We start from the raw sequence: 135,563 nt of genomic DNA, 5'->3' as shown, positions 1-135,563 counted from the left end.
AAACAAAAAAAATTTTTAAAGGGCCCCGTCCCGACGAGCTCGTGCGCAGAAGCGAACGCATACGCGATGAAAACAGTGTTCAAATCGCACAAGTGAGGTATCGCCGCGATCGTTAGAGCAATAATTCTAGCCCTAGACCTACTCTGTAACTCAAAAAATGCAACCTGTAGAATTTTTTAAACGTCGCCTATCGAGATTTTTAAGGGTAAAAGTTTGACGCCATGCCACGAGCGGGCGCAATTTTTAAGCGTGACATGTTGGGTATCATTTTACTCGGCGTAACATTATCTTTCACAATATCTAAAAAAATTGGGCCAAATTTATTGCTGTCTTATTTTTTTAATTAAAAAAAGTGAATTTTTTCCAAAAAAAGTGCGCTTGTAAGACCGCTGCGCAAATACGGTGTGACAAAAAGTATTACAATGACCACTATTTTATTCTCTAGGGTGTTAGAAAAAAATATATATATAATGTTTGGGGGTTTTAAGTAATTTTCTAGCAGAAAAAACTGTTTTAGTCTTGCAAACACCAAATCTGAAAAACACCTAAGGTCTGGAAGTGGTGAATACTGACTGGACGATGTAAGGTCAAGCTTTTGTAAAAAGATGTAGCAATATTGTTGGTTTATATAGCGAAATGTGTTTTATTCTTTATAATGGGGTATTCCAACTACATTTGTTAAAAGCCATGGACAGGTTGGTCGTCGTCCCCCCAAACTTCAAGGTAGCAGCAAATTGGTTTTGGTCAGTGTAAAATAACCTACACCCGCCCCAATTCCTGCTGTACTTACCTCTGGGTGATTAGCTGTTAGTGCCCACACTGCTGGTGCAGCGGTCCAGGGATTTTGAGTCCCCCTTCTTTGTGCAGTGCTTCCGGGACAGATCAGAATGTTTCTACAAGTTGTTTTATGGCTAATACAACTGGCTCACCTTTTAGACCTGGTTCACATATGTGTGACTGCAGTTCTCAGCATGGGGTCCGGTGTGTCCCTGTTCACTGATTCAGGCCTGAGATTTTGCCTGAATTTGCACCTGAACCGGACTCGGACGCACTTTTGGAATGTGGACCATGGCACCCTGCACATGTGTGAACCTGCTCCATTGAGAACTGGGCACACTCACGTGTCATGCAAATTGGATGTGGAGAAATTCTGCATCCAATTCGCATGACACGTGAGTGTGCCCAGTTCTCAATGGAGCAGGTTCACACATGTGCAGGGTGCCATGGTCCACATTCCAAAAGTGCGTCCGAGTCCGGTTCAGGTGCAAATTCAGGCAAAATCTCAGGCCTGAATCAGTGAACAGGGACACACCGGACCCCATGCTGAGAACTGCAGTCACACATATGTGAACCAGGTCTAAAAACCAATTCGCACTTAATGTGGACGTGGCTCACAGCAGGGGGTCCATTGCGTCTCTGTTTCAGGGATGAATCGGACCCGATTTTTTGCTTGAATTCGGACCTGAAACGGAGCCAAAGATGCACAGGACTCCTGTGCAATCTGCTCTAACACCCCCTCGGAGATGTGTGAACAGGCTCCATTGAAAGCCGGTCACACTCTCCTGTCATGGAAATTGGATGAAGGGTCATGTGCCCCAATTAAATTAATTGGTTCGGAATTTTTAACTTTGATTATAATAATGAATAATTTAACCAATTTAGTACCGCACTGTAGCCAAAAGATGGTGCGATTATTATAGTTCTTGGAGGGCGTCCATAGATGTCCTCCCCGAACCCTGCCTTCTGTGGCACGAATTGGCCACACTCTGTTTTTTTTTTTTTTTGGACACCGCTGATCACAGATCAGGGTAAAGGGCCAATCACAGATGCCCTTTACCATGTAGTCAATTGTGTCCAATCACAGCTGATCACATGTAAACAGACTTGTCAGTTATCGGCAGTCCTTGCCTCATGCGCAGTGTCTGTCGAAGGAAAGGCGTGCTGATGACCGGCAAGGCTGTCGGCACACTGTTTACACTGATCATCAGTGCCACCTCATCAGCACAAATCGGTGAAGAAGGAAAATTATTTTTGCTACATTTTATAACAGAAATTAAGAAAAACACTTTTTCTACATTTTTGTTTAGAAAAAAAAAAACTGTGGTGATTTAAATACTACCAAAAGAAAGCTCTATTTCTCTAAAAAAAATATTTATAAAAAAAAGTCATATGGGTACAGTGTTGTGTGACTGCGCAATTGTCATTCGAACACTGACCACGCTTAAAATTGGCCTGGGCAGAAAGGGAGTAAAAGTGGTGGGCACTGATTGGTAGCATTTATGGGCATTGCTGATGGGGCTGCACTGATAATCATTACACTGATCATCAGTGCAGATCCCCCTGTGAGGCTTTTCTCCTGTCATGCACTGGCAGTGAACAGAGGAAAGCCGATAACTGGTACTTTCCATTTACACTCTGATTGGACACAGCTGATGGTAAAGAGCCCACATCACAGGCTCTTTACTGAGATCAGAGATGTGGTGCGTTTGAGTGACGTCATACGACGGCCACTCTAAGGCTTGGTTCACACTGGTGCGATCACAGACATCACTGCTGTGCACATCACATGCAGTGGAAATTTAGCCATATAAACTAAATTGCTGAAATTGCATTCGAGCCAAATTGGTGTAGGACCCCTTTTTTTTTTTTGGTCCTCACCCATGGAATCCGATTCCTGTACCATTTCATAGTTTGTGCTGCAATTCAATTTGGGGGTGTCATTAGCTTTACATTGACAGCCCCAGTGGTTTGCAGATGTCAGTGTGCGATGCAAGAACCTGCACAGGAACTGCAGTGTTTCCTGCATTGCACCAGGACAGAATGGGAAAGCCCCCACCGGCTGTCATACTTATATAGGCTCTTCGAGAAGTGGTTAAAGCAGCCATGTCTAAAGGCCAGTTGTGGCCCGCATTCCAGTTTAATGCGGCACCACTGGAAATTTGGATATATATCTCTTTTGCAGCCCCCCAACGAATCCGCGAGCATTCAGAGGCTCCATTCATGGCAATGGTGAGGCTGTATTCAGATTCTGCATTCATGGCAATGGTGAGGCTGTATTCAGATTCTGCATTCATGGCAATGGTGAGGCTGCAGATGGGCACTGACCCTTATTTTGCTTCACAATTCTTTATTTAAAATTTAATTTTTTTCCCTGAAACTTCCCTCATACAGTTATATGCCGATAAATATAGTATATCCAAATAACATGCACAAGCTCATCCTTAAACTCTTGACCACACACAGCCACAAAGGCATGAGAATTCTTGTTGGGTAGTGTATTAGTTCATTTGTTTTTAATGGTCGGCCCTCACGCATTTTCACTTCATCAAATCTGGCCCTCTTTGAAAAAAGTTTGGACACCCCTGGGTTAAAGGATAAGATTACCTTTAAAAAAATAATAATAATAAATCAATATGTACATTATTTTATTTTGTTCAATTGGAGCCTGGAAAGCATTGCACCTGCATTCAGCAGATTGCAGGTGCCACGCAGACTTCTTAGTGTATTTGTCGGCTCGTATGGGCAGACAGATACACTGCCAGGAAGAATGAATAAACTTCCAGCGCACTCAAAAACTACAAGCCGCCATTCACAGAAGACAATGAATGACATGATGTGGCAGGCAGGGTGGAGCCCCCGCATGGGCATGTTATTTTCAAACAGTGACAGCGGGCGCCCAGAGAAGATGCCAGCTGTCACGGGGGAGAGGCTGTGGCTGTTTGTCATACACAAGCCACTATTGTGGCCATGTAACATGTTCCGTTGCCAGGATTATGGAGGACCAGCAGTCATTTATTTTTATTATACAGGATTTATATAGAGCCTACAGTTTACACATCGCTTTACAACATAAGGGGAGACAGAAGAATTACATTAAAATTCAATACAGGAGGAATCAGAGCGGCATGCACCCAAAGAAGGCTGTGTGGGTTGCCATAAGTTTGAGGTTGTGGGCCACATCAGACCGCTGGGGGGCCATGGATTGAGCATTCCTGCTTTAAAGTAAACTTGTCATAAGAGAATAAAGACTCCCTTTACTGTCCTAAAAGATCAGTTGCCTGGCTAGTGATGTGAACTCTGTGGCTTCAATACTTTACACCGATCAGCCATAGTATTATGACCACTGACAGATAAATAACTTTTATTATCTTGTAACAATGACACCTGACAGTGGGTGGGATATATTGGGCAGCAAGTGAAAATGTTGGCCCAGAAGTTGATGAAAGCAGAAAAAAATGGACAAGTGTAAGGAGATGAGCAACTTTACCAAGGGGTAGCTTGTAAGAGCTAGACCAGTGTTTTTCAACTCCAGTCGCCAAGGTGCCCCAAAAGGTCATGTTTTCAGGGTTTCCATTATTTTGCACAGGCGATTTGATCCGTTTCACTGCCTTGGCAATTACCACAGCTGTTTCATCTGAGGGAAATCCTGAAAACATGACCTGTTGGGGCGCCTTGAGGACTGGAGTTGAGAAACAGGGCTGGACCCATGTCCAATGCCAAAAGTGCTCCCAATGGGCGCATGAGCCTCAAATCTGATCCGCAATGAAAGAAAGTGGCAAGAGATGACACCAGTGTGCAGTATGGGAAAAAGGCCAGCTGGTGGAGGCAGGTGTAATGCTTTTAGTAATGTTCTGTTGGGAAACCTTGTGTCCTGCCATTCATGTGGATGGGATTTCACATGTACCACATGCCTAAACAGTGTTTGTGACCAAGTACACCCCTTCATGGAAACTGTACTCCCTGATGGTGGTGACCTCTTTCAGCAAGATAATGCGCCTTGCTACACTAGAAGAATGGTTTGAGACACACAAAGAGTTTGAGGTGTTGACTTGGCCTCCTTTCCAGATCTCAATCCATCAAGCATCTGTGGGATGTGCTGAAAAAACAAGTCCAATCCATAGAGGCCCCACCTCACAACTTACAGGATCTGCTACTGAGGGCTTGGCAGATTCCACAGTGCACCTTTAGAGGTCTAGTGGTGTCCATGCCTCAAAAGGTCAGGGCTGTTTTGGTGGCAAAATGGCGACCTACTCAGTGTTAGGTGGGTGGTCATAATGCTATGGCTGATTGGTGTAAGGTGACTATACAGTTTTCTTTAGATCTACCCTCGGCTATGTAGTGCAAGATAAATAATGTAGTACTCACCGATATTATCGGGGGGGTGCAATCCAATATACAGTATAACAAGGGTAAAAAAGAGAAACAGACTGCTGCACACCCTAAAGAGTGAACTACAAATTTATTAGAGTAATATCAAAAGAACACACATATACAAGGCATAAAAACAGGTCCCCTAAAGATAGGTGGACCTACCCAAATAATACATGTCTTGTATATGTGTGTTCTTTTGATATTACTCTAATAAATTTGTAGTTCACTCTTTAGGGTGTGCAGCAGTCTGTTTCTCTTTTTTTACCCTTGTTATTATGTAGTGCAAGGGCCTGCCTTATTTGAAAACCAATAAAGTGGATGGTTTAGGGGCCCTGAGTTTTCGATTACTTTATGTTCTGGCGACTACCTGAACTAGGGAGGGTTAATCTCTTCAGCAGAGACATAGTAGCAAAAGACTGACAAGGGTTATAATACTTTAGCACTAAATTCAAAATGAAAAAACATGTTTTGTTAGAGATGTACAGTACTTATTCCCCAATCCTTTTTACTGCCAAGCCTTTTTTTTTTCCCTTAATTTTTTTGTGTGCACAATTTAGACCAGGAGATTTGCATAAAAGCCCCAAAAACAGTATATATTATTTTTTTGAAGGCAAAGAAAAATTGTTGATGTTGCACAATGGTTTATCAGATCTATATTTTAACCACTTGCTTACTGGTCACATAAACCCCCTTCGTGCCCTGGCGAAATTTCAGCTTCCGGCACTGCGTCGCTTTAACTGACATTTGCGCGGTCGTGCGACGTGGCTCCCAAACAAAATTGACGTCCTTTTTTCCCCACAAATAGAGCTTATTTTTGGTGGTATTTGATCACCTCTGCGGTTTTTATTTTTTGCGCTATAAACAAAAAAAGCGTCAATTTTAAAAATATATATATTTTTTACTTGTTGCTATAATAAATATCCCAATTTTTCTGTTTTAAAAAAAACTATTTTTTTTCTCAGTTAAGGCCGATACGTATTTTTCGACGTATTTTTGTAAAAAAAAATCGCAATAAGCAACTGGTTTGCGCAAAAGTTATAGCGCCTACAAAATAGGGGACAGAATTATGTTTTTTTTTTAATAATTTTTTTTTTTTTTTTTTTTTTATTAGTAATGGCGGCGATCTTCGATTTTTATTGGGACTGCGATATTGCGACGGACGTATCGGACACTTTTGACACAAATTTGGGACCATTCACATTTATACAGCGATCAGTGCTATAAAAATGCACTAATTACTGTATAAATGTGACTGGCAGGGAAGGGGTTAACACTGGGGGGTGAGGAAGGGGTTAAATGTGTATTCCCTGGGTGTGTTCTAACTGTGTGTGGAGGGGGGTGACTGGGGGAGGTGACCAATGCTGTGTCCCTATGTACAAGAGACACAGATCTGTCTCCTCTCCTCTGACAGCACGTGGAGCTCTGTGTTTACACACAGAGCTCCACGTCCCTGCTGTGTTCCCGATGATCGCGTGTACCCGGCGGACATCGCGGCCGCCAGGTACACGCATCAGGTTTCCAGCGATGCGCCGGGACAGTGTTTACCCGCTGCATGCCCCCCAGAGGTGCGCGCGGGTAATGCACTTTAAATGACGTCCAAAGACGTCTAGTTGGCACCTGAGAGCCGCGCTGTTGACGCCTTTTGTCAATAGCGCGGGTCTCAAGTGGTTAAGTAGAAAAAAACACTTAATCTTATGCCGCGGAATTTCCGATGGAAAAAGTCAGACGGAATTTTTTCATCGGATATTCCATCCGTTTGTGTGCCCCATCTGACTTTTTCCGTTGGAAATTCCGATGGACTTAGAATTTTTTTTCCGTTGTTCTCTTTCTATCGGAAATTCCACTTGTCTGTATGGAATTCCGATGGAGAAAAAAAACATGCATGCTCTGAAACAATTTGTCGGAAGCATGGATCTTCATTATTCTAGGCTCATCGTAGTGTTGCACGTCACCACATATTCGACAGTCGGAATTTGGTGTGTCTGTGTGTATGCAAGACAGCTTGAGCGGAATTCTGTCGGAAAAACCCATCTGAGTTTATTCCGACTGGAAATCCGATCGTGTGTACGGGGGATAAGTGTGCATAAACATGGTATAATTCCTGATTTTTCAGAAAATATAAAAAATAAGGTTGTGTTAAGTAAATAGATACTAAATATATCAAACCTTACAAACAAAGCGCCAATGTACCACCCACTGTACTGTAGGTATAATGGTTAAAAAAAAAAAATCTGGTGTCCCAATGTCCATGGGAGTAAAAAAAAAAAAAAATGCCCCTGCATTGGTAAGTGGGAGTAACAATGCCCTGATAATAGAGTAAAAAATTCCCTTTTGTCAGAGGCATGGCGCCCCACTCTTTGTGCTGGTGGTGAGAAGGGTCTCCCCCACCATTGTTGATGGTAATGGACAGTGGCGTGACTACACGGGTCATAATTGCGACCCGGCTCCATGCCCTAGAGGGTCTAAGCGGGTCCCAGTGCACCTGGATAGGTGGGATGGCATATACAGGAACCGATTCCCTCCATTTTTCCTTGTGCAACTGCTGAAACCTGCTTCGCCAATCCCTCCCGTGGGCATTCAACGGCTGCAGAAGGAAAAACGGAGGGCATTGGTTCCTTCATATACCATCCCTCTTATCCAGGTCCTTTTCCCCTGCAGCTCCTCCGGCTTTCCCCCTCCCCTGCCGGCTTCCCTGCTCTGTATCCTGATACCCACGCAGCAGCTGGCAGAAGAGGGGAGGAGGGAAGTCATTTACCGATGCCTTCCTTTTCTAAATGGACAGTCAGTGATTGGTACTGACCGCTGACTCTTGTCTGTATATAACTGAACCATAGTAAACTGTTTGTTAATGATCGGGAAGCTCTGTATAGAGCTATTCCTGTCCATTCACCTCGGCTGCAGAAATGGAGACTGAGGGCTGTGTCCTCAATCTCCTCTCTGTCTGTCTCAAAGGTGAAACACACATCAGAGTTCTGTTTCGACCCCAATATCTCACCAAAGCCCTCAACGGGGCACCTAAAAAAATTATTGTAGGAAAAGAATACAATAACATAGAAATAAAAACCAACTGCCACCAGTGGCAGAACTACTGGGGGGGTCGCACTTGCAACTGCGCTCTGGTGTTCTGCAACATGTGGGGGAGCCTACAAGACGGCAGGAAAGGGGCCGGGATCAGCAGGAAGGGCCCTGGCAGTGGGTCAGGGAGGCCCGTCATGGTTTCTCACACCGGGGCCCCTGAAGATTTTAGTTACACCCCTGGTAGTGAGGTTAGGAATGCCCCCAACTATGAATAAATCCCATGTCCTATGTTGCTCCATTACAAGCTGAATGACATTATGGCTAGAATTTTCAGGCAGTGACATACAGAAAACCACTCTACCCCCAACACAAAGACACATTACCCCCCCCCCCCCTACTGGTTCATGGTTCTCCTTGCTGGAGACTCCAACATGGAGAAGCAACGACCTGCCTCTACCACAATGGCTTCCTCCATACAGAGACAGGGCAGAACGAGGCATGGTAAGTCCCTAATGGGGGGGGGGGGAGAACACAGTCCATTCTGGTACCTAGTCCTTTCTCCTGCCTATTTGGGCACAGCTAGAGTTCAGTTCCTTTTTAAAACATTTTTTTTTGTTTTCAACTAACATTGCATGAATTATTGGGTTCTGATCCTCTTGTGCCAGTCAGGGACTCGTACCATGGAAGTGAGAGGTTCAGCAGAGCAGGCAGCCCAGTGACTGAATACTGACTGTACCTCCTCAGCGGGTGCTCAGTCCCTATCCTGAAATTGCCTGGATGGAACTCAACAGAAAAATCACCCAAATGTTCTGCTTTTGTGTTTTTTTTAAATTTAAACCTGTAATGAAACTGTCAGTTTATATTTAAATTAGATTAATGAAATTTGTGGGAGTCCGATCATGTGCGTTTCTATCATGTTAAAGCTGTTGTTACCCCAACGCTTCACATTCCTGATATGTGGCTGCTGTACCTCCGTACTTGTATGAGAAAGTTTCCCGTTCTCTTTGTATTGCTTCCTATATGTGAAAACCCTGGTGTTCCTGTTGGTCCCCTTGCTCACCTATTAAAAACTAACCACGCTAAGCAGGAGAGCACACCATGGTCAGCTTTCTAGCTAGGCTGGGAACTCAGTGTACTCTCTTTCAATGATCAGACTTGTCGTGGCAGTTGTGTGGAGCAAAATGCCTTGTTGATGTCAGAGGAGAACAGGCAGACTGATTCAAGATGATAGAAAGGCAACAGTAAGGCCCCGTACTCACGACCAAACATGTCTGCTGAAACTGGTCCGCAGGCCAGTTTCAGCAGACATGTTTGGTCGTGTGTGGGCGCGAGCGGGCCGAATTCCAGCAAACATTTGCCCGCCGGGCCTTTTCCCAGCGGACAAATATTCCTGGACTTGTTTTAAAACAGTCCGCTGGAATCCTGCCCGCTCGGACATGTACGGTCGTCAGTACAGACCTACCGTACATGTCCAGGCGCCCGCCGTCCCTCGCATGCGTCGAATGACTTCGACGCATGCGTGGAAGCATTTTAAAGGCGGGCCGCCCACGTCGCTGCGTCATTGTCGCGGCGACACCGCGTCATCGCGGACATGCCCCGCGTATTGTTTACGCGCGGACTTCTGTACGATGGTGTGTACAACCATCGTACAGAAGCCCTCTGGCAGACATGTATGGTGAAAACGGTCCGACGGACCGCTTTCACCATACATGTTTGGTCGTGAGTACCCGGCCTTACTCCAATAACCACTTGTTACAACCAAGGTATGCAGAATACCATTCTCTGAATGCACAACAAATGGAACCTTGAAGCAGATGGGTTACAGCAGCAGAAGACCACACCGGGTGCCACTCCTGTCTGCTAAGAACTGGAAACTGAGGCTACAATTCGCACAGGATCACCAAAATTGGATAATAGAAGATTGGAAAAACGTTGCCTGGTCCGATGAGTCTCAAATTCAACTGCGACATTCAGATGGTAGGGTCAGAAGTTGGAGTAAACATGAAAGCATGGATCCATCCTGTCTTGTATCAATATTTCAGGCTGGTGGTGGTGTAATGGTGTGGGGGATATTTTATTGGCACACTTTGGGCCCCTTAGCACTAATTGACCATCATGTAATCACCACGGCCTACCTGAGTATTGTTGCTGACCATGTCCATCCCTTTATGATTACAGTGTCCCCATCTTCTGATGGCTTCTTCCAGCAGGATAATGCACCATGTCACAAATCTCCAATCATCTTACCACTGGACAATGAGGTCCCTGCACTCCAATGACCTCCACACTCACCACATCTCATCCAATAGAGAACCTTTGGGATGTGGTGGAATGGGAGATTTGTATCATGGATCTGCAGCAACTGCGTGATGCTATCACGTCACTATGGAGCAAAATCTCTGAGGAATGTTCCCAACACCTTGTTGATTCAATGCCATGAAGAATTAAACTGACACGTTCTCTTAAACAAGATACATTATACACTGTTATGAAATACGCAGAGAGGGATTTATGGTACGGCAGTCTGTAGAACCCTCATTGGCAGGAGCGCAGGAATATAATCTGGAGTGACTTCCCTGACAAGGAGCACCTGGGGCATGTCCCTAAAAAGAAGGAACACCTGGGGCATGTCCCTAAAAAGAAGGAACACCTGGGGCATGTCCCTAAAAAGAAGGAACACCTGGGGCATGTCCCTAAAAAGAAGGAACACCTGGGGGCTTTCCCTGGCATCAATGAGCACCTGGAGTATGTTCCTAGAACAGAGAAGCACCTTAACGATAGGCCTGGCACTGAGGAGCACCTGGAGGATGTCCATAGAAAGGAGAAGCACCTGGGGCATGTCTCTGGAAACGAGGAGCACCTGGGGGCATGTCTCTGGAAACGAGGAGCACCTGGGGCATGTCTCTGGAAACGAGGAGCCCCTGGGGGCATGTCTGGAAACGAGGAGCACCTGGGGGCATGTCTCTGGAAACGAGGAGCACCTGGGGGCATGTCTGGAAACGAGGAGCACCTGGGGGCATGCCTCTGGAAACGAGGAGCACCTGGGGGCATGCCTCTGGAAACGAGGAGCACCAGGGGGCATGTCTCTGGAAACGAGGAGCACCTGGGGGCATGTCTCTGGAAACGAGGAGCACCTGGGGGCAAGGCTCTGGAAACGAGGAGCACCTGGGGGCATGTCTGGAAACGAGGAGCACCTGGGGGCATGCCTCTGGAAACGAGGAGCACCTGGAGGATGTCCATAGAAAGGAGAAGCACCTGGGGCATGTCTCTGGAAACGAGGAGCCCCTGGGGGCATGTCTCTGGAAACGAGGAGCACCTGGGGCATGTCTCTGGAAACGAGGAGCACCAGGGGGCATGTCTCTGGAAATGAGGAGCCCCTGGGGGCATGTCTCTGGAAACGAGGAGCACCAGGGGGCATGTCTCTGGAAACGAGGAGCACCTGGGGGCATGTCTCTGGAAACGAGGAGCGCCTGGGGGCATGTCTCTGGAAACGAGGAGCGCCTGGGGGCATGTCTCTGGAAACGAGGAGCCCCTGGGGGCATGTCTCTGGAAACGAGGAGCACCAGTGGGCATGTCTCTGGAAACGAGGAGCACCTGGGGGCATGTCTCTGGAAACGAGGAGCCCCTGGGGGCATGTCTCTGGAAACGAGGAGCACCTGGGGGCATGTCTCTGGAAACGAGGAGCACCTGGGGGCATGTCTCTGGAAACGAGGAGCACCAGGGGGCATGTCTCTGGAAACGAGGAGCACCTGGGGGCATGTCTCTGGAAACGAGGAGCCCCTGGGGGCATGTCTCTGGAAACGAGGAGCACCTCGGGGCATGTCTCTGGAAACGAGGAGCCCCTGGGGGGCATGTCTCTGGAAACGAGGAGCACCAGGGGGCATGTCTCTGGAAACGAGGAGCACCAGGGGGCATGTCTCTGGAAACGAGGAGCCTCTGGGGGCATGTCTCTGGAAACGAGGAGCACCTGGGGGCATGTCTCTGGAAACGAGGAGCGCCTGGGGGCATGTCTCTGGAAACGAGGAGCGCCTGGGGGCATGTCTCTGGAAACGAGGAGCCCCTGGGGGCATGTCTCTGGAAACGAGGAGCGCCTGGGGGCATGTCTCTGGAAACGAGGAGCGCCTGGGGGCATGTCTCTGGAAACGAGGAGCCCCTGGGGGCATGTCTCTGGAAACGAGGAGCACCAGTGGGCATGTCTCTGGAAACGAGGAGCACCTGGGGGCATGTCTCTGGAAACGAGGAGCCCCTGGGGGCATGTCTCTGGAAACGAGGAGCACCTGGGGGCATGTCTCTGGAAACGAGGAGCACCTGGGGGCATGTCTCTGGAAACGAGGAGCACCTGGGGGCATGTCTCTGGAAACGAGGAGCACCAGGGGGCATGTCTCTGGAAACGAGGAGCACCTGGGGGCATGTCTCTGGAAACGAGGAGCACCTGGGGGCATGGTTTTGGAAACGAGGAGCACCTGGGAGCATGCCTCTGGAAACGAGGAGCACCTGGGGGCATGCCTCTGGAAACGATGAGCACCTGGGGGTGTCCATACAATGAGGAGGACCTGGGGGATGTCAGGGAATAGGAGCACCTAGGGGTGTCCCTAACAATGATGAGGACCTGCGGGATGTCATTAGAGAATAGGAGCACCTGGGGTGTCCCTAACAACGAGAAGCACTTGCAGGATGTCCCTGGCAACGAGGAACACCTGGTGGGTGTCTCTAGAATGGAGGAGCACCTGGGGGATGTCCATAGAGAGGAGAAGCAATTGGGGGATGTCTCTGGCAACGATGAACCACCTGGGAAATGTCTCTGGACTGGAGAAGCACCTGGGGAATGTCTCAGACCAAGAGGAACACCTGGGGGTGGAGGGGGTCTCTGGAAAGGAGGAGCACCTGGGGGATGTCATTAGAGAATAGGAGCACCTGGGGGGGGGGTGTCATTAGAGAATAGGAGCACCTGGGGGATGTCATTAGAGAATAGGAGCACCTGGGGGATGTCATTAGAGAATAGGAGCACCTGGGGGATGTCATTAGAGAATAGGAGCACCTGGGGGATGTCATTAGAGAATAGGAGCACCTGGGGGATGTCATTAGAGAATAGGAGCACCTGGGGGATGTCATTAGAGAATAGGAGCACCTGGGGGATGTCATTAGAGAATAGGAGCACCTGGGGGATGTCAGAGAATAGGAGCACCTGGGGGATGTCATTAGAGAATAGGAGCACCTGGGGGATGTCATTAGAGAATAGGAGCACCTGGGGGATGTCATTAGAGAATAGGAGCACCTGGGGGATGTCATTAGAGAATAGGAGCACCTGGGGTGTCCCTAACAACGAGAAGCACTTGCAGGATGTCCCTGGCAACAAGGAGCACCGGTGGGATGTCTATAGAAAGGGGGATGGCCTTAGCAATGAGGAGGACTTGGGAGATGTCTCTAGAAAGGAGACGCACCTGGGGATGTCTCAGGAAATATGGAGAACCTGAGGATGTCCCTGGCAATGAGAAGCACTTGGGGATGTCCCTAGAAAATAGAAGCACCCATAGGGTGTCCCTCGCTACAGAGAACAAATGGGGGAATCACCTAAAAAGGAGTATCTTAGGGATGTCCCTAGAAAGGAGAAGCACCTTGAGGGTGTCCCTAGCAACGAGGAGCACCCGGGGGGGGGGGGGGTGAGAGGGAGTGCCCCGCCCCCTTTCAGGTGATATGCAGAGTAGATCTGGGTGGGGCCGGCCCGCCTTGTACTGTGACAAGTCTGCTCTACATCGCCTCTAGTGGCCCCCTATGTGAATTGCCGCTCCCTGCCTGGAATGGTCTTCTAGAAAATGGCCGCCGGAAGTCTCCTGTCGCTCGGCGCTTTTGTATGACGGAAACTTCAGGGGGAGTGCGTATTTCCGGTGCGCGGGGACGTCATCTCTGGGTGCCCGGAAACATCAAGGGAAGGAGCTCGGAGGCTGCCCGGGGGACCCCCCACATCTGGGAGGATGGAAGGAGATTATTTCATGGGCGGAGGGGGCATTGTGGGAGACTGGGAGGAGAGAGGAGCGGTAAGTCCCGTCCCCCGAGGGGGAACCACAAGTCCCAGCACTGAATGTCTGAGTCTCCTCCACACACAGCTTTGTATTGCAGGTTATACCCTGACTATAAAGTGCACCTGTCACAAGCAGAACGTGGGCTTCCATTGCTGGCTCCCTGGGAATGCCATCTGCCTGGCTTCTCTGAGTCACAGACCTGGAGCAAGCATGCAGCAAGTGAAAGTCCTATTCTCTTACCTGAGTATTGATATCCAGGGAGGGGGAGATCTGCAATGGCAACCTCCTGGGGGTCACATCCTGCAGGTTCTCATGCTATCACTCACATGAACCGATCTCTTATCCTGACAAGCGCTCCAGCCAGAGCTGTGTCTTGGCCGACAAGGCCCAGGTCTATGACGGGCCTGAGCTCCCCACACATGACAACACCTCTCACCCCACTGACAGAAGGATACCGATCACAGAGGAACCCGCAGCACAGCTCATCCAATGTACACAGACAGGAGGGGGAGGGGGGGGCTGCACTGATGATCTGAGGTCTGTGGAGGGGTAGGGGGGCTGGTAACAAAGATACACACATGGGGGGGGGGTGCTTTAGGAGACTAGAGGACATGTGCTAGTCTTCTCTACTCTCAAAGCGCCCCACAGTACATATCCCCCCCCCCTTCCTGGTTTTACACAGACACACACCTCCAGCTCTGGAGCCCTGAAGCTCTCATTGGTCCCCTTATGACTAACACCACCCCCCCCCCCTTCCTGGCAAACTCTCATGAGAGAGAGAGCTGTACATGATGTCATAATCCTAAGCTAACGACCAGAAAAGAAAGAGGAAGTGGACTGTATAAGGGATTTACTGGCAGAAGAAAAATCTTTTACTATCCAAAGATAAAACAACAACAAGGGCAGAAGATTTAATAGATGGAAAAATGACCAAAGGTCCGCTTTAAATACAGCAGGTCGGATTCAGAAAGAAGATACGACGGCGTATCTCTGAGTCCGGCCGTCGTATCTATGCGCCTGATTCAGAGAATCAGTTACGCATAGATCTCCCTAAGATCCGACAGGTGTAAGTGTCTTACACCGTCGGATCTTAGGCTGCAATTTCAGGCCGGCCGCTAGGTGGCGCCTCCGTATGTTTTACGCGAGGAATATGCAAATTAGGATATACGCCGATTCAGAAACGAACGACCGGCAGGCGCTTTTTTTTTATGTCGTTTGCGTTCGGCTTTTTCTGGCGTATAGTTACCCCTGCTATATGAGGGGTATGTGCGGCGTATCCTATGTTAAGTATGGCCATCGTTCCCGCGCCGAGTTTTGAATTTTTACGTCGTTTGCGTAAGTCGTTCGCGAATACGGCTGGACGTAATTTACGTTCACGTCGAAAGCAATGACGTCCTTGCGACGTCATTTAGAGCAATGCACACTGGGATATTTTACAGACGGCGCATGCGCCATTCAAATAAAATGTAAATAACGCGGGGTCAACACACATTTAAATAAAACGCGCCCCCTACATTCCCATTTGAATTACGAGGCCTTACGCCGCAACACATACGTTACGCCGCCGTAACTAAGGGCGCAAGTTCTTTCTGAATAAAGAACTCGCACCCAAAGTTAGAGCGGCGTAACGTATCGGAGATACGTTATGCGGGCCGGACAGATACGCTTAGGTATCTGAATCCGGCCCAGCGTGTTTAACACTTAAACCACCTGTCTACCGCGGTACATTTATATACTGCGGCTGTGAGTTCAGTACTGCCAATAACAGATGGGTTCCAATTAAAGTGATAGAGCTGCCCAATTAGTGCCCTTGTAGCTGGTGGTTAGGAGTGTGGAATGCTGGGAAATGGTGTCATGTGACTATTTGATATCCTAGCAATGCTGGAAAGAGTTGCACTTTAATGATCCCTGTGCTGGCAGGATGAAGAGTATACAGAAGGGGAGGATGATGCCGAGGTGCAGCAGGAATGTCTGGAGAAATTGGGAAGTCGTGACTACATCATGGAACCCGCCATCTTTAACTCCCTGAAGAGGTCAGTGCAGCTGAGGTCACATGAACCTGCACAGATGTACACTATAGAAAGTCACCCATTGGGCCCTGTACCTTTTTAGTAGCCTTCAGAGCCTCCTTCTCTCCACATTGGATCATCAGAGCCCCCTTCCCCCCTACCTGGATTTTCAGAGCCCCCTTCTCCCCACATTGGATCATCAGAGCCCCCTTCTCTCCACAATGGATCAGCAGAGCCCCCTTCCCCCCCCATCCCTGGATCATCAGAGCCCCCTTCTCTCCACAATGGATCAGCAGAGCCCCCTTCCCCCCCCCATCCCTGGATCATCAGAGCCCCCTTCCCCCCACATTGGATCATCAGAGCCCCCTTCCCCCCACATTGGATCATCAGTGCCCCCTTCTCCTCACATTGGATCTTCAGAGCCTCCTTCTCTCCACAATGGATCATCGGAGCCCCCTCCCCCCCCCCTCCCTGGATCTTCAGAGCCCCCTTCTCCCCACATTGGATCTTCAGAGCCCCCCCTCTCCCCACATTGGATCTTCAGAGCCCCCTTCCCCCCCCCCCTGGATCATCAGAGCCCCCTTCCCCCCTCTCCCCACAATGGATCCTCAGACCCCCCCCCCCCTCTCCCCACAATGGATCCTCAGACATCTCCCCACAATGGATCCTCAGACCCCCCCCCTCTCCCCACAATGGATCCTCAGACCCCCCCCCCTCTCCCCACAATGGATCCTCAGACCCCCTCTCCCCACAATGGATACTCAGACCCCCCCCCTCTCCCCACAATGGATTCTCAGACCCCCCCCCCCCCCCCCGGATATTCAGAGACTTTTCCCTCTCCCTGGATCCTCAGAACCCCACGTGTTCTGTTATGGCAACTTTAACAAGGATGTCAACACTTTGGAGTGCTACCACCTAGACCTAAATATTGGTGGTGAGCCTGTGTTTTTCCATTCGTATGGCCCTAGCATCCAATGTGTGTACTTATGCCGGGTGCAGGCTAAGTAATATACAAACGTAACACTTCCAGGTATTTATTACCTCTCACAGAGATGACAGCACTCTGCCGACACCAATGCCATCATCTGCTTTTCTCCCCAGAAGGGTGAAGCCTTCTTTTTTCAGACATCATTCAGGGTCACCATCTACTTCCTGGACTCAGATGACACAATCATGTAAATCTTGGTGCATTTCTTGGTCGTGCTCCTAAAACATCTGACACAGATCAGCCCCTGTTGTAGCCTCTCACTTTGTTAGTAACTGGCTACAAAGTTAAGCTGGCCATAGATGGATCGAATCTCAGCCAGCTCAGAAGGGACCAGCCTAGATTCCATCCATGTATATGTGGGCTAGTTGTACTGAAGTTAATCCATTGATCCAATTCAGTACATTCAGCCTTTATGGCCATAGCCGTATTCCATAGCCATAGTAATTGTGTTGTGCTTACAGGGAAGGCTCCCCGTACCCCCCCTCACCAGCAGAACACAATAGCACTGCAAAAGGAACCCCCCCCCCCCCATTAACACTGACTGATTTTTATAAGGGCTGCACCAATACTGTGTTTTTTTTTTTTTTTTAATCGGCGAGTACCTATACTTTCCGTCAAGTACTCACTGATACTGAGTAGCGATACTTTGTGGTGTGATTTGCATCAATACAAAATAAATGGGCGCAAATCGCATTGTATATAATCGCATGCAATTTCCCCCACCGGTTGTGTGTATAAATGAAAAGGGAAGCGCCATCTAGTGGGCAGTTTAAAAAAAATATATAAGTTGCATTAAAGGATAGCGAAACTTTTTTTTAAAAATAACAAACATGTTCTACTTGCTGCCTCTGTGCAGTTGGATTTGCACAGAGTGGCGCTGATCCTCCTCTTCTGGGGTCCCTCAACGGCGCTCCGCCTCTTCTTGAGTGCCCCGTTGGAGAAGTGCTCTCCCTCGGGGCACTAGTGTGGGCACGCTCCTGTGTCCTGCTGCTCGATCTATTGACACAGACAGCAAGATTCGGGGCTCTCCCTCCAGCACCCGCATCATTGGAAATTTTATTGACAGCAGCGGGAGCCAATGGCTGCGCTGCTATCAATCTATCCAATCGGGACCCGAGGCAATGGCTGGAGCGCTCGTTCTCTGTGCTGGACAGACCGGCTCAGGTGAGTAAAAAGGGGGGTGCTTTAAAATCCCTTTAAGTACATATCTGGTCAAATGCAAAATCTGCTTAGTTTCTCATATCCGCTGATGACAGAAAATCATGGCCGCCGGAGGAGAAGTTCCGGGGACCACTGTGGGTATAGGGCGGAAGTGATGTCAGCTTGCCGTGGTTTGCTATCATCGGCAGAAACGGGACACCAGATATATACTTAACGTGCAATGTATGTGAAAATTCAGCGCAGGTCTATAGATATAATAAATAATGACGTGATGTCAAAATCTATTAGTGTATAGCTGCTGCAGCAAAAAATGTTAGATGAACAAATGATACAAATTAAAAGAATGATTGCTGCGCTGCTAATATGGTAGACGTGTGTACATCATTACTGACATGATATAGTGAACAATAATACACATCACAAGAAAAGTGCTTATGTGCTAATAAATACAAAAGTGAAATAGTGCACAGAAAAATATAAAGTCCATATAGCTATGGTTTGCTAGATGTTGATTAAACGTGACAAATCTTCATATAAGCACCGAGTTGTGTTCAAAAGAAAATCCACACTGAGTGAAAAGCAGCTGATTGAAGCACCTCCACCTTAGGTAAAATTTCCTGCTTACCGAACACCAATTAATAAATCGCATGTAGTACTGATAGGTAACCTCCGTTCCCCAGCTAGGGTCTTCCACACCAGATGAAAACAATTGGTAGTCCTTAGCCAGAACGCACTCATGCGTTACACCCAGAGGTAAAAACAAGAAGGGCAAACATAGAGTAGTACTGCTAACACAGCGATTTATTGAAAAAATAAAATTTATGCACTCACATATCCAAAATAGTAAGTTGGCGTGTGTTTAAAATGTAAAGCCGGCCGGCTTGTATAATCCGCTCGTTCCTTCCGGATAGTCGCGGGCAAACAATGATGACGTCAGCACGCCGTTCCTCCCTACGCCGTTTCGTCAGTAGAATGACATCTTCCAGGGGCACGAGCGGCGTGCTGACTCGCCACTATTTATGTGCATTCAATGTCGATCGGACCGCCCAGACTTGACTTCCGGGGATCGTGGACACAAATCCGCCATTTTTGATGAGGGATCCTATACCTAATAGAATATATCCCAACTACAATTGGGTGATGATACTGGCAATAATTCCCAAAGCTGAATTAGATCAAACTATGTGGCAGCTAATCACTTATGGCTAAAATATACAAAGAAGTAAAATGTCTTACGGTCATTCACATTAATCAGATTAATCAGACATAAATTATGTGCCGCAGACATTTCAACATTAAAAAATACCTAAATTAAAGGTATAACTTAATATGAGGGCACATTCAACTTGAACTTGATACAGGTGCACGCACTTATTAAGGTGCAGATCCCATATCTATTGTTGGTTGACAGTGTGACATCATGAATATAAAATATAAAATCAAATCATGAATCGAATCATGACTATCTATATATAAAATAAAAGTCGAATCTAAGGAGGACCCATATTAATGAATCCACCTATGGTCCGATTGTATACCCTTCAAAATTGTCCGATCATATATGGCAGGAAAACGATCGGAACTATGAAGGAAATTTTCCAAAATTTTAAAAAATTATTAAAAAATTCGCAAATTAGCAATATATCAAAATAGAGCCATACTGGCACACATATGGTGTACTGCTAGGAACAGAAAAATGGTAAATTAGAAAAAGAAAAAAAGGTAAAAAGAAAATACTACAAAAGGAAATGTATCCATAGGGAAGTCCTGATACCCCGGATGTCAAGTCAGGTTCACAGCATATATTTCAAAAGATGATATTATGCATTCCTATTCCGAAATGGCCTAACTATTGTCAATAAAAGCGTTGACATCAACGTCTATATTTAATCCATATGGGGTATATGTGCGGACACGGTGTATCCAGGCCATTTCTAGCCTAGAAAGTTCTCTTACAAGAGAACCACCTCTCCAATGGGCATCATATTTATCTATGCCCAGGAATAACGTTCCCTCAGGATTCCTATTGTGACACAAATCGTAATGATGCGATACTGAGTGATTTGGGAACCCTGATCGTATATTGGTTACATGTTCTCCCAATCTAACCTGCATGGACCTCTTGGTTCGGCCTATATACTGCAGCCCACAAGGGCACTGCAGCAAATAGACCACACCCGTTGAGCTGCAGGTGATGAATGGTTCGATGGTGTGCTCTCTCAACGTGCTAGTTGACACAAACTTCAGAGTTTTTTTAGATGCAACTTTATTTAATGTGCAGATTTGACATCTGCGACATTGATGGTATCCCGAGATACCCCTCTGAAAAAAAGAGACCTTTTTCGTGGGTGGATCAACAACATTAGGTGATATTTTGTCCCTTAGTGAGGGGACACCTCTGAATACAATCTGGGGGTTAGCAGGGAGAAAAGTGCTAATTAACCTGTCACTACCCAGCAAATGCCAATGCTTTTTAATAATCTTCTTGATAAGGTAATGTTGGGTAGAATAACTGGTAACAAATGGTATAATGGGGCCCTCCCTGCGTGACCTAATAGAGGAATCTAAAAGTTTAGAGCGGTCAATATCAGCAACCTCTTTCCTTACAGTATCTAAGTCACTAGGTTCATAACCCTTCTCAACTAGTCTAATTTTAAGGACTTCAGATTGAGTTTGGTAATCTTCAAGAGACGTGCAGTTCCTCCTCATTCTGATGAATTGGCTCTTGGGTACAGAATTGAGCCAGTTTTTATGGTGGCAACTCCCCACCGGAATGAAGGAGTTCCTGTCAGTCTTCTTGAAGTATGTTTTTGTTTGAAAACTACCTTCCTTCTTATTGATGGTAAGGTCAAGAAAGTTGATTGTTTCTTTATCCATCTCATGAACGAGATGGATCCCCCTATTGTTGTTATTTAGGGAACCTATAAACTCATCAAGTTGGGGCCCAGTGCCATTCCATAGGAGGAGGATGTCGTCGATATACCTCGCCCACAACAGAATGTGTGGGTTCCGGTCCTTATAGACGACATCCTCCTCCCATTTAGCCATGAATAAGTTGGCAAGACTCGGCGCATATTTTGCGCCCATGGCGACACCTCTAATTTGCTGGTAGTAATTTTGATTGAACCAGAAATAATTGTGTCCGGCAGCGTATTCCAAAAGTTCAATCAAATAATCTCTCTGTACTTGAGGTACATCAGAGAGAGCATCTAGATAGTATTTGACAGCTGATATACCCAACTTATGTGGAATAATGGTATATAATGAACTTACATCAGCCGTCACCAGCCAGGTATCATCACTAGGCTGAATCTGAGACAGCATATTGATAACCTGCTTGGTGTCTTTCAAATATGATGGCATCTGTTGGACCAAGGGTTGTAGGAAATGGTCAATATACTTGCCCACCCTGGACGTAACCGAGTCTATGCCACTGACTATCGGGCGTCCAGGGGGGCAAGTAAGACTTTTATGGATCTTTGGCAAACAGTAGAGAATTGGGGTTCTAGGTGCCCTAGGAATAAGAAATTCCCGTTCTTTCTCACTTAGTATACCTAGATCAAAGCCTTTCTTAATTAACACCTCCAATTCATTTTGGTATAGATTCACTGGGTTACCCCTAAGGAGTGAATAGGTATTTCGGTCATCAACCAATTTCATGGTACCTTCGATATAGTTCGAACGGTCCATGACAACAATGCCTCCTCCCTTGTCCGCTGGGCGGATGACCAATTGGCTATTATTACATAGGGAGTCAAGACCCTTAATTAATTGTTGGTCCATTTTATGATTGGTTACCTTGATGGTTTCCAAATCCCTGAGTACCACATCCCTAAAGACCCTAAGGGATGGTGCCAGCGTCCCTGGAGGGTTCCATGTGGATGCGTTAGCCAACCCTGAATGGATAGAGGAATGTTGAGTTATAACTCTATCTTGATTAGGGAGGCCAGCGAAATATCGCTTGATGTTAATTTTCCGTATATAACGATGAACGTCCATATACGTGGAAAATTTATTCATTTTTTTGGGGGGGGCAAATTTGAGTCCTCTATCCAACAATGACAGTTCCGGTTGTGTCAAAGTGTGGGAACTCAAATTATAAATGCCCAAATCCCCTACATCCTTTGTTTCTTTGGGTCTTGTTCGCCTCCCCCCTCTGCACCCTCTTTGTTTTCTACTGGTCTTTTCACACCGTGATTGACCCTGGGAAAACCCCATTGATCGTTGGTACGAGTGCCTAGTTGGTCTAAAGGGAAATCTCTTGAGGGGCCTAGCCTATAAAGTTCCTGAATCTGGTTAGCCCTTTCATAGTCTAATTGATTGGTATTGCGTGGTCCATCTCTATCTCTTAATGGATAAAATTGGTTTCTCACATCTGTGTCACTGTCATCATCATAGTCGTCTCCACCTCTACCTGTATGGTGACGAATACCATGGTGACTTGTAGGTCCCTGATTGGGGCCATAATAATGGCCTTCAGCACCATTTCTTGCATTGCCTCTTTCTCTCCTTGGGGAGTCACTATAATGGTGATGTTGGCCCTGGTAATAAGTACTTCCATTACGTTCTGTGTTACCCACATATTTACCATGAGATGGTTTGACCCAACCCGAGTTGTGTTCTTGATGGTAATTATTGGGAAAAGTACCAGCTGTTTTATTTGGAAGTGTATATGGAGTCTTATTTACCTTTTTGGCAATCTTTTTCTTTTTAGGAGTCTTGCCTAGATCTTTATTAACCCTCGGGGTTTGTGGGAGAGTGACCCTTGTGATTGGGGTCTCCTCACCCTGCATAATAGCTTCCATTCGGGAGTTTGATTCAGATTGTTCCTCAGCAGCCAGTTTCTTCTGCCATTCAAAAACTAGACTCGATTGGTAGTCACTGAAATCTCTATTATACTTTTTCTTTTTCTTTATTTTCTGTTCCTTTTCTTCTCTATCTAAAATTTTTAAAAGGTTAGAGGATCTATCCTTATATTCATCGCTCTCCTTATGAGATGACATAGTTTCCTTTAACGTTTTAATTTCATTATCTAATTTAGTGAGCTTGGTATTTTTCCTCGTAACCAGAAATTCCAAAAAATTTACCCCTGCTTCATTAAAATATCTGAACCATTCCTGGAGGTCTAGGTCACCCTTTTGGGGGCTCACCTGCCATCTCAGGCTTCTTGGGACCATACTTAACTTGATATAAGTTTCCAAGAAGGCTACATCCCATTGGGTATGTATCTCAGCAATGGTCAGATTTTTCAGTCTGACAAACAGACCACTCAAATCTCCTTCTTGATACATCTGGAATACTCCATCAGTATTAACTCTTTTGGCAGCTCGGTATTCAAAAACATCCATAGTTAAATGTGATAAAAATGAGTGCCAACCCTAATAATCGAAATCTATGTAAAGAAAAAATATGCAAATGTAATTCCAAACTATTAATTATATATAATATATAAACTCTACCTTAAGTAGTGTAAGACCGCTGCTGTAAGTGGTATCTAAATAATGTGCAATGTATGTGAAAATTCAGCGCAGGTCTATAGATATAATAAATAATGACGTGATGTCAAAATCTATTAGTGTATAGCTGCTGCAGCAAAAAATGTTAGATGAACAAATGATACAAATTAAAAGAATGATTGCTGCGCTGCTAATATGGTAGACGTGTGTACATCATTACTGACATGATATAGTGAACAATAATACACATCACAAGAAAAGTGCTTATGTGCTAATAAATACAAAAGTGAAATAGTGCACAGAAAAATATAAAGTCCATATAGCTATGGTTTGCTAGATGTTGATTAAACGTGACAAATCTTCATATAAGCACCGAGTTGTGTTCAAAAGAAAATCCACACTGAGTGAAAAGCAGCTGATTGAAGCACCTCCACCTTAGGTAAAATTTCCTGCTTACCGAACACCAATTAATAAATCGCATGTAGTACTGATAGGTAACCTCCGTTCCCCAGCTCCGTTCCCCAGCTATGATCGGACAATTTTGAAGGGTATACAATCGGACCATAGGTGGATTCATTAATATGGGTCCTCCTTAGATTCGACTTTTATTTTATATATAGATAGTCATGATTCGATTCATGATTTGATTTTATATTTTATATTCATGATGTCACACTGTCAACCAACAATAGATATGGGATCTGCACCTTAATAAGTGCGTGCACCTGTATCAAGTTCAAGTTGAATGTGCCCTCATATTAAGTTATACCTTTAATTTAGGTATTTTTTAATGTTGAAATGTCTGCGGCACATAATTTATGTCTGATTAATCTGATTAATGTGAATGACCGTAAGACATTTTACTTCTTTGTATATTTTAGCCATAAGTGATTAGCTGCCACATAGTTTGATCTAATTCAGCTTTGGGAATTATTGCCAGTATCATCACCCAATTGTAGTTGGGATATATTCTATTAGGTATAGGATCCCTCATCAAAAATGGCGGATTTGTGTCCACGATCCCCGGAAGTCAAGTCTGGGCGGTCCGATCGACATTGAATGCACATAAATAGTGGCGAGTCAGCACGCCGCTCGTGCCCCTGGAAGATGTCATTCTACTGACGAAACGGCGTAGGGAGGAACGGCGTGCTGACGTCATCATTGTTTGCCCGCGACTATCCGGAAGGAACGAGCGGATTATACAAGCCGGCCGGCTTTACATTTTAAACACACGCCAACTTACTATTTTGGATATGTGAGTGCATAAATTTTATTTTTTCAATAAATCGCTGTGTTAGCAGTACTACTCTATGTTTGCCCTTCTTGTTTTTACCTCTGGGTGTAACGCATGAGTGCGTTCTGGCTAAGGACTACCAATTGTTTTCATCTGGTGTGGAAGACCCTAGCTGGGGAACGGAGGTTACCTATCAGTACTACATGCGATTTATTAATTGGTGTTCGGTAAGCAGGAAATTTTACCTAAGGTGGAGGTGCTTCAATCAGCTGCTTTTCACTCAGTGTGGATTTTCTTTTGAACACAACTCGGTGCTTATATGAAGATTTGTCACGTTTAATCAACATCTAGCAAACCATAGCTATATGGACTTTATATTTTTCTGTGCACTATTTCACTTTTGTATTTATTAGCACATAAGCACTTTTCTTGTGATGTGTATTATTGTTCACTATATCATGTCAGTAATGATGTACACACGTCTACCATATTAGCAGCGCAGCAATCATTCTTTTAATATACTTAACGTGAGTTGAAAACATTTTTATTAAACGGCCCACTGGATTCATATTCTCTCCCTCAGCACCGCATTCCTGTTCATATTGCGTGCAATTCTTTGCAGTGCAATTTGCGCCCATTCATTGTGTATTGACACAAATCGCAGTGCAAACTCTTTCGGTATCGGGAGTATTTTCACGAGTACTGATTCTTATGAAAATGCTTGGTATTGCCATCAGAGCATCCCTAATTTTTATTGATAAAGTTGCAGTATCAAAATGATATTGTTGGCGAAGAAATTTGATGCAGAAAATGTTGCTGAAAGGTCCACTTCTGCTGGCCTGTAGTAAGATATACGAAGCAGAAGCTGATGGGACAAATCATAGGCTTCCTAGCTGAAGTCATTATTTATAGAGCACCCCAAGTTCTGGGGCTCCCATAAAGGCTGATAATGATATCTATAGCACCTCTGACTCTTTACAAAGCCATAATCGAATGTTAGTGCAATGTACAGATTTGTTTCCAATTCTAAACCTAGTTGTAAACTGTCCATTCTCCATGTTTTGTGCCTCCAGGTATTTCCAGGCCGGCGGCAACCCAGAGCACGTCATACAGCTGCTGTCAGAGAATTACACCGCTGTGGCGCAGACAGTGAATTTGTTAGCCGAATGGCTGATCCAGTCAGGTCTGTTAATGCAGAATGTGGCTTGTGACATCAGAAATCATACAGCATATAATGGGGCAGATTTTGTTATATGGAGTTATGAGGCTTTATATACAGGAGTTAAAGCTGGAAGTTAGAATGCTGGTACATGTAGTTTTATCAACCGCTTACAGGTTTTGTTTTACAGGCGTGGAGCCGGTGCAGGTGCAGGAAACGGTGGAGAACCATCTGAAAAGTCTGCTCATTAAACACTTTGATCCACGTAAAGCAGATTCCATCTTCACAGAGGAAGGAGAGGTAACAGTCACAGAGATTTTACTTTACTGTATGTCCGAGCTTTTCTGAAAACCCATCATAGTCCCACAACATTGCATGCGTTAAACACCCTTATATACATGCACATTCCCACACCTGCAGCAAACTCTCCGACAAATATCAAAGTATTTTACTTTTGGAATGCATGGAGAGGGATCACAACCCATATTAGGTGTTTACTTCAACTGGAGCTCTTTTAGATGGATCTCTCCACACTTCCTGTTATGGTGACACTGGTTTTGCCAAACAGGAAGTCTTTCTCTGTATCAGAGAAAATATGTCTGCCACCTCCTCCCCCAAAACGGCCATATCACAGGGCAAGACCACCATATATGACTGTTCTGACTCCGATTGTTGTGATAGCGATATATCCCTTGCTGAGACCTCTATGCCTGGCCTGAATAAGCAGATATACTCACTGCGGACAATCCTTGTCAGACAGCTGAACTCGTCAATACCAATTCATTCAAAAGAGGTGTTTATTCTTTAACTTCAGGGGTTACAGCAGATAACAGGAACAGCAGATGAATGGTGATAGTATTGTGCGGTCAAAAGATGATGCCTTTCCTACGTACTGTGCAGATTACATGAGTGTCCTTGTTACATGTGGTTTGCTAGCTGAGGCGATGACACAGGAAGTACTCCACACAGGAAGCAGGGAGGGGCATACATACACTGAAAATATGTCGTAACTCAAAGAATCACAGAAAAAACATGTGCATTGCAACAAAGGGCCACTAGATGGCAGCATAGGATAACACATAGTTTTAGCTATGAGAAAATAGTTAGGCAAACCACACTATATAAACTCTATCTATATAACAATACTAATATTAACTGAGGCTATGCATCTCATTTTCTATGCCCCTATTGGGGCAGCACAATGACCATGCATTGCTCGGCCTCCACTCTCTCCAACACAGGGGCGAATTTGACTTCTACATGGCAAGAAGTTGGACTGGGGCATTATGCCATAATTAACCTCTTCTATTCTGGAAGAAGTAGCAGACCTATAAGAAAGTTGTATAACTTTTATCCTTTTGCTTATTCGTGAGTCTAATTTGCAAATCTGACTCCCAACGACCTATGTAATCTGGGTAGGCTGAACTTTGTAAGGTCATTAAAGCCCTATAGGGGTTCTACTTTCCTTGAGGGGGAAAAAAAAGCAAAAAATGTTTTGGTTGTTGCTGCTGTGAATTTTCCCTCAGTCTTAGTATGGTTGTTGCCATGAGTACATGAAGTGAGGGGAAAATCTCTCTAATACAGGGGTCTTCAAACTACGGCCCTCCAGATGTTCAGGAACTACAATTCCCATCATGCCTAGTTATGTCTGTGAATGTCAGAGTTTTACAATGCCTCATGGGATGTGTAGTTCCGTAACAGCTGGAGGATCGTAGTTTGAGGATCCCTGCTCTAATAAAGCCCTGGTTAGCAGTAAAACCCAGCCAATGTTATATACCTACCCCGCACTGGACAAAATAAAAGTGTATTCATTATTGCACGTCTAAGAAGTGGGATCGTTGTGAATGTAAGTCCTCCTTGGCTCCATAAGAATAGCCAACCCCGGGGGCTTTGCTTGATTTCTGCTTTGAAGCAAACCGAATGATGAAAGATAATTCCTTATTGACTATAATGGGCATCCTTTTTAATATAGTTCTTTATCCCAGTGGCAGCCATTTAGATTATCTTTTTGTTTTTCCTTTCTTCACTGGTGACCTAAAAGGGATATTTTGGTGATAAGTAAAGCAATTAGCGGTCTCTCGTATGGAGGCCAAAGTAGCTCTAAGCTCTCACTTGGATGATATCCTTCACATTCCCTGATTGTTGCTGTTCAGCAATGCTGGCCCTTTATGGCAGGGGTCTTCAAACTACGGCCCTCCAGTTGTTCAGCAACTACAATTCCCATCATGCCTAGTCATGTCTGTGAATGTCAGTGTGTTACAATGCCTCATGGGATATGTAGTTCTACAACAGCTGGAGGGCCGTAGTTTGAGGATCCCTGCTTTATGGGGTCATAGAAGTCACACTTATTTTGATTTGTAGACTCCGGCTTGGTTGGAGCAGATGATCGCACACACAACATGGCGAGACCTTTTCTACAAGCTGGCGGAGGCTCACCCGGACTGTCTGATGCTGAACTTCACTGTAAAGGTGAGAGTCCCATGAGTCCCATCTATCCATTAACAATGCTTTACCCCAATATTGTGTTGTGTAGTTTACATTTTGTCAGCAGAAAAATAACTTATTAGGGGGGAGATGATTACGGCTGATTAGGGTTCACCAATGTTGGTGATGGTAAACTCAGAGGGGCAGATCCACAAAGAAAGTACGCCGGCGTATCTAGTGATACGCCGGTGTACTTTCAAAATTCCTGCGTCGTATCTTTGGTTTGAATCCTCAAAACAAGATACGACGGCATCTGGGTTAGATCCGACAGGCGTACGTCTTCGTATGCCTTTGGATCTTAGATGCAATTCTTCGGCGTCCGCTGGGTGGAGTTCCCGTCGTATTCCGCGTCGAGTATGCAAATTAGCTATTTCCGACGATCCACGAGCGGCCGTCGCATTCTTTTTATGTCGTTTCCGTTCGGCTTTTTTCGGCGTATGGTTAAAGCTCCTATCTGGTGGCGTACGCAATGTTAAGTATGGCCGTCGTTCCCGCGTCGAATTTTAAAAATTGTATTTAGTTTGCGTAAGTCGTCCGTGAATGGGGCTGGACGCCATTTACGTTCACGTCAAAACCAATGACGTCCTTGCGACGTCATTTAGCGCAATGCACGGAACATTTTAGGGACGGCGCATACGCAGTTCGTTCGGCGCGGGGACGCGCTTCATTTAAATGAAACGCGCCCCTACTTGCCGCATTTGAATTCCGCGCCCTTACGCCGCGAGAGATACACTACGCCGCCGTAACTTACGGCGCAAATTCTTTCAGGATTCAAAGCCAGGTAAGTTACGGCGGCGTAGCGTATCTCAGATACGCTGCGTCGGTGCAGATCTATGTGGATCTGCCCCAGAACTTGTAAAATCCACTGACAGGCAGGCTTTTTATTAGGGGGCACTGAATGAAAATTTTGGTACCGAAAATATAATTATTATTTTAATATCCTCAATTTAAATTAATATGAATTTTATTGTTGGCCATTATTGGCACCTTTTTAGTGCAAGAAAAGCCCAAGAAAAAGTCAGTCTGCAGTCTCTAACCATCTCCTGTATCATGTCTGCAATCTCCTCTTACTTAAACATATTGCTAATAGTGTTGGCAACATTTTTCATTTGATGCACCTCTAGCTGACATGATACAGGAGATGGTCTGAGACTGCAGACATACAGTGAGGGGGAAAAAAAGTATTTGATCCCCTGCAGATTTGGTATGTTTTGCCCACTGACAAATGATTAGTCTATATTTTTTATGGTAGATTTATTTTAACAGTGATTTGACAGAAAAAATATCCAGAAAAATGCATTTAAAAAAAAAAGTTATAAATTGATTTGCATTTTAATGAGTGAAATAAGTATTTATTCCCCCTATCAATCAGCAATATTTCTGCCTTCCAGGTGTCTTCTATACAGGTAACCAGCTGAGATTAGGAGCATTCTTAAGCCCAGGTTCACACTGGGTACGATTTCCTTCGATTTGAGATGCGATTTCACATGTGAAATCGCATCTCAAATGCCGCCAATTGTCGGCAATGACACTGTCCTAATCGGTGCGACGCCGCATCTGCGGCGCTGCACCGATTTCAAAAAGTAGTTCCTGTACTACTTTTTGCGATTTCGGGCCGCGATTTACATAGACATCTGTGCAGAAACCTGCACAGATGTCTCTTAAATCGCGGCCGAAATCGGGACTGCCATTGGGATTGAAATCGTGCGAGTTCAGCTGAACTCGCACGGCTTCACTCCCGCAGCCCAGTGTGAACCAGGGCTCAAGGGAGTGCGCCTAATCTCAGCTTGTTGCCTTTTATAAAATACACCTGTCCACAGAAGAAATCAATCAGATTCCAATCTCTCCACCATGGACAGGACCAAAGAGCTGTCCAAGGATGTCAGGGAGAAGATTGTAGACCTACACAAGGCTGGAATGGGCTACAAGACCTTCGCCAAGCAGCTTGGGGAGAGGGTGACAACAGTTGGCACGATTATTTGCAAAAAGAGGAAACACAACATTTGTGTCGATCTCCCTCGGTCTGGGGCTCCATGCAGGATCTCACCTTGTGGAGTTTCAATGATCATGAGAACGGTGAGGAATCGGCCCAGAACTACACGGGAGAATCTCGTAAATTATCTCAAGGCAGCTGGGACCATAGTCACCAAGAAAACAATTGGTAACACACTACGCCGGGGCCATGTACCATCAAATCTTGGGTGATCTCCTTCCCTCATCCAGGGCTCTGAAAATGGGTTGTGGATGGGTATTCCAACATGACAATGACCCAAAACACACGGCCAAGGAAAAAAAGGAGTGGCTCAAGAAGAAGCACAATAGGGCCCTAGTGTGGCCTAGCCAGTCTCCAGACCTTAATCCCATAGAAAATATGTGGAGGGAGATGAAGTTTTGAGTTTCCAAATGTCAACCTCAAAACCTTAATGACTTGGAGAGGATTTGCAAAGAGGAGTGGGACAAAACCCCTCCTGAGATGTGTGCAAACCTGGTGGGCAACTACAAGAAACGTCTGACCTCTGTGATTACCAACAAGGGTTTTGCCACCAAGTCATGTTTTGCGAAGGGGTCAAATACTTCACTCCATTAAAATTCAAATCAACGTATAACTTTTTTTTTTCATCTTGTGTGGCCAGTTTTGTTTCACTACAGAGTTCTACAGCTAATTGCTGAATTGTCTCTCTCTTCCAGCTCATCTCAGATGCCGGATATCAGGCAGAAATCACCAGCGTCTCCACAGCTTGCCAACAGCTTGAGGTGTTCTCCAGGGTGCTTCGAACCTCGCTGGCCACCATCTTGGATGGAGGGGAGGAGAACCTTGAGAAGAACTTGCCAGAGTTTGCTGTATGTCTACCATTATTTTCTCCATGCTGAGCCATCTCTTCCCAATCATGTTGTTCTAATGTCTTTTTATGTGTGTGCAGCAAGTTCATTATTGTAAAGAGTAATAGAGCATTCTCATCTGTTGTCTGTTTTATGTCTCTTATCAGCCTTGTTCTACTAGTTGGTATAGGAAGGAGGCTGAAAAGGGATTCAATTCCTTTCCTCTGTTCTGCACTTTGGGTATCTTGTGTATCATTATCACTTATTTCCGTGACGGCTGTCAGATTTCATTGAGTCGTCTCCTCTCAGAGTTCTAAATCTCTCTGGACTTCCATTGCATTCATGGGCTCCAGTTTAGTGCCTACCTGTCAGAGCTTTCTGGCAAGCTACATTTCACTTCTTTTTATTTTCAGAAAATGGTTTGCCATGGAGAGCACACCTATTTGTTTGCCCAAGCAATCATGTCCATATTGGCCCAGGAGGAACAGGGGGGATCCGCCATGCGCAGAATCGCTCAGGAGGTGCAAAGATTTGCTCACGAAAAGTAAGACTTTGAATATCTTGGACTGTATGATAAAACTGCACCCGAACATAGGGATAGATATTCTCGTTGGATCTTTTTCTCTCTAATATTCTTTAGGTAAAATGGCTTTCTGCCCTGGGGGGCAATTGTATCCAGAGAGAAAATGTTGTGATCTGTTTGAAAGTACAGAACCTAGGTACTTGGTATCATTCTGCTAGCGTGTAGTAGCCAATAAGTTCAAGATATCTGAAGATTAAAAAAGTAATATAACTATTTCATCTGTGCATCTTAAATGAGCACTTGGATACAAAACACAGATAAGATACAGAGGATGGGCATGTAATCATTCATGGAGCTAAACCTCGACCCGGAGGTGTCCGAATTCGTGGGACTATTGCTTTGTAAAGTGTGGGCCAAATTCTCAAAGGAGATACGACGGCGTATCTCCAGATACGCTGTCGTATCTCTGAGTCTGAGCCGTCGTATCTCTGAGTCTGAGCCGTCGTATCTTCTTAGAATCAGTTACGCATAGATTTCTATTAGATGCGACCGGCGTAAGTCAGTTACGCCGTCGGTTCTTAACTGCATATTTACGCTGGCCGCTAGGGGCGTGTATGCTGATTTACGCCTAGAAATATGTAAATCAGCTAGATACGCGAATTCCCGAACGTACGCCCGGCCGACGCAGTACAGATACGCCGTTCCCGGCGTAAAGTTACCCCTGCTATATGAGGCGTACATGCGGCGTACCAATGTTAAGTATGGACGTCGTTCCCACGGCTAATTTTGAAAATTTTACGACGTTTGCGTAAGTCGTCCGTGAATGGATGTCATTTATGTTCACGTCGGAACCAATATGTCCTTGTGGCGTACTTTGGAGCAATGCACACTGGGATATGTCCACGGACGGCGCATGCGCCGTTCGTAAAAAGCGTCATTTACGTGGGGGTCACATAACATTTACATAACACACACCCACATCTTCCAAATTTGAATTAGGCGGGCTTACGCTGGCCTATTTACGCTACGCCGCCGCAACTTACGGAGCAAGTGCTTTGAGAATACTGCACTTGCCTGTCCTAAGTTGCGGAGGCATAAGGTAAATGGGATACGTTACGCCCGCACAAAGATACGCCGATCTACGAGAATCTGGGCCTGTGTGTTTAGTCTGTGTGAGTAAGGGGGGTGAGTAGACAATGTCATCCTGAGTAAAGAAGACTGGTAAAGCAAAGACAAGACAAGGTAGGGAGTAAGTATGGAGGGGGGAAGAGGGGGTGAAATTGGGATGGATGGAACAGACTAGCTGCTAAGAGGGGAGTGTCCCCCATTTTCGATCTAAACATTCAATGGCAGTGTTATAGAAGGTTTCTAAATCGGTCAGAGCGAATGAATTTAGTAATCCAGATATTCCAAGTAGAGCTCTATTGTTCTAATGTATTATATAGTAAAGTCGTCGGTTTCTCCATTCGATGTAAATTTATCGGCGTATACCGCGCACTTTTTTGCCCTGAAAATCAGGGCAAAATCGTGGGTGCGCGGTATATGCCGATACCCGCTTTCCCGCGCCGAGTTTTGAATACTGCGCCGACATATACCTAGCGCAGTACACTCGGGTATAGTCGGGCAGTCTCGGCTCCTTCCGCGCTCACATCCTGGACGTACAGGAAGTCAGCGCGAGAGTTGCCGAGCATTGCCGGCAATACACGAGTGTACTGCGCTCTGTATATGTCGGCGCAGTATTCAAACTCGGCGCGGGGAGGACGCCGCAGAAGGACGCCGGACCCGACGAAGAGGACACCCGAAGCCGCAGAAGGACGCCGGACCCGACGAAGAGGACACCCGAAGCCGCAGAAGGACGCCGGACCCGACGAGGCCGCCGATGGACGTCGTGCAAGACACCAAAACTAAGTACAAAAAAACTTTTTTCTCACAGGATTCGGGACAACTTTAGGGGTGCGCGGTATATGCGGGAGCGCGTTATACCGCGATAAATACGGTAGTTATTTTCGGAGACCCATTCTTTAAGAGGAGGGACAAAGTCGGTTCTTCAGTGTCAAGGCATCACAATTCTGTACATCAACAGATAGAAGCTTGTTCACACCTAATGTTGATGTGGCTCCCAGCAGGGGTCCTGTGCATCCTGGTTCACCTTCTCAGGTCTGACTTCAGCCCGAATTTTCGATTCGAGCCTTGGTGTATTTAAATATGGTTATATTAAATTTATTGTTGATGTTTTACATGTAGTTTTTGCCCTTCAGAGGTCATGATGCCAGCCAGATCACCCTTGCTCTGGGTACAGCAGCTGCCTATCCTCGAGCATGCCAAGCACTCGGAGCTATGTTATCCAAAGGAGCATTGAACCCTGCAGACATCACTGTGCTGTATAAGATGTTCACAAGCATGGATGCCCCCCCTGTGGAGCTGGTGAGAAATTGGGGGGGGGGGGGGGGGGACACGTGTAGTGTACAGCAATAAATATTTTGTTAATGAGATGCATAGAAAAAGTGCTTTTTAAAACAAAAAAAGTGGCTGATGACATCAAAAGTCAACATATATAAGGACATAGGAACATAAAAGCTCAAAAGGTGGTTCCAGACCTACCCTGATGACATTTGATCTGCCTTGGTGATTTAATCACGGTAGTTCTGGGACCAAGTTATGTTCCTATGTCCGTATACATGTTGACTTTTGATGTTATCAGCCACTTTGATTTTTTTTTTTTTCTTTTTTTTTTTTTTAAATACATTTTGTATATTTTTATACTTCTTATTTTTCTACCACTATATTGCTGATTGGGCCATTAAAGTCCCGTCAGGGGGAGTCTCTCCATTTTCCAATATTACTTCAAGGGGTTTTACCAGGGTGATGCCTGCAGTTCTTTAGCGCGGACGGTCGGCTTTATTGTAATAACAACCGATGCGGCTCAGTTGTTGTTGCCTACAGCGGGAGGGGATATCCCCCGCCGCTCGTCCGGTCTCTTCTGTCCACTGGGAGGCCTGAGCAACCAGCTGGCATGTCCGCCGGCTGGCCGAAGACCCGAACAAAGCTGATGCTTCGTTCAGGTCTTGGATCTAGTAATCCGGAATTTATGTCATTGATGTCAGGATTACTGGCACCAGTTTTAAAAGAAAGTATTTAAAAAACGCTGATCTTGACTATTTGATTACTTTGAAGTGCAAAGGAGGGGTTTGGGGTCTTATAGACCCCCCGATCTTTCCATAAAGAGTACCTGTCGCTGCCTATTACTGTCACTGTTTACATTCCTTGTGACAGCAATAACGGTGATTAAAAAACATATTTTTTTTTTTTAAATGACAGTGTAATAATTTTTTTTGTTTTTAAAATGTACAAAATATCGGCAAAAAAATATCAGCTATCGGCAAGTGAAGGTGGCCGGAATATCGGTATCGAAAGAACGATATTGGTCGATCCCTAATTTTAAACCTAAATAAGATTGAGAATTGCGTTGCCTACTTTTGATTTTTTCCTTTGCAGATCCGTGTTCCGGCTTTCCTGGACCTTTTCATGCAGTCGCTCTTTAAACCAGGTGCCAAGATAAACCAGGACCACAAACACAAGTACATCCACATACTGGCATATGCAGCCGGTGTGGTGGAGACCTGGAAGAAGGTGCGTTGTGTCACCAGTTCTAAATGTGTTTTTATTTTTGTTCATTTATTTTGAGTGTATTGACAATTATTTTGGGCTTTAGAGAGACAGAATCCTTCCCTTCATAGAAGGGTTTTGTTTAATGGTCCTGCCACAGACCTCAGTTTGGATGTAAGTTGATAAATGTGCACACATATATATTAGGACTGTGGTTGGGTAATTCATTAACACTGCAAGTATTTGTTGGCTCTGGATATTCCCTAATGGGAGTTGAGCTCACTACCCCAGCACTGCAAAGCCACATTCCTGGACTTTATACATTATGGATAAAGGAGCTCTGTGTTGCATATGTCTGCTCTTGTGTATGTTGGGATCGGGAGAAAGGCAAATATGAGCTATAAGTCATCCTTTGCCATACAGATAATTCTGTCTCTTGTTTGTTGTCCTAAAGAACAAAAGGGTGAATATAAACAAGGATGAGCTGAAGTCCACCTCCAAAGCAATAGAGACCGTCCACAATCTGTGCTGCAATGAGAACAAGGCGGCCTCGGAACTGGTGGCAGAGCTCAGCACACTGTATCAGTGTATCAGGTATGTAGTGGGATAAGAAGGTGATGAAATCATTGTTGTGGAATGCAGGCTAGCTGAGGTTTCTTTGCCTAGATGGCAGAAAGTGATGATGTCATTATTGTGGGACACGGTTTCACCATTTACTTTCCTGTTCTACCACGCTAGGTTCCCTGTTGTGGCGATGGGCGTTTTAAAGTGGGTGGACTGGACCGTGTCGGAACCTCGCTACTTCCAGCTACAGACAGATCACACCCCTGTGCACCTGGCCTTACTGGACGAGGTATGTTCTGAACCTCGTGTAGTTGTGACGGGTGCACTAGAAATACATCCCTTTTTATAGGATAATACATGTCCGGATTCGGTGCTATTCTGATGGGAGGAACCCATATCTATAAACTCTTGCTATAATACGGATTTAATATTTCTAAGTTGCTTGTTGTCTTTCAGATCAGCACATGCCACCAGCTGTTGCATGCGCAGGTCCTGCAGCTTCTTATAAAACTCTTTGAGACTGAGCACTCACAGCTGGATGTCATGGAGCAGGTAGGTGCCCGGGAACATACATTTGTCCAGTCACTGAACCATTGAATGTTAAAGTGGAGCTCGACTATGATAAAAATCTGATACAACCCCCCCCTAAGCCACCCTCCTACATAACACTGACTGCGGATACGATGCTGGAGGGGGAAGTATTACCTTCCAAGCTTGCACAACAGCCTTCCAAGCATATCTCCCACCTCCCGGTCCTGTGTGTGCATCAGCTCTGGCAATGAGGTATAAATGCCTCCATGTACAGCTACGCCAAGCAGCATTGTAATGCCAACCTGTCCCCTATTGAGGTCCTTCTTTTTTCTAGGCATTACAACTTTTCGGCAAATGGCTGATGTAAAGTGGTTTTATTGTAGATGAATTTAGAGAAGGCCTTCTGGGTAGTACTTCCACATTACACTAAAATCATCATGTGTGTACATAGTATGGACCTTAAAAATAAATGATTCTGCTGAGCACCTCTGTACATTGCAGGGAAAATCTGATCTGTAAACATTTCATTTAAGAGCATTGTTTGCGTTTGAAAAAGCAGACTGTTAGGTCTTCTGGAGGTCAATTTGGAAAATCAATCTCGCCTTCTTGTCCCGTTTCATCCTTAGATGGAGCTGAAGAAGACTTTGCTGGACAGGATGGTCCACCTGCTGAGTCGAGGTTATGTACTTCCAGTGGTCACTTACATGCGCAGGTGTCTGGAGAAGATGGACACGGACATCTCACTTATAAGATATTTTGTCACAGAGGTAAGTCCAAGAAGTCTCTTATAAACGAACGTTCAACTTGTGTTCACATGTTCATTCATGTAAAGATGGGGAAGGCGGTGGAGTATGGTATGGCGATCTTTCAGGTTTTTTTTCAGTTCAACCCAGCAGACGGAGTGGAAAAAAAACCTGACAGATCACCGTACCAATGCAATACTATTGTATTCTGACAGGGGGACTCCCCAGCTCCCCAACCACCAGAACACACTGATCCGCGCTCACAGCCATTGTCTACAGGTGCTGATCGATGTTGGACATATGAACAAGCTCCTAGAACGGAACTTGTTTGTATGTAGGGGACTTGCTGCACTGGGTATGGATGGAGCAGCATGTGACAGTAGTGGTCCAGTTTGTGCTTTCATATAGGGGATTCCATAAATCACTGTGTGAGCTATAACTGACACCTAAAGTCACCTGTAAAGTTGTGTGTGTGTTTTTTTTTTTTTTTTTAAATATCTATCTATCTATATTTCAAAGTAACAAACATGTTAGAGCAGGGAAGTATATGTAGTGGATTTGCACAGAGCAGCCCAGATCCTCCTCTCTTCGGTGGTCCTGGCCCCTCCCTCAAGTTGAGTGCCCCCACAGCAGGGGCACCTGAGCCGAGCCACAGCTCTGTGTGTCCATTCAGACATGGACCTGCCCACCTTTCTCTCCTGATTGGCTGACAGCAGCCGACTGAATGGCGCTGTGCTGCTGTCTCAGCCAATGAGGGGAGTACCTGGCAGTCAAGACACTCCTACAACATCGCTGGATCTAGATGGGGCTCAGGTAAGTATTAAGGGGGGCTGCTGCACACAGAAGGCTTTTTATCTTGATGCATAGAATGCTTTAAGATGAAAAACCTTCTGTCTTTACAACCCCTTTTAAAGTCAACTGATTTCTTAACCCTGTCTGAGCAATCTATAGGCTCATACAAACAAAAGACAGTTTTATTCTTTTGTTTTAGTTGCATTAAGCCTCTCCTGGAGATGGCTTGATCTAAGGCCTCTCTGACCTTGGCCATATTGTTGTTGATCTTGGAGAGCCCCAGATCTGTAGAAAACCACAGCCCAGCAGTGATAGAGTATGCAAGGTAGTGCTGCACTTTTATTCTCTATGCAAGGTGGAAGGCATAACATTTGTGAGTGATAATTGGCCATCCCAGTGTAGTAGTGTTTTGTGAGTTCTCATCCTCACTTGGTTTCATTGTAGCAAATGATGCTCAGATTTATTATTGGAATACGTGTGGCTTCCTTTAGAGACAGGCTTCCCAGTACAATCTGCCAATGTGACAGCTGGGAGCGACAGAAGAAAGCTGCTGCACCCTACATGGCTTCTGGAACCCACAAAAGATCTGTGTCATCATGTCCTCCTCTCTCTCTCTGCAGGTCCTAGATGTCATCGCTCCCCCTTACACCTCTGACTTTGTGCAGCTTTTCCTCCCAATCCTAGAAAATGAAAGCATCGCCGGCACTATCAAGGCAGAGGGAGAACACGATCCTGTAACAGAATTCATAGGTAGGAAACTGCATTCTGTCCTTTTTTTGTTTTTCCCCCAAAAAAAAAGTTTGTCGGCTGAAAGGATAGGTGTACTTTTACATTAAGTTTTCACCCGTGGCATCCTTCCCCACAGCAAAGATCTGTGTGGAGTGTGGCCAGATAAATAGTGAATTGGTGGGGCAGGGAGATCAACTTCTAAAGGATAACATTCAAATTTCTTATAAAATGTAGATATATTTGCATATACATACTGTATTTTCAAATGCAACCCTATGCGGAATTGGGCCTTAGGTGCAGGGAAAAGGTGATCTTGGAGGCATAAAATCGTTTTTACTTCCAAAATAACGTCTCCTGTATTTAGAAAAAAAGCTAAACCGAGGGAATGCTAATGTGAAAAGACCTCAGACTTGCCATTTACAGTTTTCTTGTATAGCAATAGAAGATGCCCGCTTACTGTCACTGGGGAAGGGTGAGAGAGGCTGCTGGAACATGTATCACTCTAAATACAGGTGGAACGTGTGCTGGATGGTGTCCTAAAAAAAGGACACTTCAGGTCCACCATAGCCATAGTCTTCATTCCTGGAAGCTGATGGCTATTTGGCAATAAGCACATGATAGTTATAGCTCCCGCCACCACCAGAGCAAATGCAGAGTTAACTATGAACAGGAAGTGTCTGCTGCTTTGGTGGCCATTTTGGAGGACGGGTGTTTGGGTTTGTTGGAAGGTAAAAATGTACATCTAAAACCTGGGAGGAAGGGAAATTAATAGTTTAGAGACTGCACTATGGACTGTGAAAATGGAATCTTACTGGTAAGCACTAGGAAATAGGTGATCATTTTAATTACAAAAGCATGTTGTCATTATGTCTGAATCCTCTATTTCTTTAAATTTTTCTGTTTTTAGTTCACTGCAAATCCAAATTTATCATGATGAACTGATCGGGCTGTGCTGGGCAGACTGAGCCCCGGACTCCAGGGAGAACAATCTTTCTCTACTATGAGAAATGTGTGTATATATAGAATTTTGTTTTGGTTGTATTTGAGTTGTGTTATTTTTTTTTCAACAAATATACATGCTTATTTTAAAACCAAGTCTGGTGTTCATTTTTTACCACAAAAGTAGAGCAGCTGGAGCTGTGATTTTTCCCTCTTTGTACCACAATTTTAGTGTCACCGGTGTACGAGTGATGGGAAGACACGCCGTCGCTTGTTGCTGTGCACAGAAATGTGAACATCGCTTGTAGCATGTGGCTTGTGTAGCATCTTGTTTTTAACATACCAACACACACACGTTCCTGCTGTCGGGAGCAATCGCGCTGCCGGGCACAGGCTGCTCAGTGAATTGGCGGGGGCGCGTGTCTCTGGGGTGGCGTACGCCCCTTGAATCGGCGTACAGCTACGGCGATTCGCACAGGGGAGACATTCTGACGTCGTCAATTGACGCCAGGCGGTCTGGAAGTGGTTAAATACAGCGATGGAGGATTAGAATCTGTCAGTTTTTACTGCTATCTGGATGCCATTATGCAGAATTTCCCCTCACTTCCTGCCCTGGTGACCAGTTATGTGGAATGGCAGTAAAAATCTTCAGATGTTAACCCTTCATCACTCAGGCAGCCATTGCAAAGCTTTTCCCGCCTTGAGTCCAATATTTTAAATACCTGGAGGAGATATATTTAGACATTTCTGTGTCACTTTTTTGATCAACAGCACCCAAAAATACGTTCTTCTAATCAAATCTTTATTGTAAAAAAAAATTCATCAAGGACAGCATTTCTCTTTAAGACTTAGTCATCAGTTTTAACTCACCATGTTGTACAATAAAAAAAATAAAAATAAGCAATTAATAATAATTTTCTGTCTAATTAATGGCACTTATGCAGAATTTATTGCACATGAAATATATCAAACTTAGAAATCGCAGGTAAAGGTACAAGTGTGTGTGTGTGTGTGTGTTGTGTGGGATGATCAAAACAGGAGAGAGGAAGGTTGGACTGAGAATGGCGGTCAGGTTTCTGTTGCTGAGTCCCCCCCTCAGATGTGCTTGCTTCCCATTATTTCACCAGGACAGGAAAAGTTGGGAAATTTCATTAATGGAGTTGCAGAAATAAAAACCCAGCAAAGGTTCTACAGGTAATTCTTCTGCACTCTATTGTAGACAAATATATATATATATATATATATATATATTTTTTTTAAAAGCTGGGGTTCTACCATCATTTTACGTGTGTGTGTGTGTGTGTGTGTGTGTGTGTAGTTCTGTCTTCCAGGCCCTGGTGAGGAATACATGGCACCAGTACTGCGTTCCCCACTTTTCAGTCCTATGAATGCATTTAGGAGTCCCCTTGGTAAGCAGCGTGTGCTGATTTGTCTGCATCGCTTTGATCATTTCCAGTGCGGAGGTTGCAGTGGCTGTAGCAGCTTTTTCCCATTGCGATTATACTTATTAAATTATGGAAGTATAACATCACCATAGGCACAGTCCTCCTCAATGGCCAGGTTGTAGTCTGCTCCCTTTCCTCCTTTATATGTGCTTGTTACAATACGTAGCCAGCCCATTTCCCCCTGCAAAGGGATTAAAAAAAACAGGTTAGTGAGAAATGGCTAAACTTGTGGTCAATTTATAACCAGCGTTCAAAGGGTCAGTAGAGTCACCCAAAGAAGTGTCCGGGTCTGAGCACCCAAAATGCTGCATGCAAGACCAATATGGGTGGAATATTGTATAACAGTCCACAAAACTAACAAACATGAAAAAATTACACAAAAGCATCCAGTGCTCCTCTGTCCAATGTAGACAATTATACCATGAATAAACACACTAAGACCCCTTTCACACTGAGGGCGTTTTGCAGGCGATATAGCGTTAAAAATAGCGCCTGCAAGCCACCCTAAAACAGCTGCTCCTCACACTGGAGCGGTGCGCTGGCAGGGCGTCAGAAAAGTCCTGCCAGCAGCTTCTTTAGAGCGCATGCGCTCCTGCCCATTGAAATCAATGGGCAGTGCTGCCATACCGCCGGCAATGTGGCGCATTGCGGGTGTTAACCCTTTCTCGGCTGCTAGCCGGGGGGTTAAATGCGCAGCAAATCCGACGGTAAAACAGTGACATTTTACCGCCGACGCTATGGAAGGCACCAGTGTGAAGGGTAGGGGTGTAACGGATCGTCACCGATCCGTGATCCGAACGGGCCACCCCGTTCGGATCGGCACACCACACGATCCGCGGATCGCTCCGGAGCCTCGGCCGTAGGAAAGTCCCCGGCTTCGGCCTAGCTCCGGAGCTGGCGGCCATCTTGCTCCAGCCCAGTGGAGAGCGTGTGCTTGCCAGTGACCCTTCACAGCATGGGACTGAATTCCCCTGGCTGCTCCGACAAAAGCGATGGATGTCACCGACTCACCCGTGATTACACAGTAATCTGTAAGTGTCTGGAAGGGGGAACGGCCAGCCTCTGCTCTGCAGATAAGATAATGTTAGGTGAGGGATCGGGAACAAGTGCACTGTATAGAGAGGTGAGAAACTAAGCCAGCAGTGTGTGTTCAGCTTGTTACTTCCTCTCACTCACTTTCTCCTCTCCCTAACCTGCCTGCTTGGAATGCCGTGCTGGAACAATCACACCGGGCTGTGAGGGGATCATGAGAGTCCTTAGGAGGGGTGGAGAGGGCTTAACCTGTCAGTGTGTGCTTGTACATCGCTACTGTCTGTGTGTGTGCTACACTGAGACACTTCCCCCCACTGTATACACAGCATGTCACAGTACACCGTTCCTTTGCTTCACACACTGTGTATGGCATTGACCAGGTCCCTGTTTAACCACTTCAGCCTCTGAAGATTTACCCCCCCCCCCCCCCCCCCTTCCTGACCAGAGCATTTTTTTGCGATACGGTACTGTGTCGCTCATATATTTAGGCCAATATGTACGCTGATAAATGTTTTTTGGTAAAAAAACAAATAGTTTTTTTTGTGAATAGCTGCGTTTAATGGCACCTTACATGCTTGCTAATGTGACAGAACTTCTCTGATATTAATATTTAACTTAATGTGAAAATCGGAGGTGTTCTGTCACATTAGCACGCATGTAAGGTTTGCTGCAGATTTTAAAATGTAACATGTAAACAGTCCGTCAGATTTACATATTCTGTATTTAAGCTCCGTTTTGTGTTGAAAATAACTGAATCTAAAACTCTGTTGGGTGTAACAAGTTTAGTATTTTTTTTTGCTGATCCGAAAAATGATCCGATCCGTGACTCCTGATCCGAGGATCGATCCGATCCGTGAGTTTTCTGATCCGTTACACCCCTAGTGAAGGGGGTCTATGGCATAATATTCTAGCAATAGTGGATGAATGGTAGAGGGGTGGATGATAAATGAATGAAGAGCAGGTTCACCTCCTGCAGCTCCTGTAGGATCTGATCACCTCACTGCCTTGCTTTTTCCCATAATAAAACCGTAAATTAGATGAAAATAAGTTAAATAAAATCCACAGTGTCATCCATGCAAAGCTTCCACCAGTGAATTATTAATATGCGCGATTCTCTTTAAATCCACAAGTGCAGTCCGACACAAACTCATGCTTCGCCAACCACGAGTTTGTGTCGGACTGCACTTGTGGATTTAAAGGGAATTGCACATACAAGCCTCTTAAGAATTCACTGGTGGAAATTTTGCACGGAGGACACTGACTTTGATTTAATTTATTTTCATCTAATTCCTGGTATTATTGTAGACCATCATATGATATTACACCCATGATGCTCTTAATTTGGTTTTACTGCCAGCATTATTTTATTTCTTAAGAGCATCATGATCCTGGTGCTTGGCACCTGGAGGAAGTGGAGCAGATTTAGAAGTGGCAGATATAGGACATAAGTAATGTCATATCCCAGCTCTCCTCTTACTGGCCGCCCTCTTGTCTTTCCAGGAGTCTTTGCTGGCGTGTGCCCAGACTTGAAAGGGCACAGGCGTAACGCTAGGGAAGCCTGGCATTTGATCTGCCAGGCTTCCATATTGTCCATGCGTCTGTGTGCCCCCTGAGGTGAAAGGCCCATAAAAGCCCTGCATCGGCGTGCCCTGGGGTGAGGTGGTAGAGCATAGCCCTATAAATACAACACTACAGAAACCAAATACCAGGCTTCTGTTGGGACTGACTGCCCATTATTAATTCTGGCACATGGCGCAGACTGTGCGTGTGGAATGCAGGACTGGTCAGGGGAAATCTCTCCCCATCGGCCCATTGCTTTCCATGAGTAGGGTTAGCCGATTCTCAGAGGTCACAACCTAAGGACAGTCCTGCTGGTATTGACTCTTTAGCTTGGAGCCGACAAGCAGCTATTAGCAGAGATCTGCTCTGAGTGTGAGCGTGCCAGCACATCAGTGAGCCCCGGCAGCAAAAGATGGAGCAGTTGAGGGGCGGTAAAAGCACAACTCAACTACATCAATTTACCACCCCAAATCACAAACAAGCACTGATGACTATACTTACTGCAATAGCACATAAAATGATGGAAGAAGAAAACTAGCGAGTTACAGAAGAATTAAACACTGCAAAAATATAAATCTATACACACATGATCATTTAAAATCTCATCAATGTTTAACAGGGTGATGCCATTTCAAAATACATTTTCATTAAAAAAGGAGGGGATCTTGGTGACGCTGTCAAAAGTCCTTGATTGGTTCCAGTTTTAGGGTGACAATGCAATGTCACGGTGGGACATTAAAGGGGTTATAAAAGGTACAATTTATTTTTTCCCTAAATAGCTTCCTTTCCCTTAGTGCAGTCCTCCTTCACTTACCTCATCCTTCCATTTTGCTTTTAAATGTCCTTATTTCTTCTGAGAAATCCTCACTTCCTGTTCTTCTGTCTGTAACTCCACACAGTAATGCAAGGCTTTCTCCCTGGTGTGGAGTGTCATGCTTGCCCCCTCCCTTGGACTACAGGAGAGTCGGGACACTCCCTACATTGCAGATAGAGAAAGGAGCTGTGTGTTAGTGGGCATCCTGACTCTCCTGTAGTCCAAGGGAGGGGGCGAGCACGACACTCCACACCAGGGAGAAAGCCTCGCATTACTGTGTGGAGTTACAGACAGAAGAACAGGAAGTGAGGATTTCTCAGAAGAAATAAGGACATTTAAAAGCAAAATGGAAGGATGAGGTAAGTGAAGGAGGACTGCACTAAGATAAAGGAAGCCATTTAGGGGGAAAAAAAAAATGTACCTTTACAACCCCTTTAATAACACGATCATTTGATATTATTCAATCGAATGTTGCAGATAAAGTGACTTTTGAAATGATTTTGACAAATTAAAGCTTGTATGAGATTTTGCACTGAATTTGCATCTTATATTTTTCATATTTCTATTGCCGATTTCAAAACTTTCTGACTCTCCAGCTGGAATAAGCATGCAACAAGTGAAATCTAAATACTTCATCTGTACAATGCTACCGGGTCAGTGGCTCTGAAAGTATTGAAGCCAAGAATAGGTCCGTATAACATCTAGCACAGGGGTCTCAAACTGGCGGCCATTCAGCTGTTGCGGAATTACAAATCCCACAAGGCATTGCAAGGCTGACGGTTCCAAGCATAACTCCCTCAGGCAGAGGCATGGTGGGACTTGTAGTTCGGCAACAGCTGGAGGGGCCACTAGTTTGAGACCCCTGATCTAGCAGAACAGCCAATATCCAGTATTTCCCTTAGCACAGGTTTCCTGCTCCCCCTCGCAGAGTATAGAGATGAAGAGATTGCTCACCCAAGGTTCTCCCCAGGAGTTGCGGACAATCCAGTATTCCACGCCGCTCTCATCCACACCCCAGCCGGCCACAGACACTATGTGATTCACCATGGGACTGAGCTGGTACTCGGCATACAGGCCCCCAGTGTAGGCATCTAGTTTTTCTGTAGCCATTATACCACAGCTGGAAAATACAAATATAAAACATCACTTATTTTACATACAACAGTTGACACATTTATTCATTGAAGCAAATGTGATTTCACTGAGCCTCACTTATCAAGGCACCTGAAATAAGAACTGTCCATTGGCCACAGTAATCCATACAACGATAACTGGCTTCATTAATATGGGAACACAAGGATTATGTAATGGAGCAATCATCCCAAAGCCCAATCAGATAGAAGTATACTAAAGCCTGGTCATTGAAAGATTAAGGTTGATTGGTTTTTGTGGGTCACTGCCCTCCGCTTCCTGTGTCCATTACATTAGCTGCACCTCCAATTCTTCTCATAATGGGGAATGCAGATGGTTTGATACACATAGGCAGGAGAATGTACAGTAAGGGTCCTTTCACACGGAGGGGACCGTTTTTGTGTCCGCCCCGTGTGTGTCCGTCGGCTCAGCGGAGATCATCCGTAATCCCCGCTGAGCTGTCGGCGGACAGGGCGGTCCCCGCACACTGTGCAGAGACCGCCCTGTCTTTCCCCTGCTCTCCCCTATGGGGAATCGGATGAATACAGACCGTGTGTCCGTATTCATCCGATCCGTTCCGCCGGACGAAAGAAAAATAGGGTTTTCTTCCGTCCGAAAAACCGGATCTTTACGGACGCGGATCTTTGCGGACGCTAGCGGATGCATCATCCGCCAACGTCTGCAATCCCATAGGGATGCATTACAAGTCCGTAAACGGACTTGTAAAAAACGGACGAATGGTCCGCACATGTGAAAGGGGCCTTGGTGAGAAAAAAAAAAGTGGAGATCAGATCACAAACCCCAGTCTTTTTCCACGTTCAGATTAGAAAAACTACAGTTGAACGTCACCAATTATACCTGACAGCAGAGAGGTCTGAATAGTGGTGTCACCCTCTACCTATGCAGCGTGTGGAAGTGGTGTATGAACCATCAAATAATATATTACAAATATTTTGCTAAGAAAACAGTTTATGTATTTCAAAGATTGTTTGATGTATGGGGAGGTCTTCTTTCAGATGTGATGGAGGTTATACACCATGGATGAGGAAGACATATTCTTATTTCCCAGAGAAACAAACCACCTCAGGCGGAAAAGAGTATGGCTGCTCAGGCAACAAGAACAGACCTTGCTCATAAGGACTCTGCATTAATGGGGTCACAACAACTCATAATAATGAGACCCCCCCCCAGCTTTCATGTAACCAATTTTTTATTTGGTTTCAGGGGTCTGGTTACCTGATTGGTCCATTCTTATAGATCTCAGCCATCATCTTCTCTCTCCCACTGACAGAGCCGTAATCTCCGACCTTCCACAGCGTGTAGTTAGAGAGGGTGAAGCACTTCCCAAACGTCACGCAGGTACCACACTGGTTGAATTTGTTGCAGTCTGTAATTTCAGAACATTTACATATTAAAAAGTGTCTATACACAAACTATACATTTTTCAGTTCATGATGCACGATTCTCATTTTGCTGCATCCCATTATGAGTCTCAGGAATGTCTCCTTAGGGGTTTGAAATGATGCCTTCTCCATGTACTGTATAACCTACATAGACACACTTATACCAGCGTCCTTTGGGGCCGATCACACCAGAGACTTTTTATGAGCTACAAATCTAATTATCCGTGTTTGTAGCTGGAGACAAGATCCATCTATACAAGTGAAAAAGACTGGTGTACGACGGACACCCAGGGATGACACCCAGAGCAGCCACTTGATGTGGATTTCTGTATCTAGTTCACAACACTACATCCTTCGATCAACACTAAAACTGTAAGGACCGAATCTGTAGCGGCTATTAAATCACTCATGTGACATGGATCTTACACCATGGGAACTCGACCAGCAATATGTGAACAGTGGGAACTACACACAGGTTCACTTGGTACGTTAGACTTTTCATAACAGTATAGTAGGGATGGGCTCTGGCGTGTTCGGATCATACCCGCCAAGAAGCCGTCACTGCACCCCGCCAACCATGGGCAGTGAGGCATTTCCTGGACTGCAGCTGCACACCCCACCTATGATTGGCGGTGTGCAGCGATGGCTTCCTGGTGAGTACAATCCAAACACATCTAAGCCCATCATTATAGTATAGCCGTTGGCAGATAATAAATCATGTCTGACACAGACTTCTGTGTTTTAGTTGTTTTAATGCATAAAAGGATTGTTTGGAAAAATGGATCCACAGTGGGTTGTGAAATTACAGCTGCCAATTAGTGGAAGTACTTGGTGATCTGCCTTAGAAAATAGGGAACAAAGCATAATAAAACTGAGAAGTGCTGATCTTCACTATATCAAAGTTGTGTTTGGTTCTATTGCAGCGCCTGAGAATATCACATAATGTATATCCAGGCTGAATGCATATCACCTATTCTTTGTATGGGATACCATTATAGATATAGAAGCAATAGACGTGATTTCATCTATACTGTCACTTGATGCAACCATCATATATGTTTTAATAAAAAGGAATTGTAAACCCTCAGGGTTTTTCACCTTAATGCATTCTATGCATTAAATCCTACCTTTTTCTTTCCATCTATTAAATCTTCTGCCCTTATTGTTTTAACTTTGGACAGTAATTTTTTTTCTGCCAGTAAATACCTTATACTTCCTGTTTCTTGTCTGGTCATTAGCCTAGGCTTATGACATCATGCACCGCTCTCTCTAACTCTCCTGAGAGAAAGGAAGGGAGGAGTCATAAGGGGGGCCAATGATAGCTGCAGGGCTGGAGGTGTGCCTCTGTGTAGATCCAGGAAATGAACAGGCAGCAGCTTCAGCTGCCCACAGTTAAAATGGATGCAGACAGACTCGGTGGGGGGAGATTTCTGCAGAATGTTTGACAAGGAATCGCAGTATATATAAAATAATATGCAAAGTGATTGGAGGGAAGATTCAGAATGGCAAAGATGTTTTTATTACAAATTATGTGAGCAGACCGCAGTTCCTCTTTGTTCTGGGTTTTCTCTGCATCCAATTCGCAATAGCACAAGATTTTGACTGGCTCTCTATGGGGCTGGTTCACATATTTCCGCTGCAAATTTGCACAGGAGCCCTGTGCGTCTTTTATGCAGATTCAGGTCCGAATTCAGACAAAAACTCGGGCTAAAATGGTGAACCAGGACGCGCTGTGAGCCGCATGCGGTGATAGTGTGAACCCAGCCTCAAGGTACAAAACCTTCTGTGCTGCAACTGCCCCTCCAGAGCCCCCCTTTTTCTTACCTGAACCTGATCGTTCCAGTGACGAGCACAGTGGCTCCAGCCGCTTTCTTGGGTCCTCATTGGATCGATTGATAGCCGCCGGAGCCATTGGCTCCTGCTGCTGTCAATCACATCTAGTGAAATGGGAGCCGGGGGGGGGGGGGGGGGGCAGGGCCGGGCCAAGTCCTGCTGTCTGTGTCAATGGCCGCAGCAGCAGGACTCAGGAGCGCACCCGTATGGAAAGCATCTCTCCGTGGGGGCACTCGAAGAGGAGAAGCCAGAAGCACCGCCGGGGGACTCCAGAAAAGGAGGATCAGGGCCACTCTGTGCAAAACCCTTGCACATAGCAGGCAAGTATAACTTTTTTTTTTAATTAAAAAATAAAAATAAAAACACCTCATTGCATACAATGCCTGCTTAGTAGACTCCCCTTGCTCCTCAGGAATACCATCTCTATTCTGGATGCTATAAAACAATAGCATTGACCTGCTGTTCAGTACAGAACAGTTTCTCATTGTCTGCAAACAGCAGCTCACTGAGATCTTTCACAGATGACTGCACAGACAAGTTAATTGGGGGCAGATACACACACACACACCCACGTGCCAAGTGGGGTGACCACAAAAATGGTAATAAGGAAAGATAATAAAAAAATGTAAAGCACAGATTAACACGCAAACCCTCACGTGGATGGATCCAGACACACTCACACGATAAGTAGGGCAAACACAAACATGTACTAAATTGGGAGCAGTTGTGCCCAAGTTAGAAGCAGTGTACCCAAGTGCAAACTGGGGATAAGCATGGAAAAATAACAAGAAAAAGAAAGCGAAAAGAAGAAGAAAAAAAAAAAAAGAGAAGGTAGGGGACACACAATGCATTAAGCCAGCGTCACAGCAGACACTAAGCACCCAATCAGGTCTCTCCTATTGTTCATCCATTCTGTGGACTAGGAACATGGCTGCTTTGGGGCAACAGACGGGTACATACAAGGCCTATTGTTTTCCAGCTTATTAGCTACTGATGTCCCCCTTCTCTTACCTTGGTCCTTGGCCTGGTAATTGTTGCAGGTTTCATCAGGTATACCATGGCTATTTGCATATTGCCAGACCCCTCCATGGTCTCCACCCTCACAAGATCCTGACTCGCCGCAGTCAATCACATTCTGTACAGACAGGTAGGCAGATGGCCAGGCCCCTTTCCTCTTGATGTTTAAGCGATCTGCAGGGGGGGTTATGAACAGTCATGTTAGAGAAACAGAAAAAAAAATATCACTTGAAATATTAGGAGCAGAAAGCGGGATCCAATTTTATTGTATTACTACTAATGCTGGAATATTTTTTCTAAATTCATTAAAGCCCAAACAGCACATTTTTTTTATTTTAAAATGCTGGGTGCAGCCAGAAAGGGGCGATTTTTATTTCTACAGCTGCTGGAGGTTTTCAAACTCCTGATTAAGAGATAAAAAGTGGAGGCACTCAGTAGGTGTCAGTAATGCATATAAGGGGCATTTCCCTGTGTGAAGCCCCCCTTTTCTGCCTTTCTAAATATGTGTTTTGGACAAACAAAAAATGTCATACGTTTTACACATTTCCGAGAATAGTTTTATTCTCCTCATGACCTACGGTATTCAGTGGGTCAGTATTGCCTAAAGTGCAGTGTCTAATGAAATACAACCCTATGCACCACTGAACCTCCTTCTGTCCCTGAGGGTTTTCATAAAATGTAAAGACTTTTTAAGTATGGTAAGTATTGCTGGATGTAAGGGGAGTATAACCAACCTGCCATGGCGCTGGTACTCCCATGTGCCCAACATGATCCGCAGTACTGAGGGATGTGCTGGTTTCGTGTAGTGCTGACGAAGTTGAAGCCCTTGACATTACGCCAGTCCCAAGCATTTGGCAGACTATTTATAGAGAGGTATTCGTGTGGCCTTGGGTATGTCCTAAAATATATAAATTTTATTATTATACAGGATTTATATAGTGCCAACAGCGTGCACAGCGCTTTACAACATTATGGCAGACAGTACAGTTACAATACATTTTAATACAGAAGGAATCAGAGGGCCCTGCTCCTTGGAGCTTACAATCTAGGACAGGGGTGCCCAACCGCTGGCCACATGTGGCCCGCGGTGCCCTCCGATGTGGCCCGCCATGTCTTGCTCTGAGATGGCGGGTCGGGAAGCCCACCATCTCCGAGCATTAGTGCGAAGAACAGATTCATGTGCAGCGGCGGGGCCGGCCCATCAGTGATCGCGGCGGGGCTGGCCCATTAGTGATCGCGGCCAGCCTGGAATCCCACCTCCACCGCATTGTGTCGATAAAGTGGCCCTCGCTCCTCAAAAGGTTGGGCGCCCCTGATCTAGGATATAATTAAACATAGGTCATATTAAAAGCGTCATTGCACCCATAAAATATACCAGTTTTAGGGGATGTTGAACCACTAAATGCCCTCCCAAGGTTCCAAGATCTCTTTGATACCCCGATTGAAAAGCCATTTGGGTTCCCAGCTACCCCCACCTACTGCTCCATTTACAAAAGGGATTCACATTCTCACAAGTGAGTCGTAATGGAAACGATCAACCAGATACATCAGCAGACATAAAACTCAGAACACCCATCAGAAAAGAGTCACACCCTGGGACAAGGCCCTATAGAAAAAGAAATGACTGAAAACCTGCCTAATCTGGAGACTCAAAGAGTCACAGGCCTAAAGCTGCTTCTGAATACCCAGATTGCATCATGCATCGGGATCCATGGAACAACAGTCAGAAGATCTAACCCAGGGATCCTCAAACTACGGCCCTCCAGCTGTTGCGGAACTACACATCCCATGAGGCATTGTAAAACTCTGACATTCACAGACATGACTAGGCATGATGGGAATTGTAGTTCCTGAACTACTGGAGGGCCATAGTTTAAAGACCCCAGATCTAACTGGATAGCAAAGAATATTTGGCTGAGGACATTTTTTTCCATCTCTCAAGCAAACAAGAGAGAAAATACCTAGATCCCAGAGCAAGATCCGTGTTGTTAAAGGATCCTGCACAAGGAAACTAGCTTGTTCAGCATGATGGCTCAGCATACCACAGAGCCTCCTCCCGCAACTGGGGTTGCCTCATCATCCCTTTAATCCAGGGCACACATTATACAGGTTCTGTGGCTGATTAAGGTGGTAATTAAATTCACTTGGTGCCTAAATCAGCCTCAGAACCTGTGTAATTCCTACGTGTCCTGTATTAAAGGGATGATGTGGCATCCAGAAGTAGACAGTTGTTAAAAACTGAGCTTCCAAAAGACAGGGGTAGAGTACAAGGTAGCGTTCGATTCAGGACTCGAGCTTTCTTCCTTGCCACAACAAGATCTCCAGTTCCTCCTCAATGGTGGAGAAAATTCAGCATTGTAATGAAGTCCAATGGGATCTGTAACCAGAGACCAGTTCCGGAGAATGATCCTACAGGTTAGAATTAACCAACTTTCCTGTAGCTGGATGAGCTACTTCTGGAACAGCAGAGAATAGATATGACCGTGCACCGACCTAGCGCATCACCATAAAAAATGTATTTAAACGATAAAAGCAACAAACTTTATACTCGCAAACGCATGACAAGTAAAGGCATGTCATAATAAATAAGAGCATTGCCTCCAGGTCCGCTATAATCAACCAATGATATGGGAAGACCAAAGTCTAGTCTGTATTGGCTGACGCATTTCAAGGGAGAACCCTCTTCATCAGAGCCTGATGCGTTTGTGAGTATAAATGTTTGTTGCTTTTATCTTTAAAACACATTTTATTATGGTTCTGGGCTTTGTGAAGAATTGATACCGTACATCCAGTGTACATACAGCTCCGAGCATGCCACTTGAGCGCAGGAGAACAGCTTTTGGATTACATAGCCTGAGAACGGGCCAGGGTAAGGGAAGCATCTTAAAGAAAGCTTACCTCATGAACCTTTTGCAACAGCTGAGAAGCAGGGCACTCCCTCACCAATAGACAAGGTCATGAGGGTGTGGAAGCTGGTGATGTTTCCGCTACAGAACCAAGTGGGTACAAACAGCTTGTATTCAATTAGAAGAGGCCCACGTGATTGGATGATACTATATACAGCCAGATCTTGAAGAGGTTAGGACCGTCAGGAAAATGTTCACTAAAACCCACATCGATCGTCACAGGAGGTCTTTTCGGTGTCCCACAATGTGGATGCCATGAAAGGCACTGGGACAAAACACTGGGGCCATAAATTTGGAAAGGGCTTGAGATACTGTGGGGAGATGAAATGGGATTTTTCCCATTCTTTAACCGCTCAACAGAATAAAGTCACCGTCAGAATACGGTAAAGGGTAGGGCATGTCGGCAAGAATTAGGGTTTTAAAGAGGGATTCGAATTATTGTGGGCTTGTAAAATCTTTGAAAGATAGCCTGTTAAGTTGGGTCACTTGAAAACCCACAGTGGGTGAAACCACTGCTTGGCACAATCTTTCCCACATGAAACAAGCTCAGTAGATGCTCAAGGGCTGTGTAGGACCTATCTGGGTTTTTCCAAACCCCCAGAGAAGAATTCCTCAAAAAGCAGATGTAATGGAGCAGTCTTTACAGCTGTAGGGGCTCTAAAAGACCCAAGACTGGAGATAACAGGTTTATACTCTAAGCCCCCCCGTACACACGATCGAAATTTGCATTGGGATAAACGCTGATTTTTCTGATGGAATTCCGCTCAAGCTGTCTTGCGTATAGACTGTCACACCAAATTCCGACCGTCCAAAATGCGGTGACGTACAACACTACGATGAGCATGCGTCGGCTTGATTCTGAGCATGCATGCTTTTTCCTTCGTCGGAGTTCCATACAGACAAACGGAATTTCCGTGTTTTTTTTTTTTTTCATATGAAAATAAATTCTGAGAACATGTTCTCTTTCGAAGTCCATCGGAATTTCCGATGGGGCACGCACACGGTCGGAAGCTTAGATGAAAAAATTCCGTCTGACTTTTTCCATCGGAAATTCCGATCATGTGTACAAGGCAATTTGCGGGTTAGTACATACCCTGCGTCAATAAGAAACCAACATGGTTCCTTTTAAATATGAGTCAATAGCAGAAGACTGATTCTTCAAAAGATGGACTCTACGGTGCAAGACTGAGGTAAGCCAGAATCCGTCTCAGAGATGGTCACGGTTACCGGGATGCCAGCTGTCTCTAGGGCTGCTGAAAGAACAGCAACACAGTCTGCTGAGGACCTGGAAAGAACGCTGCAACCAACTTGTTCCCATACTGGGGTCTTTAAAGCACCTGATATGGAGCTCCCTGGACATGGCTCATTTCCAGGCTAGCCTTAGAACATCCAGTCCAGTGGCATGCAGATATGACACTCTTCTAATGCAGCAGAATCTATATTATGCCTGAAAAAAGTCGTAAGGAGGTCTGGAATGGGGTCGGGGTTCGGGATGAGTGACAACCAAAAGGGGTTAAGCTTCCAAAGGGTGTTACCCCTGCATGCTCCAAATCTAATATCTATCGAGAGCGGGGAGTGATCCGAAACCTGTCTGGGATGATATTGTGAGGAATCCAACAATGGTAGGAGTTAGCAGATATGACACTCTTAAGCTAAGTCGAGGAATGGCTGACTTGGTTACTTGTTGCTGTGGAGACCAAGGATCTTGATTGAAGGGAGCGAGAGTGAAGTAATAATCCCTGTCAGTTTCTTTTTTCCACCTGTGGCCCATTGGGGAGATTACTACTGCTGCATGTAGTGACCCTCTCTTGCGCTCTCCCAAGATGGACTATGAACTATGGGAAGTGTACTGTGCATACAAGTAGTGCACATTACCACAACTATGGAGCACTTATAATTCCAAATAAAATGAAGTGAGGGGGGGAAAGCAGAGGTTTAGAAACTCACAGAGGACCTTATAAAGGAAGCAAAAAAACACAGTAAGAAATTATTTAAAAAATAGAATATACGGGGCCACTGTAGAGTGGTTGTATATGGATTTTTTTTGGGGGGGGGGGAATAAGGATATAAAAGATTTTTTTTACTTTTAATGCTAAAAACCTCATAATTTGAAAAGACTGAAAGTGAAAAAACAGCCGCCTGTTCCAGGTGGTCACCCCAATGTTCATAATGTGGCCACCTATTTGGCCCATACTCAGGAAGCAGCTGGTCTGGTGTGTCACGGGATGTTCTCTCACCTCCAGAATTTCCCGATACCGTTCCAAGTACCCTGGAAGGCAGGCTGCCAATAACACAACGAAAGGGGCGGGGGAATTACACAATTGTATTTAAGTGTATTTCCTTGTACAAATATCTAGGACAAGCATTTTACTCAAACAATAACTGTGAAAAAAAATAACCCAGAGATGACCACTTTGTCTTTGGTTACACGAGCTGCGCTGTTGAGTTTAGAAGAACTACAGGCTCCAGCAGCCTCAAAATAAAGGACGATGGTGTATTTCCACTACACATAAGTGGTAAATCAGAGGCTTGGACTAAATCTTTTACCCAAAACCCCTCATTTTACTATTAAACAACAAAAACTCGTATTAGTAAAGTTGTAGCAAAACTTTTTTGCAAACTTTTAACTGTCTTTTTTGCAGATTCTAAGATAGGCTATTCACCACCTGACATGTTTAAACAGGTAAACTCTGGTATGTAAAAAATCTACTCAATTATGTATTCTTAGCTCAAAAAGTACAATTACTCTTGGCTTTTTTTTTTGCTATTGTGATCCAACTTCCTGTTAGAGGGTGGCTATGTTTGTTCTCCATGGTCTCTCTGTGTGTAGCAATGTAGTGACCCTCTCTTGCTTCCTCCCAAGATGGACTATGGACTATGGGAAGTATACTGTGCACATGACCACAACAAAGGTGCACTTCTTATTCAAAAACTGAAGTGAGGGGGGGGAGGTTCAGGAGTTCGGGAGGACGTTACAAGAAAAACATTTAAAAAATAAATAAAAAAAACACTAAGAAACACACAGTAAAAAATAGAATATACAGGGCTCTACATACTCTGGAGCGGTTTTATATGGAATGTTTGGGAGAATAAGGATATTGTTCAGTGTCACTTCAACAAGGCAGTCCAATTAAAGAGTAATAATTTACTCCTAGGAGGAGCCCAGTGGGCTGAATCACATGCTAGCTTGTTTTTGTTCTTGCAACATCAGCAATACCATCACTTCCTTCCTATTTCTAGCTCTGTCCCTACTGTTTTTGGAACGCACCTTACAGTTTTCCCTTTCCTCCTTTTGGGAATTTTTTTTTAAATAAATAAAAATTAATAAATAAAATTAAATAAATAAATAAAAATAATAATAATACTAATAATAAATATAAAAAAAATCTATATACATGCATAATGTAAAAAAAATGAACTCTTGGGAAAACGTTGTTTCCTATGGAGTAGGGCTCTGTACCATTATAAGGTCCTACACGCTAAAAAAAACAAACAAACATTTACAACCATTTTTTCATTTATGGATCTGAATGCAGCTGCATGGTTTTCAATAGAGACATTCAGGTGGTAAACATGCATTGCATTCATATCCCTATCTTTATTTTTAAAGCCAAAAACTCCACACAGTGAAAAAAAAATTAAAAAAAGTGTACACCAAAAAGTGAGACACAAAAAGTGCACAGGATGTACATATGGTTCTTCTCCGAAAAGAAGGGACCTTTGCCCTGATCCCCGGGGTGTTGGGCTCCAGATGGGGACTTGGGGACTTTCCAATGATCCATCTGGCCGAAAACCAGATGGACCCCGTTCTCTGGGAGGTCTACCGAAACAGACCACCCCAAGTATTAGGTGGGGCTCCCCTATCACAGAATCCACAAATGTGTATATGTTAGGACATATGTATGTATGCCATAGAGCAGGCATATGCAATTCGCGGACCTCCAGCTGTTCCAAAACTACAAATCCCATCATGCCTCTGCCTTGGGGTGTCATGCTTGTTGCTGTCAGAGTCTTGCTATGCCTCATGGGACTTGTAGTTCTGCAACAGCTGGAGGTCCGCTAATTGCTTATCCCTGCCATAGGGGGTGAACGGAGCCTCTTAAGGTGGCAGGTTTCACCTTCACAGTGAGCTTTAAGATTAATTACAGATGGCAGGAGGGGACAACGTTTAGAGACATGACCGAGACATCCAGTAAATCTGATACCAGCTTGTGTGGAAAAGTCATTATTTTTATATAGCACTTTACAAAATAAAGAGACAATGCAGTTACAATACAATAGGTAGGTTAGAAGCATTATAGCTCCTTTGGGTGGTGCTTCCAGTGATCAATACATGAATAAATACTTATCTGTTATAAGAATAATAAATAGTAATACTCACTTCTGCCCGAAGTCTCCTCTAGCTATAGGCTTGTAGCAGCTCTGCCCCGGCTGGTAGTAGAGCCCTGCCTGGACCCAGGAGACCAGGGCGAGGAGTAGAAGCCGGCTGTACATGGTGCAGGTCAGACACAATCTCATGTGATTTGCAGGAAGAGGGCTGAATATGACACACATAGACCTTCCCTCCTCTGCTGACTCACTCCCACCTTGTTTTTTTTAAAAGCCTTAAAGGGACAGCACAGCAGGAGATAACAAACGCTGAAGCCTGTCCGGCATGTTACACAATGGAATTGCTGTTAGACAAAATAAGCGCATGGAGAGCCCACAGTTCCCCGTCACTCTGCCCAGCCCATGCTTGTTTACAGTCATAGGCATCCTTTAGTAAACAAAAATTATTTGCAGTGTTTGTATGTGGAAACCCCTCCCAATGATTGAGTTCAGGCGTTTCCAGTGAATAGTACATCATACAAAAGACACTGTAGAGCAGGGATCTTGAAACTACGGCCCTCCAGCTGTTACAAAACTACAAGTCCCATGAGGCATTGCAAGGCTGACGGGGTTACAAGTAGGGTTGCCACCTTTTCTTCAAGCCAAACCCGAACACTTCAGAGTCGCACAGCAATTATTTTTCATAGTATGCATAAACTATGCATAGATGTTGCTATTAAAGCGGAGTTCCGGCCACAATTTCACTTTTTAAATATAAATACCCCTGTAATACACAAGCTTAATGTATTCTAGTAAAGTTAGTCTGTAAACTAAGGTCCGTTTTGTTAGGTTGTTACAGCATTTAGACACTTTATAAAATAGAAATTGACTGGGGCCATCTTAAGTGTGGGCATCATGAAGCCAGACTGTATGACTTCCTGGATTTCAACCTTGCAGATCTCGCACATGCTCAGTGCTGCACAATCAGTGTAATAGGTTTCAGATCAGGTTTCAGCACCTGTACTGTCCAAGTCACATGATTCTTTGAGACTGGGGAGTGCACAGACTCCTGGAAAGTTATACCCACTACATTCCCAGGAGTCTGTGCGGTGTAGGTTAGGAAGCTTAAGCACCTAGGTGCAGGAAGAGGGAAGATTAACTATTCTGCCTAGCAACAACACTTTGAAGGCTTCTAAAAAAAAAATTCTTAAAGGACTAATGATTTTTTTTTAAAACTACTGATGTAATGTTATATTTATGGGTGGAACTCCACTTTAAATACAATTTCTAATCATATGAAGATAAATCACACAAGCCATCTGAGTCCACAGAGTTCCCCCTTTACAACTGAGTCCACAGAGTTCCCCCTTTACAACTGAGTCCACAGAGTTCCCCCTTTACAACTGAGTCCACAGAGTTCCCCCTTTACAACTGAGTCCACAGAGTTCCCCCTTTACAACTGAGTCCACAGAGTTCCCCCTTACTGTAAAGGGGCACTCTGATGCAAGGGAGAACTCTGGGCACTCTGATGCAAGGGAGAACTCTGGGCACTCTGATGCAAGGGATGCTCAGGTGTACGGCAAGGACTCTGATGTAAGTGGGAGCACTGTGGTCTCTGGTGTAAAGGGGAGCTCTGATGTAATGGGTGCTCTAAGAACCCTGATTTACCTTACTTAGAGGAAGGGAAGAGACTTAGTCCAGTCTGAATAATGTGTCCGGGTCTCAGACAGTCTGAAACCTGGACGCATGAGTCCAAACCCGAACTGTCCGGGTGAATCGCGAACAGATGGCAACCCTAGTTACAAGCATGACAGGACTTTTTCGCAACAGCTAGAGGGCCACCAGTTTGAGAGAGAGAGAGAGAGAGAGAGAGAGAGAGAGAGAGAGAGAGAGAGAGAGAGAGAGAGAGAGAGAGAGAGAGAGAGAGAGAGAGAGAGAGAGAGAGAGAGAGAGAGAGAGAGAGAGAGAGAGAGAGAGAGAGAGAGAGAGAGAGAGAGAGAGAGAGAGAGAGAGAGAGAGAGAGAGAGAGTTGTGTTAACAATAAAAAAACAAAAATTAGCATGAATGTGAATCAACGTTAAGCTGAAAGGTTTCCCACTGTTCATATAAAATATAAAATCACACTATAAAAGTCCAAAAACGTCAAATCCAAAATCATCCACTGTGAAGTGAAATAAAAGCTTGTCAAACAAATAAAGATATTTCCAAGCTCAAACTGACCAACCAGCCAGCGACCAACCAAATTGACCTGTCTAACAATATGCATTAAGAACAGGGGTTTAGTCGGCACACATTTGAAAATACATGCGTAAGCTACAGGTCCCCTCAAGGCACTCTGTTTTCTGTAGTCCCTAACCCTGACTGCTGGGTCTCCACTAGGGATGAACCGAACAACCCCCTGTTCGGTTCGCACCAGAACCTGCGAACACACCAAACGTTCGTGTGAACTTTAGAACCCTATTAAAGTCTATGGGACTCGAACATTTGAAATCTAAAGTGCTAATTTTAAAGGCTAATATGCATACCACAGCGTAAATGACACATAAAAATGTTGTCACATGACAGTGTAAAATGTAGGTTGTGTGGAGCGTTAGACAAAAGATTAGCTTGGTAAGGGTTTTAATTCCTAGTGTCCCCCCACTAGAGAAATTTACTGATATTCCTGCTCTTAAAGGGGTTGTAAACCCTTGTGTTTTTTTTACCTTCATGCATCCTATGCATGAAGGTGAAAAAACTTCTGGCAGTGGCTGGCCCCCCATTTTACTTACCTGAGCCCTGTATTTTCCTCAGCAGAAACACACTGTCCCTCTCTGGACGGGGTCCCGGCTCTTGATTGGATAGATTGATAGCAGCGCAGCCATTGGCTCCCGTGATAGCGCTTCTCCTAGGGGGTTATGCGATACAGGGAAAAGCTGCGAGAGCTGCAGAGGGACCCCAGAAGAGGAGGATCAGGACCACTCTGTGCTAAACGAGCTGCACAGTGGAGGCAAGCATGACATGTTTGTTATTTTTTTTAATACACATAAATACACTCACTGGCCACTTTAAGAAGTACACCTGTTCGATTGCATGATAACACGAATTGCTAATCAACCAATCACATGGCAGCAACTTGATGCATTTAGGCATCTAGACGTGGTGATGACGGCTTACTGAAATTCAAACCGAGCATCAGAATGGGAAGAAAGGGGATTTATGTCACTTTAAACATGGCCTGGTTGTTGGTGCCAGACAGGCTGGTCTGAGTATTTCAAAAACGGCTGATTTACTGGGATTTTCACACACAATCATCTCTCGGGTTTACAGAGAATGGTCCAAAAAAGAGAAAATATGTAGTGAGCGGAGGTTGTGTGGAAGAAAATGCTTTGTTGATGTCAGAGGAGAATGGGCAGAGATGATAGAAAGGCAACGGTAACTAAAATAACCACTAATTTTACAACCAAGGTACCATTCTCTGAACGCACAACATATCAAACCTTGAAACAGATGGGCAACTGCAGCAGAAGACCACACCAGGTGCCACTCCTGCCAGCTAAGAACAGGAAACTGAGGCTACAAATTGCACAGGCTCACCAAAATTGGACAATAGAAGATTGGAAAAACGTTGCCTGGTCTGATGAGTCTCAATTTCAGCAGTGACATTCAGATGGTCGGGTTAGAATTTGGTGTAAACATGAAAGCATGGATCCATCCTGTCTGTCTTGTATCAACGGTTCAGGCTGGTGGTGGTGGTGTAATGGTGTGGGGGATATTCTCTTGCCACACTTTGGGCCCCTTCATACCAATTAACCACTTCCCGACCGCCGCATGTATATATACACGTCGGCAGAATGGCACGTACAGGCACATTGGCGTACCTGTACGTCCCTGCCTAGACGTGGGTCCGATCGGGACCCCCCCCCCCCCCCCCCGCTACATGCGGCGGTCGGATTCCCTTTGGGGAGCGATCCGGGACGATGGCGCGGCTATTCGTTTCTAGCCGCTCCGTCGCGATCGCTCCCCGGAGCTGAAGAACGGGGAGAGCCGTATGTAAACACGGCTTCCCTGTGCTTCACTATGGCGCTGCATCGATCGAGTGATCCCTTTTATAGGGAGACTCGATCGATGACGTCATTCCTACAGCCACACCCCCCTACAGTTGTAAACACACACTAGGTGAATACTAAATCCTACAGCGCCCCCTGTGGTTAACTCTCAAACTGCAACTGTCATTTTCACAATAAACAATGCAATTTAAATGCATTTTTTGCTGTGAAAATGACAATGGTCCCAAAAATGTGTCAAAATTGTCCAAAGTGTCCGCCATAATGTCGCAGTCATGAAAAAAAAAAAATCGCTGATCGCCGCCATTAGTAGTAAAAAAAAAAAAAATTAATAAAAATGCAATAAAACTATCCCCTATTTTGTAAACGCTATACATTTTGCGCAAACCAATCGATAAACGCTTATTGCGATTTTTTTTTACCAAAAATAGGTAGAAGAATACGTATCGGCCTAAACTGAGAAAAAAAAATGTATATATGTTTTTGGGGGATATTTATTATAGCAAAAAGTAAAAAATATTGAATTTTTTTGAAAATTGTCGCTCTATTTTTGTTTATAGCGCAAAAAATAAAAACCGCAGAGGTGATCAAATACCACCAAAAGAAAGCTCTATTTGTGGGGAAAAAAGGACGCCAATTTTGTTTGGGAGCCACGTCGCACGACCGCACAATTGTCTGTTAAAGCGACGCAGTGCCGAATTTTAAAAACCCCTTGGGTCATGTAGCAGCATATTGGTCCGGTCCTTAAGTGGTTAAGCATTGTTTAAATGCCACGGCCTACCTGAGTATTGTTGCTGACCATGTCCATTCCTTTATGACTACAGTGTCTCCATCTTCTGATGGCTCCTTCCAGCAGGATAATGCACCATGTCACAAATCTCCAATCATCTCACCACTGGACAATGAGGTCACTGTACTCCAATGGCCTCCACACTCACCACATCTCATCCAATAGAGAACCTTTGGGATGTGGTGGTAATGGGACATTCGCATCATGGATGTGCACCTGACAAATCTGCAGCAACTGCGTAATGCCATCATGTTCCTATGGAGAAAACCCTCTCAGGAAGGTTTCCAACACCTCGTTGAATCTATGCCACTAAAAATTAACACATTTTTGAAGACAAGAGGGAGGTCCAACCCGGTACAAGCAAGGGGTACCTAATAAAGTGGCCAGTGTGTGTATATCAGTCCTAGAACAGATGTACCTATTTAAAAAATAAAAATACAAGAGAATAAGGAGTGACTATACTTTGGGTTTTAAAAGAGGGACTGTCCTTTTGAAAGAAATTAAAGGTCCCAATATGTAATTCAGTCCTGTAGTTTATCTGAGTGCTTTGGATGGTTCCCCTCTGTCGTCTTCCGTCAGAACTGCCTGGCTATCTTACAAGGGAGCTCCTTGCCCAGTCCCTGCACCCAGCAGCCCCATAGAGATAACAGCGAGCCGATGTCGTCAGCTCCACTATAAAAACGTGGTTGGACCCTTTTTGCAGAGTCACAGGCATTTTGAACTACAACAACAAGTGTCATCTGCTCAACCCTCCTCTGCTGCAGCATGCGTGAGATCGTCCACCTGCAGATAGGCCAATGTGGGAACCAAATTGGAGGAAAGGTAATTAGAAGCCGTAGTGGGTAAAGCATCCAATGTTTTAAAGTAATTTAAAGGGGCAATTACTGCTAAAGTAGTGATCATGAGACCAACTGTACTGCAGGCTGGGAGGATGCTTACACATTTCTTTTTTGCTTTGTTTCCGGTTTGCTGTAAAATTTTTATAATTTTTTGATCATTTCTATTTAAAAAAATCGTACCTTTAAAGCTAACCAAATAGTAAGAACTGAGGGCAAGACTCAGAACACAGAACAGGGATTTTATTGTGCAGCTGAAAGGTTCTAAAATCAGGAAAGTTATTAGGGAGGAAAATTACCAAAAATAAGCCGACCAGAACCTCTTAGCAATAGCTATTCACTTATTGTTATCCAGTTATCTTTGAAGGTGCAGGTTTAGGGGCGGCCTTAATCCTTTCCTCACTACTTGGACCCGGTTCACACTGGGGTGGCACGACTTTGGGGGCAACTCGGCAAGGCGTCCTGAAGACAACTTCAGAGGCGACTTGCAAAATGACTTCTGTATAGAAGTCAATGCAGGTCGCCCCCGAAGTCGTACAAGAACCTTTTTCTAAGTCGGAGTGACTTGCGACGCTCCTATTAGAACGGTTCTATTGAATAGAATGGGACGCGACTCGTCAGGTGGCTGAGTCGCCTGATGAGTCGCCCCAGTGTGAACCGGCTCTTAATGAGCCACTGACCAGGAACAGGCCTGCAGCAAGTAAGTTCCAAAATTCCAGATGTGCTCATCCTTGTTACAGGTCACTGCGTTCTTCATCCAGGTGGTAGAGGAAAAGGTCAAAATTCCATTTTGACAAGGCAGGGTTGTCACCTCAAATGTTAGTGCACTAGGAACCCAGGCCATCAGCCATGTTTGTATAGATATATTAATCCAATCAGAAACTATAAAAGTAATCAATGTGGGCAATCTATAGCGTCATATGAATGATCGAACAGATCTGTACAAACAGGAATGTCTGCCAAAAATGCACAAAAGGTGCATCTCGTTCACCTCAATGGTAACCGGCAGTCATCTCCCTCACTCCAAACTTGGGAAGGTCTGATTAATCCTATTTACAAGGACTAGGTTGAGACCACCATCGTTCATATGTTATCAAGCACGCATATCTTCTCCCATTAGAGCTTTTTCTCTTATGTAAGGGCTCATGCACACTGCAGCTAAAAAAAAAAAAAGCTGCTTTTACAGGCTTCTCAGTTTTTATTTTAGCTTGAATAAGCTTTTACTTTAGGCTCTTTTGCATATTTTTATTGAGCTTCTTAGGCTCGATTCACACTTATGCAATTTTAGCGCTTTTTGCATTTTGCACTGCAGTCCATTTAACATGGTTTCCTATGGAACACGTTCTGTAGTGCAAAAAAGCACAACAAGTGCCTAGGTGTGAATCCAGCCCTAGAGCTCCTTTGAGCGTTTTTTTTTTTTCTTTTTTACTTACAAACCCCTCCCATCAGCTTATTTTTCCTATTTTATTGTGCGTTTTCAAGCTTCTTTCGTGCGTTTTTGGGCACTTAGGCATTTTTTCTGCTCGAAAGCTTCTCTCAGAAAAATGAGTTTGGTGTGTGTGTGTGTGGGGGTCGGTTCTCCCTGCAAGAGCATATGCCTGTAAAAGCCATAGAGTGTATGGACACATTGGCTAACATGGAGGGGAGTTTCCAGGAAGAAAAAAATAAGAGCACAAACGCCTGACAGAGACGCTTCTTTGAGCTGCAGTGTGCATGAGCCCTTAGAGAGAACATACTCATGAGATTGCTGAATACAAAAGTATATATTTTAGAATGGGAAACGGCCCAAAAATGAAGCTACCTACAATTTTTTTTGTAGCTATCTTTACAAGCAACACTTTAATTAAGAAGTAATATGAGAGAATTTAATGTGATGAGAGCAACAATAGGCTACCATTATGAAAACCATGACAATATATTTGCGGTTTCACATCATATTAAATATGACAAATATATAAAAGTCAATATTTAACTATTGGGGGGTAAAAATAAGGGGGGGGGGGACTTGTTAAAAAATGTTTTACTAAATTTTTCCAACACGTTACAAACTGTAATTTGCCAGCAATTTCGCAGGTATTCCTGCTTGCCACATCTACTTTACACAGCCCAATGTGTCTGTAGTATGGCGATACATCCACCCATGATGGTACACACCTATAGGGTGATGTCTGATGTACAGAGCGTCATAAAAAGATACATTTTTTTTTTACTGCAGTAAACCTTTTATCCAACCTTTAAAATTATTACATTTATTATTTTGAAAAGCCAAAATAAAAAAAAAAGCAATTTTGGGTAAACCAATGATTTTTTGTTCAATAATCAACATGGTCTGCATTACCGGCGATGTGCTCTTTGCCTACATACTTCTTGCTCCAATGTTATGGATAGTACTGTGCATAAAATGTAAATTAATTTAATGCTCACAGCACCTTTTCCAAGTGTTTGGCCCTTGACCGAGTCTTATGGTAGTGTCAGGTTCCCGTACAAGTGCTTATGTAGCAGTTCTGCCCAACGCATGAATGCTCGGAGAGATAGCAAATTAAATATGAGAGGAAAACTATCCAAGTAGTGATAAACAACGTTATAAAGACTTTTAAAAACGGAAATTGATGACAGAGCTTTAGGCTCCGTTCACACATGCTGCGACCGTGACTCACAAGCAGGGGGTCTGATGCGTCCCTGTTCACCGATTAACCACTTAAGGACCGGACCAATATGCTGCTACATGACCCAAGGGGTTTTTACAATTAGGCACTGCGTCGCTTTAACAGACAATTGCGCGGTCGTGCGACGTGGCTCCCAAACAAAATTGGCGTCCTTTTTTACCCACAAACCGAGCTTTCTTTTGGTGGTATTTGATCACCTCTGCGGTTTTTATTTTTTGCGCTATAAACAAAAATAGAGCGACAACTTTGAAAAAAATGCAATATTTTTTACTTTTTGCTATAATAAATATCCCCCAAAAACATATATACACATTTTTTTTCCTCAGTTTAGGCCGATATGTATTCTTCTACCTATTTTTGGTAAAAAAAAAAAAAAAAAAAAAAAAAAAAAATCGCAATAAGCGTTTATCGATTGGTTTGCGCAAAATTTATAGCGTTTACAAAATAGGGGATAGTTTTATTGCATTTTTATAATTTTTTTTTTTTTTTACTACTAATGGTGGTGATCAGTGATTTTTTTCGTGACTGCGACATTATGGCGGACACTTCGGACAATTTTGACACATTTTTGGGACCATTGTCATTTTCACAGCAAAACATGCATTTAAATTGCATTGTTTATTGTGAAAATGACAGTTGCAGGTTGGGAGTTAACCACAGGGGGCGCTGTAGGATTTAGTGTTCACCTAGTGTGGGTTTACAACTGTAGGGGGGTGTGGCTGTAGGACTGACGTCATCGATCGAGTCTCCCTATAAAAGGGATGACACGATCGATGCAGCCGCCACAGTGAAGCACGGGGAAGCCGTGTTTACATACGGCTCTCCCCGTTCTTCAGCTCCGGGGAGCGATCGCGACGGAGCGGCTAGAAACGAATAGCCGCGCCCTCGTCCCGGATCGCTCCCTGAGGGAATCCGACCGTCGCATGTAGCGGGGGGGTCCCGATCGGACCCCCGACCCACGTCTAGGCAGGGACGGACAGGTACGCCAATGTGCCTGTACGTGCCATTCTGCCGACGTATATCTACATGCGGCGGTCGGGAAGTGGTTAAGGTACGCATCTGAGTTTATACTGTGATCTGAGGATGAATTGCTCCAGTGTCTCGAGCTACAGAGGTCAGGGAGGGATTGTTTTAAATCTAGTTTGACTGTTTGCAAAGTGTGTGTAGATAATATCTAAAGTCTGGGCCCAGGTGCTCTTATCTCAGAACTTATATTGGATTGGGCACTTGTGTGCGCTCCATGGCGCAAGCAAAGTATGCAAATAGAGGTTTCCCCAACATTGAAAGCTAGAGATCTGCCCGCCCTTTTTCTCTGATGTACTTCTGTCCATTTGTTGGATGGAAAGAAGTGTAAAAATTGTATCCGCGCTTAGAAACTAAAACAAAACAGCAGCTGTGTACTATAACCCAGATACCAGGCACAAACAATATGGAAATAAGAGGTGCAGCACTAAAAATATACTTGCAATATATAACACACAATGCATATAAAAAGGTGCAAAGATTACTAAAGTGCATTCAGTGCAGTCAATAGTGTATGAACAATATAGGAGATCAAAAGCAAAATATTGCATAAAAAAGGAATACGCCAAAAAAAAAATATATATATATATATATATATATATATATATATATATTAGGGATGCACCGAAATGGAAATTTCAGAACCGAAACGAAACCGAAATGAAAAAAAAATTCAGACCGAAACCGAAACCGAAAATTACTTTTCTTTTTTTCCCCTATTTCAATTTTTTTTTCAATAATTGAATGTATTACACAAGACATTTTAATTAGCTTCATTGATTTCAAATAACCAGAATTGAAAAGCTCCAATTCAATATAATAAAATCCAAACTTTTATTTAAAAAATTAGACACAAATAGTATATAATTGGTTACAGTGGCTGCGTTTGATGGGCACAGTGGCGACGTGTGATGGCACAATGGCTGCGTTTGATGGGCACAGCGGCTGCGTTTGATGGGCACAGTGGCGACGTGCGACGTGTGTTGGCACAGTGGCTGCGTTTGATGGGCACAGTGGCTGCATTTGATGGGCACAGTGGCAAAGTGTGTTGGCACAGTGGCTGGGTTTGATGGGCACAGTGGCGACGTGTGATGGCACAGTGAGGCTGCAATTAATGTTTTTTTTGGTAGTCAGAGAAGGCAAGCATGGCTCAATAACACACAAATGTTTTTTTAAAAAAACTTTTGTGTGTTATTGAGCCATGCTTGCCTTCTCTGACTACCAAAAAAAACATTAATTACAGCCTCGCTGTGCCTCTGTGAATAAATAGCAGATAATTTTTTTTTATCTGCCATTTTTTCATTAGGAAAGTGCTGGTCAGTCTCAGTTAGTTAACCCCCCTCCCCCCTGCTAGTGCTTACTTTTTTTTATCAGGTTACGCTGCTAGGTTCCTCCTAGGCAGGCAGTGTGGTTATTCTGACTCTGACTGTCACAGGTTCCGACACAGCTCCTGGCCTGCCCAGCGCTCCGAGTCCTCCCTCACCTCCGGCCGTGACGTCACGCCGCTCACGCCGCTGGACTAGACCAAAAGACTCCCCCATAGGGGGGAGTCCAAATACCAGGAAATGGAGCTAGGAGGAATCCGGTGGAGCACGATCGGCAGTCGGCACGCAATTTGTACAGTGCCGCTGCCGCTGCCCGCGCTATGTACATGTCTGGCGGCCAGCGTGTGTGTCTGGCGGTCTGTGTATGTATTAGAACTGTGCCCCCTTGTAAACGAAATGGTCCCGCCCACAGCGTTCATTATCGGCAATTCTAATGTGTTTCGGCAGGGACCCAAAAATGCTGTTTTCGGCCGATATGTATCGGCCACCGATATATCGGTGCATCCCTAATATATATATATATATATATATATATATATATACACACACACATATACATATATACACACACACACACACACACACACACACACACACTAAAAGTGAAATAAGTGCAAAATCTAAAATTCCGCTAGAGATGAGTTTCAAACATTAATACCAATGCAATATATAAAAATGGTGCATCTCTTCAAAAAATCATATGGGACTAAAAGACCATGTGTAGAGTCCATTGTTAAACCATTTTGAAAAGATGATCAAACACCCAGCTGTGTGACACCCATCACCAAAGTAAAAATGGAGGCTTACCAGAAAGCCTGCAACCCCCCTTACTCAGGGAGGTCATACAGCGCTTGACTGGATCTCTGATCCACTGAAGAAAAGCCCAGGTGCTCTCTCAGGAGGTGTCCTTAATTGGTAAACCAGAAGGCTCTCAACAGACCAGGAAGTAGCGGCAAAAACCATCAGTAGGTCAGATTATTGCACTTTAATTAGTACATATTTGTTTTTTTGCATATTTGTTGGACAGGCTCATTGCATTGCACCGAGAGCAGAGGGCTATTCAGAACCTTCAAGCTATTGTACAGTATTGAAAGTCCACTGTTTCCCAGGGGCTCTGCAGCTTAAACACTCTAGGTGCCGGAAGTTAGGGTCTGCAGGCATTTAAAAATAAGCACAACACAAGAAAAAAAAAAAAAGGTTGTATAGTAAAACATTTTTAAAAATCAAAAAGGACAATAGATCATAAATGCAATATATCAACCATTCAGTTTTAAGGATTATGAGTTTACTTATATCACCAGTAGAGGAAAACATGAACACATTTCTGCACTACCAGATCTCCATACATAAAACAGTATTACAGATGGAGAAAAAAAAAAAATATACCAGAAAAGAGGGAGAGGCACAAGACCTCAGCCTTGCAAAATATATTATCACTTCATCCTATCTGGTCTGTGCCACAGTACAGCACAACAGTTCCAGGAAACTGCAATTCAGATCATCACTCACAGTGCAATGTTCCAGTGCCTGAATTCCAGAAAACCAATAATCTTGTAAATTCATCCAAAAAAAAAATCTATCATGTGAAACAGATGTGATACATTACCTGACATAGCTGTGACTATTTCCTGTAGGCCCCCTGTTCTAGGGAAGATCGGAGAGTAGGTTAATTACAAATCAACAATAAAACTTATTTGATGTAGTACTGCACAGCACTTGTTTAGCTCTGCTGATAAAAGAAAAAATTAATAGAGCCAGGAGTACCAGGCCACAGAACTTCTAACCACATTCATTGACTATGGCCATGCTTTTTAGATAGCACTGTTATTATCCAGCAGTAGGATGTCTAAGTGCTGTAAATGGTTCCCTGAACTCTGCCAAGGGGCTGAATGAACTCGCACTGGGGGCAGAGCTGGCCAATCAACAACTACCTAAATGGCGAACCTCGCTTTCAGTAGAGATCTTGTGACCAATTCCCCAAAACCGTGTCCGGTACATAAAAAAACAATGCAGTAAATTAATAGTTATGTGTGACCACTCCTCCTCCTCGTCATGTCATAGTTAAGGAGGTCTGAGTCATCAAGAAGAAATAAAACTGTATATGATGCTATAATGCAATAGGACTTCCTAGTCTATATTAGCTTATAAAATCTAATACAAACCAATGAGGTTGGTTGACTAAAGGCAAATTATACTGTGTACTGCAAATGCATTTGCTCTGGATCTGAGGGGAAGCTCTGCTGATTTCTCTCATCCAATCATGTGCACACAAAAAAGCTGTTTTTTTATTTTCCTTATATTGGGTATCCTTTGCAAAGTGGACGCTTTACCTCATTTAGCTCCAAAAAAAGTGCACGGTACATTTGCTTTTAGTAAATCCATCCCATTGTATTGTACAAAGTTATTAAGGATAGAGTGGAGAGGATGGTACAATTTGTAGAGTGTCAATTATGGGGATACAGATCAACTACCTTCTGATTGCTAGAAGGTAAATGTGTTAAATTGGTTGTGTTTAATAAAAAAAATACTACTTTATTATTCTGAAAGGATATACAGTAAAAGGTGAAACCCAAACATTTTTAATATCATGCAAAAGTTCATTTATTTCACTAATGCAACTTAAAAAGGTGAAACTAATATATGAGAGAGACTCATTACATGCAAAGCAAGATAGTTCAAGTCATGATTTGTCATAATTGTGATGATTATGGCTTACAGCTCATGAAAACCCCAAATCCACAATGTCAGAAAATTAGATTACACGCAATCAATAAAACAAGGATTGTACATAGAACAATATCGGACCTCTGAAAAGTAGAAGCATGCATATGTACTCGGTACTTGGCTTGGGCCTCTTTTGCAGCAATTTCTGCCTCAAGGCGTGGCATGGAAGCGATCAGCCTGTGGCACTGCTGAGGTGTTATGGAAGACCAGGATGCTTCAATTGCGGCCTTCAGCTCTTCTGCATTGTTCGGTCTCATGTCTCATCTTTCTCTTGGCAATGCCCCACAGAATATCTATGGGGTTCAGGTCAGGCGAGTTTGCTGGCCAATCAAGCACAGTAATCCCACGATCATCGAACCAGGTTTTGGTGCTTTTGGCAGTGTGGGCAGATGCCAAGTCCTGCTGGAAAATGAAGTCAGCGTCCCCATAGAGCTTGTCTGCGGAAGGAAGCATGAAGTGCTCCAAAATCTACTGGTAGACGGCCGTGTTGACCCTGGACTTAATGAAGCGCAGTGGACCAACACCAGAAGATGACATATAGTTACATAGTTAGTCAGGTTGAAAAAAGACAAGTCCATCCAGTTCAACCACAAAAAAAAAAAAAACACAGTACAATCCCATAAACCCAACTGCATACCCACAGTTGATCCAGAGGAAGGCAAAAAACCCCAGCAGAGCATGATCCAATTTGCTACAGCAGGGGAAAAAATTCCTTCCTGATCCCCGAGAGGCAATCAGATTTTCCCCGGATCAACTTTACCTACAAATCTTAGGACTCAGTTATATTATGTACATTTAGGAAAGAATCCAGGCCTTTCTTAAAGCAATCTACTGAGCTGGCCAGAACCACCTCTGGAGGGACACTGCTCCCTAAATCAACACAGACTGTGGAAACTTTCTACTGGACTTCAAGCATCTTGCAGTGTGCGCCTCTTCATTCTTCCTGCTCTTCCTTTGTTTCCAAATGAGATGCAAAATTTGCTCTCATCAAAGAAGAAGACTTTGAACCACTGAGCAACAGACCGGGTGTGTTTTTCTTTAGCCCAGGTAAGACGCTTCTGACGTTGTTAGTTGTTCAGGGGTGACTTGACAAAATATAACATAAGACCAATAAAAAATAAAAAAAAAGGATTTAATAAATAAATGTTGGCTTACTGAAAATCATGTCTATGTACAGTATAGTATAAACTCAATACTTGGTTGGGGCTCCTTTTGCATAAATCACTGCATCAATGCGGCGTGGCATGGAGGCAGTCAGCCTGTGGCACTGCCAAGGCGTTATGGAAGCCCAGGTTTCTTTGATGGAGGCCTTTAGCTGGTCTGCATTGTTGGGTCTGGTATCTCATCTTCCTCTTGACAATACCCCACAGATTCTCCATGAGGTTTAGATCAGGCGAGTTTTCTGGCCAATCAAGCACAGCAATACCATGATCATTAAACCAGGTATTGGTACTTTTGGCAGTGTGGGTAGGTGCCAAGTCCTGCTGGAAAATGAAATCAGCATCTCCATAAAGCTGGTCAGCAGAGGGAAGCATGAAGTGCTCTATAATTTTCTTAAGGCTGACTTTGGACTTGATAAAAACACAGTGGACCATCAGCAGCAGACATGTCCCAATCATCACTGAATGTGGAAACTTCACACTGGACCTTCATGCATCTTGGATTCTGTGCCTCTCCACTCTTTCTCCAGGCTCTAATGCCGCGTACAGACGGTCGTTATTTAGCATTAAAAAAACAACGTTTTTCAAACTTCATTTTCAAAGACGACGTAGCATACACACCATCGTTTTTTCCAAAAGCTCTAGCAAAGCGCGGTTACGTTCAGCACGTCGTTTTAGCTACACACGGTCATTTTAAATGACACAAAAAACAACATAAATTAAAGCATGCTCAAATTTTTTTGGCATTTTTCAGAAGACATAAAACAACGTTTTCCCCACACACGGTCATTTTAAATTACGTTTTGAAAAACAACGTTTTTTTCCCATCACAAAAAACGACCGTCTGTACGCGGCATAAGACCTTGATTTCCAAATGAAATGCAAAATTTACTTTCATCTGAAAAGAGGATTTTGGACCACTGAGCAACAGTCCAGTCCTTTTTCTCCATCGCCCACGTGAGACGCTTCTGACATTGTCTATGGTTCCGGAGTGGCACTGACACTATCCATAGTCCACTCCTTGGGAATCTTCCCCAAATTCTTGAATGACCCTTGCTTCACAATACTCTCAAGGCTGTGGTTATCCCCGTTGCTTGTCAACCTTTTTCTACCACCCTTTTTCTTTCCACTCAACTCTCTATTAAAGTGGTTGTAAACCCACTTTTTGTACTTTTACCTACAAGTAAGCCTATAACAAGGCTTACCTGTAGGTAAGGAGAATATCTCCTAAACCTGCACGGTTTAGGAGATATTCCCCTCGCAATGCGCCGCATGCACAGGGGGGATCTACGGCGAAAGGACCGACAGCCGCCGGACCTTGCCGAGTTTTAAATCTCCCGCGCGCACGCGCAGAAGTGACGTCATCGCCGCTCCAGCCAATCACAGCGCTGGAGCGGCGATACCCGGAAGACACGCCGAGGCAAGATGAAATCTCGCTCGGCGTGGACCAGGTAAGTGCTACACACCTCGTCCGAGGCAAGTATTTCATAATGAGCTAATATGCGGTGCATATTAGCTCATTATGACTTTTGCCTTACAGGAGAAAAAATAAATAAAAAATTTGATGCGGGTTTAAAAACGCTTTAATATGCTTGGATACAGCACTCTGAACAGCCAGCTTCTTTAGCAATGACCTTTTGCGACGTACCCTTCTTGTGGAGGGTGTCAGTGACGGTCTTCTGGACAACTGTTAAGTCAGCAGTCTTCTCCAAGATTGTGTAACCTTCTGCACCAGACAGCGACCAGTTAAAAGGCTCAGGAAGCCTTTACAGGTGTTTTGAGTTATTTAGCCGATTAGAGCGCGACACCAGGAGTCTACAATATTCTATTTTTCCGAGACTGAATTTTGGGTTTTCACTAGCTGTAAGCCAAAATTATCAAAATTAAAAGAAATGCCTGAAATATATCACTGTGTGTGTGTGTGGTGTGTGTAATGAATTTATATAATATAAAAGTTTCACTTTCTTAATTGAATTACTGAAATAAATTCACTTTTTGACGATAATCAAGTTTTTTCAGATGCACCTGTAAATCACTATATTACAACACTGGCAATGGAGATGAATTTTACTCGCCTAAACGCTTACACACCTTTACTCGCCTATCCTCGTCATTACTCACACACAAGTTTTTTTTTTTTTTTTTACTCACTGACGTTGTTAACAAGTTTCTCAAGTAAATAGGAGTAAATTAATATGTCCTTGTGCAACTGGAACGTCAAGCTTTTCAGTGTAAGCATGTCTCATTTGTCATCAAGTCATTTGAGTTTGTCAGTAAAAATTTGACCTTCTACTCTTCGGGTAATAATACCCTGCTATTATTCATCAAGATTTTGGGACAGATGAGGGTGTGGCTGTGGCTGCCTACTACTGTGGGGAAGGCTGATAAGGGAAATGCTGGCTTGTCATGTGAATGGGATGACAGATAGAAATTTGAATATAGTGTTATTTTTTTCATTTTTGCTAAGCTATGTCAAAAGAACCACAGCCACTTCAGGAAATGTAGCAGACATTCAGAGCTTGTAGTTCTATACTGCAAATTATGTATACCAATAACCTGCTTGGTTACTTATCACCTCCACACCATTACAATAATCATATAGCTAGCATTTACCCTTTAACCACTTGCTTACTGGGCACTTAAACCCCCCTCCTGCCCAGACCAATTTTCAGCTTTCAGCGCTGATGCACTTAGATGACAAGTGTGCGGTCATACAACAATGTACCCAAATAAGATTTTTATAATTTTTTTAACACAAATATTTAATTACCACTGGGGTTTTTATTTTTTGCTAAACAAAAAAAGATTTTGTTACAAAACTTGGCAAACCGGTAATTTTTCTCCTTCATTGATTTGCGCTGATGAGGCGGCACGGATAGGCAATGATAAGGCAGCACTGATGGGGACAGATACGGCGGCACTGATAAGATGGCACTGGTAGGTGACAATGATGGGCAGCACTGTTGATGAGGCACTGATTGGTGACATTGATAGGTGGCCCTATGGGCACTGGTAGGTGGCACACATGGGCACAGATGAGCTGGCGGCAGCTCTCCCTGATCGGGACTGATGTCTCTCATCAGCGTGAGGAGAAAAAATAGCAGATTACCGGCTCTGTTTACATCACATGATCAGCTGTCATTGGCTGACAGCTGATCACGTGGTAAAGGGTCGGGATCTCATAGACTCCCTGATCACAGAGTGAGCCGCGTGCGCCCTGCAGGGGGCACGCAGGCCATCTATTGACGGCCTCCCAGCAAAGTAGGCCTGCCCTGTAGCCGTCATTCAGCTATAGCGTGGATCTGAAGCGGTTAAATTAAAATTTCCCTCATACAGGATTGGGTGTTGAATGTGAACATGGGTTCACTTTAGATATGCATCAAAAAGTTCACTCAGGGAAGGCATACTAAGCGCCCAGAGGCGATTCAGTTTGCATGTGTTGCGCTATATAAGTCTCTCACTCACTCATAGAGAAAGGTCCCAAACACCACACACCTAGCAATGCTCTAAAGTAAACAGATAAAAGCAGTCTCATCCAACTTCATTTAAAGCCACACCTCCAACGTGTTTCACCCCACCTACAGGGCTCAATTATAGGAGGGGCTTAATCATCAGTCAACCTCCACAATTAAGCCCCATTGGTGGGGTGTGGCTTTGGATGAAGCTGGCTGAGGCCGATTTCACAGATTTACTAATGGCATTGCTAGGTGTGCAGCGTTTGGGACCTCTCTCTATGCATAGTCACAGGATGTGAAGAGCTAGATGGACTCCTGCCCTGCCAGCACCCATTGCTGGTAACACCAGATGGATTTACAGGGGCGTGAGTGGAGACCTTAAAAGTGAACCTTCAGTCATTTGTTCAACTTTCCATCCATTAAATCTTCTGCCCTTGTTGTTTTAACTTTCGATAGGAAAACTATTTTTTTCTGCCAGTAAATCCCTTATACAGCCCACTTCCTGTTTCTTGTCTGGGCACTAACCTATGCTTCTGACATGCAGAGCTCTCGTGAGATCTTGCCAGGAAGGGGGGGGGGGTGATGAGTCATAAGAGGGCCAATGAAAGCTGCAGAACTGGAGGCATGCTTCTGTCAATCCAGGAAGTGAACAGGCAGCAGCTTCAGCTGCCCACAATTAAAATGGCTGCAGCCAGACTTTGTGGAGGGAGATTTCTGCAGCATATGTGGCAAGTACAGAATCACAGTATATATAAAATAAGTGGTTGGAGGGAAGCTTCAGAATGGCAAATATGTTTTTACTATAAATTATGTGAGCAGACTGCAGTTCCTCTTTAAAGTTCTATGAGGTTACCATAGGTTCACTTACTAACAATGTCTTTGTAAAGTGCCAATACACCCAGTGTACAGCCTCTACTCCTTTAGTGAATTAACTCCAATAAATTAATCAAACCATCACCCAAAGCCCTTCAATTTTGTGGCGGGTGATAGGAACAACCTGTGCGCACATGGACTTTAAAAGTGAGAATCTCACTCCATGTTCCTTACGCCTATTTACATGTAAACATTAAAAGTAGGTTAACATGATAGCAAGAGTATTTTAACCACTTGAGAGCCACGCTATAGACGAAAGACATCCACAGCGCGGCTCTCAACTGCCGGGTGGACGTCCTTTTATATTGCGTGCCGCTGGGAGTGCGCAGCGGGTAAACACTGTGCCCAGGCGCATCGCCGAGATGCCGATGCGCGTGCCTGTCGGCCGCGATGTCCGCCAGGTACCCGCAATTGCCGGTGACAGCAGGGAAGTGGATCTCTGTGTGTAAACACAGAGCTCCACGTCCTGTCAGGGAGAGAGGAGACCGATGCCGTGTCCCTTGTACATAGAGACACAGCCTCCGCCACCTCCCCCAGTCAGTCCCCCTCCACACACAGTTAGAACACACCCAGGGAATACATTTAACCCCTTACCACCTAGTGTTAACCCCTTCCCTGCCAGTCACATTTATACAGCAATTAGTGCATTTTTATAGCACTGATCTCTGTATAAATGTGAATGGTCCCAAAATTGTGTCAAAAGTGTCCGATATGTCCGCAATATCGTAAAAAAAGATCGCCGCCAATACCAGTAAAAAAAAAAAAAAATACATCATAAATCTATCCCCTATTTTGTAGGCGCTATAACTTTTGTGCAAACCAATCAATATACGCTTAACAAAAATATGTAGAATACGTATCGGCCTAAACCGAGGAAAAAAAATATATATATATATATTTTTTTAAATTGGGATATTATAACAAAAAGTAAAAAATATTGTGTGTTTTTTTCAAAATTTTCTGTCTGTTTTTGTTTATAGCGCAAAAAATAAAAATCGCAGAGATGATCAAATACCACCAAAAGAAAGCTATTTGTGGGAAAAAAAATGATAAAAATATAAATTTGGGTACAGTGTTGTATGTCCGCGCAATTGTCATTCAAAATGCGTCAGCGCTGAAAATTGGTCTGGGCGGGAAGGGGGTTTAAGTGCCCAGTAATGAAGTGGTTAATAGTGTTTTTCGATTGTCCATTATAGTCCTCAACGACTGCTGTCTATAGCACTAAAGAGTGGTCTTTTCATTTCCTTCCTAGTTCTGGGAGGTGATCAGCGATGAGCACGGTATTGACAATGTTGGAAATTACAAAGGAGATTCCGACCTGCAGCTGGAGCGGATCAACGTCTACTTCAATGAGGCTCACTGTAAGTTTTCAGCACTGCATTATACATTCTGAAAGTGTGTTGGCTTAGTAGGACAGCAAGTTAGGAGACTACTTGGGTTCATATTTTGAGCCACTGTTTTATTTATTCACCTCTCCTTATGGGTTGAACACTTATCCTTATATAGACCTACACCAATTACCCAAAACATTATAAGCACTGACAGGTAAAGCAAATAACATTGATTATCTTGTTACAATGGCGTCTGAGGCTCCATTCACACTAATGCTTTTTTTGATGCATTTTGCATAAATGCAGAGAATTTTTTTTAACATGGTTTCCTATGGAACACGTTCACATCAATGCTTTTTTGTGCCTCTGCGTTTTTGGAAAGGGTCTGGGACTTTTTTTTTTCCCCTGCAAAAAGCAGCATTTTGCATGCAATATAATTCAAAGGACCCGCATCCAAAACGTGAGTACCGTTTTTTTTTTTTTTTTTTAACCTGTTCATAGCGGTTTGTTAAAGAAAAAGGAAAAAAAAAAAAAAAAAAAAAAAAGATTGTGGTAAAAACGTGTGTCAAAAAAACACAGCAAGCGCCGCAAAAACGTTCAAAAGCAACATGCATAGGTGTGAATCAAGCCTGAAAGGGAGTGGAATATATTAGGCAGCAAGTGAACAGGTTTCCCCTGAAGTTGATGTGTTGAAAGCAGAAGAAAAAAATAAAATAAAATGAGCAAGCGTGAGAATTTGACGAGGGACAAATAGTAATGGCTAGATGAATGGGTCAGAGCAACTCCAAAACTTCAGCTCTTGTGGGACGTTGCCTTTCTGCAGTGGTCAGGACTGTCTGAAAGGAGAAAATAAATTCTTTGGTAATCTGACAACAGGGTCATGAGCAACCAAGGCACATTGATGCACATGGGAAGCGAAGGCTGGCTCATGTAGTCCGAGAGAGACTAGTTTCTTATCTGGACTGACCTGCAATGGACACGAGAGTATCAGAACTGAACCACAAAGCAATGGAAGAAGGGGGCCTGGTCTGATTCAAGAGAGTGGTTTGAGTAACTCAAGCTATAGGTGTTGACTCAGCCTCTAAATTCTGCAGATCTCAGTCCAATAAAGTATCAGTGGGATATGCTAGAAAAACAAGGCCAATCCATGGAGGCCTCACCACACAACTTACAGGAATTAAAGGATCTGCTACTGATAACTTGGTGCCAAACAGGGCCGAGGATAGAAATCATGGGGCCCCCTTCAGCCTCACCCCCTTTCCCAGACTCCACCTTAAAGCAATGCCATAATGTACTGCAGACAGTGCCACCCATGCCACCGCCATAATGTACTGAATACAGTGCCACCCATGCCATAATACCATTGGCAGCATGGGGGGGGGCCGTCTCTGGGCCATAATGTGCTGCAGACAGTGCCACCCATGCTGTGCCTACCAATGCCATAATGTATGGATGATGCTGCAGTAGTAGATCTTGAATCACCCCCCCCCCCCCTAAGCAAAAACACACACACACACACACACACACACACACACACACACACACACACACACACACACACACACACAACCACACACACACACTGGTGTTAGCAAAGCCGAGCCACAGGAGTAATTTCCTCTCTGATCCTGCTGCCTGGATTGGAGTGTCTGCCAGTCAGTCTTTTCTTCTGCCGCCACAGCTGTTCTGCTCTGTTCTTCACTCGGCCTGAGAGAAGAGCGCCAAGAGCAGAGGGAGAGGAATCACTCTGCAGCGCCAGGTGAAGACAATATGCAAGACGCTGGCCGGGACTTAAGCCAGCATGAGGCGCGGGCGTGGAAAATAAATTCTTCCATGGCCGAAATTGAAGAAATAGTCCCTCCCTGCCACACGGTTCGGTAATTTTTTTGCATGCATTAATTTTCTGTCCAGGTTGCATGGGCCCCCCCAGCAGGCCGGGCCCAGTACAGCAGGGCCAGTTGTACTGGCCTATCAGCAGCCCTGGTGCCAGATATCACAGTATACCTTCAGAGGTCTAGTGGAGTCTATGCCTCAACAGGTTATGCTGGGTGGTCATAATGTAATGGCTAATCGGTGTATACTTTCAGCTGTTGCCCCAGAAAGGGTGTATTCTAACGCAGTGTTTTTCAACTCCAGTCCTCAAGGCACACCAACAGGTCATGTTTTCAGGCTTTCCATTATTTTGAACAGGTGATTTGATCAGTTTCACTGCCTTAGTAATCACCACAGTCGTTTCATCTAAAGGAAATCCTGAAAACATGACCTGTTGGTGTGCCTTGAGGACTGGAGTTGAAAAACACTGTTCTAACCCATCTACTCTATCCCTTTCCAGTATACGTTAGAATGTGAGTAGTTGCTTGGGACAGTAGCGACAATCAGGCACGAGGCGCTCAGTTTTCAAAATTTAAAAGCAGACAGAAAATGTAGATATTCACAAAACATTTTATTTGTAAAATGTATTCTTTGACTTTTCATAAGGTCAGATAAAAGCACATTTCCTCCTGGATCTAATTTTAAGTTTGGTTTATGTTTTCACAGCACAGAAGTACGTCCCTCGCGCTGTGCTTGTGGATCTGGAACCCGGAACGATGGACAGTTTGCGCTCCAGTGCCATTGGACCTCTGTTTCGTCCAGACAGTTTTATTCATGGTAAGTTACAAACACTCTGCCGTCTATTGCTGAGGGACAAAACAAGCCCCTTAGGGCAGTAGTTAGGGTTGCCACCTCATCCCTTAAAACAGAACACATATGAATTACACAGGTTCTGAGGCTAATTTAATGCAGGTAAGGCACCAAATGAGTCCAATTACCACCTTAATTAGCCACAGAAACTGTGTAATTAATATGTGTTCTGTTTTAAAGGGATGAGGTGGCAACCCTAGCAGTAGTTCTCAACTCCTGTCCCCAGGACCCACTAACAGGCCAGATTTTAAGTATTACCTTGGGGAGATGCAGTCTAGAATACTGCAATCACTGAGCAGCAAATTATATCACCTGTGATGTATTTCAGTTATCTTGCAAACCTGGCCTGTTAGTGGGCCCTGAGGACAGGAGTTGAGAACCACTGCCCTGGGGGGGGGGGGGGGGGGAAAGGGTCATCAATAAGTTATTAAGCAATTATAAAGTTGTTGATTGACTGAACTGGTAGATCACACAAATCAGCATTCATCAAGGTATATAGTAGTGTGAACAGCTGTGCTCATAAGGGGATGAAGCAAAATACTATGTAATGGGAGGCATTTCAAGTGGTTTCTCAATATAGGGATGTTCCTCAGAATGGGTGACCATTGAGCTTCTGACATTCGTCATTCCAAGTCGCAGAGCCAGGCCAATATTCTACAGTAATTCAGTATATCAAATATGTGATTTTATCTTTTTAAACTGGTGACCTGATGATCTTTATTATGGTTTAAAATGACAGGCAATTCTGGAGCTGGCAACAACTGGGCTAAAGGCCACTACACAGAGGGAGCAGAGCTGATAGAATCAGTGATGGACGTGGTGAGACATGAGAGTGAAAGCTGCGATTGTCTTCAGGGTTTTCAGCTGGTGCACTCTCTCGGTGGAGGAACAGGATCTGGAATGGGCACTCTTCTTATAAACAAGATAAGGGAGGAATATCCAGATAGGATAATGAACACCTTCAGTGTAATGCCTTCTCCCAAAGTCTCAGACACAGTGGTGGAACCATACAATGCCATCTTGTCCATTCACCAACTGATTGAGAGCACAGATGAAACCTTCTGCATCGACAATGAAGCTTTGTACGACATCTGCTTCCGCACACTGAAGTTGTCCAACCCGACCTATGGAGACCTCAACCATCTGGTGTCCATGACCATGAGCGGGGTGACCACCTCACTACGATTCCCCGGACAGCTTAACGCAGATCTGAGAAAGCTTGCCGTGAACATGGTGCCTTTTCCTCGTCTTCATTTCTTCATGACTGGCTTTGCCCCTCTAACATCTCGCAGGAGCCAGCAATACAAGTCTCTGACAGTGCCGGAGCTCACTCAGCAGATGTTTGACTCCAGAACCATGATGACTGCCTGTGACCCTTACCGTGGCCGTTATTTAACGGTGGCTGGCATCTTTCGTGGACGCATGTCCACCAGAGAAGTGGATGAGCAGATGTTGGCTGTGCAGTCCAAATACAGTGCCTATTTTGTGGAGTGGATCCCCCACAACTTTAAGGTTGCCGTGTGCGATATCCCACCCCGTGGACTTAAGATGTCCGCCACCGTTATTGGAAACAACACTGCCATCCAAGAGATCTTCCGACGCATCGCTGAGCAGTTTTCAGCCATGTACCGCAGGAAGGCTTTCCTCCACTGGTACACTGGCGAGGGCATGGATGAAATGGAGTTCACTGAAGCAGAGTGCAACACCAATGATTTGATTGCTGAATACCAACAATACCAGGAGGCCACAGCAGATATAGATGACTATGAGGAGGAGGAGGAAGAAGAAGTAGTAGTACGAGTGACGGAGACCATAGAAAGGGTGTACAAGTAGAACCCAACTGGCCAAAGGTCAGAAGAACGAACAATTCTTGTATATAGCAAGCAAACATCCTGAGTTTTATGTTTCTAGTGCAGTGTTGGAAAAAGAAAATTTGATTTGTCACTCTTTTTTAAAGAGCCTTTGTTTGTTCTTTGGTCAGTTTAATCTTAGCGCTTCACAAGCATTAGCACTTCTTTGCTACCAAGAGCTTTAACCGCTCGTTGACAATCATATTGCCTTGCCACTATAATGCCTGTAGTTAACACACACATTTAAGAAACTGTGCAGCACTACTCTAACAAGGCACTTGCCTACTCAAAGGAATGTGTAGTGCTCTCTTCAGAAGACTAACCTTTAGCACACTCTACCCCCACCTCACTTCACTGCTGCAGTCCTTGAAAATACCTGATGGTATAGAAAAACAGCTGATTCACTCCAAACCCATCCAACTAAAGTACTCAGCATCTGCATGGCCTATTGCAAAGCCAAAAAGTTATGCGAGTCCAACACAGTGCCTACATTATGGATTACACTCTGGACTTCAGCAAGCAGACAGGGAAGCAGGGTGGGTTGATTGTCAAAAGAACAGCCTAGTCTAATAACCACTTTTTAATCAATTAAATATTTTCTAGGGACAAATCAGAATACACATGTTGAGAATACTAAAATTTTCAACTGTTTCCAAGATCTGTGCATTTGTCGAAGTTGGATATTTCTAAATGGACGTAGCTAAAGGAAATGGTATGCATGCAAAGGCTGTTTTTTTTTTTAAATAAGACAGTCTTCATCAAAATTCAGCTTGAAATAATCAGAGTGGTGGCCTTATGCCCTTCCCCACAATTAGGGTTGCCACCTCATCCCTTTAAAACAGAACACATATGAATTACACCGGTTCTGAGGCTAATTTAATGCAGGTAAGGCACCAAATGAGTCTAATTACCACCTTAATTAGCCACAGAACCTGTGTAATTCATATGTGTTCTGTTTTAAAGGGATGAGGTGGCAACCCTACCCACAATATCCCAGTCTGGGCACTTCCTAATTAATGGTGGGCCCTAGATCTTAGCCTGTGGGTATTTTATCCCCATGCCCTTTTTTCACCCTTCTCCTCCACTCACTTTCCTTTGAGGCTTCTGCCTATTCTCTCTCCCCTTTCTAATATGTGCCGGTGCCTTTAGATTTCGGTCATTTTCGCAGACCTACGGGGTCGTACCTTGAGCTCCTGCTCTATAAGCTGGACCGGTTTTGGGTCCATTCATTGATGTTCTATGTAATTTTATGTCTCTCTCCTGATCCCCTGTGTGGGTAAACTGTTGATCTGCATCTATGCATATTTTTTTTCTTCAATAAAAAGGATTGTACCAGAAATAATCTGAGAGAAGTACGGTAAAACAAGGACAATTAAACTTTTAGAAAGGCAGCCATTTTTCCAACCTTATAATATCCATTTGTTTAAAAAAAAAAAAAAAAAAATTTTTATTAAACCTTGGAGTTGCGACCTACATTGTTTGGGCTATTTTTTTTTGTTCCCTTATTGCTGCTATAAGCTGCTGTTGTGTAATTTTATGAATAAATTATTAAACTGCACCAAGCTCATTGGCCTGGTTTATGAATACCAATCAAAACAGAAGTGTTGTCCATAGCAAACCAGATTCCTTGTCTCCCCCCCCAGTGAATAAAAACTATTACCATACTGGATGCTGTGTATGATGGGACCCGTCTTTGCTGAATTGTTTTTAGTGGTGCAAGCCTCAGGGCTGGCACAGGTGTTCAGTTGTCCTCAAGAGGAGCAGTTCCCCTTTGTTTTAGTCCTGATACGCAACAGCATTAGCTATGTGTGGGCATCAGCAGGAAACGTTTTCATCCAGATAATGTAGAAGTTGTGAGGCAAGGATCTTTAGGCTGACCAGTCTACAGGCAGAAATGCTTTATGACCATTAGGGGTTGATTTACTAAAACTGGAGTGCAAAATCTGGCTACCATGCACAGCACACCAATCAGTTTCTACCTTCAATTTGTAGAATTGAACTTTGACAAAAAAATAAATAAATGGAAGCTGATTGATTGCTAGGCAGAGCTTCACCACATTTTGCACTTTCCAGTATTATTAAATCAACCTCTTAGATACAAGTTGTAGTGACGCGATTAGAACCCTGCCCATGAGTAACTGAATCTCAGAGCAACGATCTGAATGGATTTATATTCATTTACCTGGAGCCAAAAAGGATAAAGACCTGGGAGAATGGCTGCTTCCTCTGTAGTCTTCTCATATACACATTCTGCACTGGAAGCAAAAAACGTGGGGAGTGAGTGCAAGATAAAAATTATAACCCTACATATGTACCATCCCATAGAAAATTATAAAGAAATACAGCAAGAGTGGGACTTTATATGTACCTTGAAGGGTACAAGGAATACACAAATCAAGGAGTTGAAAAAGAAAAGTGAATATGATTTTTATCTTAACATAAAGTGAAAATTTTGTATATATATTAAGATAAAAATCATGTTCACTTTTCTTTTTCAACTCCTTGATTTGTGCATTCATTAAACCCTACAAGGTACATGTAAAAATCCAACTCAATCTTGCTCCATTTCTTCCCAACATTCTGCACTGGGAAACCTTTCCCTTAGACTGGGTTCACAGCTCCATCAGATGCGGCTCGCAGCAGGGGCCACATCCAATTCGCATAGGTGTGAACCCAGCCTCGAAGATGGCCATAAGCTGTACAATCTTCTTTACATTTGCCAAAATTATGCAATACTTGTAAAGTCTCACGGTTTTTCACCTTAATGCATTCTATGTGCCTCAGCTGCCCCCCTAAACCTGATCGTTCCAGTGACGAGCACAAGCCCAGCGGCTCCAGACGCTGTTTTAAGCCCTCAGTGGATAGATTAGTAGCAGCGAGAGCCATTGGCTCCCGCTGTCGTCAATCAAATCCAGTGGCACAGGAGCCTGGGGAGGGCTGAGTCCTGCTGTCTGCATCAATGTATGGGACAGCAGGACTCTAAGAGCGCCTGCACGGGTACCCCCGGCTCTCTATGGGGGTACCCGATGAAGGTGAAGAGCTAGGACCTCTGCTGGGGGCCCCCCCTAGAGAAGGAGGATCAGGGCTGCTCCGTGCAAAAAAGCAGGCAAGTATGACATGTTTGTTAAAAATAAAAAATGCACCTTTACAATCACTAACTATCTATTCAATCTATCCAGTCAGACATAACCTTGTACTACCTAGTTGTTGGCAGGTCTAATACAATCAGATCACCCTTAAGCCTCATCTATTCTCTGAAGATACAAGTTGGATCACTCTTTGGAGGGCATTTAACAGGCAGTGAGATGTTATGCGACCTCCTCATTGCCTGTTTTAATCCCTGTGCCAGTGCACACAATGGATGTGGTTGCAGGGCACCCCCATTCAATACTGCCTACCAAATAAGAGGGAAGAATTTTTGCTGTTCTGTAATGCAAAGCATTGTGGCTGCTGTATATGTACAACCCCCCCCCCCCCCTCACCTTTGCGGCTTACAAGAGCGGTTGGAAGCAGTAAAAGTGCATCTCCACCACGCATTTTTAACACATTATATATTAATAATAGAATATATTAAATAAGAATTACACATTTTTATCTGCAAAAAAAAAAAAAAAAAAAAAAAAAAATTTACCTTTTTAAATTAACTTCTCTTTTAAACCATGTGATTTTTTTTTAAGAAGTCAAGATGTGTTTGTATTCAGATAACTTAGAGGGTGATGTATTTGGCAGGTGAACCATTCTTCAACCAACAACCAGCCCATTCCTGTTCTAAACTACAGAAGCAAAAACAAAAGATGATGCAAAAAACCTCTTTTAGAAACTGAAACACAGAAAGCAGAACTGCCAACCTCTTTTGCGCAAGGTTTACCAACAGTCATTTACTATGCAGTCAACTGTACCAATATCTGAAAAAAAGAGGAACTGTAAAAATGTGATACAAGTCTTATGATCGGTGTGGTTTTCAGGCACAGCTATGGGAAAAAAAGTATATATTTCGCAATATCTATAAATATTAAAATAAAATGCAGATTAATACTTTATCACGTGGATGGAGTTTTTTTTTTTTTTTTAAGTCACTAGCACAGCATTTTCTAGCAACTTTCTTAGGCTCCATTTACACGAATGTGTTTTTTTAATGGATTTTGCAGAAATGCAGGGAAATTTTTTAACTTGGTTTCCTATGGAACATGTTCACATCAATGCTTTTTTGTGCCTCTGTGTTTTTGGAAAGGGTCGGGGACTTGTTTCCCCCCCCCCGCAAAAAGCAGCGTTTTGCATGCAATAGAATTTAATGGACCCGCATCCAAAATGGAAGTACTGCGTTTTACTTAACCTGTTTATAGCTGGTTGTTAAAAGAAAAGTAAAAAAAATCTAAATTGCTAGCGAGAAAAAAAAAAAAAATAAAAAAAAAAAACAGCAAATCGCAGTCAAACGCGTGTCGAAAAACGCAGCAAGCACTGCAAAAATGCTCAAAAGCAACATGCATAGGTGTGAATCGAGCCTTAGAAGGCCATTCTTGTAGCAACACATTACCAGCATTAATCAAACTGAGAGACTTACCCTTAATAAGCACAAGCAGGGGAGGATTATAGAACTATAAAAATGGAGAACACTTGCTCTCTGTAGGTTTGAAAATGGCAAGGAAGGGAGGAAGCAGTCTGGTCCATATGTTCCAGAGATAAGCTAGTGATAAAAATACCTGCAGCAATATACAGTACATTATTTTTATATATTAAAGAATGAATGAATGTACGTAGGTTGCACACAGTTCAGCAACAATGTCCTTATTCTGGTGTAGTGTAAAAAAATAATAAAAACACTTAAAACCAGATGCATTTTTTTTTGTGGCTCACAATTTCTGCTTTTCATGTTCTTAATAAAGGCCTAGGTGCTTAAAAGGCAACAAAAGGCAACATTTTGGAGAGGGTGGAGAGGGATTAGAAGACCTGTCAGTTTTTAGTGCTATGTTCCCGGAGATTAACCCTCTCTAAATTTGTCCCATTTATGGTTCTAATATTAGATGCATTTTCTGAAAGCAACTTCTGCAGCACTTCGATTAATTTTCAGGAAAACATGTCCAAATACATGGGTGCTCCATGTTGCGGAACTACAAGTCCCATGAGGCATTGCAAGGCTGACAGTTACAAGCATGACTTCCAAAGGCAGAGGCATGATGGGACTTGAAGTTCCACAACAGCTGGAAGGCCACAGGTTGAGCACCATGATCTAATAGAAATCAATGCGAGGACATCTAAAAGCGTCTGTAAACTGCAGATAGGTCATGCTGCACCAAAACTGGTCATGCTGCAGCACACAGATGTGAACCTGCTTCTGAAAGGCTCCTGAAAGGATTCTGCAGAGTTAATATAAACATAAGGACTCTCCATGGGAAGCAGTGTATCTCAGTCAGATTTCAGTCCAAGCACTGATGGGTGTGGGACAGGGTTCTCAATACAGAAGGATTCAGGGAGCCTTGGGACTTCCAATTCATCCAATAGTGTACCTGTTTTACATTCTCATGGCTGCGATTAAAGGATATGACGACAACCCAGCTTCCAACACAAAACCATCACAGACAATTCTAGAGGCTCAAATTCCTGCAATGTCAGATCCAGGAAAAACTTTGTTTTAGCAATTCTTTCTTTTTTTTGAGGTCACATACAAGGAAGCACCTCTGTTACTTAGAGATAGTCTCTAAATACAGGAAATGTCATGGTACGAGCAATGGCCTCATAGATAACAAATACAGAGGAATTGAAGGGGAAGTAAGACCTTACTACCAAATATAGTAACCAGATAGGAGGAGGAACACTGACCAATCGTATCCTACAGCATGGCTAGCATAGTTATTCTTTGGAATGGGCATAGGCAGGCCATATATTGTGCAATTTTCTTTCCTTCCACCATGGGTGGATGTAAAGAAAAGTTATTCAATTCCCCCCAACAATACAGTGAGACCCGGTTCACACTGGGGCGACTCGTCAGGCGACACAGCCGCCTAACAAGTCGCGTCCCATTGTAGTGAATGGAACCGTTCTAATAGGAGAGACGCAAGTCGCTCCGACTTAGAAAAAGGTTCCTGTACAACTTCGGGGGCGACTTGCATTGACTTCTATACAGAAGTCATTTTGCAAATCGCCTTGGATGTCGTGTTCATGTCGCCTGGCCGAGTCGCCCCCAAAGTCGTGCCGCCCCTGTGTGAACCGGCTCTTAGCGTTATTGGGGGAATTCCTCCTGCATTGCGCTCTTTTGGCAGGGAGACTTCCCTGCAGGCAGAACAATGATTTTTGTTGCCGACTATAGCAGGAAAAACCTGACAAGTCGATCAACAGAATTTATTTATTTTTTAAATTGAAGTCTAAGCATCGCAAACGGCACCAATTTGATCCCAAAAAGCACTACTAGGTGTAACCAATAAAAAAAAAACAGAAAAAAGAATTTACAAATAAAACAATCCCAGTTTTATTTGGTCTTATGGTTTAAATTAGAAACACATTTTACAGATGTAGACGTATTCAGGAAACAACCAAAGGATAATCCATTCTATCAGGAGGTTCTAGTGTTCAGCATCTGAAAAACAAGAAAGGGTGGAACACGATTACTGAAAAGTGAAAACATCCATCACTATACATCATAAAAATCATATATCAGAAGTGACCATTTTTATCAAAATTCCAGCTATCATTTGTCCAATGCAGGAAAAAAAAAAAAAAAAAATCCAACAACAAGGATAATTTTTTTATTTTTTTTTAACGATGAACTCCAGCCTTACTTTTTCTACTGTACAGTAACATTATATCCTGTGATTTGTGTAAACATCTACATGACATCAAAGATAGATCCTGTGTTGCGGTCAGCTTATCAATTGAAAAACTTGCACTGCCCAGGCCACAAAAGGAACTACAAATCTCAGTAGTGGTTGGGCTGGCATTTGTAGTGCCTCTACAGGTCATGTTTTCTGCCTCAATAGAAAATTTACTGTAAGTACAAGAGGACTCACTGATCCATGCAGTGATGAACTATACGTATACAAAAATACATTTTCACCAACAGAGGGCAGTATACTCAAATACAAGACACAAAATGATGACATCGTAGGAGCTGCAGTCACGCTGCTGAAGACAACCAGATACTAGAATCTAGGGCTGCAACTAACGATTATTTTCATAATCGATTAGTTGGCCGATTGTTTCGATCCACTAATCGATTAATCGGATAATAGCCTTAAAAAAAAAAAAAAAAAAAAGTTTGCATTTTTACATTTTTTTGGGCAAATTTGTTGTTGGGCAGATTACAAAACACAAATTGCCGCAAAAACACATTACATGCTTTCCTGCAGCTTCTCCATTGAAGTATATTGAACCAAAAAAAAAAATAGCACCGTTTTGCATTAAAAAGCCCTTCCCAAATATGCAGCAGCTGAAAAAAAATCATGGATGTGAACGTGTCCCATAGGAAAATATGTAAATGAACTGTATAATATGCTCCTTCAAAAACATTTAATGGGTTTGGGAATCAGTCACCCAAAGAGCTGCTTACAGTGCCCATCACTTGTGTGAGCGGCATCTCCTCTAGGCGTAGAATTCTTTGTGCTCTAATCTAAGCAAAAGAACTCCATGAGAAACACGACAGGCCTCTCTACACCATGCAACCTGTTTAATAAATAGGAGGAAAAATGCAGACAGCTGTGAGAAGTAACATATGAAGCATTACTATAGATTGGGGGGTCAGCAACCTGTCATTTGCAGGCTGGCGACGGGTATATCATGTCCCTTCCTTGCTGACCCCTGGACGAGAGGGGCGGCCGAAGTGGCATTTACTGGAACCAATCCCCTGTATTTTCCCCCTGTGGCAGCTAAAAGGTGACTTCTCTCCCTCCTGCTGGCATTCAGCTGTCACAGGAGGAAAATACAGGTGATCAGTTACAGTAAATGCCACTCCCATCTCCCCACCTGACCAGGTTCCCCTTCATTGTGCTGCTCCCCCACCTGCAGCACCCCCTTCTCTCCTTTTCTGCCAGCTGCTGTAAAGGGAGAGGGGGATATTTAGGATGGAGAGCAGGGGAAAGGGGCTGGTCAACATGTAATTTATCGCCCCCTTCCTTTTCTGAACGAACACAGCAAGTAACTGGTAATGATCACTCAATGTGTTCATTCACAACTGAAGCATAGTAAACAGTGTTGAATGAACAGGATACTGTACAGAGCTCTTCCTGTTCATTCATTCTGTACAACTGAGGCTGCAGAGATGAAGATAACACCAACCACTGCCCTACCGACACTGTGTCCTAAGGTAGGCAAGGTTTATATTTTTTGGCGACATTTGTTTTATTATATTTGTATACGTTTTCCTTACAATTTAGTTAGGCCTAGCCAATTCCTAGTTGATTTTTATTTTTTTTTTTAAAAGAAAAAGGGGGGGGGGGGGGGTTCTGGATGCCAAACCCCAGAAATCATTGATCTCTTTCACGGCGTAAAAAAACAAAACTATAAAACGCTCAAAAACACAGCTTACCAGCGTTTGATTTTTCCCCCATTGGATCAAAAATGTTAAGCGCTAAAAAACGCTATTGCAAAAACTTTGAAAAACTCACTGCAAAGCTACTGGTGTTTTTAGAACGTTATTATAAACATCCAGTGTGAATGAGACCTTATTAAAAACCTCAGAATTGCGATCTTAAAGTGGGTCTAGTGTTTAAAGCGGAGTTCCACCCAAAAATGGAACTTCCGCTTTAAGTGAAGGTGACCCCCTGACATGCCACATTTGGCATGTCATTTTGGGGGGGGGGGGGCGCGAATACCCTCTTTTTTTTTTAGAGGCACCCAGCTCCCACTTCCTCCCAGGGCTCCGCGGCACCAGAAGGAAGTTCACCTCCCCCTACCTGGGACACATCACAGGTCGCAAAAAATTGCCCAGCCATTCACAACTTGCAGCACAGCTCGGTCGCCCACAGTCAGAATGCCAGTGACGCGAAAAGAAGCGGGGCTTTGTTCGCCCGCATCACTGGACCGTGGGACAGGCGAATGTCTGATTAATAAAAGTCAGCAGCTACACTTTTTTGTAGCTGCTGACTTTTATATGGGTGGAACTCCGAATTAACGTTAACAAAAAACACTACACTTAACCAACACATAACAGACACAAAGTAGTACATAGAAACAATGGTATTCAATTTGTTGGACTGCAGTACTTCCATACAAGTATATTACATTCCAGGAAGAGCTGCCAACTTCCTGGTGTGTTGTACATGTCGAGCCAAAATGTGTGTCTGCTCAATTTGTTACGCTGCCACAGATACATATTGGGTTGTACTGCGCTGTACGGAATGAGGAAACTCACACAAGCAGAGTCAGAACATGACTTACGACTTATCTTTCTACATGAGGACCCCAGCACTGCAAGTCATAAGTGCTAACACTGACACTGGCCTGACTTTAAAGTGAAACTTCACCCTCTAAATCAACATTTACCATTTTTATGAACCTTTTTATTTATTTATTTTAAACGCACATTCCTTCCTGGCCTATGCAAATTATATCATACATCCCAGGAGTCCTCAGGAGGGGAGGAGGTGTTTTCTCAGCTAATCACACCCTCCTGCCTCCATGCCTGAGCTAAGGGTAGATGGATTCCAGGAAGTAAATGCTACATGAATCATCTGCCTTTATTCAAGATAACAGTCTTCAGGACTGGAAATGGAGCGAGTAAAAAGAAGGGCAACAAAACTAATAAAGGGTCTGGAGGATATTAGTTATGAGGAAAGGCTACCAACACTGAACTTATTGTCTCTGGAGAAGAGAAGCTTGATTTAAATTTACAAATACCGTACTGGTGACCCCACCACAATAGGGATAAAACTTTCGCAGAAGGGAGGTTAACAAGACGGGCGGCCACTCATGAAAATTAGAAGAAAAGATATTTAACCTTAAAAGGGGTTGTAAACCCTCGTGTTTTCTCACTTTAATGCATCCTATGCATTAGGGTTGTCCTGATACCACTTTAAGACCGAGTACAAGTACCGATACTCTCCACCCAAGTACTCGCTGATACCGATTACCGATACTTTTTTTTAATCTCATGTGACAGTGGCACATGTGTCAGTATTTTTATTTTTTTTTACAATTTTTTGTTTTTTTACAATGTTTTCTTTTTTAAGGGGGGGGGGGGGGGCATTGGACAGTGTCAGTGTGTTTTTCCATATTATTTTTTACAATAATTATTTATTGCAATTTTTTTTAGCAGCCCTGTCGGGGGGGGGCTTTGGTGAGATGTCAGGGGTCTTAACAGATCTCTGACATCTCCCCTTTGAGACAGAGAAAGGGATAAAGGACACAGATTCCCCAGTCCCTTTCTCAGCAGCCTCAGCTGTGCTGAAAATGAATGGAGAGAAGACATCGGCTCCTCTCCATTCATAAACTGAAACATTGTACACAGGTTAAGATGTTTCAGTTATGTGAATGGACAGAGTCCGTGATCACCGACTCTGTACATTCGGTAAAGGTAGGAGCCGGATTTACGCTCTCCATCCCGACAGATCGAGGAGAAGAACAGAGGGGGACACGGAGGAGAAGAACAGAGGGGGACACGGAGGAGAAGAACAGAGGGGGACACGGAGGAGAAGAACAGAGGGGGACACGGAGGAGAAGAACAGAGGGGGACACGGAGGAGAAGAACAGAGGGGGACACGGAGGAGAAGAACAGAGGGGGACACGGAGGAGAAGAACAGAGGGGGACACGGAGGAGAAGAACAGAGGGGGACACGGAGGAGAAGAACAGAGGGGGACACGGAGGAGAAGAACAGAGGGGGACACGGAGGAGAAGAACAGAGGGGGACAGTCAGCGGTGATCATGTGTGGGAGAGTTACAAGCACCGATCAAAGCTGAAAGCCGGACTACAGGGTGAAACCTATACAGGGTGATCGGCGCTTGCAACTCTCCCACCGCACTGATCACCCTGACTGCCCAGGTATCGGGTGACGCATCGGAACATTTGCCCGAGTACAAGTACGCGGGCAAATGCTCAGTATAGGTACTGATACTAGTATTGGGACAACCCTACTATGCATTAAGGTGAAAAAACTGGTAGTGACTGTTCCCCCAGCCCCCCTGTTTTACTTACCTGAGCCCCATAATTCCCTCAACGCAAATCCAATGTCGCAAGCGCCGGGGCCGAACCCGGCATTCGTGTCTATAGACGCCGAATGCTGGACTCGGGAGAGGGCCCGCAAGGTAACCAAGCGGGAGAGTGCTTCTCCTAGGGGGTTATCTGATGAAGGGGAGGAGCCACGAGAGCCGTCGAGGGACCCCAGAAGTTGAGGATCAGGGCCACACAAAAACAAACTACACAGTGTAGGCAAATGTGTTTGTTATAAAAAAAAAAAAAAAAAAGGCACCTTACACATTAAATTACTTAGAGGGTTCTTTACTGTAAGAGCAGTAAGGATGTGGAGTTCTCTCTCTGGTCTTAGCGGGGAACATTGATCGTTTCAAAAAACTATTAGATAAGCACACAAAAGACCACAACATACAGGGATATACAAGGCAATACTGACATATAATCACACACATAGGTTGGACTATGTAACCATGTAAGATGACCAAGGCCCAAAATGCTCGGAGGGTGGTTTTCAAAGTGATTTGTCAGCAAAATAAAGCATGGAGACATGGATGGATGGATGGATGGGGGAGTTTGCTTTGAATAAAAAAAGTGAATTGAATAGTGTTTCTGGTGATCAGATACCGTTCAGATCGCTTTACCTGACTACAATGGGCCATTATATTTTATTCTGCTCCACTGAATATGCCCCAGATAGATAATGAGCCCAATGAGTTAGAACAAGCAGTTCCAGGTAACTTACTGATCAGTCTTTCTTCGGTTTGAAGACCCTCACATTGGTAGCCGCTACCTTATCTGCTTCTGCCTTGAACTGGGGCTTCAGTGCCGCCCTCACAGCCTGAGCACAGATCTGAGAGTAGCGGATGTAGCTAAAAAAGAGAAAACAGGACTGCTATAAAACACAGTATTCTATACATACACTGATAAAGACTAGTTGGAAGAAAGTTACAAGTATGACTCTTAAACTGGCAATACTTGAAAATGTTATTTTATTTTAACCACTTGCCTCCAGTTCTGTAGGGGGGGGGGGGGCAGGCTGACAACGTTCTGCACTGAAGTCAATGGAGGGGGGGGGGGGGTGGACTCTTTTCGCACTGAAGTCAATGGAGGGGAGGTGGACTCTTTTCGCACTGGAGTCAATGGAGGGGAGGGGGGGTGAACTCTTTTCGCACTGGAGTCAATGGAGGGGGGTGGGGTGGACTCTTTTCGCACTGGAGTCAATGGAGGGGGGGTGGGGTGGACTCTTTTCGCACTGGAGTCAATGGAGGGGGGGGGGTGGACTCTTTTCGCACTGGAGTCAATGGAGGGGAGGGGGGGTGGACTCTTTTCGCACTGGAGTCAATGGAGGGGGGGGGGGTGGACTCTTTTCGCACTGGAGTCAATGGAGGGGGGGGGTGGACTCTTTTCGCACTGGAGTCAATGGAGGGGGGGGGGTGGACTCTTTTCGCACTGGAGTCAATGGAGGGGGGGGGTGGACTCTTTTTGCACTGGAGTCAATGGAGGGGAGGGGGGGTGGACTCTTTTCGCACTGGAGTCAATGGAGGGGGGGGGTGGACTCTTTTCGCACTGGAGTCAATGGAGGGGAGGGGGGGTGGACTCTTTTCGCACTGGAGTCAATGGAGGGGAGGGGGGGTGGACTCTTTTCGCACTGGAGTCAATGGAGGGGAGGGGGTGGACTCTTTTCGCACTGAAGTCAATGGAGGGGGGGGGGGGGACTCTTTTCGCACTGGAGTCAATGGAGGGGGGGGGGGTGGACTCTTTTCGCACTGGAGTCAATGGAGGGGGGGGGTGGACTCTTTTTGCACTGGAGTCAATGGAGGGGGGGGGGGGTGGACTCTTTTCGCACTGGAGTCAATGGAGGGGGGGGGGGTGGACTCTTTTTGCACTGGAGTCAATGGAGGGGGGGGGGGGGGACTCTTTTTGCACTGGAGTCAATGGAGGGGGGGGGGGTGGACTCTTTGCACTGGAGTCAATGGAGGGGGGGGGGGGGGGACTCTTTTTGCACTGAAGTCAATGTAAGGGGGGTGGACTCTTTTCGCACTGAAGTCAATGGAGGGAGGGGGGGTGGATTATTTTCGCACTGAAGTCAATGGAGGGGGGGGGGGGTGGACTCTTTTCGCACTGGAGTCAATGGAGGGGGGGGGGGGGTGGACTCTTTTCGCACTGGAGTCAATGGAGGGGGGGGGACTCTTTTCGCACTGAAGTCAATGAGGGGGGGGGGGTGGACTCTTTTCGCACTGGAGTCAATGGAGGGGAGGGGGGGTGGACTCTTTTCGCACTGGAGTCAATGGAGGGGGGGGGACTCTTTTCGCACTGAAGTCAATGAGGGGGGGGGGTGTTTAATAGGCAGGTGAAAGGTGCTTGCACAGCAGGCTGAGCACAGTGCTTACAATTGGGAGACAGCGGCTAAACGTTGTCAGCCTGCCACAGGAAATGACATCACTGGCAGAATCTCCAGAGTCACCATAAAGGGTTTATGTCATGGAGGGTGTACAGGGAGAGGTCACCCTCACTGAGAAAGATGTAGGATTTCTCTGGTTATTCCCCTCCCCCTCCTCTGCGGTGACAGGTTCTCTTCACCCGCCCGCCGAGCTCTCTGGGTTACATGTATAATAAATAAGAGGAGGTGGGGCTCCGCATAAAGCGGCTGTTTTCGGGTCAGCTCTTCCATGCCGTGTGCGGTAACATTTTCCCCTCACCTGAGGCCGGCCTGTCTCCAGTATGCCACCATGGTTCCACCGAGCGGTCACCGTGCGCTGTGCTGACAGAAGGTCAGAAGGAGAAATCCAGCGGAAATGGAAAGCCGTGCGAGCGCCGCTCAACCAATCAGCGAACAGAATACAGGGGGACGAGCCAGTCACGACACAGCTTTGTGAACGCGCAGCAGCGTATTCCTTCACCAATCACAGAACGAGATAATACCACACATCCGTTTGTTGAGAAGGCTTCCGGGTCATAACCTCCCCCAAACAACTTTATTTGTAAAGTACATATAAACACTGCTTGACTCAGCTAAACTGGGAAGGTCACCGCGCGCTAGTTATCCTTGTCCTAGGTTACAGAATGTGTCCTTTGTGTTTGGGAGGAACGACTGTGTTCTATTCATTCCCTTATTTTTTCCACTATTGGCTCAGTAAACCATTTGATCTCTGGAAGATTTACCCCCTTCATGTCCAGGTCATTTTTTGCGATACAGCACTGTGTTGCTTTAACTAAAAATTGCGCGGTCGTGCGACGTTGTACACAAATCAAATTTATGTCCTTTTTTTCCCTACAAATAAAGCTTTCTTTTGGTGGTATTTGATCACCTCTGCGCTTTCTTTTTTGTGCTATAAACAAAAAAAGACCGACAATTAAAAAAAAAAAAAAAAAAAAATATATATATATATATATATATATTACTTTCTGCTATAAAACATATATAAAAAAAATGTCTTCATCAATTTAGGCCAATATGTATTCCGTTATTTCTGTTTTTGGTAAACAAATTCCAATAAGTGTATATTCATAGCCTCCAACTGTCCCTGATTTGGAGAAATGTCCCTCTGTCCCTCTTTCCTCCTCATTTGTCCCTCATTTTGGTCTGATCTATATACCGTATTTATCGGCGTATACCGCGCACTTTTTTGCCCTGAAAATCAGGGCAAAATCGTGGGTGCGCGATATACGCCGATACCGGCTTCCCACGCCGAGTTTGAACCACTGCGTCGGCATATACCGAGCGCAGTACACTCGGGTATAGTCGGGCAGGCTCGGCTCCTCTCGCGGTCACGTCCTGGACGCACAGGACGTGACCGCGAGAGGAGCCGAGCCTGCCCGACTAAACCCGAGTGTACTGCGCTCGGTATATGCCGGCGCAGTGGTTCAAACTCGGCGCGGGGATCGAGCGGCGGAGGACACCACGATGGCCGCAGAAGGACGCCGGACCCGACGAGGAGGACACCACCGAAGCCGCAGACGGACGCCGGACCCGACGAGGCCGCCGTGCAAGACACCAAAACTGTAAGTACTAAAATGTTTTTTTTTTACAGGAATGCGGGTCCACATTAGGGGTGCGCGCTATACGCCGGAGCGCGCAATACCCTGATAAATACGGTAGTTGTATATAAAATACACGTTTTATCTTTTTAGAAATTGTTTCCCAGTGCTAAACCTTTCATCCCATTTCTAAATTGCTGCATCTGTAAATTTTATAAGCCAATATAAAGGAATTGTAGTGGTAAAAAAAAAAAAAAAAAAAAGCACTTGTGGATTTAATTAACCTTTCTTTTTTGGTTAATTCTCTTTTAATTGGGCGTGATAGGGGGCGTGTCCTATGCCTACATACATTTGCTAATAGGTGTGTATATTGATTGGTTTGCACAAAAGTTCTAGGCCCAGATTCACAACCAAGATACGACGGCGTATCTCCAGATACGCCGTCGTATCTCTGCGTTGCGCCGTCGTATCTCTGCGTTGCGCCGTCGTATCTATGCGACTGATTCTTAGAATCAGTTACGCATAGATATCCATTAGATCCAACAGGCGTAAGTCTCTTACGCCGTCGGATCTAAACTGCATTTTTTTTTGACCGATAGGTGGCGCTTCCGTCGAATTCCGCGTTGAGTATGCAAATTAGCTAGATACGCGAATTCCCGAACGTACGCGCGGCCGACGCAGTAAAGTTACGACGTTTACGTTAGGCTTTTCCCGGCGTAAAGTTGCCCCTGCTATATGAGGCGCAGCCAATGTTGAGTATGGCCGTCGTTCCCGCGTCGAAATTTGAAAAAGTTACGTCGTTTGCGTAAGTCGTCCGTGAATGGGGCTGGACGTCATTTACGTTCACGTCGAAAACCAATGACGTCCTTGCGGCGTACTTTGGAGCAATGCACACTGGGAAATTCCACGGACGGCGCATGCGCCGTTCCGCAAAAACGTCAATCACGTCGGGTCACAGTAGTTTTGCATAAAACACGCCCCCCTGATCCAAATTTGAATTAGGCGGGCTTACGCCGGCCGATTTACGCTACGCCGCCGCAACTTACGGAGCAAGTGCTTTGAGACTACAGCACTTGCCCGTGTAAGTTGCGGAGGCGTAACGTAAATCAGATACGTTACGCCCGCACAATTTTACGCGGCTCTACGTGATTCCGGGCCCTAGCGTTCTACAAACTATGGGATATTTTTATTTTTTTTGACTAGTAATGGCGGTGATCAGCAACTTATAGCTGGACTGCAATATTGCGGTGGATAGTCAGACACTTTTTGGGGACCGGTGACACTAATAGAGTGATCAGTGTCAAAGAATATGCACTGTCACTGTACTAACAACACTTAGGAAGGGGTTTTAAAATCATGGTGATCAAAGGGTTAACCGCCTAGCTAGTGTTTGTGCAGTGTGGGGGAGGTGCTTTTACTAGGGGAAGGCATGGATCCATGTTCCTGCTTTACAAGAGCACAGGATCCATGCCTTCCCTACTGACAGAACGGCGGGTATGGAGTCCACGGTACCCGCAGATAAGCTCCCGCTGTGTCTAATTACAGCGGGAACGAGTCGCCCGGTGGTGCACATGCACGCCTCAGACGTTGAAGTGTCGAAACACGTATCTTGCACGTGATCTGGAGCAGCAGTGCCACCTTGCCACAGTATATCTTTGTTATACTGGTGGCAAGTGGTTAATACAAAATACAATGCTGCTGTGGTCAGAGCTGTATAAGTTATGGATCTGAAGGCAGCATGTTGTCAGCATCTGCACTGAAATGCACCTTTTCACAAAAAAAAGAAGAAGTAAACTGACTCCAAATATCCTGGCCACCCCTCCAGATCCCGCTGCACATAGTGGCCACAATGCCCTGTGCCGCCAATGTAGTGGTTCATGCACTGTAAATCCCAATACAATAATATTCCCCCTCCTCCCATTTTTTACCAGATTATTTTGGTATTCTTCAATACATTTTTTGCAGATATGCATCCTGCTCCTGAGGAAGTGGAGCTTAATCCACGAAACGCGTCAAGCTTTTTGGACGCAACCTTTATACAATCATGCGTTTTCATCTAGATCTTTTATATGACTTATATGGAATTTAGTGTAATTAACCACTTAACCCCCGGACCTTTAGGCAGCTAAATGCCCAGGCCAGGTTTTGCGATTCGGCACTGCGTCGCTTTAACTGACAATTGCGCGGTCGTGCGACGTAGCTCCCAAACAAAATTGGCGTCCTTTTTTCCCCACAAATAGAGCTTTCTTTTGGTGGTATTTGATCACCTCTGCGATTTTTATTTTTTGCGCTATAAACAAAAATAGAGCGACAATTTTGAAAAAAATGCAATATTTTTTACTTTTTGCTATAATAAATATCCCCCAAAAACATATATACTTTTTTTTCCCCTCAGTTTAGGCCGATACGTATTCTTCTACCTATTTTTGGTAAAAAAAATCGCAATAAGCGTTTATCGATTGGTTTGCGCAAAATTTATAGCGTTTACAAAATAGGAGATAGTTTTATTGCATTTTTATTATTATTTTTTTTTACTACTAATGGCGGCGATCAGCGATTTTTTTCGTGACTGCGACATTATGGCGGACACTTCGGACAATTTTGACACATTTTTGGTACCATTGTCATTTTCACAGCAAAAAATGCATTTAAATTGCATTGTTTATTGTGAAAATGACAGTTGCAGTTTGGGAGTTAACCACAGGGGGCGCTGTAACATTTAGTGTTCACTTAGTGTTCGTCATCGTTCGTGTCTCCCTATAAAAGGGATAACACGATCGATGCAGCCGCCACAGTGAAGCACGGGGAAGTCGTGTTTACATACGGCTCTCCCCGTTCTTCAGCTCCGGGGAGCGATCGCGAGGGGACGGATAGCCGCGCCCTCATCCCGGATCGCTCCCTGAGGCTTACCGACCGACGCATGTACCGGGGGGGGGGGGGTCGGACCCCCGACCCGATCGGACCCCCGACCCGCGGAAAGGCAGCGACGCGCGGGCACGTCGTTCTGCCTGTCCGTGCCATTTTGCCGACGTATATGTACATGCGGCGGTCGTTAAGCGGTTAATGGATTTTAAAATTTGATGTCAATGTATGCATATCAGCTCATATTAATACCCTTCATATCTGTAATGTTCCATGTCTGTTTATGTGTACCCTCATGAATCAATAAATGTGCCATTGTGCATCAGTTTTACCAGTTGTGTGTCACACGCCTCATTTAGACCCCTTTCACGCTGGGGCCGCGGCTGCATTAGCATTAAAGCGTTTCTCATTTTAGTGGCACTTTAGCGCGGTTTAAGTGATGCTTTTAAGGCTGTTAGCGCGGCGCTTTTAACCCCAAAGAAGGGGTTAAAAATGCCCATGGTGCGGCGTTTCCAAATCGCTTTTCAGGTGCTTTGGAAGCACTGCCCATTCATTTCAATGGGCGGGGCGTTTTGGGAGCGCTTAATACAACGCTTCCAAATCGCCCCAAAGAAGCTGCTTGCAGGACATTTCCTAACCTCCCGCAAGCGCACCGCCCCAGTGTGAAAAGACACGTTGAAATGAATGGTGCAGCGGTTTTCAGGCGCTATTTAGAGGCTATTTCTAGCGCTAAAACGCCTAAAACCGCCTCGGTGTGAAAAGGGTCTTATTTTCCTTTTTTTCAATTAAACCCCAATACAAAACCCCGGAGTGAGCATCCGTCATAATGCTTGCAATAGCAAGTGCTCATTGGTCAACACAACCACATGACTGCACTAACCAAGGGGAAGTGCTTCCTTCATCCTGAGGGCACCTCAGATTATTATAATTCAGGATTTATATGGCACCAACAGTTTGAGCAGCACTTTACAATATAAAGGGAGACTGTACAGTTACAATACAATAAAATACAAGAGGGTAAGAGGCTCATTAAAGCTTACAATTTAATAGTGTGGGGTGTGGTACAAAAGGTAATCACTCTTAGCCAGGGGTGGCCCATCTATTAAGGGCACACGGGCGCCACCCCCTCTCTCCAGCCACCCCCTATATGTAAAATGGACAGATTCATGCATTGCATGAATCTATCCATTGCCGCCACCGCCACCCCCTATTCAGGCATTGGCCCCCTTTTCGGACGCCGGGCATCCGATTTACAGCGGTAGGGGGTGTTTTTTTGAAGCACCTGATTATAGCCATAGGCTCTAATAGGCTTCAAAAAAGGTTGACTCGGTGTGCAGAGCATTGCGCTCGGAGCCCACCCAGGTGTGTTAGAAAAGCAAATTAATATTTGCTTTTCTAACATTGAACCGCCTCTCCGCCAATCAGGTAACGCAAGTCTGATACCCATCACCTGATTGGCTGAAAGGACAGGCACTGCAGGAAGCAAGAAGAGACACACGGAGGACACAGCCAGCTGCTGCCTGACCTGCCACCAAGATGGGGTAAGTGCTGGTCAGACAGTGGGCGGGCGGGGGTCACAGTGGCTGCATTTCATGGTACAGTGGCTGCATTTGATGGCACAGTGGCTGCATTTGATGGGTACAGTGGTGGAATTTGGTGGCACAGTGGCTGCATTTGATGGGCACAGTGGCGGCAAATGATGACACAGTGGCTGCATTTGATGGGCACAGTGGTGGAATTGATAGGTACAGTGGCTGCATTTGATGGGCATAGTGGCTGCATTTGATGGCACAGTAGTAGCAATTGATGTGGCACAGTGGTGGCAATTGATGGGGCATATTTTTAAGGCACAGTGGTGGCAATTGATGGCACAGTGGCTGCATTTGATGGGCACAGTGGTGGAATTTGATGGCACTTGATGGGTACACTGGCTGCATTTGATGGCACAGTGGTGGCAGTTGATGGGGCACAGTGGCTGCATTTGATGGAACAGTTGTAGCAATTGATGGGGCACAGTGGTGGCAATTGATGGGGCATAGTGGCTGCATTTGATGGGAACAGCGGCTTCATTTGATGGGCACAGCGGCTACAATTGATGAGCACAGTGGCTTAATTTGATGGGCACAGCGGCTGCAATTGATGGGCACAGCGGCTACAATTGATGGGCACAGTGAGGCTGCAATTGATGTTTTTCTTTCAGAATTTTTCCAGTTTGTTTGTGCCCCCCAAATATGTTGAGCACCAGCCTCCACTGCTCTTGAACCTCTTGTATTGTTGCTGTAAAGTCTCCCTTTCTATTGTAAACTGCTGGCGCTATATACATCCTGTATAAGAATAATTAAAACTGTGGGGGATGTCCTCAGGTGCACTCCTCATTGGTTTTATAAAAGAAATGTTTACGTGTTTCAGGCGATGCACCCCCTTCCTCAGAGCTATTGGAGCCGAGTGCTGGGAGCAATTCTGGACTGGATCTCTCATTATTGTGGGATCTGTGAACGATGAAGGTTGGGGTTTGCCAGCAGCCTGGAGGTCGACTCTGTTACCTTGCTGATCTTGTGATTTTCTGTATCTTTTGAAGATGAGATCCTCTATTGTTTGTAAGTATATTGTCATATGTTTTTATTAATTAAGCCTGGTTAAAAAGTTATTTAAAGTTACAAAAAGTTTACAAAAAGTGTAGCTGCTGGCTTTTAATAAACCGACACTTACCTGCTCCACGGCTCCAGCGACGTGCCGGACGGGGCTCCGCTCCTCGCCCCCCCCTCGCCGGCCGGCGTCTTCATTACTAGTGTGGGCACCCGGCCGTGACAGCTTTCGGCTTCACGGCCGGGCACCCACTGCGCATGCGCGAGCGGCACGGCCCGGCGAGGCGCTGTCTGATTGGACAGGCGATCGCCGAGGACCTGTCACGTGTCCTGGGCGATCGCCTACAGCAGCCCCTTCCTGTAGGTGATTAAGCTTAATCGTCTACCCGGAAGGAGGAAGTGGGACAGGAAGTCCCACTCCTCCTGAAGCCCCCACTCCCCCCCCAAAAAAATTACATGCCAAATGTGGCATGTAAGGGGGAGAGGAGTGGGTTAAGAGGAAGTTCCAAATTTGGGTGGAACTCCTCTTTAACTAGGGGAGCTTTTGTTTTGTAATCTCCATAGTTACATAGTAGGTGAGGTTGAAAAAAGACACAAATCCAACCTATGGACATGCTGCATACAAGGAGAAACCTTAAAGAGGACACCACCTGTGCAGGAAGCATTTGAAGTGTCTGTAAAGGCAATAATAATAATAAAAACACAAACATATTACAGTAAAACCTTAGATTGTGAGCCTAATTCATTCCAGAAACATGCTTGTAATCCAAAGCACTTGTATATCAAAGCATTTTTTTTACAGAGTATAAAAGAGAAGAGAGGCACCTCTAAGTGTAGCAATTAGTTGCTAAATGTTGTACCTTCATTGAATGTAACCATATTGCTACACTTAGAGGTGCCTTTCTTCTTTTTTTATACTCAGTTGTGACATGATGCTACTCTTATATCAAGACATCACTTGTATATCAAGGCAAAATGGTTAAAAAAAAAAACACTTTAAAAAATACAAGCCCCAGACCTTGTACCTTCCAGGGAGGGATGGAAGAGAGATGTCGGTTGCATTGATGGTGAACAGTGGGATCAAATTCTTGGGGGGGGCCACTGGGGACGGTATCCGCAGCCCAGAGACTTTCACACCTGTTTATACTGCACCGAGGGTATTGTACACCTGTGCAGCTGCATAAATGGGGTAGACAAGACACCCCCATATGTCCAAAATGTCAGGCTCACCCGGGACACCTTATCTACATGCTCTGGAGATGTCCCAAGCTAGTGAGATATTGGAACAGAATAGTTAACAAAATATACCAAGTTCAATTGGAGGTGGACCTGCTGACGTGTCTGTTGGGGAGTCTCACTGAGGAACTGTACCCCCCCCATCGGTGTACAATGCCGGTGGGGGTCACAAGACTTTTATACCTAGCTAGGAAGCTGGTTGCTGGACTTTGGCTTTTGGCACAAGTCCCAAAGGAGGCGCAGTGGATCCAAGCGGTGAACAACGTCCTTACTCAAGAAAGAAACACCTATTATAGGAAATCACAGATGGCTGGTTAAATTCCCCAGAGGTGGCACCCAGGGCCGCCTTAATAGCATCATGGGCCCCTGGGCAAAGTAATGCTCTGGGGCCCCTACAATGATGACAGTGCAGGTAAACAGACATTAAAGTGGAGGTTCACCCTAAAACAATTATCTAACATTACATCCAGCATACTAACGACATGTACAGTATGCTGGTATTTTTTTTTTTTTCCGCCGTACATACCGTTTTATTGTTATTTCCCCCCCCCCCCCCGCTTCTGATTCCAGCGGGACTGGGCGTTCCTATTGAGAGGTTAGATGATTGACGTCTGGTGAAAAACTTCCCATGGCGCGTCACCAGTTTTCCATAAATAGCCAACCTGCGAGTCAGCTCTATACGGCGCCCGCGCAGTCAGTTCTACACGGCGGGCGCAGGCGCCGTATAGAGCCAACTCGTAGGTCAGCTATTTACGGAAAACTGGTGATGCGCCATGGGAAGTTTTTCACCAGACGTCAATCATCTAACCTCTCAATAGGAACGCCCAGTCCCACGGGAATCAGAACTCGGAAGCCGGGGGGGGGGGGGGGTTGGGATAACAATAAAATGGTATGTACGGTGAAAAGAAAAAAAATACCAGCATACTGTACATGTCGTTAGTCTGCTGGATGTAATGTTAGATAATTGTTTTAGGGTGAACCTCCACTTTAAGTAGGTAGGAGGCAGACTTCCTCTCCTTTGCATCTATCACTCTCAGTGCCATCATGGGGCCCCCAATTTTGGGGCAGCGTGGGCTCAAGGACCAGCTGCTTTGGGGAAAGTGCAGGGCCCCCCATGCAGCTGGGGAGTGCCCAGGTGTGCCCTCTCATTAAGACAGCCCTGGTGGCACCCCTGCAGCTGGTTCTAGATAGATTACTACTGGGTTAATTATCTGCACTACTTTCAGAGGAGTGACCATATGAGACTACTTATGACCTATCAGCAATGATATACATTATACCATATCTTAGAATAACAGGTGGTATTGGGTTCTCTCTAATACAAGGTGATTGATAGGTACTTCTAGTTGGTGTGCTATTCTCTTTTTTTTTCTCTTGTCTATCAGTTTATATATTTATTTTTGATAGTGTAATGAACGTGAGGTATTATGCAATGCCTGTCCTGTTGACAGATTAGTTGGCTACGCAGTTACTACAAATTAGAAAAAAAGGGAGGAGTGGTGGAGGAAACCTGCAAACAAGATTGATGCAATCACAGATTGGTGGAAGTTTTCAGAACATATACTACTGTGAATATTCAATAATAGGATTTTTTTCAGCACATGCACCTTTGTATAGAAATTTTGCACTTGAACTAATTTATACGATTTTTTTTGCACAAGAACTGCACATTTGTTTATTATATACTTATGACTAATTTTATTAGCGCTGAAAAAAGTATATAATATATAAGTGGTAGTAGAGCATTTATTTAGAGCTGCTGATCAATATATATATATATTTGTGGTATTTGTTTATTTTAGCTTACCAATTCATAAATGTAGTGGTTGCAATAGTTTCTTTTTTAGGATTTCTTTCCCATTTGGTGATCTCGCCAATACCACACTTCCTGTCTAAGCACCTTTTCACACTGGGGCCACGGCTGCGCTAAAGCACTGCTCGTTTTAGCAGCGCTTTACCATTGTTTAAAGCAGTTGTATAGCCCCAATTATTATTTTTTTTACTCACCTGTAAGGCAAAATGAGCTAGTATGCACCGCATACTTGCTCATTATGAAATATACGAGTTCCAGCAGGCTTTCCCTACACTGGAAAATAACTGATCATACAGTTGATCTTGGATTGTAAACTCTAAAGCACGGGTCACCAAACTACGGCCCTCCAGTAGTTCAGGAACTACAATTCCCATCATGCCTAGTCGTGTCTGTGAATGTCAAAATTTTACAATGCCTCATGGGACCTGTAGTTCTGCAACAGCTAGAGGGCCGTAGTTTGAAGATCCCTGCTCTAAAGAGCAGGGCCCTCCGATTCCTCCTGTATTGTATGTGTATTGTCTGCCCTCACATTGTAAAGCGCTGCTCAAAACTATTGGCGCAATATAAATCCTGTATAATACATGTGAGCGTTTTCCATGTACTCCCGGCTGCAGGGAAATTTGTCAGGCCCTGACAACCGCCAAGTATGCCCTGATGAAATTGAATTCCCGGAACACACCTCACTCTGCAGGCACTACATTAGGTGTAGTCTGAGAACCCCGTTAGATATCAGTGAGGACTGCTTGGCCTGTATTTAGAGATTGCATCTCCATAGAGGTCAGTGTGAATACTACATTGCCATTGTACGAGAACCTTGTTTTTTTTTTTAAAGGGGTGGTTCACCCTAAAAACTACATTTTCTTATTACACTGCCCCCCCACATTACAATACGATTAAGGCTATTCGTTTTTTTTTTATGCTGTACATACCTTCGTACAGCTATTCACCCGTGGCTTCCGGGTTGCGAGTCCCGCGGGAGTGGGCGTTCCTAACATGTCTGTGATTGACATTTGGACCAAAAACGAGCTCCCCCCGTCGCGCAAGCCGCGTCACGGTTGGCGAAAGGAGCCGACCGGCGAGTCGGCGTTATACTGCGCATGCGCATCGCCGTTCGGCTCCTTTCGCCAACCGTGACGCGGCTTACACCACAGGGGGGGGGGGGGAGCTCGTTTTTGGTCAAAATGTCAATCACAGACATGTTAGGAACGCCCACTCCCGCGGGACTCGCAACCCAGAAGCCACGGGTGAATAGCTGTACGAAGGTATGTACAGCATAAAAAAAAATAACAGCCTTAATCGTATTGTAATGTGAATGGCCAGTGTAATAAGAAAACATAGTTTTTAGGGTGAACCTCCCCTTTAAGCTGGAGGAAGCGCAAGATCAGGTTCACTTCTGCACATAAACCAATCAGCTTCTACAATGAAGCTTTGGCAATGAAACCTGGAAGCCGATTGGTTTCTGTGCAGAAGCGAGCCTGATTTTGCACTCTCCGTTTTTAGTAATTAAACTACACTGACCCCTCCTTGTGAACACACGCATTACCTGGTTTCCAAAACAGAACCCTCTTTTCAATAGACGCCAATTCATTTCTGACTTTTCCCAATTTCCATAACCATTTCTTCATTAGTGATTGAGAAGGTATTCACACCAGTGAGCTATCACCACTTTTTTTTTTGTTAGGAGCAGTGCTTTTTGTTGCAGTTTTCCTCATTTAAGATTTTCACTCAATTCCTGTCCATTGACAAAGGGGCAGATCCACAGACAGAGTATGCCGGTGATCTGCCGTGCTGGTTCCAGGTATCACGGAAGTTCCAGCGCATGCGCGAACTGATGCGCTGAGATGGTTCCAGCCATCGGGAAAGTTCCTTCAAGCACTGCGCAGGTGCAAACTTGCTGACGGAAATCCCCGAACGGCGGCCGGCATCCAGAGCGACGTGGACTTAGAGGAAAGTGGCCAGTCGGCCTCACGTCCTCGCTCGCTCGGCCTCCTGGCTCTTTTTTTAACATCCTCCAATCCACGGGGATGTTAAAGAATGAGCCTGGATGCCGGGCGAGGTTCGGGGATTTCCGTCGGGAAGTTTGCGCCTGCGCAGTCAGTGGAGGAACTTCCCCCATAGGGGAACATTGAGGACAAGTCACCGGCGTATCTACTGATACGCCGGCGTACTTTCAAATTACCAGCGTCGTATCTTTAGTTTGAATCCTCAAGCCAAGATACGACAGCATCTGGGTTAGATCTGACAGGTGTACGTCCTCGTACGCCTTCGGATCCAAGATGCAATACTTCGGCGTCCGCTGGGTGGCGTTCACGTCCTTTTCCGCGTCGGGTATGCAAATTAGCTATTTCCGACATTCCACGGACGTACGAGCGGCCGGCGCATTTTTTTACGGCGTCTCTAGACGGCTTTTTCCGTCGTATAGTTAAAGCTGGTATTTTGTGGCGTATAGTTAGACTTGCCATGTTAAGTATGGCCGTCATTCCCGCGTCGAAATTTTAATTTTTTTTTTTTCCGTAAGTCGTCCGTGAATCGGGATGGGCGTAATTCACATCCAAGTTAAAAAAAAATTACGTCGTTGCGACGTCATTTAGCGCAATGCACGGCGGGAAATTTAGAAACGGAGCATGCGCAGTTCATTCGGCGCGGGGACGCGCTTCATTTAAATGAAACACGCCCCCTAATCGCCAATTTGAATTCCGCCGCCAGAGATACACTACGCCGCCGTAACTTACAGCGCGAAATCTTTAAGGATTCGAAATTACGCCAGGTAAGGTACGGCGGCGTAGCGTATCTCTGATACACTGCGCCGATCTATTTCTATGTGGATCTGGCTCACAGTCACCAGAATGAAAAGTGAGGATGAATCTCCCTGCTAAGGCAGGAATAAAAACAGACAGGGGTTCCCACCCTTTCCCACCATATAAAAGTAACATTTTCACTGAATCAAAACAGTTCACTCCAGCCCATGAGCTTCATGTTCAACACAAATATGAAACCCATTGGCACTAAAAATTGAAAGGGAAAAAAAAATAAAAAAAAACACCTTAAACCCCCTTTATTAACCCCCCAAGCGGTGGACTCTGTTCTGCTGTATTGTCCTGGTCTGGTTTTGTTCCTACGAGCCTTCTTCCCAACATGTATAATGGAATAGAACAAAGAAGACACAAGTCTGAGATATTTCCAGTTTTTACTGGTATTTGCTTGTCCAAATGACATACATAACAAGAACAACAAGGTAAAATATAAAAATAAACTCAGGAGTGCTAGTTGTATAAAACATGTCATTTAACCCTTATTGTCTGTATAGTTAAGGCCATGTTACATTTCTGCCACACAAGCAAACATTAGCTGTTACTTTGTTTTATACCAAAAAAAAAAAAAAATTATATTTCTAGACGGGCGAAACAAAACTGTGCCCATACCATAGAACAGGATTTGTATGATGCAAATGCTTACACGCAGTCCAGTCCGCCATTCTGAGAAATGATCCGATTTGGTCGGCGACTGGCATCGCAGTCATAAGGCAATGACCTTCAGCTGGCAAAATGCCCGCTGCTGCTTGGCCACCCGGTGATGTTGCTGGCCAGCTGGTAGGCGGCGGAGTTCAATCACAAAATAGCTGCTGGACTGGGCGACAACCAAAATTTATGCAGCTCTATGCTGGGAGTTTAAGCCCAAGTGGCGTTTTTTATTTTTTAAACTCCTACTTAACAGGATTAATGCTACATGCTAGCCATACTATTCTTCATTAGAAATTTTTTCAAGCAGTAGGTTGATATAACTGGTATTTTTTGAGATTAGGAATAAAAAATTTGTGACACTTTCACAGCTATACAAGAGCCAATATAACTCAACGCTGTCTTCATGCTCACCATAGATCCTTTTTACTTGTATCCATCCATTTCAATGGGCTTAAGGTGAAGTCCGTTAGTTGCTGGGGACACACCTTAGACGCACCCAGCAGTTCTCCCGTCCTAAATGCAGGACGCAGCTGATGTCATTGACTGGAATTCACACTTGACCTACTGTATTGTCCTCAAAAATAAAGCCAAATTTCTCTCCACAATTTTTATATATTTTTTTTAACATACTGTGGGGGCACCTTTGCTGCCAACTGAATTTTTATACAAAAGGGGAGCTTAGCCGGTCACACTGCCCAAGTAAATGGCAGGGACTTTGGACACTGTATTCTCCCTCCCCGATCCCCTTATATTAACTTTACCTGCACCCCCTTCCTCAGCAGAAAGCAAGAAAACCAGCGATGGCACCCACTGAGGAGCCAATCGCTAGGCCCTGTCACGTGACTGGGGGACTGAACATTACTGGTCCTCATAGTCACCGACAGAGCCCATCTCAGTGCCGTCTGAAGAGGAGCAAGGAGCTACAAAGGAGTGCAGGTAATGGGGATAGCAAATGACCCTTCCAAGACACTGTTGCCTGCTTGAGCAAGATGACCGTCTCTTCAAAAAGGAAAGTTGTGTTTTCTGGTGCAGCCAACGTCCCTTTGAGTTTTTTCAAAATAATATTAATAAAAAATAAATAAAGAAACATAACAACTAGCATCTGATTGGCTGCTATAGATGCCAACGCTTACACTGAATTTATAGAAGGTCCCCCAATACTGTTTCCACATGAAGAGGGGTTTTAACATTAAACATAACACATCAGCTCCCATACATCTACTTTATAACCACCACATTTTTTTTTGTACATGGGTCAGCCAACTGAAACACAAACTAATGAACTGATATGGTTACACACAGAGAAAAGGATGAAAGAGTAAAGTTAAACTGATGTACAGTATCCTATTTTTTTGTGATATGTAGTCAGTCAGAAAAAGATGGAAGTACCATTATACAGCACTGAGTAAAGCCTCGTACACGCGATCGGATTTTCCACGGACAAAGCCTCAGACTTGTGTCCGAAGGGCGTTGGCCAGGAACTTGTCTTGCATATAAAATGGCAAAGAATGGTCAGTCAACAAACACGAACATAGTTACGTACTACGTGGTTTTTCAGCTCTTTAACGCCACCCTTTGGGCACCTTTTGATAACGTTACGTTTGGCGAGCATTGCTTACGAGCATGCGCATTTGTACACATGATCGGAAAATCCGACAACAGATCGTTGTCCGCAATTTTTTTTTAAAGCCGGCCACCCAACATTTGTCCACGGAAAATCCGACAATTGTCAGATGGAGCGTACAAAACAGGCAGGATTTTCTGCCAACAGGCTGTCACATAATTCCCGTTGGAAAACCCGATCGTGTGTACGAGGCTTAAGAGTCTCAGTTTTGCTGAAGCCTGGACTGAAAAACAACACTTATTTGATTAAACTGATTTGTTGGTTTAGGGTGGTTTGGTGGCAAGGTGTGATCCTTGTTCAGGTCTTCACAGTCATCTAGATCCTGAATGGTGTGATCACCCTCCAAACCTACCAAAGCTTTGAAAGGCTTCTTCAGGTGTCACCAGCAATAGTGACCCCCCCCCCCCCCCATATATTCTTATAGAGAATAATCCAGCACAGAACACACAATGCGGCATTTGTGCCCGCTACCCTATATTGAACTTGGGGAATGTGGAAAAGACACTTCAGTAGGTAACATTAGATGTCTGCCAAGACTGAAGTTTCCAAGCTGTGGCACCAGTGGCGATACCACAGACCATTGAAGGGGATACAGAAAAATCTGTTTTGAATGCCGTTTTACTGCTTCTCAACACATACAGTATTTTACAGGAACACTTGTCACTAAAGCTATCCACATTTAGAAGAACCTAGAAGCTGAAACCTAGGAGGTTACCTACATGCATGCCATTTTTCTCTCCAGAGCACCTTGGAAGCCATTGAACCCGGCCCACTCTGGATGTAAAATTCCAACTTTCCCAGCCAGAAAGTCAAAGCCAAGCCACACCCTTGATACAAACTCCTTTATAGATTTAAGAAGCAGAGGGGGGTGCAGAAAAACTCACTTTGCAGTCTGGGGTATATAGGGGTGCTCTAGGGCCTAAAACCGCCCCACATTTAGGTTCTCCAAACTCTATCCAAAAGACAAACTAACTTATAAATCCAATTAACTCTACTGCTAGAAATAAAGTGTCAAGTCTTTAATAGCCTTCAAAATCCTAGGATAACTGCCACGATTTATTTAAATAACTGCTGCAAGCATGGTGTTTATTTGCAATATCAACAGACTTTATCACCTATCAGACGAAAGAGCCATGTTTGTGGATGCACTTTTACCGCAAAGCAGCCCATCAATTTCCAGTGACTTCTGAAAATGCTACCTGCCTGGCTGTCAGACCAACTTCAATACTGACTCAGAGCAGGTCAAAAGACCAAATCAAAGAAAAGTCAAAGTTGTTATGTGACTGTTTGCAGCTGGATCTGCAATTGTCCATCACCAAATCAGGCAACTGGCATGTGCAAAAAGGTCAGAATGGCACCATGTTTCTCTCATCCTTTACCAATGGTAGTTGTAATTAAGAGCTAGCTTAGTACACCATTTAGTCAGATTGCAGATGAGTGACAGGCGATGAAAATGGCACTCATTTACTGAAGTAAAAGCTGCCAAAGTTTGGGCTGCCTGTATGGCACCAGGAAACAGAAAGGAAGCTTGTGATTAACTACCTTGGGCATTAGACTGTCCAGGACAACACCTTTATAAATAAAGCATGATGAAAGAAGCTGGTTCAACGCGGCTCTTGGTCCAATGGTGGAGATAAAGCTGCTGAGATCACATCAAAAACCTGTCAGTCAAGTATTAATACTGGGAAGGGCGATGGAGGTATTTAGAGAAAGTCACTGTACAACATTGTACAGTCACTTAACTACCTGGTCCCCTTCATTCATTGTTCCCACACCGCTGCCTCCTCTCTCCACGCTTCAATTTGAAAAATCCTACTTAATAGTTACATTCTTAAATAAGAATAAATAATTGAAGTGCCAAGAGGAATATCCTAGCATTTCCAGTAGGAACGCCCAATGGCTATGGCGTGAGTAAACATCATTCCTCTACAAAGGCCGCTGCTGCCATGGTCGTCCTGATGCCCCCTCTTGTTGTCGCCTTCAGATCCTCAAGTTCGGTGTTTAGTTTGCCAATCACCCACTCCAGAGCGTCCCGGCCCTAAAGAATCAAGAGAGAAGTATGGTTATAAGTAATCATTTTTAGAAATGACCCAGAATCCCCTGAACCAGCAAGCAGGTCAAAACACCGACAATTAAAGTGGACCTGTCATTAAATTCATACAAGTCAAGCATTCCTAAAACTGACAATATTCTAGGGGGGGGGGGGGGGGGGGATTTTGGTACTGTTCTGTACCTTCCTGCTTCTTTTGTTGCGTTTTATTTATTTGTACGTTTTTATTTTGGGAAGTATGTTGCGATAACTTGTTTTGTACTATTATGCAAAACTAATGACAAAAAACAAACAAACACACGACTCACAATATTAGTGTACGTTTATTGTAGGTCTTTAGCTATAGATCTATTCTATACCCTCCCTCAAAGAAACAGTCAAGCAAAAGCTTAAAGGAGTTGTAAAGTCAGAATTTTTTTTTTTATCTTAATGCATTCTATGCACCATAAAAAACCTTCTGTGTGCAGCAGCCCCCCACTGACACTTACCTGAGGCCCCTCTCTATCCAGCGATGTCCATGAATGTCTCAGCCTTCCCAGATTCTCCTTTCTGATTAACAGACACAGCAGCGGTGCCACTGGCTCCCGCTGCTGTTAAAGTCAGCTAGCCAACCAGGGGAGAGGGGAGGCGGGGCTTGGTGTTGAATGGACACTCAGAGCTTTGCCTCATAGCAAGCTGCTTGGACCACAGAAGAGGGACCTGAGAAGAGGAGGATCTGGGCTGCTCTGTGCAAATCCACTGCAACAGAGCAGGTAAGTATAACTTTTCTTTTTCAAGGGGGGGGGGGGGGCCTGTTACAATCACTCAAAGTACCAATGATTGCATGGGATAGGGGGGGGGGGTCTAAAGTTTTCCCTCTTAGACAGACCCTGGCTGGTAGGTATGCCAATTTGTATACCTCACATATGATCTTTGCCTAATGACAAAAATAAAAATATCTGCCCCATATACAGTTGGAATTAAAAGGGATTATAAGTTTTTTTAAAGCAAGCTTAAAAGGGGTTGTAAAGGTAAAAAAAATGTTTTCCCTAAATTGCTTCCTTTACCTTAGTGCAGTCCTCCTTCACTTACCTCATGCTTCCATTTTGCATGTCCTCATTTCTTCTGATAAATCCTCACTTCCTGTTCTTCTGTCTGTAACTCCACACAGTAATGCAAGGCTTTCTCCCTGGTGTGGAGTGTCGTGCTCGCCCCATCCTTTGAGGGGGCGAGCAGGATGCCCACTAACACACAGCTCCTTTCTCTATCTGCAACGTAGAGAGCGTCCTGACTCTCCTGCTCGCCCCCTCAAGGGAGGGGGCGAGCGTGACACTCCCCACCAGGGAGAAAGCCTTACATTACTGTGTGGAGTTACAGACAGAAGAACAGGAAGTGAGGATTTCTCCAAAGAAAGAAGGACATTTAAAAGCAAAATGGAAGGATGAGGTAAGTGAAGGAGGACTGCACTAAAGGTAAAGGAAGCTCCTTAGGAAAAACATTTTTTACCTTTACAACCCCTTTAAACCAAGACAAATGGCTCATATAAACACGATCTGAAAATCAGATGAAAAATACCGCTTTCTAATCCATCGTAGGATAATCGCATAGTTAGTACAGAGCTTTAGAGCAGTGTTTCTCAACTCCAGTCCTCAAGGAGCCCCAACAGGTCATGTTTTCAGGATTTCCATCATTTTGCACAGGTGATTTAATCAGTTTCACTGCTTTAGTAATTACAACAGCTGAGGGAAATCCTGAAAACATGAACTGTTGGGGCGCCTTGAGAACTGGAGTTGAGAAACACTGCTTTAGAGAGCCGATCATGACAGTTCATCCGATATTATCCGATCGAGCAAAAAAAAAAAAAAGAAAAAAAATTCTCGTATGATACCAGAGCGTACGATTTTCATTTGATCAGTACAGTTGTCATCCAAAAATGACATCACTTTCGATTTTTTTATTCTGTCGTACGAGAATTTTCGCAACCTCTCCATTTTTGATATGAGACTAGCGTGCAAAAAAATTAATAAGAAAGAAACCACTGATCTGTCGCCATTTTGGGATCGTGTGTATGGGCCATGAGACCATTTAAAGTAAGCCGATAATTTCTGTATGTACAAAATGTAAACGACTACTTTTCCCATAAAGTTTCAGGCAGATCTTTCCTAGATATCTGGCCGCCTAGACCTTTAGGCAATAACCCCCAATCACTAGTTGCTGCGGATGCATTACAACACCAATTCTGCCGTGTACAAGTCATTATCAAGAAAGCGAGGAATTTCTAGTTGTAACTGAAACGCATGCGTCAATGGACAGCACAAGATAGATGCAGTACAATAGATAAGGGAGGCTTATCTGTTTCAGGTAGTTTTCCTACCCCACCTCACAAAAACACACATCAATGGAGAATACGACGCACCCAAATCATGGCAGGAAGTACTGGATTTTAGGCTAGTCGCATACTTACCTTACTGGCATTGGTAGAAATGGTATTGGCCATCATTCCCTCTAAATAGCTGCTTAGACTGACACCTTTCACAGATATGATCGCTTCCTGAGTAAGAACGGTCCTGAAAACACAAAGACTGCATTGAAGTCTTGCCTTATCTGAGAAGAATACAGTCAAATACACATAACAAGGAAGTGTCTTCCCAGCCTCCTCTGCACGCCAAGACATTTCAAAAGTTGAATCAAGCAACAATTTATATGCTTAGGGCTGATATTGGTGACTGCTACCATATAAAACATCTTTATTTTCTATATCTGGGGCTAGATTCAGGTAGGGGCGCGCATTGTTACGGCGGCGCAGCGTATCGTAGTTACGATACACCGCCGTAAGTTAGAGAGGCAAGTGCTGTATTCACAAAGCACTTGCCCCCTAAGTTACGGCGGCGTATCGTAAATGGGGCAGGCGTAAGTGCGCGCAATTCAAATGAGGATGAGGGGGCGTGTTTTATGTTAATTCTTGGTTAACCGACGCGATTGACGTTTTTCCCGAACGGCGCATGCGCTGTCCGTGGAATTTCCCAGTGTGCATTGCTCCAAAGTATGCCGCAAGGACGTCATTGGTTTCGACGTGAACGTAAATTACGTCCAGCCCTATTCGGGAACGACTTACGCAAACAACGTAAAAAAAATTAAAATTCGACGCGGGAACGACGTCCATACTTAACATTGCGTACGCCTCATAATAGCAGGAGCAACCTTACGCCGAAAAAGCCTAACGTAAAAAATAGCGCCGGGCGTATGTAAATTTGTGAATCGGCGTATCTAGGTCATTTGCATATTCTACGCCGAAAACGACAGAAGCGCCACCTAGCGGCCAGCGTAACTATGCACCCTTAAGATACGACGGTGTAAGAGACTTATGCCAGTCGGATCTTAGGCTAATGTCGACGTATCTTGCTTTCTGAATACAAAAAAGAAGATACGCAGGCACAGCTTTGAATTTACGCGACGTATCTATAGATACGCCGGCGTAATTCAATGCTGAATCTAGCCCCTGGTCTCTCACAGTACACAGAACATGGAAATGCAATTATTTTAGTAAATATAAACTGCTAAACACCGTTTCTCATCAGCAGTATATAGCAGTCTTGTGACTTCTATCAGTGTCTGGTTAAAGCTTGTAGGAGTTTTCATTCTGCACTGACTGACCTATCAGGAGGAAGGACCCCTGACCATCTGTCTGGAAAGTGGCGATAGACCCTGTGCTGATCACATGCACTCTCCCAAGAAAAAGAAAAAAACCTCTAGCAATACACACCAAACTGAGCATGTGCAGCCTGACTCCAAAGTTTTTTTATCTGGACTTGTTTTTGAAAGAAAAGGAGGATCTGTGCATAGAGGATCAAACAGTTTTTTTTAACACAATGCGGAGGATTAACCCCTTAGGTCCCACCGCGAGTATAACAAGCATGCTTTACTGCATATACAGACTGATATTACGGTTGTGGGTTTAGTAACACTAACCACTTGCCAACCTTTAAAAGTTTCCTGGACTCCTAGTGGTAAAACCAAGTTCATGAGCTTGGTAGCATTTTTTTGCAGGCAGTGATGGGTGACCCCATATGTTATATTTGGCCATATAATGGGTATTATATTGTGTTTGTGAACAATAAAAAATAAATTTTAGTGTATTTTTCCTGAGAATACGAGTTTGATAAACAGCCTCACAAAATAAACAGTTGCAACCAACACCATCTTTAATCTACGGGGCCTCTGTAGGAATTTCATTGTTTGGGGGTTCTAAGTAACTCACAGCTATGGAGTATGTTGGCTTATTTAAAAAAATTACTATACAAAGAACAAAATAAAATACTAAAAAGATAAAAACACGGTTCTCCATATCACCAGCATATGTTCTGAATTAGCAGATTATAGATCTTTAGCACAGCTCTGTACTTACTTTTTGTCATCCTGAGGATGTGGCTTGTACACTAGTCTTTCATCCACAGACACCATATTTGTGAATGTGATCTAGAATCAAGAAGACAGATCAACAAGTTAAAATGAGCAAACAACTTTGTTTTTTTTTGCTTAAAATACATATATATTTTCAGTGAGCACATTGTAATTTAAAGAGGAGTTCCACACTCAAAAGTGGAACTTCCGCTTATCTGCTGTTTTTGACAGGTACCGTACCCCACTTCTGGGAGATGGGCCCCCCTCCTCCAATTAGAAAGCGCAGCGCGCTTTGCGCAGTAGGGAACCAGCTGTGAAGCCAAAAAAGGGCTACAGTGCCGGGTTCCCTTTAGGGCCGAAACAACCAATCGATTAATCGACAACTAATCGATTATGAAATTAATCGATTACTATTTTCATAATCGATTAATCGGCCAGTAACATAATGGGGTTAAAAAAACTGAAATTAGCCCTTTATAGTACAAAAAAGCAAATCGCTACTGTAAATATCACTTTCACTGTCCCACAGTAAAAAAAATGAACCCCTTACAGTAGCGATTATTTGCTCTTTTTGTACTTATTTTTGTTTTTTTAACCCCATTATGTTACTAAACATCTCAGGCCGGGGTCACACCTCTGTTTTTTGGTGCTTTTTGCAGAAACACACTACAGTTCATTTACAGGTTTTCCTATGGGACACATTCACATCTATGATTTTTTTTTTCAGCTGCTGCGTATTTGGAAAGGGCGAGGAATTTTTAACACAAAACTGTGCCATTTTTTTTTTTTTTTTGGTTCAATATACTTCAATGGAGAAGCTGCAGAAAAGCATGTAATGTGTTTTTGCAGCAATTTGTGTTTTGTAATCTGCCCAACAACAAAATGGCACAAAAAAAAAAAAAAAAATGCCAATTTTTTAGTTTTTTTAAGGCTATTATCCGATTAATCTAAACAATAATCGGCCAACTAATCGATTATGAAAATAATCGTTAGTTGCAGCCCTAGTTCCCTTACCAGGAACGGTGGCGGCTGCACCCCACCTGAAGATCGGCCGATGTGCCGATTTTGCAGGCTCCCTGGAAAGGTAAGTGTCCAGATATTAAAATTCAGCAGCTGCCGACTTTAAATTTTTCAGGACCTCCTCTTTAAAGTTCCACCAGCAAGTAATGGATGAGGGGACTTCACACTTTTACATGCTTTCAAGCCATATCATCATTATGGCGATTTGTAGGTGTTGAATTTAACTCTAGTGGCAGAAATAAGGTGTCTTGCACACGACACTCTTGTTTGAGCCCTTTTCTTATGCATTTGTGCGTATATGCGTTTGCGCGCAACTTATTCTCGCGTTCACAATATGTTAATGGCCATTTGCGCACAAATGTGCGCCTGAGATGTAAATTACTGACCAAAAATGCAGATTTTTCTAAATTATAATTTTTTTACTGAAGAATACACAGCGCTTGTTTATGCTCCTTTGTGCATTAGGCACTACAATTAATGGGCGGTATTTTAGCTCAGTAAAAAAATAAGCTGCACTGAGCTTTTTCAGTGTGTAAGAGGCCTAACGGGCACCTTTGCCAATTGGTTGCATCATTATGAATAGTGCACACTCAGCCAGCTACCAGACAGAAGGTTATGATCCCTGCCCTGCAAATGAAGAGTGTAAATTATTGAAGCGAGCCGGCTGAGTGGCTGCGTCTGCTGTCAGAGGTTCAAAGGGTGAAACATTGTGCCATACTCCCCATGTGATATGATGTTCAGGCATCAGTGTGCAGCATTCCCCCCCCCCCCCCCCAGAACTGTCATGTGGAAGTAGTAATGTCTGGTAACAGTTCAATCTTTTAGTCATTTACATTACACACAATCTAAACACAAAAGCACCACTTACATTTGTTGATTTTAGTTCCATTGTTTTTTCAGCAGGATCAACCACTGAATGTTCTTGAACGTACGTTCTTGTTCTGGTTGCCCCAATAATCTAAAAAATAAAAATATAGAACTTAAAAACAGATTCTGGATTCATTTTGGAAATTTTTATCCTCCTGTCAGTCACCCCCACACCATATTATTGCCAAATAATAAAGATTTGATGTAAAATATATATTTGTATGTCAATTTAAAAATAGTTTAATAACTATTTTTACTCTGTATTCAATATGGCGTTCCACCCCTCCCCCTTTACCATGTGACCAGCAGAGGACTAGAAGCTCCTCCTGGCTGGGTTTCCTTAAAGTGGTTGTAAACCCTTTACAACTACTTTAACCTACAGGTAAGCCTAGATTAAGGCTTGCCTGTAGGTGCAAGAAATATCTCCCAGACCTGCACGGTCTAGGAGATATTTGCAAATCTCCGTACGGCGATTTGTTCTGCCCATGCGCCACGCTGTGCCGTTTCCAACTTAGGTCATGCCGTAAGTGGAGGCTCCTGCGCGGGAGTGACATCACAAGACTCTGGCCACCGCGGCCCCGGAAGGAAGAGGGGTAAAGAATGGCCGCACGCTACTCGCGAGCAAGACGGGGACATCGCGGGCTTCTCCTGCAGGTAAGTGTCACATAATGTGATGCATAGTAGCCCATTATGCTTTACCTATGCAGGGAAATAAAGAGAAAGTAACACCCATCAGGGTTTACTTCCTCTTTAACAGACAGGCTGGGAAAGATCTGGGTCATGTGGCAGCTGTATATTATTCAGAAAAAAAAATAAAAAATAAAAAAAAAGGGGACTTTGATGTTTTTTTTATTATTATTAATTTTATGGGATTTGTGTTTATTGCAGAATCCTACCTAGGTGGGTGCACATCGGTCAGATACTGGATCTTTCCCCGCAAGCTCAAACACCAAGTGCCCCGTTCTCCCTGAACAGAGAGCTGGTGACTGTCAGTCACCACTCTCTTCTCTGCGCCCCCCCCCCCCCCCCCCCACTCGCTCACTGGTGCTCTGTGCCGTGGAAGGGACGGGTCCCAACTTCATTGTCACGCTCTTGCCTGAGCCTGGGCTGGCTTTGTGACATCAGCCGACAGTGGGCTTCAGTCTGTCTGCTGAAAACGGATCACAGGAGTGAAGAACAAACTGAATTTCTGTGATCCATAGTGGAAGTACAGACAAAACAAGCATTGGCCATACGTCTTTAAAATAATAAAATTCCATCATCCACATACAGAAAGAAAAAGGGACAATGTAAATTAAACAGTGTGTTTAGTATCACTTTAATACAGCACTGGACCCTTTTCTGAAAGCTGCAGTAGTGCATAAAGCTAGAAATACATCACCAGTATGTACCATAGACAGAACTATTCAATATATGACAAAAATAACTAACATTATGGGTGGAATTGGCTTTGACTAGTACTACATGGTTGCAGCCTGCATCTGGCATTACTGATATGCATAAACTGCATGTTTAAGGACAGGGATCACAGCATTAGATTCTACACCCTTTTATATAAAAAAATAAAATAACCAGAAAACAGCAACCGTATTTTTATCCTGACAGGTTCCCTTTAAGAAAGGCGACACATTACAGTGAACTGCAGAGAATCTGCTGATAATGAGAATTCCTTTGTGAGCCATTCACAAGAAACATCCTACGCTCAGCAATTCCCACTGATGGCCGTGGGAGGAGAGAATTAAAGTCCATATAAACACTAAATTAACTTCTTTTTTTGCACCCTTCTGGTTTGTTCAATTTACAATTTAAGCATTTTGTTAGATCTGTTCATTAATTTCAATAAAAGGACCTGCCAAAAATCCAGTGCTGACCTTTCTCCAGTTAACTTTGCAGTGTTTTCTAAAATAATGATATCAGAAAGTGTGCCGGGACTACAGAACACCCCCATGTTATGGAAAGGGGAGGTTCTCTAGCCCCAACACACATCCTTTTCTAAGACAACATACTTTCCCCATAGATCCAATACAGTGGAAGAGTGCCGTCACCCTAGGACAGCAAGTGTGTCACCAATGCAGTCACCACATCTAAGGACTGGTACACAGTGTACTACATTTTTGTTCTTGGGTTAGGATACACTTGCGTTTCTTCTAACCTATCTGCTTCTATGGAATTGGACTTACCGATTTCACTAAAGAAGGCATTCCCCACTCCGTGCTCAGCAGCCGGTCACTGTGTAACTTCCCACTGTTATCCACGTGTCTGTCCAATACATCCACGCCAACCACACTGGGGTTCATGGGGTTGGGGTACTTCTGCATGGCTGCTGTTGTGACTGTTTCCCATGGGTGGCTGTCAAAAACAGGATTAAAAGCATTAAGTAAAAAAAAAAAAAAAAAAAAAAATACATAAAAAGTGACATACATCAGGTACAGTATCAAACCTTTAAAGCATAAAATTTTAGATTGTATTGCAGAGAAGGGTTACAGACTCGAAAGGCTTTTAATTGTCTCATGTTCCTTTTTTGGGAAAATGTTATATATATATATATATATATATATATATATATTTATTACACACACAAAAAATAAATAATAATAAAAAATTAAAAAAACACACACACACCCCACCACACACATCTTTTTGTTGTCTTCATCAGTCTAGTTATTCGGAGTGAATATTAAACTTGTACGCTCATCTTCAGCAATGTTCACAGTGGAGAAGCCGTATTATGTGGCAGTCAGGCTAAAGCCAGCCATTGATTGAAATTTGGTGAGTTCAGAAGGAGCATCTGAATTTAGATTGGTATGTGGCCGACTCCAAATAGACCAGTGGTTTTCAACCTGTCTAGTGCTGTGACCCCCTTGATAACATGTCCCAAGTTGTGGGGACCCGTAACAGTAAAAATTATTTTCATAGCGTGGGTTGTTGGCATCCAAGGCAAGACAAGTAATTTGTGCCCCTAACCCACAGACATTTAGCATGCTCTGTGTCCCTTCCACTCGTAAAGTATTAAAACCCCTTATGGCAAATTTTAGAATGTACCACTTTCTCTTTGTTCTCCTTTCTTTACATTTTATCTCTCTATGCATTTTTTTTTTTTACCCCCTCTAGACATCTTTCATGTTCTTTCTCTCCCATTTTCTTTGTCCCTCCCCCCTCTTTTCCTCTCCCTTCTATGTACTCTCTATTTTTATTCCTTCTCTTACTCCTGGGTTTGGGGGGGGGGGGGGGGGATGAGTGGCAGTGCTGGTGGGGGGGGGGAACCTTTTCAGGATCAGTGGCAATGCTGGGAGAGTTCAACTTAGGTGCACTTGATCAAGGTCACCTGCTGATCTGAGAACTGTAGTGGGCAACTATAATCACAGGTAGTGTTACTCACTGTGTCTCTCCCACTTTTTGTTGTGTTAGCAGTGACACCTATGCCAAAATCAGGAGCTAGGGTCTCCTCTAGCCCCTCCCATTTCACATTCCTCACCAGTCAGCTGACCTCTAGTCTCTGCCCCCCACCGATGCCGTGAATAGGGTGACCACATTTCCAAACGACCATTCAGGGACACCCTCCTTTCCCAAAAATCAGCTTGTGCTGTAACGAATCACAGCACAGTGATTGGACACAAGAGGCAGAATTTATTATTTCTCCAATCACAATCAGGGGGCGGGACTGTGCTCCTCCAGGCATTCCCGGCCAGGACAGGTACTGTCCGTGAGTAAAGCGGTGATGTGGCAGCCTTTTCTGGGGGAATCAGATTGGCCGTGGGGGGTTGCTGTGTCAGTTTCATTCAGGGACACTGTATTGTCCTGGAATGAATGTGCCCGGGACAGACCTACAAAATGCGGGACTGTCCCGGGCAATCCGGGACACATGGTCACCCTAGCCGTGAACTGAATAAGCGGCTGCCAAGAGGCTGAGTGGGTGGCCGAGGGCTCCAGGGACAGCCCGGCTGGGTGGCCGAGGGCTCCAGGGACAGCCCCGGCTGGGTGGCCACAGGCTCCAGGGACAGCCCCGGCTGGGAAAATGCTAGAAGAGCAGCGCAGGCTTCAGGAACAGCCCAAAATTCGGCGACCCCCTGCCAAATCATCATTCGACCCCCAGGTTGAGAACTACTGAAATAGACAGAAGTTGATTATCTGATTGATTTCTGTTGAAGAAACTTGCTGGAAAACCTCTTAGCTAGTATATATTGACAGCTGGGGGGGTCACGGTTAGAATACAATGTCCTGGCACGGGGAATTCTTGTTTGTGTGGATGGAGGAATTGGTTAAGCAGACCATAGATGTGTGAACTTTCGTTGGTTCAGCAGGCACTGGTCAGGATTGGATCCATCTATGGACAGGCTGACGGGGCCAAGTTAATTAATCCACTTGGGTACAACCAGCATGCAAGATTTCACCAGAAGGAACGGTTCCACGCACTGACCTGCCGGGAGAACACAACAGCTCGCAGGAGGGACCCCTCCATGAACATGATGAGGGACATCAAGCAAAATTTCTTTCCTGCAACCCATGTTTGCAATAAGAACAAAAACTAAATAAAAATGATTATTAATAATAATAAATGCATAATCTATGGCCTGCTTTATTTTTCCATTCAGCCCATTTTTTTTTAATCCTTTATTTAAATATATTTTATAGCAGAATACAAAAGAAAAACAAAGAAAATAATAGGCCTTCAGGGGATACCACCATTCTAAATCCAGAAGCCCCCCTGCTTTTTTTTTTTTTTTTAACAGATTAATACTCCTCATAAGTGTTTGAGTCTAATCACAAAGCAGACAACCTTGACGGCAGTATTCTCTCCCAAGGGAATAAGTCTATCCATAGCAACAACCTTACAAACCTGAAAAACATGTACAATGGGTGCTTTTAGTAGTGTGGCCATAACAACAGAACAATGAGTGACCTCCCGTGTATTGTGTACTTGCTGTCCTTGTACAGGGAGGAGGCTCTCGTGTATCACCGTCTTATGTAATATCACAAAGTTCTTGGCTCAGTTTTCTCTTCTCTAAATGAAGATACTGTGCTGTTTGTTTTACTGTGAGAAGCTGCTTTGTAGAAGGGAAAAAGCCATGTGACTCCACATAATTAGAAACAGATGTCAGTGAAGGAGGTGCAGCGAGAATTCTGCAAAGCTCAGGAAGCCTCTTCCTAAAATGGGAAGTGAAGGCGGCAGTGCGGGAGTCTCTGGAAGTGAAAAGTGAGGGAGTCTCTGGAAGTGAAAAGTGAGGGAGTCTCTGGAAGTGAAAAGTGAGGGAGTCTCTGGAAGTGAAAAGTGAGGGAGCCTCTGGAAGTGAAAAGCGAGGGAGTCTCTGGAAGGGAAAAGTGAGGGAGCCTCTGGAAGGGAAAAGTGAGGGAGTCTCTGGAAGTGAAAAGTGAGGGAGCCTCTGGAAGTGAAAAGTGAGGGAGCCTCTGGAAGTGAAAAGTGAGGGAGCCTCTGGAAGTGAAAAGTGAGGGAGCCTCTGGAAGTGAAAAGTGAGGGAGCCTCTGGAAGGGAAAAGTGAGGGAGCCTCTGGAAGGGAAAAGTGAGGGAGCCTCTGGAAGTGAAAAGTGAGGGAGCCTCTGGAAGTGAAAAGTGAGGGAGCCTCTGGAAGTGAAAAGTGAGGGAGCCTCTGGAAGTGAAAAGTGAGGGAGCCTCTGGAAGTGAAAAGTGAGGGAGCCTCTGGAAGTGAAAAGTGAGGGAGCCTCTGGAAGGGAAAAGTGAGGGAGCCTCTGGAAGGGAAAAGTGAGGGAGCCTCTGGAAGGGAAAAGTGAGGGAGTCTCTGGAAGGGAAAAGTGAGGGAGTCTCTGGAAGGGAAAAGTGAGGGAGTCTCTGGAAGGGAAAAGTGAGGGAGTCTCTGGAAGGGAAAAGTGAGGGAGTCTCTGGAAGGGAAAAGTGAGGGAGTCTCTGGAAGGGAAAAGTGAGGGGGTCTCTGGAAGGGAAAAGTGAGGGGGTCTCTGGAAGGGAAAAGTGAGGGAGTCTCTGGAAGGGAAAAGTGAGGGAGTCTCTGGAAGGGAAAAGTGAGGGAGTCGCTGGAAGTGAAAAGTGAGGGAGTCGCTGGAAGTGAAAAGTGCGGGAGTCTCTGGAAGTGAAAAGTGCGGGAGTCTCTGGAAGTGAAAAGTGAGGGAGTCTCTGGAAGTGAAAAGTGAGGGAGTCTCTGGAAGTGAAAAGTGAGGGAGTCTCTGGAAGTGAAAAGTGAGGGAGTCTCTGGAAGGGAAAAGTGAGGGAGTCTCTGGAAGTGAAAAGTGAGGGAGTCTCTGGAAGTGAAAAGTGAGGGAGTCTCTGGAAGTGAAATGTGCCGGAGTGGTCAGGAATGTCCTCAGAGGAGTCACTTTCCTCTTTATCTGACATGTAGGAAGGTCACGCTGTGCACAGTCCTTTGATGTGAAGTCACATGAGGAGTTGACGGAGGAGCTGCTCCCCCCCCCCCCCCCCACCCATCATGGAAAAAAGCACGAGGCAGATGAAACCGGCACACACCCCCCACCACCACCCCAATCACATTCAAACTTTCCTGAAGGCCAAACGCAACTACTAACAAAATAGAAGATCAGATCCACATTGTAAGCCGAGCAGTGCTGCCTTATCAGAGTTTCCTGTTAGGTGTACATACATTAGTAACATTAAAGTGGAGGTTCCCCTAAAAATAAACTTTTAACATTGCATTTATGAGATTAATGACAATTAGAATCGGCTGTTTTTTTTTTAAAAAAATACGTCCGTACATACCGTTTCCTATATGTGTTCTCACCGCCGCTTCCGGGTATGATGGTCGGGGCTGGGCGTTCCTAATTGATTGACGGGCATCCGACCGACGCATACAGCGCGCCACGAGATGCCGAAAGAAGCCGAACGTCGGTGCGGCTCTATACGGCGCCTGCGCACCGACGTTCGGCATCTTACGGCATCTCGTGACGCGCTGTATGCGTCGGTCGGATGCCCGTCAATCAATTAGGAACGCCCAGCCCCGACCATCATACCCGGAAGCGGCGGTGAGAACACATATATGAAACGGTATGTACAGACGTATTTTTTTTTTTTAAAAACAGCCAATTCTAATTGTCATTAATCTCATAAATGCAATGTTAAAAGTTTATTTTTAGGGGAACCTCCACTTTAATGATTAACAGTATACCATGTAATGCAGCACTGTGGTATGTGATGACACTATTAAAAATAAACTACAAAAAAAAATACTTTAATAACAAACATGTCATACTTGCCTGCTTTGTATAATGGTTTTGAGCAACCCTGATCCTCCTCTTCTGGGGTCCCCAGCCGCTGCTCTGTGCTTTCCCCTCACCCCGCTAAGTTCTCCATAGCAAACCGCTATGGGAGGCATTTGTGCACTCTGTGCTGTGTGTGTCCATTAATACACAGACTGCTGGCTGTGATTGACAGCAGCTGGAGCCAATGGGGAAGGAGAGAGCCAGGAGAGCTCTCGTACACATCACTGGATAGAGATCAGGTAAGTATAAGGGGGGGCTGGAGAGGTTTACCTTCATGCATAGAATGTATGAAGGTAAAAAAAGAACACTAGAATACACTGCCTGCTTGTATAGGTGTGGAAAACTTTGGGGTCCGTTTCTAAAACACTAATTGCACAAATTACAGAAGTACTCATGCATGATGAACCGTCCCAGTTCCTGTATCATCAACTCAATCTGGTGGATGAAAAGCGATAACGTTTTCTCATTGAGGCATTTCTGAAAATGATACCGTGCTGACCACTAGACAGAGCCGAGGATACAGGAACTCCTCTTAGATGACATTTCATCCAGCATAAATTCCTCTAACATTTACGCAATGAATGTTTTATAGACTTCTACCTAGATTCAGAGACGCTGCCGCAACTTTAAGGCGGCATAGCGTATCGTATTTACGCTACGCCGCCTTAAGTCAGAGAGGCAAGTACTGTATTCACAAAGTACTTGCCTCCTAACTTACGGCGGCGTATCGTAAATGCGGCCGGCGTAAGCGCGCCCAATTCAAATGAGGATGGGGGGGGGCGTGTTTTATGTTAATTACTCGTGACCCGACGTGATTGACGTTTTTTTACGAACAGCGCATGCGCCGTCCGTGTACATATCCCAGTGTGCATTGCTCCAAAGTACGCCGCGAGGACGTATTGGTTTCGACGTGAACGTAAATTACGTCCAGCCCCATTCACGGACGACTTACGCAGATGACGTTAAATTTTCAAATTTCGACGCGGGAACGACGGCCATACTTAACATTGACTAGGCCAACTAGGGGCAGCTTTATCTTTACGCGGTGTATCTCTTACGGAAACGGCGTATCTTTACTGCGAAGGGCGCACGTACGTTCGTAAATCGGCGCATCTAATCATTTACATATTCTACGCCGAATTCAACGGAAGCGCGACCTAGCGGCCAGCCTAAATATTGCACCCTAAGATACGACGGCGCAGGCTGTCGTATCTTAGCTAGGTTTAAGTGCATCTCAGTTCGAGAATACACTTAAACTTAGGACGGCGCAGATTTCGAGTTAGGTCGGCGTATGTACTGGTACGCCGGCCTAACTCTCTCTGAATCTAGCTATTCGAGTAAAGTGAACCACACACAGCCCGTCTTTCTGCAGGCGCAGGTGGCATAACAATGGACCATTTAAAGGGGTTGTAAAGGTTTGTTTTTTATTTTCTAAATGGGTTCCTTTAAGCTCGTGCATTGTTGGTTCACTTACCTTTTCCTTCTAAATGTTTTTTTTTTCCCGTCTGAATTTCTCACTTCTCACGCACAGCCAGAACTGCTGATGTTTTGGAACTACATTTCCCATGATGCTCCACCACTACTATCACAGGAAATGTAGTTCCAAAAAAACATCTGGGGTGCCAAGATTCACCATCACTGCTCTATCAGAATAGAATAGCCAGCAGGGGAGATCCCTGCATCCACATCATACGTGTGAATCTGGGGGATCTATCCGTTTTTTTTTGTTCAATATGTAGTGCAAGGGGCCTGCCTGATCTGATACAATTTGAATGTTTTATTTATGTGTGTCCTCGTATTACGTAATTTAATATAAAAAGGAGATTTCACAATCAGATTGTATAGAGCAGGGATATGCAATTAGTGGACCTCCAGCTGTTGCAGAACTACAAGTCCCATGAAGCATAGCAAGACTGACAGCCGCAAGCATGACACCCAGAGGCATGATGGGACATGTAGTTTTGCAACAGCTGGAGGTCCGCTAATTGCATATGCCTGGTATAGTGTATGGCCCGCTTATTGGCACTAGCAGTGTCAAACACACTAGGGACCATTTAGCCAGAAGCGGATAGCTGATGGAGGATGACTGGAGCGCCCAGAGGAAAGCATACAAACTCCAAGCAGACACTGCCCCTGGAATCCAGTAGCTGGGAAGAACACTTTGCACTACAAGTGCACTTGAAATTTTAGTCACTGTAAATCTGAAATGAGCGGAAGCTCTGCCAATTTTATAATCCAATCATGTGCAAGCTAAAATTTTATTTTCCTTGCATGCGCCCCCCCCCCCCAGACCTACAGCGACTGCACTTCCAAGTGCACTTGTAGTGCAAAGTGGATTTGCCTTTCATGAACAACCCCCATTGTCCTGCATTATCCTTCAAGGTGCCTCTGGCCAGGACTGTATTAGTACAGGTTACTAGTAAGTATCAGTCAATAAAGCTGTCATTTACAGAGTTTTATGGACTAGATCTTTCACGTGACACATCAAGAACACTCAGCAAACACGTGCCGCCTTGGAATAACCAGTCGGGTGGAAGCTGAGGAATGTGTACACTCACACACAGAGAGAAGGTTACCGGGTATTGCACATTGCACCATGACCGATAAGAGTCAGTCATTGAAGGTCTGCAATCACCTGGAAGTCACTGACAGGTCTGCACACACCTAATGGCAGCATATACATTGTGCATTCTTTTGTTCAATCAGCTGCTTGTCATTAGATCACACAGCAAGTTGACCTCAATCATCCTCTATTATACCATTCCACTGTACCATTATCCTAGGTCACCGGGATATTGAAATCCAAGCTCCATGACACAGCTGGAGATGCCCGCTGTGTGATCCAGGCACTGGCGAGCGCCCGCCCTGGGCATTTCAGATGCAAGCTCCGTGACACAGCTGGAGATGCCCGCTGTGTGATCCAGGCACTGGCGAGCGCCCGCCCTGGGCATTTCAGATGCAAGCTCCGTGACACAGCTGGAGATGCCCGCTGTGTGATCCAGGCACTGGCGAGGGCCCGCCCTGGGCATTTCAGATGCAAGCTCCGTGACACAGCTGGAGATGCCCGCTGTGTGATCCAGGCGCTGGCGAGCTCCCGCCCTTGGCATTTCAGATGCAAGCTCCATGACACAGCTGGAGATGCCCGCTGTGTGATCCAGGCACTGGCGAGCGCCCGCCCTGGGCATTTCAGATGCAAGCTTCGTGACACAGCGGGATATCCCCACTGTATGATCTATAGAGGGGGGGGGGGTAGAGGAGCGCCGGGATTACATCATCGATGCAATCACGATTCAGCCATTCTCTGCATCAATGCAGAATCGCGAGTCATCGATTATTTTCAACACCCCCAATAGATTATGCAATTTAAAATCCCTCTATTCCCCCACCAATACATTCAAGGTGGATGGGAGAATCCCTCCTGCTGTGGGATTATTCTGATTGGAGAAGCCTTCCCTACCATGAGAACGTTGCTGGCTATAGGCGGCAGCACTGAAAAACCTAACCGACTGCTAGTACACAAAATCGATTGACTTATGCACAACCAGCCTGCCCACACATGGACTGAAATGCATATATTTGGGGACAGCGTACTCAATTTCCATATAGTATTTGTTTGGTAGAATATTCACTACTTTAGGTGCAGCAATTGAATTATTGATAGCCAAGTGTGAGCCCAGCCCCTTCCCTAAACCTTAATGGATTGAAATTGAGCTGGTCCCAGCTGAATTCCGATCTATGTATGGCTGGCTGAAGTCACCTGGGAGTTACTCAAAGGTCTGCAGTGCAGACACCTCAAAGTCACCAAATGCGACTTGCACCGACTGTACTTTGAGGAGTGAAGCTAGGTTGCGCTTAATGCGTTTTTTTGCAGAACACCTTTATAAGTCCACAGTTGCATGTTTGGGGGGGGGGGGGGGGGTCACGGTTAGCGGTAGTCATTAGGATTAAAGCGGGGGTTCACCCAAAAATAAATTGTTAACATTACATTCAGCCGAGTTGTCCTAATAACAAATCGGCTGTTTTTTTCGTACATACCGTATTTCACCGCCGCTTTCGGGTATGTCTTCGGCAGGACTGGGCGTTCCTATCCGATTGACAGGCTTTCGACCGTCGCATACAACGCATCACGAGTTGCCGAACGTCGGTGCGGCTCTATACGGCGCCTGCGCACCGACGTTCAGCTTCTTTTGGCAACTCGTGACGCGTAGTATGCGGCGGTCGGAAGCATGTCAATCAGATAGGAACGCCCAGTCCTGCAGAAGACATACCCGGAAGTGGCGCTGAAAATACGGTATGTACGGAAAAAAAAAACAGCCGATTGTCATTAGGACAACTCGGCTGAATGTAATGTTAAAAATTTATTTTTTGGGTGAACCTCCACTTTAAATGATAATCGTTAGGGTTCTAACTGTAAAAATGACCACCAATTCTGACATGAAACGTTGCACACAAAAGGTTCCTGCCAAGAAAAAAAAAAAAAATCTGCCAAAATGCACAAAAACACACGTTGTGCTATGGGGTGCTCCTGTGCCATTTATCCACAGAGGCACCCCAATGTACCGGCTTACCAGCACATAATAATAATGTACATTTTGGCACACAACTAAAGGGAACATACGCTGTGGTTTGCTGATGTAAATCAATCCATGCACTCTTTGTTACATTATAAATGAATGAGCTGCCCCAACACACCGACAGGTCACAGTGCTCCGTGTTCACACACTGCAAAGAGTACGAGACGGCCTAATCTGAGGACTTCCTGATTCGGGGACAGTAAGCTCAGATCTAATTGGTTGCTCCGCTGTAGAGAATGTCATCACTGATCTGTCCTAGCTTGGAGACGTTCCCCAGATACCACCAACCATTCTATTGTTGTGACAACTAGAAAACACCAGGATCATTATACAGGGCTAGACAGAGGAGGGGGGATACAAGCCCGGCTCTATGTGAGGCCCTCTTATTGGTTGGACGAGACGACGCTCTCTGCCTGGTAATATATTCTGCAGCATTTCAGGCAGGAATGCCGTTCTCATCCAGCCAGAGAGGGGCCGACATGTGAGACCACCGAACCTGGACTGCAGTGTTTGGTGATCACTCATGTGACATGACCTGTACATACATTCATACTACACACCAGGGCAAAATAAAGACGGGGACTATGGTGGGTGTGGGGCACAGTCACTGAAGTATAGAAAGCAGTCACCGATCTATGGAGGGCCCCAGGGGGGGGACAGTCACCGATCCATGGCGGACCTGTACTTCTATGTCAGGTGTTACCAAATGTAATTTCCCGTCATAATGCCACAAGAAATAACCGCAGAGCCCATTCAGAGCGAAATCAGCAAATACAGAAGTCCTCTTCCTGTCATCACAATCATTTCCTCCGGGGGGGGGGGGGGGGGGTTGAGAAATGCACAGAATGTCACATTCTACAGATTCCCGACTCCTCCATCCATCACATCATCCAATCACAGCCAGACAGAGGGGAGCTGCAGGATGATGATCCAGCGGGAACTATGGGAACCTCGTATTGTCACTTAGTGATGAAGGACCTGGTGATCTGCAGGCGCAAACTTGCCGACGGAAATCTCCGAACCACGGCCGGCATCCAGGGCGACATAAATTTCGAGGAAAGTGGCCAGTCGGCCTCGCTTCGCTCGGACGGCTCGCTCGGCCTCCTGGCTCTTTTTTTTTTAACATCCTCCAATCCACTGGGATGTTAATGAATGAGCCTGGATGCCGGGCAGAGGTTCGGAGATTTCCGTTGGCAAGTTTGCGCCTGCGCAGTCCTTGAAGGAACTTCCCTGTTAGGGGAACCTTAAGGACAAGTCACCGGCATGCTGGGAAATATTTGGTCATTGTGAGGAGGATGGGCATGATGGGACATGTAGTGGTAGGATGGTGATCACCTCCATTATAAGAGGAGTTATGTAATAAGCTATGCTGGTACCAATACAGAGGTGACAGAGCATGCTGGGGCAGGAGACACGTCCTGTAATCAGACAATCAAAGCTGCACCTATGATGGGAAGAATTACAGGCCTGCTAGGACCTGTCACCTGTACCCCCCCCCCCCCTCATATCTTCCAGGACCTGTCCCCTCTCCCCCCCCCCCCCAGATCTTCCAGGACCTGTCCTCTCTCTCCCCCAGATCTTCCAGGACCTGTCCTCTCCACCAGTGACACCCCAGGTCTTCCAGGACCTGTCCCCTCTCTCCCCTCCCCTCTCTCCCCCCCCCCCCAGGTCTTCCAGGACCTGTCCCCTCTCTCTCCACCCCCCCCCAGGTCTTCCAGGACCTGTCCCCTCTCTCCCCCCCCAGGTCTTCCAGGACCTGTCCCCCTCCAGGTCTTCCAGGACCTGTCCCCCTCTCTCCCCCAGGTCTTCCAGGACCTGTCCCCTCTCTCCCCCAGGTCTTCCAGGACCTGTCCCCTCTCCCCCCCAGGTCTTCCAGGACCTGTCCCCTCTCCCCCCTAGGTCTTCCAGGACCTGTCCCCTCTCCCCCCCAGGTCTTCCAGGACCTGTCCCCTCTCCCCCCTAGGTCTTCCAGGACCTGTCCCCTCTCCCCCCTAGGTCTTCCAGGACCTGTCCCCTCTCTCCCCCAGGTCTTCCAGGACCTGTCCCCTCTCCCCCCCAGGTCTTCCAGGACCTGTCCCCTCTCTCCCCCAGGTCTTCCAGGACCTGTCCCCTCTCTCCCCCAGACCCTCCAGGACCTGTCCTCTCTCCCCCCCAGACCTTCCAGGACCTGTCCTCTCTCTCCCCCCCCTGATCTTCCAGGACCTGTCCTCTCTCTCCCCCCCCTGATCTTCCAGGACCTGTCCTCTCTCCCCCCCAGACCTTCCAGGACCTGTCCTCTCTCCCCCCCAGACCTTCCAGGACCTGTCCTCTCTCCCCCCCAGACCTTCCAGGACCTGTCCTCTCTCCCCCCCCCCCCCCCAAACCTTCCAGGACCTGTCCTCTCTCCCCCCTGATCTTCCAGGACCTGTCCCCTCTCCCCCCCCAGATCTTCCAGGACCTGTCCTCTCTCCCCCCCAGACCTTCCAGGACCTGTCCTCTCCCCCCCCCAGACCTTCCAGGACCTGTCCTCTCTCTCCCCCCCCAAACCTTCCAGGACCTGTCCTCTCTCCCCCCTGATCTTCCAGGACCTGTCCCCTCTCCCCCCCCCCAGATCTTCCAGGACCTGCCCTCTCTCCCCCCTGATCTTCCAGGACCTGTCCCCTCTCCCCCCCCAGATCTTCCAGGACCTGTCCTCTCTCCCCCCCAGACCTTCCAGGACCTGTCCTCCCCCCCCCCCCCCCAGACCTTCCAGGACCTGTCCTCTCTCTCCCCCCCCCAAACCTTCCAGGACCTGTCCTCTCTCCCCCCCTGATCTTCCAGGACCTGTCCCCTCTCCCCCCCCCCCCCAGATCTTCCAGGACCTGCCCTCTCTCCCCCCTGATCTTCCAGGACCTGTCCCCTCTCCCCCCCCCAGATCTTCCAGGACCTGCCCTCTCTCCCCCCTGATCTTCCAGGACCTGTCCTCTCTCCCCCAGACCTTCCAGGACCTGTCCCCTCTCTCCCCCAGACCTTCCAGGACCTGTCCCCTCTCTTCCAGGACCTGTCCCGCCCCCCAGTGACTCTTGCTGGGACTTGTAGTCCTGCGGGAGACACACAGCCTGGTGAAATCCAGTCCCCGGTGTGTCCCGCACAGTACAGGCCGGAGCCTGCAGCTTCACCCTCCACGCAGACTGATCCTTCTAGAAGGTTCCATTGAGACCCCTCCCCCTCTCTTCTGTTCCCCTCTCGGTGCCCCTCCCCCTCTCCCGGTACTCACTCGAACACGTGCTCGGAGGTCCAGATCTTCATGTCTCCGCTCTCCTTCCGCCGGACACCAAATGATCGATCCGCTCTTACCCCGCTCTGAGGGAACACCCGGGCCGCCAATCAGCGGCGGGAACGTCATCGCATAGCGTCATCACACCACTCCCCCTGCACCCGGCATTGTTAAAGAGACAGAACATGACCTTCATGTTATTGTACGGTGTCCGTCATGTGACCCATCTACGATCTCTGATCTCTGCCCTTCTCATCCCAGTCTCTCTACCCCCAGTACAGGCCCAGACACCCCATAGACTGTAATATGTTATATAGAGTGGGAATTCCAGTGTGTGACCCCCATTGGGGGGATTTCTCTCACTTCCTGTCCCAGTGACACCAGGGGAAGACGTGGAAGGATCACCAGGACTGACAGTAATACGAACACCACCAGAGGTTCTGATCACAGATGATGGTGGGAGGAGCCTGGAAGAAAGCCGCCATTGGCGCCCAATCAACCGCGGCCAGTGAATTCTCAAACAAAGGGGGAGGGGGGAATGACTGTGACATCATCAACATAATATTCCCAGAATACAGCAGAACTCCAATCCACTGACCATTACTGAGCCCCATTACAGGGATCTGAACCCTCCTCTCCTATACAGCCAAGGAAACCGCCTCCGGTGATCGCTCCCGCTGCCTGCGTGCCCTGTGATCACCGAGTCCTTCACCCACAGCTGATCACAGATCGACGTAAAGGGCCAATCACAGCAGCCCTTTACCACTTGATCAGTAGGTGTAATTTTCCGGCGGCTGCTGGGTGGAGTTCGCGTCGTTTTCCAGCGTCGGGTATGCAAATTAGCTGTTTACGGCGATCCACGAAGGTACGCGTGTTCGTCGCATTCTCTTACGTCGGTTTTTCGCGTCGTAAAGTTAAGAATGCTATTTAGATGGTGTAAAATTACACCATCCATGTTAAAGTATGGCCGTCGTTCCCGCGTCGAATTTAAACATTTTTTTTTTTGCGTAAGACGTCCGGGAATACGAAAGTACGTTACGCACGTCGCCGTTCAAAAAACACGTCGAGGCACCGTAATTTCGCGCAAAGCACAACGGGAAATTTCCAAACGGAGCATGCGCAGAACGTTCAGCGCGGGAACGCGCCTAATTTAAATGGTACACGCCCCATTTGAATTAGGCGGGCTTGCGAATCAAGCACTTACGCCGAAAACTTGCGGCGGCGTAACGTAAAGGGGATATGTTACGCCGCCGTAGATATTCGTGAATCTGGCCCCAAGTGCTTTGTGAATATTGCACTTGCCCGTCTAAGTTGCGGAGGCGTAGCGTAAATAGGATACGCTACGTCCGCACAAACCTACGTTCCCCTTCCCTGAATCTAGCCCATAATGTTTGAGGGTTCTATGTCATTTTCTAGCAAACAGT

At 45.0% G+C, this 135,563-nt stretch overlaps 5 protein-coding genes and 1 long non-coding RNA gene across 8 annotated transcripts; 2 read left to right on the top strand and 4 right to left on the bottom strand.

Moving 5' to 3' along the window:
- The first annotated feature begins 14,026 nt into the window (after nt 1-14,026).
- NELFCD (negative elongation factor complex member C/D) lies at nt 14,027-40,838 on the top strand. Its single transcript, XM_040329709.1, has 15 exons — nt 14,027-14,204; nt 16,110-16,222; nt 26,111-26,220; nt 26,387-26,496; nt 28,558-28,665; nt 31,369-31,521; nt 31,914-32,044; nt 34,282-34,447; nt 35,519-35,653; nt 36,084-36,223; nt 36,368-36,482; nt 36,650-36,745; nt 37,351-37,491; nt 38,880-39,009; nt 39,896-40,838. The coding sequence occupies exons 1-15, from the start codon at nt 14,142-14,144 to the stop codon at nt 39,928-39,930; spliced, it is 1,746 nt and encodes a 581-aa protein (XP_040185643.1). The 5' UTR covers nt 14,027-14,141; the 3' UTR covers nt 39,931-40,838.
- Nucleotides 40,839-41,216: 378 nt separating this feature from the next.
- On the bottom strand, nt 41,217-57,604 carry CTSZ (cathepsin Z). Its single transcript, XM_040329710.1, has 6 exons — nt 57,450-57,604; nt 50,897-51,060; nt 50,157-50,336; nt 47,146-47,296; nt 45,733-45,898; nt 41,217-41,553 (listed from the first exon to the last, which is right to left on the bottom strand). Exons 1-6 carry the CDS (start codon nt 57,584-57,586, stop codon nt 41,440-41,442), a joined length of 912 nt encoding a protein of 303 aa, XP_040185644.1. The 5' UTR covers nt 57,587-57,604; the 3' UTR covers nt 41,217-41,439.
- A 5,293-nt stretch (nt 57,605-62,897) lies between these two features.
- TUBB1 (tubulin beta 1 class VI) lies at nt 62,898-86,174 on the top strand. 3 transcript variants are annotated; one of them, XM_040329706.1, is made up of 5 exons: nt 62,898-63,031; nt 77,524-77,632; nt 80,141-80,251; nt 81,024-82,134; nt 85,864-86,174. In XM_040329706.1, the coding sequence occupies exons 1-4, from the start codon at nt 62,975-62,977 to the stop codon at nt 82,115-82,117; spliced, it is 1,371 nt and encodes a 456-aa protein (XP_040185640.1). In that variant the 5' UTR covers nt 62,898-62,974; the 3' UTR covers nt 82,118-82,134; nt 85,864-86,174. The 3 variants fall into 3 exon arrangements, with proteins under 3 accessions (XP_040185640.1, XP_040185641.1, XP_040185642.1); XM_040329707.1 differs by having other exon boundaries at nt 85,812-86,174; XM_040329708.1 differs by lacking the exons at nt 77,524-77,632; nt 85,864-86,174 and having other exon boundaries at nt 62,902-63,031; nt 81,024-82,938.
- Nucleotides 83,562-85,887, bottom strand: LOC120918212. The gene is made up of 2 exons (XR_005744352.1): nt 85,766-85,887; nt 83,562-84,389 (listed from the first exon to the last, which is right to left on the bottom strand). It is a non-coding gene; the product is annotated as an uncharacterized LOC120918212 (long non-coding RNA).
- A 2,399-nt stretch (nt 86,175-88,573) lies between the features above and the next one.
- On the bottom strand, nt 88,574-96,123 carry ATP5F1E (ATP synthase F1 subunit epsilon). The gene is made up of 3 exons (XM_040331200.1): nt 95,951-96,123; nt 93,994-94,120; nt 88,574-88,705 (listed from the first exon to the last, which is right to left on the bottom strand). Exons 1-2 carry the CDS (start codon nt 95,980-95,982, stop codon nt 93,997-93,999), a joined length of 156 nt encoding a protein of 51 aa, XP_040187134.1. The 5' UTR covers nt 95,983-96,123; the 3' UTR covers nt 88,574-88,705; nt 93,994-93,996.
- Nucleotides 96,124-108,895: 12,772 nt separating this feature from the next.
- PRELID3B (PRELI domain containing 3B) lies at nt 108,896-134,248 on the bottom strand. The gene is made up of 6 exons (XM_040331199.1): nt 134,140-134,248; nt 121,308-121,476; nt 119,129-119,218; nt 117,245-117,315; nt 115,304-115,406; nt 108,896-112,848 (listed from the first exon to the last, which is right to left on the bottom strand). Exons 1-6 carry the CDS (start codon nt 134,169-134,171, stop codon nt 112,729-112,731), a joined length of 585 nt encoding a protein of 194 aa, XP_040187133.1. The 5' UTR covers nt 134,172-134,248; the 3' UTR covers nt 108,896-112,728.
- Nucleotides 134,249-135,563: the final 1,315 nt, after the last annotated feature.

This window comes from Rana temporaria, chromosome 12 (genome assembly GCF_905171775.1).
Source record: "Rana temporaria chromosome 12, aRanTem1.1, whole genome shotgun sequence".
Classification (NCBI taxonomy): Eukaryota; Metazoa; Chordata; class Amphibia; order Anura; family Ranidae; genus Rana; species Rana temporaria.
Note: the sequence above shows the minus strand (reverse complement) of the source record. Positions and strands in the feature narration are given on the sequence as shown.

Coding starts and splice junctions, on each gene's coding strand:
- NELFCD (XM_040329709.1), top strand. CDS start 14,142: ATGGAAGGAGATTATTTCATGGGCGGAGGGGGCATTGTGGGAGACTGG. Junction 37,492..38,879: donor TAAGATATTTTGTCACAGAG/GTAAGTCCAAGA, acceptor CTCTCTCTGCAG/GTCCTAGATGTCATCGCTCC. Junction 39,010..39,895: donor TCCTGTAACAGAATTCATAG/GTAGGAAACTGC, acceptor TTCTGTTTTTAG/TTCACTGCAAATCCAAATTT.
- CTSZ (XM_040329710.1), bottom strand. CDS start 57,586: ATGAGATTGTGTCTGACCTGCACCATGTACAGCCGGCTTCTACTCCTC. Junction 45,899..47,145: donor TATAAGAATGGACCAATCAG/GTAACCAGACCC, acceptor TGTATTTTCCAG/CTGTGGTATAATGGCTACAG. Junction 41,554..45,732: donor ACTCCTGGGGAGAACCTTGG/GTGAGCAATCTC, acceptor ATCCCTTTGCAG/GGGGAAATGGGCTGGCTACG.
- TUBB1 (XM_040329706.1), top strand. CDS start 62,975: ATGCGTGAGATCGTCCACCTGCAGATAGGCCAATGTGGGAACCAAATT. Junction 63,032..77,523: donor GGAACCAAATTGGAGGAAAG/GTAATTAGAAGC, acceptor TTTCCTTCCTAG/TTCTGGGAGGTGATCAGCGA. Junction 80,252..81,023: donor TCCAGACAGTTTTATTCATG/GTAAGTTACAAA, acceptor TTAAAATGACAG/GCAATTCTGGAGCTGGCAAC.
- ATP5F1E (XM_040331200.1), bottom strand. CDS start 95,982: ATGGTGGCATACTGGAGACAGGCCGGCCTCAG. Junction 94,121..95,950: donor TGGAGACAGGCCGGCCTCAG/GTGAGGGGAAAA, acceptor TCTCTTTTTTAG/CTACATCCGCTACTCTCAGA.
- PRELID3B (XM_040331199.1), bottom strand. CDS start 134,171: ATGAAGATCTGGACCTCCGAGCACGTGTTCGA. Junction 121,477..134,139: donor ACCTCCGAGCACGTGTTCGA/GTGAGTACCGGG, acceptor TGTTTTTGACAG/CCACCCATGGGAAACAGTCA. Junction 119,219..121,307: donor TGCCTTCTTTAGTGAAATCG/GTAAGTCCAATT, acceptor TTTATTTTTTAG/ATTATTGGGGCAACCAGAAC.